Source organism: Buteo buteo, chromosome 7, assembly GCF_964188355.1.
Source record: "Buteo buteo chromosome 7, bButBut1.hap1.1, whole genome shotgun sequence".
Lineage (NCBI taxonomy): Eukaryota > Metazoa > Chordata > Aves > Accipitriformes > Accipitridae > Buteo > Buteo buteo.
Window position 1 is genome coordinate 11,132,445 of NC_134177.1, and position 111,494 is coordinate 11,243,938.

The following is a 111,494-nucleotide window of genomic DNA, read 5'->3' on the forward strand; positions in this document are numbered from 1 at the left end:
GGTGCTGCACCCCGCCGTGCCCCGCCGCGCCAGCTGCCCCGCTCCGTGCTCAGGGGAACCGCAGCTCCGGGCAGCTGGGGGAGTTCAAAGGGAAGGGGAAAAGCAGCAGTCCCCGCTCTACGTGAGGGTTTGGGCTCGGCTCCCCGCGCGCTCCCCACCACCCGCAGCCTGCAGTCATTTCATGCCATTAACGGGTTTCCTCGCTCTGAACCGGCTAATGAGCCAGCGTGGGAAGCAGCAGGGGCCGAGGGCCCCCGAACTCGGGCAGCGGAGGGGGCGAGCGGCTCCTCCTAGCATAGCATATGGAGGGGAGAGGGACCCGCCACCCACCCTAGTCCCCCATTGGGTCCTGCCTGTTCCTGGGGCTCCCTGGCCAGCCCCACTGACCCCCAGCACATCCCCGCCACCCCAGCAGCCCCATGCTGGTGCCCTGAGAGAAGGGTGCCCCGTGCCACTACACCCCGGGGTGGCTCAACCTCTTGCCACCTCCCTCGGCGCAGGTTTCCCTCATCTCGCTGTCCCCAGCGTCACCCAGGTGGGGAGCCGGGACTGCACCCCGGGAGGATGAAGCTGAAACCATGACCCATCGCAGGGGCGGTGAGTCAGGCAGTGCCAGGTGACTTGTGCCAGAAAGCATCTCCCAGCACCGTCCCCATCCCTGTACCTCTCCCCATCCCTATCCCTCTCCCCATTCCCATCCCCATCCCGCAATGCCACAGCACGGACGGACCCCACGGGAGCCGCTGATGGAGAGGAGGGAAGCCAAAAGCTCCAGGGAGGTGGCGGGTGTTTCTGTCCACAGCTGAGCCTTGCAGGAAGGAGAGCGGGAGGATGAACCAAGGCCGGGGCAGGAGCACCGGGGCGGGAGCGCCGAGGTGTTTGAGCTGGCGTCGTCAGCCCTGTGCAAACAAAGCTGCGGGACTGCGCAGCGATGGGGAGAGCCCATCCCACGCCAGCCCTGGCTCTGGGGCTCATGGGGTCGAGGACCCGGGTGACGGACCCCATGGCACAGCAGATCTCGGGGCTGGTATGGAGCTGGGGCTGTCCCTGACGGCGTGACGGCGGCCGTGCTGCGGTCCCAGCCCATGTCCCCTTCGGCCCCGGTGGCAGGCAGGGGACGGGGTGCACCGGCACCGGGGGCACGGGCTCCCGTTCACACGCTCCCGGCAGGCAGACAGGCAGGCGGTGGGTGATGGACGAGGCACGTCCCAGCCCCTGCACTGAGATAATCCCGTCCCTGCCAGCACCGCCGGCCCGCGGCCGGCATTTATCTCACGCCAGGGCTGACGTCATCCTCCAAGACCCCAGCCAAGGAGGCCTTGCTGCTCCTCACGGCTTTTCCCAGGGACAAGGGGCTTCGGGCCCCTCGCCCCGGGCTGCGAGCAGGTGGATTTATGACCACAGCCGTGCTCCGGCATCCAGCGGACGGGAGAGGCAATGGGGCCTTTATGGTTTTAATACACCTTTCTGACAGTGAAGTTTAAATGGCCTCATAAACCCCCCCCGTCGCCCACCCCCAGCAGAAGGCAGTGGTTTATTAGGGCTGTAATTCTTCTCCTGGCATTTCATCAGTGTCCTTTTAATCGGCACTTGGGGTTTTTTATTTCTGCTTAATACCGGCAGCTGTAAATGCTGTTAGGGATGGTCTTGTGCAGGGACCCTCCGGAGGGGGACTGGGAGCTGGGGCAGGGATGCGGTGGAGCAGGGGGAGCTGGTGGCTGGGACAGCCCGGTCCCCATCAAGGGGTCACACCAGGGAAGAAGAGCCAAATTTTGCTGCTCCAAGCACATCCCTCCTCTGGCGAGCGGGCCCAGGCAGGATGTGGCCGTGGTGCAAGGAAAGCCTTCCCAGGGAACCTTGGGATTTCGGCAGCAGAGCCGGCCGGGAGCTAATCCTTTGTGCCAGGCTTTCCACTTTCATCTCATTAACTCCCGCTCTCTGTGCCGCTGCCCTCTCGGTTTTTCTGGCAGGGAGATAAGTCTCCGTGCTCGGCACGGCGAATCCTCCGCGCCTGCTCGCCGATGCTCCCGGTCGCACTGACGCTGGCAGGCAGCTTCCATCCAATTACAGCAGGGTGAAGCTCATTTTAATTGCATAGAGCAACTGGGATTACGCAGACTTTATCTCCTAATTCCCTCTTTATCTCTTAACTTCACACTCGCCGCTTACATTGAAGGCAGGACAGCTTGTGCCGGCGTTTGCAATTTCTGAAGTAGCCTTTCCCTGCGTGCCACCCCCCCTCCTGGATGAAGTTGGCCCCAAAATGCCCCAAAATGCCGGCACTGGGGAACGCTCTGTGTCCCGTGGAGCTGGGACGAGCTGCCGGCCGCAGCCTCCAGGACATCCCTGCAGCACTGGGGGTCGAGCCCACCAGCCGGGGGATGGCACCCATTGCGTCGGCTGCTTTGGGAAGAGGGCTCGCCCTCGAGCTGCTGTCCCCAGCGAAGGCCACGTGTCACCTGGAGGCAGAGGCTCTCCAGGAGCAACTAGGATGGGCACAGCGTGGAGAAAGGGCTTTTCCCCTTAACACCCCACAACTGGCCCAGGCAGCCTGGCAGGCGCTCAGCCCGGGCCAGCCCAACCACTGCCCGGGCAGCTGCAGAGCTCGAGGGGTCCCTGCAAGGGAGGGACGGGGTGTTTGCCCCCCAAAGACACACTCTGGACACAGCAAGTGTCTCAGCCAGCTCCTCGGGCACTCTCGAGGACCCTTTATCTGCCCTGTGCACTTAACGAGGATGAATGCTGCTTTGGGGCTCGGGGGGCTTGCTGGAGGAGCCAAAAGGTGTTTTGTAATCTCTCCGGGTACAAATAGCACCCACGGGTGCCTGCCCGCCTTCCCCTACGAAGGGCTGTCCCATCGTCCCTCCCTGCAGCAGGACTGATGCAGAGCCACGGCGCTCTGCCTTTCCCACCCTTATTTATTCACCCCCCTGAACATCCCTCGGTGCCCAGGGCAGGGTGGCTTGGGCATCCAGCAACACCCACTTCTGCGTGCAGACATGTCCACCCTGACCCAGAACAAGCTCTTGAGATAATGAGATAGCCGGAGGCTGCCCCGGCCAGGGGCACTTGGCAGGGCCGGCCCCGATAACAAGCCGGCAGCTGGTCCCCTCTCCCTGCGATGATATTTCCCTGTTGGTTTGATGTCCCCTGGCATCACAGAGAGCCGAGCGCCGGGCTCACCCATGCTGCAGGTGGGTAAACTGAGGTAGTAGGGCAGGGGGCAGGTGCACGGCTTAGCAAGCTCTGCATCAGCATGGCCGCGTGCTAATTAGCTGCCATTAGCACACGCTAATTAATCTAATTCCGATGACCCACAATTCCAGAGCGTGAGAGCTGCTCCTCGCCCTCTGCCATTGCCGTGCACAGCTCTGCCCACGTCATGGCCGGTGGCAGCAGGGAGGGGACGGACCGGGGAGCCACTGATGCCAGCGCTGGTGCCACCCTGCAGCCGTGCCCTCCCCGGGCTCAGCCCTGTGTGGCGGCACGGTCCCGGCCTCTCCTCCCCGGGCACCGCCGACACAAGCCAGACCTGGCGGATCAGGCATTTCGGGTGCCGGGAGAGCCACGCTAAACCCATCAGCTTTTACTGCAGAAGTGCCCCAAGTGACCATCCCCTTGGCCTCCCGCCGGCTGCCCCCGCCAAGCGTCATGCATGGGGGGGCTGGTGTGCTCGGGGGGCTGGATGCTTTGGCGCAGGGGCTACGGCAACGAAAGGGTGGCTCTTAATCCGGCGGCAGCTGCGGGCCCGGGCTTGCTTGTTCAAGGGATATGGCAGCTCGGTCAACAATCCCCTGGCCTGTTTTGGGGGGGATTAGCAGCCCCCCGGGGAGGGAAGGGGCCCACATGAATATTGGGCGGGTGGGAACACGACCCCGTGGAAACAAAGCTGGCCGGGGAGGCAGCGGGGAGCAGGCATCCGCTCTCCCAAGGCGTCCCCAAGGCGGGGGACGGGGGCTTGGGGACCGTCCCTGTCTCCGTCCCGCTCTCACACCCCACAGTGCCGACAGGAGCGAGCTCTGGTTATCATCCCGTGCCGCCCTGGTGCGATAAACGGCAGCCCTCGGCTGCCCCCTTGACCCCCCCCATCCGTCCCCAGGTCCTGCCACCCCAAGCCGTGGAGGGAGGTGGCACGGAAATACCCAAATGCCAACACCTGAGAGCTCCCAGCAAATGAGGGCAGGTGTGTAATTAGTCCTCATTTGCCACACGGTGACCAACTGGGGTGAAATTTGGGCTGAAGGAGGCTGTGGGGTGTAAGGTCAGCCTGGCCAGGAGGGGAATTGGGCTGCCCAGGGACACCCCCCCCCAAGGGACTGTGGGAGCCTCCCCCACTGCTCCTGCACAGGGGCAGCCTCGACCCCCTGAAACACCCACCCCTGGGTTCAAACTGGGAGGCTCTGGCTTCTGTGTGAGCAGCAGGTAGGGCCCGGTGGGAGAGGACGAGGGTTTGCCTTGGTGGCATCCCATTCCGCATTTCCCATGTGCTCAGCACCCCTCCATCCCCTCTACATCCTGCTATGCCTCATGCTGGGTCCCGGCGTGGGGACCCCCCAGCCTGCCTTTGCCCGATATTTGGGGTTAGCAGCGTGCAATGTCCCGGCGAGCAGCCCCGCAGCCTTCGGTGTTTTTGCTGAGTGCCTTAGAGCTGAGCCCCAGGACCTTGCCTGCCCCGGGCTTACCTCCCTGGGGAGCAGAAACGCTCTGCAGGGCAGCTCCCTCGGGGGCTGCGGGGGTCCTCGGGGTGCGTATGGGTCCCTTGGGGCCACAAAGTCAGGAGAGACTGGGGTGTGCACGCAGGGAGAGGTCCCCAGTGCTGGTGGTGCTCAGGGAATGAGCGCCCACCTGGGGGACCGCGTTGGGTGCGTGTATGGGTGCATGCACACGTGTAGCTGGGTGTTCCCGTGGGCTCCCCCCGGGGCCCCCTCACCCCGTTTCCCGCGGGTGCCGACCAGGGGCTGCTTTTCTGCTCCGTTAGCCACGGCTGTGCCGGCACATAATGACATGGTAATTGCGAGCGGAGGCCCGGCCACACGCACTGCCCGGCTTGCCGGCCAGCCCTCGCCGCACCTGGGTTAGCCGCTGCCCGGGGGGTCCCACCATCCGCTCCCCTCACCCACCCGCGGGACCCCCGCATCCGGCTCCATCCAGGGTCTGCCCCAGCAGCAATGTCGGGGGGAAGCCCCCCGGCAGGACTGCGGTCACCTCCTCGCCTGGGAGCTGGGAAACCTGTCCTTCCCCGTGGTGTTTACACGGGTAAGAGGGGTCCTCCGCCGCTGCACATCGCATTTTCTGCTTGGTCACTTCCATCTGTGTCCCCGCATAATGATTTTTTCTGCTACATTAATTTAACACACTGCGGCGAGCCGAGGCGCTGGGACCCCGGGCTGCTTAATTGTGTCAAAGGAAAGGCTCCCCGCTCCCGCTTTCATCAGCGGCCGGGGCTGCTGCAGGGTGGGTGTCCCCGCGGGGGGGTGGGAAGGGGTCTCGGGGTGGCCACGGTGTCTGGAGGGAGGCGGCGGTGGAAGGGTGAGGGGTGTCGCAGAGGTTGGCGTGACCCCCCCCCCATCCCGGGGCAGGCAGCGCGTCTGGGTTGAGGGCATCCACTGGGGGCTGTGGGGTGGGGTGGGTGGTCCTGGGGACCCTAAAACACCCCTTCCAGAGAGCCTGGCACGATGGGGCGCCTCAACTTTATCCCTACGGATGCTGCAGCGGGGTGACGCTGGCACGTCTCGGCGCCCCATGCGTTGCCTGGAGCCGGCCGGCCCCGCACCCCGGGGACGGCGGGAGCCAAAGGGTTAAGTGCTGTGTTTGTGTTGGCTGAATGCAGCGGGAGCCGAACAAGGCCCCCACAAATGGAGGTGAAGGGCTGCCCAGACGGGATGTGACAGCCCGATTTCAGGGCTGTCAGCCCCGGCATGGTGGGCATTGAGCAGGGACATTCCTCCCCACCGCTCCCCGCTCCCCTGGCTCCCGCGCCGGGGCCGCCGACAAAGGCGATGGGCAGCCCTTGCCCGCCTTGGCCCCACCATCTGGGGTGCCATGGGGCATCTATGGGGCATTGCCCCCCACCCCGGCACGCCGCGGTGCTCGGGGACCCCCCGGCCAGAGCGGGATGCCGGGAGCCCCCCTCGCCTTCCCCGCCGGCGGCCCTGCCGTAAGTGGCCTCCGGTATTTGCAAACATTGTGGCGAGGGGCTGGGAAGGTCTCGGCCCACCCCAGCGGGCGCCTTTGTGCCGCGCGGACCCCCAGGGACTCATTTCCATCCCGCCCGGGCGTTCGCCCCGCTCCTTTCAGCGCCGACAGGCCTTGCTCCTCGCTCCGCCGGCGTGCCGGAGCCCGGCAGAAGTAATGCCAAGCACACAGCTGTGCCCCAGTCCGGCACCGTTCCCATGCCGGGGGGCTCGCGCCTGCGTCACCGGCGTGCCGTGCCGTTGTGCGTGCCGCTGCCCCGTGGGGTGGTTGCTGAGCTGGTCTGTCCTGGTTGGTCCCTCCAAAACCCACCGAGGGTCCCCCCAAAACCCACCGAGGGTCCCCGTGTCTGTGCACGCTCGCACCGGCGCGCGTGCACGCTCGTGCACGGGCTGCCGTGCTCAGAGGTGTGTGCGGCCGAGCACGCACCTCCTGCACGCGCAGCTGCGTGGATGCACCCACTCATGCACACCCGCCTCGGCTTCCTCTTCCCTTGCACGCCCACCCACGCCAACTCCAGCCGTGCGTACCCCACCATGCACGCTCCCTGACCTCAGGCTCCCCCAGATCCCCCCACTCCAGCTGACCAAAGTGCCCCGGGCTGGCAGGCAGCTCTGCCCAGCCTGGCACAACCCGTCCCCACGGCACAGGGATGTCCTGAGTGGCTCTGGGCTCCCCAGGGCTCCCAGCACCCTCCCTGCGACCCCAGCGGTGGGGTCGCCCCGTCCCCTCTGATGCATTTTGGGAGGCCACCGCAGCCACATCGCCCATCAAATCGCAGGGACCCAGCCCGGTGCGGTGCGGCTGGATCTCGGGCAGCGCCCGTCGGCTAGCACCGGCGGTTTATGGCCCTGCTCAACGCCCACGGATCAATGCCAAGCCCCGTTTTATTTGCTTTTGGAGTTATAAAGGTGAATTAACCCAGCTGCGCCTTTGCAACCGTTCTCCGTGCTGCCAGGTGCAGGGTGGAGGGGACGGGCAGGGGCCAGTGGGACCCCGGGACACGGTGCCGATTCCTCGCTGTGTCGGGGAGCGCCCGAGGGAGCCGGGGTTGCTCTTTTCTCGCGCTTTTTGTGGCCGGTAAATCTCTTCGGGGGCCCCCGGCGGTGACCTCTTCCTGGGCGCAGCCGCTAAGCCCTTTGTAATGGGATTTTGTGGCAGAACCGGCAAATTAGGGGCGAAGTGAATGTGTTAAGCTGCTGGTTTCTTTCTGGCGGGTTCCCCCTCCTCGGCCCACGCCGGCCAGAGCCTGAACAAAGGCAACGAGCTCTGCTTTTATCTCCAGCCCTTAGAAGTCAGAGCTGTACAGGGCTGTGTCCCCCCACTCCGGAACGGGCAGGCTGGGACAGGGATGGGGACAGGGACGGGCAGAGCCCGGGGCTGTGGGAAAGGAGCGTGGGAGGAACCGGCTGTGAGCGAGTTGTGCCAACACGTTGGCTGTGGGGGCAAATTTGGGGAAGGGGGACAAAAGGGCCCATCTTCAGGCCAGGTAGATGTGGCACCAAGGAGTCCCCCCGGCATGGGACCCCCTCAGCATCCAAGCCAGGGCACGGCATGGGGAGGGCAACTAGGATGGGGCAACAGTTGGGGCTGCCCCAGCATGGGGACGGTCCCCGGGGCGATGCTGGGGGGACGCAGTGGGAGGACCCGCCTCTGCTTCAAGAGTCAATATTGTTCCAGTGCAAAGACTTCATTGACACTGGTAAATACAAGCCATAAATACTCATTAATTACCTGCATCGCTGATGGGCTTGGGAGCCGGTGTGCACCCAGCCCGTGTCGCCCAGCCACCCAGGGACCCTTTGCCAGCCCCATCCCTGGGGAGGGCAGGGGGTGCTGGCTGCCCCTTGGCGGAGAAGAACAGGCAGCCCCCCAGCCTGGGGCATCTCCCCCAGGCATGGCCGTCCCCCCCAGGACGTCTCCTTTCAGGGGTGCCCCACCAGCCCGCCTACTTGGCATCCCCTGGGACCAGCCCCACAGCCCGGGGTGGGTCTCAGCACCCGCAGGCAGGAGAGAAACATCCCAGGGCTGGGTGGGGAGGTTGCTGCTTTAGCACCCCAAAAACCCCCAAATGGAGGTAGGGAGCAGGCAGGGGACAGCGTGCTGCCCCCGTGGCCCCCGTAAGGGCCTGATTTATTGCTGTCTCCTGAAGGATGCCATTAAGGGAGCGGCCGGAGCGGGGAGCGCAGCTGCTGGAGCAGATCAGCGCCTGATTAATGTTGGGCAACTTGTTATATTGTCAGATAATTATCCCCAAACTGTATGACTTTTCTGCTAAGTGGCAGCGCTTAATTGCGTTTTTAATTACACCGCCATCACCGCAGCCCCTTTGCGCAGGAGGCAGGGATGCCAGGAGCCGGGCAGGAGCGGGGTAGGGGGCCCGGGACCCCTTGCAGAGGGCATGGAGGGGGCATCCCACCCCCACAGAGCCCCGCCGGTGCGGGGCACCCAGCTGCAGCATCCCCAAGCTGTGGGTGCTGCGGGTAGTGAGATTTTGGGGTGACCCTTGCTGGTGCTCGCCAAGGTGGCAGGCACGCCGGGTGGAGGAAAAGCAGGGGTGAGGCAGGGTGCCCCCCTTGGCTGCTGTGGGCTTTGAGGGAGGGCTCGCCACCCCCTGCGGCCCCCCCTGGCCCCATCCGGCTGGGGGCAGCCCGGGGTCTGGCTTCCCCTCACAGGCAGGGCCGGGTCAGGGGTCAATGCATTTAAAATTCCTCCTCGCTCTTAAACTCCAGAGAGTGGCCAGGGATGGGGGGGGGGCGAGCTGCGGCTTCGTGAGGAGCACCCCTCGGCACCCCGGGCAGGCAGCACACGCGCGTGGGCAGGGGTGGGCGTCTGTGTCTGTATGGGGGGGGTGAGTTCGTGTGCATTCGTGTGTGCGCACTTATGGGGGGGGGGGGGTTGCACGGGGGATCGCACGTGCACGAGTGTGTGCACGGCTGTGCGTGCACGCGGATGAGTGTGCAGCACGTGCACGTATGTGCACGCCTGTGGGTTTCTGTGTGCGCGCTCACAGGGGGCTGCGTGTAGGCATGCAAGTGCATGAGTGCGTGTGTGTGCGCACTTACGTGTTTGCTGATGTGTACATCCGCACGTGTTTGTCTACATGTATAGGTGCAGGCATATATGGACGTGTGTGCAAACACAGAGGTACAGGCGTGCACCTGAGCCTGTGCGTGAGCACGTTGGGGAGTGTGTGGGGGATGTCAGCGCTGCATGTAGGGGTGTGTATGAGTGTCTGCGTGTGCAAACGTGCATGCATGGCTGCACGCCTAGTTGGGGTGCGGGAATGCCCCTGTGCACCCACCTAGCCGGCTCTGGCACCTGGGGTGGCCGCGGTGGGTCCCGGCTCTGCCCCCCCCCCCCGCCCCAGCCATGCCAGACCTCCCAGGGAGCCTCCCCCGGGTGACCCCGTGGGGGCCAGCCCTGCGTGGGTGGTGGCAGCGGGGACAGGACCCTCCGGGGCTTCAGGTGCAGGAGGCACCTGCGGGTCGCAGCAGCCCCTCTCCCCCGTCCCTCCCCAGGACAGCGATGCTCCCGGCGCTGCGAGAGGGGCACAGCCCGGACCCCCCAACACTGCTGGAGCACTGCACTCCCGTGGGGCTCTGCCGTGCCCCCCAGGGCCGTGGGGCAGCCGGGGCTGTTCCTGCCAGGGACAGGGTGCTGCGGCCGGGCAGCCCCCACACCGCAGCCCTCCCCAGCAGCCGGACGCCGGGCAGTGCCGGGAGGAAATCCAGGCGTTATCGGGCGGCTGGCTGCAGCCCCTGCCTCAGCCACGGCCTCTGGCCTGAAATTTCCTGGCACGGCCATCGCAGCAGCGTTATTCTGGGCTTTGTCTTCTCCAGCAAGGGGGGGCCAAGCCGGCGAGATACACGGCTTCCCCCTGATCCTTGAGGGTGAGGGGACAGAGTGGATCAGGCCCCCCAGGTCCCTGTTGCACCGGTGGAGAGGAAGAAACATGGATTTTGATGGGGAAGGAGTCAGTCCTGAGCCCCCCCTTCGTGCTCAGCTGTGCCCCCCACCCGCATGGGGCGCATGGACTGCAGCGAGCATCAGGGCTTGGGGGGGAATAAGCCCCCTGAAACACATCCTGACCCCCAACAGCCCCCTCGCCAGCCCCTCTTATCTTCATGACAGCCGGATGGGGTCTCACCAGAGGGAGGCCAAAATTTCAAGGAAAAAATGTAAATAAAGGTCCCTGTCCCGCCTGTCCCCCTTATCTCAGGAATCCGGAGCGCGCCGGCCCCTTGTCCCAGCCGTATTTCATCCCAGCCATCGGCGCTGGCCGTGGACCAAAGCGGTGACGATGAGGATGGAGGGATGCCGTGCCTTGGAGCCGGCTGGGACCCCGGGACCGGGGAAGCCACGGCTCACTGGGCCAGGGCCACCTTCCCACCCCGCAACGCCGGGGGCCATAGGATGGGCAGGGGAGCTTGGTGCTTTGGACCTCACCACATGTCACCCAGCCATGGGGACACCAGGATGGGGACGCTTTGGGGTCCCTGTCACCCACCTGGTGTCCCCGAGCAGCAGGGTGGGGGATTGGCCACTTCCCTTCCCTGCTCCAAGATCAGCCGCTAATGATGTCTCCCAACCTGCTCGCAAAGAGCGTAAATTATTCAGCTCCTCATCAGAGCAATTAAATTAACTCGTCATTGCAGGCCATGAATATTTCAGGGGGGCAGGGGCCGGGGAGCTGTGGGGGCAGGGGGGGTGGCAGGGCTGGGGCTGAGCCCTGTCCCTCGGCCTGGAGGTGCAGCGAGTGTGTCCGTTCTCAGCCCACGCGGGCCGGAGGGGGCAGGGAGAAGGGGTTGGGGGGTCTCCAGGCAGGGGGCTTACAGACGGATGCCTGGCAGTCTGGGTCCCATGCCCGGCCCCGCCATCACCCTGTCCGCCCCGGTTACTTCCACCGGCTGCTGACAGAGGCCAGGTGCCAGCAGCCCCCGCGCAGCCCACCCCTGCCTCCCTCCCAGAACGCCTCCTGCACCCCGCATTGCTCCCCTTTTTTTTTTTTGGAGCGGGGGGCAGGGAACTGGGGATTGGTGGCACTACAAGGGGCTGCCTCCACCCCAGGGACCCCAAATCCCCCCTGCCCTCCCCTTGCCCCGGGCTGTGCCAGCCCCTGTCCGCTGCCCTCCCCGGGGCCCGCGGGGTCTCCGTCAGGATTTCTCTTTCCTTTCTTCCTCGCGCCGAACAATTAATAATTTATCCCATAATAAAAGAGGAAACGGTTAATGAGATGAAAACAAGCCAGAAACATCTGCTGGGGCTGCTTTCATCGCCTCCCCGGGCCGCCTGCGCAGGAAGCGGCAGTGGGAGGGGGACGGGGGCGCCGGGGGGGGCCGCAGCAGCAGGAGGCTGTCCCCCACACCCGGCCTTCCTCACCGCAGCCCCCTCCTCCTCAAGGACCCCCAGGCCACCCTGGCCCAGCATCCTCTCCCTGCTGCACCACCAAAGAAAGCCTGGCTGAGACCTGACGGGCTTGGGTCACAAATGGTGCTGGGGGTTGTGCCGCGGGGGTGCCACCCCAAAACGGGCAGCAAAGCCCATTGGTCTGGTGCTGCCCGGTGTCCCCAGTGATGTGCCTGTCTGCTGGAGGGGGACAGGGCTGTTCCCTCTGTCCCCACTGTCCCCAGCCCCCATGCCCAGATGTTGTTCATTACTGGTGATCCGATCTCCGTGAGCGGGGCTGCCCCGGGGACCCGATGCTATCGGGGTGGCAATGCAACCCCAAACCCTCCTGGGGTGCTGGGGGGACACACGTGGGGACTGGGCACGGCACCCTGCCAGCAAAGTGGGCTGCAGGACTGCTCCCCCCGACTCGGTGCTTTGCTGAGATTTATGGGGCCCCAGGAGGAAGCTTCTTTCAGGACTGCTTATTTCAGCAGCGGCTTCGTGGCATGCGAGGAGAGGTGCGAAGGGACGTGGCCGGGATGCGGGTGGGGATGTGGGGTGCTGGGGAAGGGGTGGGTGGGATGCAGGGTGCTGGGGAAGGGGAGGGCAGGGAGAGGGGGCATGGAGAGCGGGAAAGGGACGTGCAGGGAAAGGGAAGGGGAAGGCAGCAACGCCCGGAGGCTGCTGACGCGCGGCCAAGACGCAGGCTGGAGGGAAGAGCCTGACCCGACCAGCCCCATCACCGGCTTGGCCATGGGAGTGGGCTGCGAGGACCCCACGGAGGCACCCTGGGCTGGCAGGGTGGGGACAGGCTGGGGTGCCGCAGGGACGGGGCTGGGGTGGGAGTTTGGGCAGGAGGGAGCGGGGTTTGGGCAGGACGCTGCCGCCCACCTCTGCTTCCAATTTAGCTGATCCTCGCCCCGATCCCCGCAGCTCCCTAATCTGTTTGTCTTCCAAAGCCGCTAAGTTAATTCGGAGCCTGGCAAAATCCCCCAGCTCTAATCCCAGCCCGCCCTCCAGCTCGGCTGGGTTCTGCTTGGCGGGTCTGGCAGGGTCACGGCAGGCAGCTGCCAGATGCTGCCGGTGCCCGGCATGGAGCCCCTCGCCACCGTGGAGGAGCAGGGACCCGCTCCTGCAGGCTCCCAGCCCCGGCTCTGGCAGCCCCCAGGTCCCTCCTGGGACCGGGTGCCGCTAAGGGCCATCGCGGGGACAGGCAGGCGTGATGACAGCTGGGGGACATGGCCTGTCCCTCCGCCAGCCCGGCTGGGCACCCAGCCCCGCTCCGGAGAGGTGTCGCGGAAAAACCGACGTCAGCATCGGCCTGGAGGAATTTGGCTGCCCTGGCTGGGGACAGGGATGGGGACAGGGATGGGGATGGGGACAGGGACAGGCACCTCTGCCACGCACCAGAGGAGTCTTGAGCAGGGTGATGGGGGGGCTATAAACCCCCTTCCTTGCCGTACCCCTTCTCAGGGCCGGGAGCAGCCAGAGGATCTGGGAGCACCCCCAGGGTACAGCCACTGCCTCTGCTCCCTGCAGGCACGCGCCCCTCCGTGCCCCGAGGGCAGAGAACAGCCAGCTCATGACACTGGTGACACCCCCTGTGCCAGCCAGAGACAGTGGTTGGGATTTATTTCTCCAGAAGCTCATTTTTTCACCCAGGGCCTCAGCAGTGGGGGGAAGGGGCTGATCCCTTCCCAGATCCCCCCGGGGACTCCTGGCATGGCTGTGGCCCTGCCACCCCTTGGTCCCCCCTGTCCCCCACCCCGCAGGATGTGGCTGGCAGCCCCTGGGGGGAGGAGGGGGGGCGGGTGGTGATGGGGAAGCTGTTGAGACATGGTGACAGCCCCCAGCCGCCCCCATGCTGGGGACCCTGGCATCCTGCTCCCCTTCCCCCAGCCACACCACCCTCCATCATCTCCTCGTTCCCAGCCTGGGTAATTGGTGGCCTGGTGACAGACGGGCTCATTAACAGCTTAATTTCGGCTTGGTCCCTTCCTGCCCGACCCCCAGCCCAGGTGGGGACCAACCCAGCAGGGTGCAGGGATGAGCACCTGAGGCCACCGCGCCCCATCGCCGCACCCCACGGGGGCTTCCGCAGAGCCGGTGGGAGAGCGCACGCGCGTGCACACGCGTGTGCAACACGCACCAGCAGGCAGCACCGCCCTGGGCAGCCCACGTGGCCGTGGCTCCCTGACAGTGGGGTGCGTGGGGGGGCACCCCCATCCCTGGGCATGGGGACAGTGCCACCCTGCCCCTCGCCCCGCCACCGGCAGCGATGCCACCAGGGCGGTTGCCCGCAGGTGCCGGTGGCTGCCCACCGCCCAGCCTTGCCCTGCCCTTGTTTGCTCTGGTAACGGCGGCGTTTCGGCTCCTTTGCGCGGGCAGATAACAAGGGCCGCCGCCGTCTCTGAAGCACCGGCTGGCAGCCCGGGCACCGCTGCCACCCCGCACCCCGAACCGGGTGGCAGGCAGGGGTGCTGGTAGGATATGGGCACGGGGTGCAGGCAGGGCGGCAGGCAGAGGCATGGGTGCAGGCAAGGGATATGGGTAGGAATGCAGGCAGGGATGGGTGGTGGTACGGGCAGGAGTGCAAGCTGTGGGTATGGGCACGGGGTGCAGGCAGGATTCCCAGCCTCACCGCTCCTCTGCTTTTGCCCTTGGGTCCATATTGCAGCCCAGGAGCCTGTCCCCAGCACCCCTTCAGCAGGGCAGTGCCCGAAACCACGTCCCCGTCCCCTTCCCCAGCAAAGGCACCTGGATGGAGGCAGCCCACAAGCGGCTGATGTCGGGCCCCCAAAAGCCGCCCGGCCGGATGGAGGCCTGGCCGCGTTTCAAAGGCGCGCTTGTGTTGTATAATTTATCGGCAGGAGATAACAGCCAAGCGGCTAACGAGAGAAGGGGGCTGCACCCCCGCTCCGGGGAGCCTGGCACCGCGGGTACCGTGGCTGCCAAGATCCGCCACGCCGGGGGCACGGGCACCTCCCCGGCCAAAGCGGGAGAGGGGGACCCCCCCAGTGGGTCCCATTTTGCATGGGGATGTTTTGGGGGTGCCCCAAGGTGGGGGCAGAGATGGTGCCACCCTGTGCCCTGTTTTGGAGGCACTGGCTGGGTGCCCCCCCCCCCCCGCCCTGGGGTATGCCTGCCTGAGCCGCCCTGATGCGCAGAGACCCCAGGGGCCACAGCACAACCAGAGCGAGGGGACCCTGGGGTCAGCTTCTGGGGTGCTCTTCACCCCAAGAACTCATCGCCTGGGTGCCCCTCGCAGCCCAACATAGCGGGGGGGTCAGCGGGCATGGAGGAGCTCCGGGGTAGGGGACAGCTGGTTCCATGGGCACAGGGGTAGCGCCTGGCGCCGGATCTGGGGAGGGTTTGTTTAATCCCAGATAAGGAGGCGACGCCAGGCACCTGGCTGGCAAACGGGTGCTCCCCAGGCAACGGCAACGAAGGCAGTGCCAACCCCCCCAGCACCCGCCGGCACCCATCCCAGGACCGTCTGTTCGCCCACCGGCAGCACAGGTCTGGCATTAGCCAGGCACATGGGTCCCTCTGGCCACCCACGCTCCCGTGGCACAGCATGGCACAGGGTCAGCGAGGCAGCGGGCACGCAGGCAGAGCCAGGGCAGATGGGGATGTAGTACAGGGAAAGGCAGGGTGCCCTGTCCTCTGCCAAACCCAGCCAGATTTATGCCAGGGCCAGCGCCCCCCCCCACCCCGGGCCGATCCTGCCCCACGGGCTGCCTGGGCACCGGGCCGAGCAGGGGGCTTGGGACCGAGAAGGGGGCTTGGCACCATGGCTGTGCCACACAGCCAGCACCTGGGGGTTTGGGGCTGTGCCAGGCTCCTGCTGCCACCCCGGCCCCGTGGCATCTGGGGGGGCACCTGAAAACCTGCCCCTTCCCCCCCCCCCAAAACCAGCTGGCCTGGCGAGTGGCTGCATGCCCGTGACCCCCGCCTGGGGCCGTGCCCGCCTGTGCCCAGGGTCGGGGCTCAGGTGTGCCCCGCTCCCGCAAGGGCAGGGAGACAGACGGCACTGCCGGCTGGCAGGGGCCACGGGTGACAGCATCCCTGGTGGGGGCACTGCCTCGCCGGCTGGTGGGCACGACCCCGGCTGCCTGCCGGCCTGCAGCAAGTGTGCCAGGTCTCAGCAGGGGCAGGCAGGGACAGCCGGGTGGGATAAGCCCTTTGTGTCACCCTGCAGCGGCCCCGAGAGCACCCAAGCAGGAGGCACAGCCGTGCCAGGGTCCCCCCCCAGCCTGAATCGCACCAGGCTCACAGGGGGTACCCCTGAGCACAGAGGGGGGGGGCTGGCACACAGGCCCCTCCCCGAAAAACAGCCCTGGCCCCCCACGCCGCCTTGCCCCGTGGGTCACATCCCTCCAGGACGGCACGCTGGGGATGCCGGAGGGGGCAACTGGTCAGACTGGTGAGCCTGGCTGGGGTAGGTGTCCCCCCCGCTGGCACATCCCGTGGGTGCTCTGCCATGCTCGGTGTGTTGCTGCCACCCCCTGGCAACTTGCACAACCCCGGGTGCCCCCCACAGCCCCCCACGCAGCAGTAGCCAGACCCCCCCCCCGCAGCCCAGCCCCGCACCCCCCACGGCGCAGGGGCACTCCGGGGTGCAGGATGCCAGGGAGGGCACAGGGGGCTCGGGGGGGGGGGGGGGGTCCACACCCCACGCCCTGCACCGCATGGGGGGCCTGGGTACGGCCCTCACACGCGGGCAGGGAGGTTTTTGTGTCCCCCCTGAGCCTGGGTGGGCACATCAGGGAGGGGACACAGGGCTGGGGGGGGGGTTCGCCCACCCAGACGCTGATTAGAAGGAGCCGAGGTTACGTCCCAGCGCATTAAGGCTGTCCCCGCTGAGTGCCACCGCCGCGGGGTGACCCCGCCGTGAACCGCCCGCGCACCCCCCTCCGACGGGCCACCAGCCCCCTCACGCCGGCACCCCCTCCGTCACGCCAGCATCCCCGCTGCGTGTCACCGCGCTGCCCCGTCCCGCTGCCTGCGCCGCAGGCACGTGTGGGAACGCGCTGGCACCGTGTCACGGGGGGGGACATGCCGTGGAGAGGTCACACCTGGGTGGGTCTGGGTACCACGGACATCTTGTGACGAGCATCCCGGTGCGGATGCTGGGGTGCCCTCGGCTCTGGGTACCACCCTGGCCCACATCCTCGGGAGGTCGGGCTCCCGGGGACAGCGTGGGCTATGTCCCCACGCAGCCACCGGCGCCACGCACGGGGACCCGCGTCCCGTAGACGTTCCCGCTCACGGCCTCGCCAGCCCCGGCAGGCTGCTGGCATGTGCCACGCACACGGCGCCGTGTCACCCGCCTTCCCCGGTCCCCGTCACACCGGGACCCCTGCATCCGCCACCCACCTCCGTGCCAGCCCCCTCGGTGCCACGTCCAGGCTGGCACCCCCTGCCCAAACGAGGCGCAGGGTCCCCGCTGCCACGTCTCGCCCGAGCCAGGGAAATATCGGTTCAGGCAAGCTGGTGGTGGTCTCGTCGGGGGGCCGGGGGGGACAGGGCTGAACTCTCGACCCCGCGCTGGCGGATCCCGACCAGATGCCAGGCGTGCGAGCGTCCCGCGGCGCCCCGACGTGCCAGCCGCCCCCAGCCCTGCCAGACCCCCCCCCCCCCCCCCCGTTCCCCTCACGGTTCATCGGCAGGCCACGGGTGACGGCCGTCGCCCGTCCCTCCCCGACGTGGCTGGCGTGGGAGGGGGAAGGAGCCGGCGGGGGCCGCAGCTCCCCGGCCCCATCGCTGGCTGAGCCTGCGCAGCTCATGACACTGATGCCCAGCTGCAGCCGGGCTGCGGGGGTGAAGCCCCTCTGTCCCACGCCTTGGGTGGGGGGTGACGGGGTGCGAGACCGTCGGGGGGGGGGGGCAGCTCGGTCCTCCCCACGCGTGGGGCCGCTGGCTGGGGCCCGCCCGTGGCCGTGGGCGACGCGGTGGCGTGCGGGGCTCCGCGCGGTGCCATCCGCGGCCTCGCAGCTCCCCCTGCCGGCACCCGGCCGGCCGGGCCAGGGCCCCCCCCCGCGGCACAGGCCCCCCCAGAGGGGTCCAAGGACACGAGACCCCCGGTGACAGGCTCAGCGGGTCCCCCCGTGGCCAGCCCACAGCAGCGCGGCCACGCCAGGGGCCCTGGCAGACCCCACTTGCAGTGCACCCCCTCTGCAGCGCACCCCCCCTGCAACGCACCCCCCCCGCAATGCACCCCCGCTGCTGTGCACCCCCACCGCAATGCACCCCCCGGCAGTGCCCCCTCATTGCAATACACCCCTATGGCAATACGCCCCCCCATTGCAATCCCCCCCCATCGCAATCCCCCCCCCCCCGATTGCAATGCACCTCCACGGCAGTGCGCCCACACCCCACTGCAATGCCCCCCCCATCTCACCGCCCCCCTTTTGCAATGCCCCCCCCTCCCCCCGGAACCGCAGCTCCCCCCAGCCGCACTGCCCCCGCCAGCCTCTGCTCCGGGGGTGCCAGCTCATTGAGCCAGCTGGGAATCTGGAGCCGCCCGGGTGCTCGGCGCTGCACAGCGGCCCCCGCCAGCGGGGCGGCCCGGGGGGGGGGCATTCCACGGGGGGGGGACTCGGGGGGGGAATTCGGAGCCGGCGAGCACTAGGACCGCACGGACACCCGCCGCCGGTCGGCAGTAGTGCGCAGGCGCGGGAATCGCCCCGCCCACCCCCGAGGCTACTTCCGCTCCGCGGCGGAAAGGCGCCCGCCTGGCGGTCCTTGGCGGAAGTGAGGGCGCGTCATCGGCGGGCGCCGGGCGGGAGCGGGACCGGGACGCGGAGCCGCCGCCATGGCCGGGATCCTCTTCGAGGACATCTTCGACGTCAAGGACATCGACCCCGAGGGCAAGAAGTTCGACCGTGGTGAGTGGGGCCCCGGCGCCGCCCGGCAGCCCGGCCCCGGCTGCTCCCTGCCGGGCTCCAGCCCGGGCCTGCGCCGCCTCAGGCCGGAGCGGCTCGGCGCTGCCCTCCCGCGGCGCGGGGGTCTTCTCCCCTCCCTCAGCCCGGCCTGTCCCGCTCCACCCGCTGCCCTTCCCGCCGGCGGTGCCCCCTGTCCCCTCGCCGTCGTCCAGCACCTACCCCACCGTGTGCTGTCGCACCCCGGTGCGCCCTGCTTCCCCAGCCCGGCTTCTGTGCCCCTCCATACCCCCGCGACACCGGTACGCTCCATTCCCCACCCCACCGTGTTTCTCTCCCTGCCTGTGCGTACCTTTGTCTGCTCCCGGGCTCTGGCATCCATCCCCAAACCCTGTGTGCCCCTTCCTCACAAACTAGTTCGGGTGCTAGCCTGGGGTGGGGACAAGAATGGCCTGGCCCTGGGACCCTGCTCCTACCCAGCCCCTGGGGGTCTTCACTGTCTTTGTCGCTGACTCTGCTGCTCTTCTCAGTATCCCGCCTGCACTGTGAGAGCGAGTCCTTCAAGATGGACCTCATCCTGGACGTGAACATCCAGATCTACCCCGTGGACCTGGGTAGGCTATCGGGCCTCTAGTTCAGAGTGTGCCAGGCCTGAGCCAGTGTGAGCTTGGGTGGGTAAGCTTAGAGAGGTGCGTGCTGGTGCTTGGAGGAGGGGGACTGAATTTGCTGCAAACAAGGAGTGAGCTGTCGTAGACTTCCTTGGGCCCCTGTACTGTCTCCAGGTGGCAGGAGGTACTGGGCACTCTCAGTGTGCTGGAGCTGAGCTGGATTCTGGTTTGCCTCACTATGTGTTGGGACTCATCTCTGGCCTGTTTCCCAGAGATGCTGTCTAGTGAAACTGCCTCAGTTGGTGGCAACCAAGCCTTGAGGGAGACCTTTTGAAATGAGCTTCTGTGGCTAAATATAGTAAACAGGTGGAAAAGAGAGTCTTACCCTCAATGAAGTACAGAAGGGCTGGAACTGTTACTGCAGGGTCTCGCGCATCTGCCCAGGGTCCAGCCAAGCCCTCTGGAACTCTCCCTGTGAATCTCTTGCTGTGTCCCATGAAAACACCAGCAGTGGTGTGCTGGTGGCTCTGGTTTCCTCCACAGTGGTGACCAATGTCTGTGGGGAATCCGGAGACAGAGGATCTAGTGCAATCTTTTCCGCGTTCCCCGCAATCCTGTTGGAGGACTGAAGGCAGGGACGGGGCTTTGTGCTAAACCTGCCAGGGCAGCTCCTTGCCACCACCCTGAGATCTGCTGTGGCCGCTGCTGCTGTTCTGGCTGTGCCCCCCACCCTCTCACCACTCCTCTGCCCTCTCTTCCCAGGGGACAAATTCCGCCTGGTCATTGCCAGCACCTTGTATGAAGATGGCACTCTAGATGATGGCGAGTATAACCCCACAGATGACAGGCCATCCAGGTACGGAGTCCAGCCAGGACCCATGTGGGGGTGGATGAGGGAAAAGGTGAAGTGCTGAGGGGCTGTGAGAAACCTTCTCCCAAAGGACATTCAGCAGGGGGAACACCTGGGTTTGACTCTTCTCTGAACTCCCACCATCTTGTTGCAGGGCAGACCAGTTCGAGTATGTGATGTACGGCAAGGTGTACAGGATTGAAGGGGATGAAACCTCCACAGAGGCAGCCACACGCCTGTGAGTGCCTCTCTGCAGGAGTGGGGGGACACGGTGCTCTGGGGTGGTGTGGGGGAGGCACTGGGATCTCAGTCTGGGTCTCCCGTGGGATTCCCTGCTCTCACTGCTCCTCTCCTCCTGCCCCAGCTCTGCCTATGTGTCCTACGGGGGACTGCTCATGCGGCTGCAGGGGGATGCAAACAACCTGCATGGCTTTGAAGTGGACTCTCGAGTTTACCTGCTGATGAAGAAGCTGGCCTTCTAGGAGACCTCCTGCCTCCGTGGGCTGCCCCAGAGACATTCTGCTGGCGAGCAAACAAGGAACTCTGTGACCCCAAATTCTGCCCCAGCATCCACACTGCCTGTCCCTTCCAGAACTGGGGAGGAGGGAGCAGTCCGTCTCCTCATCCCGGCCTCTTCTGACTCCTTCTGGGATCTGCAGTCACCTCCTGCATGGAGGGAGGTGCCTGACAGCCGAGTGGAGACTGTGCTGGGTGCTCCATGGTCCTGCCTGCTGGGCATCTCCTCACCTCTGCCTTCCTGTGCTTCAAAAGCAGGCGAGGCCCCGGCTCTGGCCAGGGGCAGCTGGACTGGGACAGCGCCTGTCTGCCTTGGGGCTGGGGACCACTTCCTAAGGAGCCATCCTGAGGCAGGCCAGGCTTGTTCTTGATTAAACTGAGATGTTTTTTCTAGATCTGGCTCTGCTGGCTGGGAGTTGAGGCTGGCAGGGAGTGGGTACACTTGCGTGGGGAGCAAAGGGGGCTCACACCACTTTCCCAAAGGACGTACAGTCCAAACCTGCCTTGGGCTCTTCTCTGCTGCCCTGCTGGGCACGGTGCACACTAAGGCTAGGGAGAGGCAGGTGGGTGTAGAGGGTGAGGAGTGGTAGCTCATGTCCCCAAGTGGGGTCTGGTGCCTGACAGAGCCCGCCTGCCCTGCCAAGCTGATGGCTGCCGTGGGAGGGAGCTGGGTGCTGGGGAGAGACCCGGAGCACATCTCTGAGGGGCTGCCTCTGATGGAAGCCCCTGGGAATGTGTGGTCCCCCTGCCCAGGGCCACAGCAGAGGAGAAAAGGAGGATCCAAAAGACTCTTTAGAAAAATAGCTCTTTAATCATAAAGCATTCACAGTAGAGGTACCTGCCTGGGTGGGAGCAGGGCCTGTGCCTCCTGGCGCAGGGGTGTTGCCGCTGTCTGCCTCTGTGGGTCGTGCAGTTGCTGAAGGCTTGAGGAACAGGAGCCAACCTTTTCCCTGCGGGCACCTTCCTGGGCACCCAGAGCATAGCTCAGTGTCCAGCAGGTTTTCTCTGACCTGGGATCAGGGTGAACTCTGTGCACAGCCTCACCGGGCCCTCCACTGAGGGTCTCTGCCACCTTCCTGGCTTTGCTTGCACAAGTCCTTGGCCAGGTCATGGAAGAAGAAGCGCAGCTTGCCCTGCACTAGCTGCCGGTAGGTGAGGAAAATGCTGGTGACGTGGGTCTGCTCCACGGAGTGTGTGGAGCAGCCTGGCTCCCAGGGTCCTGCCTGAGGGGTGAGAGCAGGAGAAGAGGGGTGACAAATGCTGTTGTACCCAGCCCAGCGCAGCTGGCGCCTGCACCAGGGTGATCTGGCTCACATGGGGAGGTCTCACCTCCCAGCTGAAGGTCTGCAGGAGCAGGAGGAAGGAGTTGGCATGTCGGTAAAGCTGGCTCAGCTGCCTGGCCCCGCAGTCCTGGGTCACCTGGCCCTGGGCCTCTACCACGGCACCCACCAGCAGTGCCAGGTTGCACAGGATCTCCTGCCGCTTGGTCTCATTCTGGGAGAACAGGCAGTGAGCAGGCTGACCCCTGGCCCCAATTCATTCCTATGCCCACCCTAGGTCTGGATGGGGCCCTCAACCCCCCTGTGCCACCAGGTGTGCCCACAGGCATCTTGTTTGGCATTTTTGGTGCCTGTGCCAACCTGGGGACTCCTCCAGCCCCATGGGCACCCCAGTGCCAGCACCATCCTCCCAGCCCCTCTCACCGATTTGGATTTCCACTGCTGGAGGCTGAAGTCCACCAAGGGCAGCACCGTGGGGCAGCTGAGTGTGGGCAGTGCCTGGCACTGGCCCTAGAGGGGAGAGGAGATGCCGAGGTGAGATATCAGGAGCTGTGCCTCTCCCTGGCCTTGGGTTTAGGGCGGAGGGGGACTGTATTCTCACCGCTTTCTTCTCCATGTCCTTGGCCTCCCCGATGTACTTCTGGATGAGTCTGTTGTCGCAGACCAGCCGTGTTAGGTTGGCATGACCCTCTTCCATGTGCAGGAGGAAGGATGTGAGGAGGAGCAGTCCTGCAGGAGACGGGGTTACCTTGGGCACCATGCCACCTCCCTGGGCAGCTCCAGCCCAGGACCATGCCTGCAGCAGCAAGCCCTTGCCTCAGCCTGTTGGTGCCCTTGATGGCCCTGTGGTGGGCACACAGCGGGAGGTCTAGGGGGGCCGAGGAGAGCCTGGTGCTGCCCTCCGGTCAGTCAGCACAGGGGCCTGGCGCTCGCTGGGGAGAGCCGTTTCCCTGCTGTGCCGAAAGGCAGGTGGTGTGCGCCGAGGGGCCGCGCAGCTGCGTCTGTGCCAGGTTTTTTGGCTCCTCTGCAGGCTGGGCTGCAGGCGAGGAGCAGAGCCACGCTCCCTATGCAGACCGGGGCCAGCCCTCCTGATCTGTGCCAGGAGCAGCTCCGGCTGTCACGTGCGCTTCGGGGAATCCCTGCCTGCAGCATCCCGCAGCCTACGTCTGCTCCTTGCCGCTGCTCCGGCCGAGGGCTCGCCTGCCAGCACTGCCTTCCCCAGCACCGCTGGCACGCTGCTGCCCTGAATGCCTCTCGGCCGGGCGGCTGCTGTGCCCAATGACCGCCCATCCTGGCGATGGGCATCTCCTCTCCAAAGGCCCTCTGAGCATCCGCCTGCCTCGCTGCCCACCTTGGCACCGCACCTCTCCCCAAAAGCCCTCGGTGCAGCCCGTTTCCCTAGGACAGGCTCGGAGAGATGCTTGGCTGCCCTCGCGTGCCGGTAGCGGCCAGGTCCAACCAAACCAGAGCCACCCTTGGGGTTTGCTACCTACGTGTGGGTCTCCATCTCTTGGAGTCCCCGTGCGGTGGACGCTCTGGCCGTGCGGCCGTGGTGCCGGCTGCCAACGCAGCGCCCCTTCCCGCTCGCTCCCGTCCCCCCTTTTAGCCGCGCACTCACTGTTCAGCTCCATGCTCAGCTGGGGGCTTCGGCCCTGCATCTTCCACCCTGGGGCCAGCGGCTGCTCCCCGGCTCCCGTCCCCCTTCCATGGAGGACGGCGGTGATGCGGGCTCCCCGCGAGCCGCCCGGCCGGGTTGGGGGGCCAGGGGCCAGGAGTGCCCCCGGGGCGGCACGGCACGGCTCTCCGGCTCCGGCCCGGCCGCCCAGCGCGATTTCCTGTTGTGTCGCCGCTGACCTTCGAGCAAAATCGCAGCGGGGGCCCCGGGCCCGGGGGACGGCTTCCTGCCTCCGGCCGCTTCCTCCCTTGGCTCGGGGCGCGGGAAGGGCGTCCCCGGGCGCCCTCCGGGACGGCTCACCTGCCCCCTGGCCTGAGCGCTCGGCTGCCAGGGCCTCGGTGGTCAGCGCCTTGGCCGTGCCCCTCCGGGGGGTGAGGTGGTACCGGTACCTGCAGGAGAGATGGCATCAGCGACCCTGTGCTGGGTGACCCTGGAACTGTCAGCCCTGACGGGGTCCTGCTCCTGGCTGCGGCAGCCAGGCAAGAAGGCCACCAAAAATCCTCGTCCAGAGGTGGGCGCCAACCCTGGTGACCATCACCCGGAGGTGGGCACCAACCCTGGTGACCATCACCCGGAGGTGGGCGCCAACCCTGTTGACCTTCACCCAGAGGTGGGCGCCAACCCTGGTGACCTTCACCCGGAGGTGGGCGCCAACCCTGGTGACCTTCACCCAGAGGTGGGCGCCAGCCCTGGTGACCTTCACCCGGAGGTGGGCTCCAACCCTGGTGACCTTCACCCAGAGGTGGGCGCCAGCCCTGGTGACCTTCACCCGGAGGTGGGCTCCAACCCTGGTGACCGTCACCCAGAGGTGGGCGCCAACCCTGGTGACCTTCACCCGGAGGTGGGCGCCAACCCTGGTGACCGTCACCTGGAGGTGGGCTCCAACCCTGGTGACCGTCACCCGGAGGTGGGCGCCAACCCTGTTGACCTTCACCCAGAGGTGGGCGCCAACCCTGGTGACCTTCACCCAGAGGTGGGCGCCAACCCTGGTGACCTTCACCCAGAGGTGGGCTCCAACCCTGGTGACCATCGCCCAGAGGTGGGCTCCAGCTCCAGTGATCCTTGCCCAGAGGTGGACCCCGAGCCCAGTGACCCTCACCCAGAGGTGGGCTCCAACCCCTGCATCTGTCACCCAGAGGCAACTCAGGGAGGTGGAGATCCCTGGTGTGGCTGTGGTGCACGGTGACCTCTCTGAGCTGGGGAGGGTGATGGAACACAGGGGTTTGGCTGGCGTGCAGCCCCCAGGGCTGCTTCACCAGGGGTATTGGTTGGGGCTGAGGCAGGTGAAGCACCCGCAGACGCCCCCTCCCTGGGTAGGAGAAGCACTGGGGGTCTCTCCAGCACCAGGCCCTGGCATGGCCATGACACCCCCCTGGCAAAGCTAGCTCCCCCCAGGGCACTCTGGCTGCTGGGGGGGTGCACCCACCCATACCCGTGTACGCATGCACGTGTGTGTCCGTATGGCACACGTGTACACGCCCCCCACGTGCACCCTCAGACCTACGTGTGCACACGCGCACTTCCTGCGGCACACATCGGGGTGCACGCTTAGATAACCCCTGGGGCAGGGCAGCCCCCCACAGGCTTCCCTTTGGGGGCGACCCCCCCCCCCCCAGCCCACATCCTCTTGCTCCCGGTCTCCCCGCAGCCTGCGTGCTTCCTTCTCCCACCCCTGCTCTCGCACACTCTCGCACGCTCCCACCCCTGTCCCTGCGGCCGGCGGTTCCCGGCAGCGCCTGGCCGGGTGACAACAGGCAGAGTAAACACCTCAGCCCCGTTCTGCCTGCCCCATGCCCCGCTTGGCCCATGGCAGCCCACCTTGCGGGTTGCGGGGTGCCTGGACGGGAGGGTCCGGCGGGTGCCACGGCTCCGGGGACGAGGCTGGCAGCCCGGCTCGCTTTGGGGCACAGCTGGCGGTGGTGGGAGCCGCGAGCACCGGGGTCAAACACCGCCGGGCTTCCCCCGCACAGCCGTGCTCCGTCTGTGCGGACGTGACAAGCTGCAAACGCGCCCTCCAGCACCCTCAGCCCCTCTGCCAGCACTGGCCCCGCTCCCGCCACCGGCCTCGTGCCAGTCCCGGCCGTTCCCCGGGTCCCTGTCCCTCCCTGGGTGCAAAACCGTTGACGATGCCAGGCTGGAGAGCTGTGGTGCCCCGCGCTCCCTGCTTGCCCTCGTAATTAGGCAAATGAACCCATCAGGGAAAACCAGAGGGCAGCTGGAAACTGGAGGTCTGCTGGACTCCAGCGGGCACCGAGGGACCCCAAGGTGCCTACAGTAGTCCCTTCACTCCAAAACGCTCATTTGCAGCTGCGACAGAAGCTGGCAGGCAGCTGGAGCCCATGCCTGTGGGCAGCCTGGTATTCTTCTGCTGGAAACGGCAATGCCAGCATTTGCTGCCCGTGCCGCGGGGGCAGAGGGGGACGTGGGGGGGGAGCCCCTGCTGCTGGCCCACTGTGTTCCCACCAGCCCAAATCCAGGGATGGCTCCACGCGTGCCGTGGAGGAAGGGGGTTTGGGGGCAGTGAGTGAGGCTCAGGGACCCCAGAGGGGCATGGGGGGGCTCTGGCCGAGGCGGGCAGGGCTCTGGCAGGGGGCAGGAAGCCAGGTGGGGGCCGCGGGGCTGTGCAGCTGGCCGGATCCCGGTGCCAAGTTTCCCACCTCTCTTTACAGGGTGCAAAGTGCCGGGAATCCCACTGCGGGGGGGGACAGCCGTTCGCACCCACTTCGCCAAGGTGATGAGGGCAGTGGAGGTGCCAGGCGGCAGAGGGGGGGGGTGGGAGTGGGGGGGAGACCGTGGACGGGTGGCACAGCTGCTGTCCCCGCAGGCCACCCAGATGTGCTCGGTGGGCACCCCCAGGATGTCAGTGCAAGGCAGGGGGGGCATGGGAAGCAAACCTGGGCTTCCAAGGCCAGGGAGGGGGCTCCCAGCCCCCTTTGAAGCCCCCATAAAAGGGTCCAGCATAAAGGGAGGAGAAAGTCAAAGGAACAAAGAGAGCGGCTAATCCCGGCGTGAGCAAACAGCCCCGTTTGCTCAGGGCCCAGCTGGCCCCGGGGCCAGGGAAAGGAGCACAGTGGGGCTCTGGAGGTGCCAGGCGGGGGGGGACCCTCTACCTGGGCTGGCCCCCGTCCTCAAGCTCGAGCAGCCCCCAGGAGCTGGGTGCCCCTTACCCCCTCCGGGCTTTTTTTTTTACATTTGCAAATTGCCAATAAACATCCGTGGGCAAATCCTGCTCCCCACACCCTCCGCACCCCACACCACTCCCCAGCAGCCGGTCCCAGGAAAGCACCGTGGTGCTGCTGGGCGAAGGGGCTTGCAAGGGGCACCTAGCTGGCGTGTGGCAGCTCAGGGGGTGAAGGCTGGCAGGGTTTTCCCCACCTTTCCCAATTCCCGGCTGGCCACACGCTGCCCGGCACCCCGGCACAAAGCCCTGGCTGCTGCCCAGAGGATGCCCATGGGCAAACCCTCCATCTGCTGCCTTGCATCAAGGCACCTTGTGCCGGTGACCCCGCTGGCATCTGGGGAGATCCCACCATGTCCCCTTTCCCCATCCTGCTCCTCAGCCCAGCTCTCCACCCTGACAAGGGGTGCCAGGAGGGCACCTCGCCCCTCTCCCTCCATCCTTCAGGGCGGTGAAGGGGTTAATGCCAGGCGGCGGAGCCGCAGGTGGGCGCAAGAATGAAATTCCTTCTCGCCGTCCTGCGAAGTCTGGGCACAAATATTTGCCTGCATGTCCGGTGGGGAGGGGGGGGGAGACCACCATCGCTCTGGGAGCTTGCTAATCCCCATGCCAAACACGGCCCCCCCCCCCGTGCCCTGCATGCCCCCCGCCTTCCTCCCGCCGGGGTCGCCCCGCAAGGCCTTTGAGGAGGGGACATTTGGGGCCAGGGGGACAGCAGCACCCTGGGTGCTCCTATAAGCAGGGAGCTCCGTGGAATTGACGGGGCACCTGGAGCAGGCAGGGCCGGGATCTGCTCGGCGTGTCAGACAGGGCTGCTTTGGGGTCTCCATCCCGCTCCCCACGCAGCAGGCCGGGATGAAGGCGAGAGTCCCGGCCGTCCCTGCCATGCCGGCAACGCGCCCTCCGTAATAAACTCCATGTGTTCGCAGACAGGAAACAGCCACTTTCCCCCCCCCACCATCACCCCCCCAAGCTGCATCCCCCTCCCTGTACCTGCCACCCCCAAAACCCCCTCCATCCCCAGACCCCCCTGGCCTTCGTCTGGGGCGGCCCAGCCCTGCAAGCCGCCTACCAGTTGTGCAAATATTGCCGGAACGGCTGTAATCCCTGTGTCCAACGTGAATTATGAGATATTTCCACCCATTACGACAGCCCCCCCCCCCCCCGCCCCGCCGCGTGTGTGCAAGGCCGGGGGGATTAGTCACGGGGCAAGCCGCGCTCGGCACAAAGCTTTGGGGGGGCCAGCGGCTCTCCGCACCCCGTGCCGAGGCGGGTCGGTCGAGGGGGGGGCTTTTTTTTGGAGAGAGGGGGTGCCCCCCACGCCTTCCCGGCTCCGGGCTCACGCTTGGCACGGGGGCGAGAAGGGGGTGTCGCGGTGCCCGGGAGGCTGTGGGAAGGAGGGGGGGGGGGGCCGGGGCGTGCGGTTTCGCCTCGACCCCATCCCCGGGGAGCAGAGGCTCCTTCCTGCCGCCCCGAGCCCGGCTCATGTTCAAAGCCACGAGCAGGCAGCGGCTAATGAGGCCAGACAATAGGGAGCTGCGTGGGGCAGGAGCGCTGGCGAGGGCCCGCTGCGACGTCCCCATGCCAGGCACGGCACGGCTGCGGCACCGCGGCCCGCCAGGACCCGCCGAGGGACCCTCGCCGCCGGGCAGGGCACGTGCCCTCGAAGCCCCGGCGGCACTGCGGGCTGTTTCGGAGGGCGTCGTCTGGGCATCCCACCCGCGCTGTGCCGGGACAGCACCCCACGGGGCCACCGCCTCCCCACCCGGGGGCAAGTTGGGCGCTCGCTCCGGGTAGAGGTGCCGGAGGGGTGTGGGTGCCAGGTGGGGTGGCCGGGGCTGCCGACGGCCGGCCGGCTTCATCCCCGTGCGGCTCCAGCTGCCCGCAGCCGGCAACCCCGTTGGGGCTATGCCGGCGCCAGGCCCCGGCTCCGGAGAGCCTCAGAGCCGCCTTTGTGCAGGGCGCTGCCGGCACACATGTGCGGGCGCTGGGAAGCAGCTGGCGGGACTGGGACCCTTTCCCAGTGCCGCCCCCGGCCGGCGCCACCCCCTCCCCGCCAGCACAGGGACCCCCGAGGCGCCCGCCGGTTCTGGCACGCTGCCCTCTGCCCCTCGCCTAGGGGCACCCCTTGGCATTTCCAAGGGCAGCCAGGGCTGTGGATGAGGGATGCCCAGGCACGGCTGGGGCACCCGTTTCGTCCCTGCCCTTGTGCCCTCGCTGCAGTGGCGATGCCCCCTCCCCGGGCAGGGATGCCCGTCACCCTCCTGCCTTGCCGGGCCCCGTGCCGGCATACCAGCCTGGTCCCAGCCTGGCAGCGCCGGGACACCCTTGCAGCCCCCCTCTCCCTCACGCTGCCATCCCATGCCTCAGTTTCCCCCATGCCGATGACCGCGGCCAGGCAGGTTCCCGGTCTCTCCTTCCTTTCCCTGGGAAGAGGGAGGGAGCTTCCCCCCACCGTTTCCCCGCGTCCCGTGGCCGAGCCAGGAGACTGTGACGAGCTCTGGGTGTGCGGAGCCAGCGCCGGATTCCTGGCACCAGCGGGACGGCCGGGAGCCATCACCCGCCTCCTCCCTGCTCGGCCCCGCTCGCGTCCCACCGTCCCCCAGGGCCGCTGCCGGGCCGCAGCGGGCACCGCACGGGCACTGGCACAGCCACGCAGACCCCAGCCCTCCCCTGCCCACCACGCTGCCAGATCCCAGGCCAGCGGGGACGCCGGGAGAGAGGAGAGGGGACAGGTCAGTGGAACTGCTGGAGACAGCGGGGAGGGCGTGGGGCTGGGGGTTGCCATGCTGCTGGGCATGGTCCCCGCTTGCAGAAAGGGCTTGCGAGCAGCAGGGCGTCAGGCACGGCCATGCCCGGGGGATGCCCGGGGCCCTGGCAGCGTCCCAGCCCTGGTGATGCCAGTGGGCAGTCCCGCCGGGGGAAGCCCGGCTGCTCCTCGCTGCCTCACGCCAGTGCCAGCTCCTGCCACGGGGCAGATCCCCGGCACAGCCAAGCCCCCGTGCCCCACTGCCCTCCCTGGGAGAGGTGCCCGCTGCACAGGGACACGTGCCAATGCGGGGCAGGGAATGGGATGGGGTGGCCGCAGGCGAGCTGAGGATGGGCAACCCCATGCAGGCTGGCATCAGGGGCACGGGGCGGTGGGCTGCAGCCCCCCCAGCCGCTCGCCAGGCCGCGGGGAGGCCCAGGAGGAGCCTTCTGGGGAGGCAGAGGCCTGTTGTGCTCCAGCTGTGCCGTGTTTCCCTAGCTACACCGCACAGCTGGCCGGGTGTTTGTACCGCCCGGAGTTGATTTTGGCAGCCCCGCACTTCCCCCTTCTCCCCTCCCCACCCGCCTTCCCCTCCCTGGGCGCCCGCCCGCCACGCACCCACCACCCCTCCCTGCCACCCTTGGCAGGGGTGGCACGGCAGGGACATGGATGGCACATGCTGGCCCCCCTCCGCACCGGCCCCCCTCCTCGCAGTGTGTGCCTCAGTTTCCCCAGCTGGATGATGCTCTCCCCAGGCTTTTCCATGGTGTCTGCTCACTACCCACCGCTGCCACCCTCGCCAGCCTGGGCACATGTGGATGAAGAGTGGGACCGGTGCTGGGTGCTGCTCTCTCAGCCTCCTCCACGGCTGCCCCCTTCCCTCCCCGAGCAAGGGAACCCAAGCATCTGGGCTCCTGTCCCTTTGCAGCCACTGTCACTGGTGGGCAGAAGCCCAGGGTCCCGCTCTGGAGCCTTTCTCTGCCTGGGGTGGGCAGCAGCCGGAAGGATTTGGGGATGTTGAGGGCACAAGTTGTGAGGTGCGTGTGACTTTACAGAGTGCAGTGTGGATTTGGGGGGGGGGCACGCTTTGGGGGCCCATGCTCAGGGGTGCCAAGTGGCTGGAGGATCTGCATGTCCTGAGGAGGGACTGGCTGCGGGGGAGAGATCTGCAGGGGGGTCCATGCACCACAGGGGAGTGTGGATGGATGGTGTCCTGCAGTGCCCTGTGTCCTGGGGTGTCAAGCGGCCTGGGAGGGGACTGAGTGGGTGGAAGAGTCCCCAGAATATCCCATGCCTGGGGGGGGGCCCAAGGAGCCCCAGAAGGACTCATGCCTGAAGGTGGGCTGTGTAGATGGGGAGACCCCAGGATGCCCCGTGCCCAGGAGATGCCCCATGCCGGGGGAGAGAATATGGATTGTGGAGGGGGGGTGTTTGAATGGGGGTGCCCCACAAATGCCTTATTCCTGGGTGGGCTTATGTGGACGGGGGACTCCTGGGAGGAGGGTCATCATGTCCTGGGGAAGCATGTGGATGGGGGCATACGCAGGATGTCCAGTGCCCGGGCACACCCCAAGCTCTATGGATGGTGGTGGAGGTGTCTCCACAGTGCCCTGCGTCCCGGTGTGTGTTGTGTGGATTGGGGGGGGTGGGTGTCGCCAAGATGCCCAGCCCCTGGGGGTGCCCCGTGCCCTGAGGGAGGAGAGGATGTGGTCGAAGGCATCCCTCGGGTACCCCATGCCCTGGGGCTGGCATGTGAGTGGGGATGCTCTGAACCCGGCGGTACCCCGTGCCCGGAGGAGGGGAGACAATGGATGGGGGGGCTCCCCCAGGACACCCCGAGTCCGGGGGTACCCCGTGCCCCGCGAGACAGCTGGGTGCCCCAGGACGGCCCGTGCCCGGCGGGGGCGGCGTGGCCAGGGCCCGGGCCGGCGGCGGGGGCCGTGGGGGGGGGTGGGTGGGTGTCAGAGCGCGACGGGGGCGCGTCCTCCCCCCACCCCCCCCACCCCGACCGGCCGCTGCCTGCGCCTCATTAGCGGGGCCTTTGTTTGCACAGGGCTCGCAGCTCTCGCTTGCCCATGCCGCCGCCTATAAAGCGGAGCCGGAGCCGGCGGCCGGGCAGAGGCGGCGGCAGCGCCAAGCAGCAGCGCCCGGCCCCCCCTCCCCGCCCCCGGCCGCCCGCCTGCCCCGGCCGGCCGGCACCATGCGCGCCGCCCTGCTGCCGGCGCTGCCGCTCCTGCTGCTGCTCGCCCCGCTCCTGCCCGGCCGCGCCGCCCGCCCCAAGCTCGCCCTGCCCATCCGGCCCGACACGGACCCGCTGCCCCCCGGGGGGGCGGCAGGTAGGACTTGTGTGTGTCCCCCCCCCCCCCCCTCCCTCCTCCGGCTTCCCGCACCCCCTCCCTCCCCGCTCCCGGTACCCCCCGTCCTATACAAACCGCTGCCCGCACCCCCGCTCCGTGCGACCCCCCGCACCCCCGTCCTTGCACCGCATGTCTGCACCCCCCCTCCCCTTCTTCTTGCACCCTGCATCCCGCTCCGGGCCTCCCCCCCGCCTCCCGCGGCTGGCCGGCACCGGGAGCGGGACCGGGAGCGGGAGCGGCCGCCGTGCCCAGCGGGTGGCGGGGCGGTGCCGGCCGCTGTCCGGGGCTGCGGCAGGGGGGTGCCCGCGGCCCGGAGATGACCGGGGGCGGCGGTGGTGGTGGGTGGGGGGTGGTGGTGGGGGGGTGTCTCCGCAGGCTGCGCTTTCGGGGGGCAATTCTATGCCCTGGAGGAGACGTGGCACCCGGACCTGGGGGAGCCCTTCGGGGTCATGCGCTGCGTTATCTGCCACTGCGAGCCGGTGAGTTGCCCCCGCACCCCCCCCCCCCCCCTTCCCACGGGAGAGCCCCCACGATCCGGCCTTGCCGGGGAGGGGGCTGGCGGGGGGGGAGTTCGACCCCTTCATTCAATACACGCCCCCCCCTCATGGAAAAGGGAAGCGGGGATCCCTCCGGCCAGCCGGACACCTGGATACCCCCCCCCGCCCCCTCGCCGCGGCAGTGGGGAGGAAAAGCGGGGGGGGGGGGTGTTAAAGGATCAGGCTTCATTCCTCCTCCTCCCCCTCCTCGGGGATGGCCCCCCGGCCCCCTCCCTCCCTCCGAGCAGCCCCCCGAGGCCGGGGCTGGCGGGGCCGCGCACAGCTGGGCAGGGGGCTGGGGGCCGTGGGGAGGGGGCCCGGGCTTGGCTGCCGTACAGGCAGCTGGGGGCTGCGCAAGGTGTCCGGGCTGCCTGCGGAGCCTCCAGATGGGCCGGCGTGGGGGGGAACCAGGCTGTGCGGGGAGGGGGGGGGGGCACACCTTGGCACGGCTTGGCACGCTTTGGCACGGTTCTCCCGGGCTGTGCCCCCCCACACACACACACACTCCCCCCCCCCCCCCCGCAGCAGAGGAACCGCCGGGGGAAGCCAGCGGGGAAAGTGAACTGCAAGAACATGAAGCAGGACTGCCCGGTGCCCACCTGCCCCAGGGCCACGCTGCTGCCTGGGCACTGCTGCCACACCTGCCCCAAAGGTGAGGGGAGCCCCCCCCTGCACCCACAGGGTCCCCCGTGGGCATGGGAAGGGGGGCACTGTGCACGCACCCTCAAAAAGGGCTGCTCGCTTTGTTATGGAGGGGTGCCTGCTGCTGGGCAGGGGGAAGCCCTGATGGGCACAGCCATCCCCCAAACCACCCGGGGAGGGGTGCGGAGAGAGGGTGCACAGGGCTAAACACCCTGCCTGTCCATCTGCCAGCGCCCAGCGTGCCCCCCCGCACTCGAGCGCAGAGCCTCACGGTGATTCACAGGGCACATCTCGGTCTATCTCAGGAGGGGGGATTCATTATTGCCGCCCCCCCGAGCTCTTGGGCACAAGCAGCCTGGTGCAATGGTCTCCTCCTGTGCCCACCCTATGCCAGCCTTGCCAGGCCCCCCAGAGAAGAGCCCCGCACCCCCCTTCGACACCTTCGAGTACTTCCAGGACAAGGAGGACGACCTGGATAAACCCTACAACGACCGCTCCTACCTGAGCTCCGAGGGGCTGGCCCGTGACGATGCCCGCACAGGTGAGCCACCCACCCGGGTGGGCAGCAGCAGTGTTGGGCAACCCCCCGCGCTCCCCACCATCATCAGCTTCCCTTCCCCAGAGTTTGTGGCCTTGCTGACGAGCGGCCCGGAGCCATGGCACCCCACGTCCAGTGCGGTGGCCAAGGCTCGCTTCACCCTGCTGCGCTCCTACCTGCTCTTCTCCATCAGCTACGAGAGGTGAGTCCTGCCCCGTGTCCGCTGCCCAGGCTGGCACAGGGGGCACCCCCCCTGGAAAAGGGGGGGATGCAGTGGTGCTTGTGCCTCAGTTTCCCTTCCGACATCCCCCCTGCGGTGCCACAGCCTTGCATTGGCAGGGCGAGAGATTTGGGGAGGGGGGCGATGCGCTGGGGGTCCAACCTGGGCGAGTTGCCGGGATTTTGGCACACCCACGGCGCCGGCCAGGCCTCACCCCTTCGCCTCCAGGTCTGGAGCGGGAACAAACGGGAACGGCTCCAGGGCTCCGCGGAGGATGCCGGCGCAGCGAAGCAGAGCACCCCGTGGGCTCTGCCGGCGGGCATCGCCGGGGCACTGCCAACAGGGTTCCCCATCCTCACCATGCCCTCCCCGGATGCCCGCGAGCCTCTCCTCTCCCTCCCTCCATCCCGCTCCAGTTTCTTCTGCTCTTCCTCGCTTCCAGGCCCCTTTGCATAGTAAAGTGGTGACTAATTTCCAGCTCCGACCGGAGGAGCCAAACGGAGCCGAAAATGCTCCTAATTTACAGCCGGGCCCAAGCACTCGGCTCCCAGCGGGTCCTGTCCTGCCGCCTTTCCCGGCGGGGACCCCCCCTCCTGCTCGGTGCCAGTTTGGCACCGCTCCGGGGCAGGGGAGCCCAGGGGGCCCGTGCCAAGCTGGCACCCCGTGGGACGTCAGCGTTGGGCCAGCCTGGGTGTGGGTGGGCAGAGCGTGCCGCTTGGCACCCCAGGGGGACGTCACCCTTCTCTTGCCCACCCCAAATCACCGGGTAACCCCCGTGTGCCCTCCCCAACACACCCCTGTGCCCGGTGCTAAGCAATGGTGGTGCCGGGGGAGTGGGGGGTCCTTGCTCAGCCCCTGGGTTCCCGCAGGCTGGGGCGGCCGAGCCGGGTGCGTTTCAGCGACCCTGAGGGCAACGTGCTGTTCGAACACCCCGTGCAGAAGAGCGCTGCCCCCGAGGATGGCATGGTGAGAGGGGCCGGGAGGACAGGGGGGGCACGGTGCCCGGGTGTGCGGTGCCCCCCCGGCCCCTGACCAACCCTACCCTCGCCCGCAGCTCTGCGGGATGTGGAGGACGGTGTCCAAGGCCAACATCCAGCTGCTGCGGGGGGAGCAGCTCCGCGTGTCCCTCGTCACCCGGGCGCAGCCCTCCGGAGAAGTCCACGGGCACATTCTCAAGCACCGGGCGCTCTTCGCAGGTAAGTCTGGCTCCCGCGTGCCCAGCCGGTGGGTGCCCACCGGGATGCCCCTCACGCCCCCTCTCCCCGCACAGAGACGTTCGGTGCCATCCTGACCTCGTCGGACCCCACGCACCTGGGCGCTGGGGGCATGGCCATGCTGACGCTGAGCGACACCGAGAACAACCTGCACTTCATCCTCATGGCCCGAGGGCTGCTGGAGCCTGGTGCCAGGGGTGAGAGTGGGCACGGACACTCTGTGGGGCCTGGCACTGCCCGGGGGGGGCTGTGTAGGGCTGGGGGGAGTCAGTGCATGGCACATATGTGGTTTGGGATGCGTGGGTCAGCATCTGTGAGGTCAGGGGGGGTATAGGGGCTATGCATGGCATGGCGGGGGGGGGGTTAAGGTGTGCATAGGGGTTGTTGCATGATTTGGGGTGTGCATGGGTGTGTGGTGTGTACCTATAGGGGGGCGTGGGGCCAGGGAGTGCTGGAGGGTGTATGGGGTGGGAGTCGGTGCGCAGAAGGATGGGTTTGGGATGTGGGTTGTGCAAGGATTTGGGGGGTGCAGGGGGGAATGGTGGGGGTCACGGGGGGTGCAGGGGTCCAGGCTTGCAGGACAGGGCAGGCAGCTGGCAAGAAAGTGGGGGATCGGGTGCAGGGGTTTGGGGGCGGTGCGCACAGAGGGCTGGGTTTGGGGGGCAGAGGGACAGTGGTCGCAGGCCCCTGGTCCAGCGGGTCCAACTCGCTCTGCCATGGCCAGAATCCCCCTGGGTCCCACTGCGGGTCCGCATCCTGCACCAGGGCCAGACGCTACGGGAGGTCCGCGCCAACATCACCGTGGAGGTAAAGCCGTCTGTTCCCCCACGTGCCCCAGCAGCCGCGGCGCCCGCCGTGCCAGGGCTGAGCCGTGCCACTGTGCCCCCCCCCCAACTCCGGCAGGACCCCGAATTCGCAGAGGTGCTGAGCGAGCTGTCTGCCCACGAGCTGCAGTGGCTGGTGCAGGGGCAGCTCCGCATCGTGGCCGAGACGGAGGGCCGGCACGCGTGCCAGCTGGCGGGCACCATCACCACCCGCCGCAGCTGTGACAGTGAGCATGGGGCGGGCACCCCGGGGTGCAGGGGGGTGGCCATTCCCCCCCCCCCCCCATGCCAACCTCACACACACTCCCCACCCCGTGCCTCTCTCCCCGGGCTGAAGCCATCCAAAGCGTGCTCTGTGGAGCGGATGCCTTGCTGCCGACCAAGACGGGGGCCGTGGGCTCGGCCAAGCTGGCGCTTCACGAGAATGGCACCCTGGAGTACCAGGTAAGCGGAGGGCACCAGTCTCCCTCCTGGGGTTCCTAGGGGCGTCTCCCCCCATGGCGCTGCCCCTCGGTGCCCTTCCCGCAGGTGCAGGTGGTGGGCACCGCCAGTGAGGTAGTGGGCATCACTCTGGAGACCAAACCCCGGCGGAAGAGCAAGAGGAACGTCCTGTTCGACATGACGCCCAGCTACAAGGACGGGCTGGTGAGCGCTGGGTGGCACTGGGGGGGGATGGCACGGTGACCTTGTGTGAGTCCCTGTCCCAACCTACGTGGTCTCCCACCGGCGGCAGGCCCGGGGTGCCTGGCAGAGCCCCAGCGCCCGTGATGCCCACATGCTGCTGCAGAATGAGCTCTTCCTCAATGTGGCCACCAAGGACTGGGCGGAGGGCGAGCTGCGGGGCCAGGTCATCTCCCTGCCCTACAGCGGGCTGCTCGCCCGCTACACAGGTACCCGGGGGGCACCAGGGGTGGCGACGGGGGCGGTGGGGCAGCCCCCCTGCCCATCACCTCCCATGGCCCCTGTCTGTGCGCAGAGATGCCCGTGGTGCTGGCAGGGCAGCTGGTGTCCCCCCCGGTGGGCAGTGGGGCCGGGGGGCACGCCTGGCTCTCGCTGGATGAGCACTGCCACCTGCACTACGAGATCTCGGTGGCGGGGCTGGGACGCCCGGCCGACGGCACCGTCAGCGCCCACCTCCACGGAGTAGCTGAGCTGGGTGAGATGGGTGCCCGTCCCCACCAGCATAAGCGCCTGCTCAAGGGTTTCTACAGCACCGAGGTGAGATGGGCGCCTGGTTGGGGCACCCCACAGCGGGGACCGGGCCAGCGCTCGAGCCCCACCACGGTGCCCCTCTCGCCCCGGCAGGCTCAGGGGGTGGTGAAGGACCTGGATGCCGACCTGCTGCAGCACCTGGCCCAGGGCACTGCTTTCCTGCAAGTCAGCACCAAAGCCTACCCACACGGGGAGATGCGGGGACGGGTAGGTTTCTACCTGGGCACGGTGCCCTTACTCATCCCCAGCAAAGCTCAGGGTCCCCAGCTGGGTGGCACTGCTCAGAGCAGGGTGAGAAGGGCACAGGGTGGAAGGCATGCCGTGACATCGTCCCAGGAGCCCGGCGTGATGTGTACTGTGGTCGTGGGTGCTTCCTCCACCAGCCTGGACCGTGGAGGGCGGCCGGGCATCGGCATGAGAAGCGGGGTCCCCCAGTGGTGCCAACCCTCCTGCCCGTTGCCCCCCTCCAGGTGCACATCCCCAACCGGTGCCATGCAGGAGGGACCCGCCTGGCCCTGGGGGAGGCCGAGCTCTCTGAGGGTGCCAAGACCAGGGACCTGGAGCAGCTGAAGAAGGACCCCAACTCCTGCTTCTTTGAGGGGCAGCACCGGGCACACGGCACCCGCTGGGCACCCGACTATGACAAGAAGTGCTCCATCTGCAGCTGCCAGGTATGGGCCGGGGGGGGGCAAGCTGGGGGCCAGCACCCGTCAGCAGTGCCCCCCTGTAACGAACCCTCTACCTGCTGCCCCCAGAAGCGCACGGTGATCTGTGACCCCATCCTGTGCCAGCCCCTCAACTGTACCCACCAGGTGCACCCCGAGGAGCTGTGCTGCCCCGTCTGCGAAGGTATCTGGGGGCCAGGGTGGCCGTGGGGCTGGGGGAGCAGGGAGGTTCCCCGTGGGTAGAAGGCTCTCTGAGCCTCTGCACCCCTTCACGGCCTCCCTCTTCCTTGCAGAGAAGAAGATGGAGCAGGAGGAGCTGAAGCTGGAGCGGGCACGGGACAGTAGCGAGGGTGAGTCTCAGCGGGCACAGGACGAGGAGGCAGCTCTGTCCCCGTGGCCTCTCTGGCACCCCCGCTCCCCCCGTGGGGACTGTGCCCACCTTCTCCTCCTCTCCCAGGCTGCTACTTCGATGGGGACAAGACGTGGCGAGGCTCTGGCACCCGCTGGCACCCCGTCGTGCCCCCCTTTGGCCTCATCAAATGTGCCATTTGCACCTGCAAGGTGAGTGTGAGTCCTAGTTCCCCTCTGGACCCCCACCCTGGTTTGGCAGCAGAGCTGCCCTGGCACCCATGGTGCTGCCCTGAGCTGCCGGACACCGTAGCAGGAGCTGAAACCAGGGTGGGGGGCGCGTGCCTTGTACCAACTGCTTCATGCCCCCCCTGAGCCCCCCACCCTCTCCACAGGGCACCACGGGCGAAGTGCACTGTGAGAAGGTGCAGTGCCCGCGGCTCACCTGTGCCAACCCCGTGCGCGCCAGCCCCTCTGACTGCTGCAAACAGTGCCCAGGTACCTGCAATCCCCTCTTGCCCTCCAGTCTCCCGGCACGGCCCTGGCATGCCACCACTGGTGACGCCGTGAGGTGCCCCTGCCACGGGTGGGCAGCCTCCCAGTTCCCTTTCCTGCAGCCCCGGAGAAAAGCGTCCCCGAGCTGGCCGACACCATGCAGGCGGATGGGCCGCGGGCATGCCGCTTCGGGCGCCGCTGGTACCTCAACAATGAGAGCTGGCACCCCTCCGTGCCCCCCTTTGGAGAAATGAAGTGTATCCTCTGCTGGTGTGTGGTGAGTGTGCCGAGCCTTGGGTGGCACCAGGTGAAGGAGAAGGTACCCCTGTGCCAGTCCCCAGCGCTTCGGGGACGGGTGGGAGAGCAGCCTGGGGTGGCACCCCAGGGACCCACCGTACCCATGCCCTGAGGAGCTGCTAGCCCCCCAACCCCCGTGCTCAGCCCCTCTTTCTGCCCCGCAGTCGGGGGAGACACACTGCCAGCGCCAGGAGTGCCCACCGGCTGCCTGCGCCAGCCCTGCCAGGAGGGACAACCCCTGCTGCGCCAAGTGCCGCGGTGAGTGCGAGCGCTCGCACGTGGGCACTGCTCCCCGAAACACCCCGCGGTGGCCCGTGCACCTCCCTGGCACCCTTGGCTGCCGAGCCAGGGCTGGGACCAACCCAAGTGCCCTTCTGGCACCCATCGCGCCCGTCTCTCAGCCCCGCTTTCCTCCACCGCAGCCCCCGATGCCCCCCCAGATGCACGGGAGAAGGTCCATGATGCCAGAGCGGAGGCGTGGAGTCGCTGAGCAGTGACCACTGCCTGGAGCGGGGCGAGCGCACAGCGAGGCCAGGCGGCCGTGGGGGCGTCCCCACCACCCATTGCCCCCGCGCAGGGCGGGGGGCACAGAGGAGCATGGCAGGGTGGATGCGGCCAGGCGCCCAGCCTGGGCACCCCGTCTTGGCCCGGCCGCGATGCCGGGGCTGCCCTGCCCACTTGTGCCAGTGGGCAGCGGCTGGGCTGGCGGAGGCCGGGGCACCCGCTGCCGTCCCCTTCCGAGCCCCCCTGGCCAGCGGGCACAGTGGGCATCGTGCCCACCTTGTACATAGTGTAAAATCCCTCCGGCCCCCGTCTTGCTGCGCCCGCACTGGCTCAGCCAGGCTCATCACATAATTTATGGTGCCCGTGGATGGGGGTCCCGATGTATTTATTAAAACCAGAGCTATTGCCCACCCTCCTCCCTGCCTTTTCCTAGCAGCAGCAGGCACAGCGCTGTGCCCCTGCATCCCACGCTGGCCTCTGGTGGGATTTGCAGGCCCTTGCCTTGCTGTGTTTGGGGGTGCATAAACTGGGGGGGGTATTTGGGGGGCATGGGACCTGGGAGCTAGTGCCAGGCTGTGGGCACCCCCTATGGGCTTTAGGGTGGCGCTTGTAGGGCGGCACTGGACAGGACCAGAGCAGGGTCCAGTGCCTGTGGCAGGAGCTGTGATGCCAGCCCTGCCTGTGTCCGTGGCAGGGGCTGCAGATGCAGCGCCTGGCGATGGCGCCTGCTGGCACGGGGACAGCAGGGCTCTGTCCCCCACACCTCTGCGGTGGCACAAAGAGCCCAGCCCGGGGCCCCGAGCCAGCTGACACCCACGGAGGTGCCTGCCCGCAGCACCCACAGCAAGCCGAATGCCTGGGGCTGGATGTGCCATACAGCCACCCACATCCATACCACCACCATAGTGGGACAGTGTTAGCCTACAGCAGGACTGCACCAGAGGTGGCACTGGGAGGATAGCACTGGGGCATACTGGACTGGCCCAGAGCCCTGGGTGCTGAGCCAGGTGTCCTGCCCCGCGCACGCCCAGGGCCACATGGGTGCCTGTGCCAGCAGGGTGGCAGCACCCGTGGTGCCCTTGCAGTGTACCGGTGGCCTGCAGCCGGGCACGCTGGCGGCAGCGGGTAGAGCGTGTGTCCTGGCACGGGGCTGCCCCTCCGGATGAGCGTCCCGGCTGCTGTGGGGCAGTGCCAGGAGCTGACGAGCGAGAAGGGAGCTCCGTGCCCGGGGACACAATGAACGGGCAGCCCATTTTATCACCTCCCTGCCGCAAACTGGTTCATGTCCGGCGATGAACCCTCCCAGGCTGGCGCAGGGAATATCCCAGCCCCCAGCCCGGCCATCATCACCCACCCTTGGGGGTGCCAACGTCAAACTGGAGGGTGGCACCCGGGCGGTGAGAACTAGCCCGTTCCTGGTCCCGCAGCACCAGCCCGGCAGTGCCACGGCTCGCTCTTTCCCCGCGCCCAGTTCTTGCCACAAAACTGCCATGGGGTGCCCTGGGGAGCAGGGCGAGCTCGGCCCTGCCAGCTGCCCCTGAGCCCGTGGCAGCAGTGAGACGGGGGTCCTGGCAGCCAACCTGCCATGCCGGAGCATCTTGCCCAAAGATCGCCAGTGCCAAGCTCTGCCCGTGTGCCCCTCTGGAGAGGGTTGAGCCACCGCTGCCCAGTGGGTTCGGCAGCGAAGAGCGAAGCCCACCTTCCTTCCCTGGGGCTGGCAGTCCTGGGACGCTGAGCGGCACCACGGTAAGGATGAGCTCCCTGCCAGCTTTGGGGTCCTTCTTGGTGAGCCCCCACAGTGCCGAGGTGGCACTCTGCCCCCCAGATCTGACCCCCAACCAGGCACGGCCACCAGCCTGGCGGCTGGCTGCCCGCAGTGCCCTCAGCACGGTCCTCCCTGCCCACATCCCACCGGTGAAAAACCACGGGGAAGCAGGTGAAAAACCACGGGGAAGCAGGGACCGGTGGCAATGCCAGCCCCACGCCAGCCCCTTGTGCCCGTGGGAAGAGGGAGCAACGTGTCCCACCGGGAGCCGTACCCCCGGTCACCCCGCGCCACCTGCCCCCACGGGTGCCATTCCCCAGCTGGGAAACCCGGGGGCGAAGCCCACGGGTGGAAAAGACCCCGCTGCAGGGCAGAGCCCCCCGCTCGGCCGAGCACCCCCTCGCTGGGTGCTCGGCGCTGGCTGCCGGTGCCGGGCGCTGCCGGTGGAGGCGGAGCGCGGCCGGTCCCTCCCCCGGGCAGTGCCCCGGGCCCGCCCCGCACGGCCCGGGAGGAGCCGCCGCTGCCGCCGCCGCGGGCACCGGCACCGGCACCGGCACCGGCACGGCCAGGAGCGGCGGCACCATGGCCTCGGAGAGCGAGGCGCAGCGGGCGCTGCAGTATGAGCAGACCCTGGTGAGTGCGGCCGGGCACCGGGCACGGGAAAAAGGGGGGGGGGGGGGCACCGGAGGATACCGGGGGAGATGGGCGGTTTTGTGGGTGCTGCCCCCCGCTGAGGGTGGCAGCGCCAATGAGCTCCGCCGGGCCCGGTTTGAGGTGCCGCCTCCGGGCAGGGTGCTGGGGCAGGGGGGGCCACCCCACGGCCCCCCCCCCAGGGCGGTGGAGGAGCTCGACCGAGCCCCCACCCCAGGGGCAGGACTTTTGCGCACACCTCATCCCTCCCTCCCCCAAAAAAACCCTCATCGCTGGGAGGGGGGGGGGATGCCCACCCTGGGGGAGGCTCCCAGAGGCATCGCCCGGGCACGTTTCACCCCCCGCGCTGCGTGTCCCCGGCCCTCTGCCCCCAAGATAGTGTATCTCCCCTGCCTGCAACCTTAGCCCCATGTTTACGAAGCCTTCCCCTCAGAGGCCTCCCCGCTGGCACCCAGGCGCCCGACCGTCCCGGCGGTGTCCTCCCTTCCCGCTGTGCCCACGGCCCCTCCGCTGCCCACGGCTCTCGGACATCTCAGGCAAAGGTGCTTCTCCCTGGCCTCTGGTTGGGATGGTGCCCGGGGTGGCTTAGCAAATGGGTACTTTGCCCCGGCAAAGGCATTCAGACAGGCAGGGCTGGGGAGGTGGGCAGGGAAGCGGAGGGGCTGAGCTGCTGCAGGCTACCCGTGCCCACGGCTGCCCGAGTTTGCCGAGAGCCTGAGCTGGTTGCTGCGAGCGGGGCCGGCCCTGCTGAGGCTTGCCCACCCGGCGCGTGGGCACGGGACAGTGTCAGGGTACTGCTGCATCAGGCGCCCTTCCCGTTGCCTTTCCAAGCACCCAAAGCCCTTGTCTGGGGGTTCCCCTCAGTGCCCACCCCAAGCTGCTCCTTCTCCGTCGCTGTTGGGTGGCTGTGGGGCACCGGCTGGCCATGGGAGCCCTGGCTGTGCCGGCATCTCCACGATCTTATCGCCCCCGTGGTGCCTCCTTGGCAGGGCCGAGCGAGGGAGCAGCCAGGGGCACAAGCAGGGGTGCGCAGCATCGTCCGATGCGAGCCGTGGGGGTGCCTCTTCCCCCCAGCACCGGACTGCCGCCCCCTGCGCCGTGTCCACGGCGGCTGGGCAGAGAGGCCAGCCCAGCCGGGCACCGCGGGGCAGAGGAGCCTGCGGGCAGCATGGGAGGGGAGAGGCACGCTGGGCTGGCATCGGGGCAGCGTTGCGTGGTGCCGGCAGACTTTGCCCTCCTTTCCTCCGGGCGGGGTAGCACCCGTGCCCTGGGCACCCCAGGGCGCCCATCCCCAAGGCCTCTGGGCTGTGGCGAGGCTCGGGAAACTGCCTGGGGCTCGTGGGTGAGGCTGGGTGCGGGCTCCTGTCCCACAGCCTCACGCCTGGCTTTCGAGAGCCACCTGGGCGCATGCTGGGCAGGAGGGTGCCCGGCCCTTCCCGGTGCATGTGAGCCACCACCAGCTCCTGCCTGCGCTTGCCAGGAGGGTCAGGATCCGGCTGGAGCCTGTTACGGGCTGGTCCGAGCCAGACCGCCCTGGGGACAGCCCTGGGGAGACAGCTCTTGCTGCCCGTGCCCGCAGCCGGGGCATCACAGCCACGCTGCAGGGCTGTGCCCAGCCATGCCCAAAGAGCCCCGTCCCCACGCCACGTCCTTACCCTCCGCAGATTTCACCAGCCCCGGGGTGCCATGGCCATGGTGCCACTGGGGGCTGGCACAGCCCCAGCCCTGAAGGTCTCCCCAGGCCACGGCGTCCCTCCTTGGGGACCCCATGCTGGACGGGTGCCCGTGAGGACCCCCCGGCCATGTCAAGGGTGCCGGGGTGCGTGCCAGCCCCGGTGCCCCCCGCATGCCAGGCTGCCGAGGTGGGGAGCAAAGGGCCCCCGGGGGAGGGGGGATTAAGCTTGACAAACTGCCCTTGTTCACTGCGGAGCCGCTCAGGGCGATTAGAGCCCGGCTAAGACGGGCAGCGTGACACAACACCCCCCTGGTCCCCGCCTGCCCGCTGTCAGCCCGGGGGACCCCCTGCCTTTAAATACCCCCCCCCCAGCATCACGATTTGGGGGGAAGGTTGGCTGGCATCGGCCATGTGGAGGTGGGCACCGCTGCCAAGCAAGCTCAGCGCTATGGGACAGGGTGGCACGGGGACACGGCAGCACCAGATGCCAGCACCCGCCGCAGGCGCAGCATCGCCCGGACGCAGCGGGCACCGTGGGCTGGCACTGCTTGGGGGGCTGCGGCACGGCCGGTGCCCGCAGGAGCGAGGTCGACATAGCGGCTTTGGCCCGCGCCCGTGTCCCCGGGTGCCCCCCCCCCCCCCCACCCCGTGCCCGCTCCCTGCCCGCCCGGCACTGTGATTGTTCAGCTGCTTCGCGGCGGAGGCCGGAGTCCCGGGGCTGTTTGTGTTTCAAAAGGCCTTTGTGGAAAAATAACTCGAGCGGGAGGAGGAGGATGAGGACGAGGAGGAAGGAGAGAGCCCACCACCGGCCTTCACCCCGGCCCCACAGCCGTGCCAGGGCTGCCAGCACGGCAACTGTGGCTGCCCGACATGGGGCACCCCGGGGGTCCCATGTCCTGCCTGCGGGGCCGTGGCACGGGGCAGAGGGGTGGCACGGGGTGGCAGGTGGCAGCGGCGTGGCACGACCCCTTCACTTGCATCCCTGCTGTTGCAGGTGGGCTTGGCTGCAAACGAGGGGAAGGGGGGAGAGGAAAATCCTCCCCCCGCAACCAGGCTGGACCCCCTGGGGCTGGGCATCCTGCCGGGTGCCCCAACACCCGGGGGGCAGCGTGGCAGCCCCCCAGCACGGCCCCAGGAGGTGGGCACGGAGCCGGTTTGGGGGGCCACTCAGCCTGGGGGTGCCCCGGTCCCGGCTGGGGCCGGTTGTGGGGCGGCAGTGGGGCCGGGGGAGGCGGGTGTTTGGCAGGGGGACAGCACTCCTCGGGGTGCCGGCCCGTTTCGTCTTCCAGAGGAAACAAGCTTCGCCCGAAGGGAGCCTTTGAACACAGGGCCCCGTGCGGGGCTGGGGTCCTCCTCTGGCAGCCGATGCTGGATCCGGCCCCCCCCCGAGGTGGCTGTGCCGGCATCTCCGCCTGGCGCGTGCCTTCCCCCCGGCACGTTTCCATAGGGCGAGGAGCCACCGAGCCCGTGCTGAGCAGGAGTTTGGGGGAAAAGCCATGCCAGGAAAGGGTCAGCAATGGAAATGAATGTGCCCCCACCCCCCCGCCTGCCTCCCCACCCTCCCTCCCGCTGCCGAGCACAACCCGGGTATTAGACAGCAGCGAATCCATCCGGCGCCGCTCTGGCTGCTTTCTGCTCCCTGCCAAAGGGACCTGGGCAGGAGCGATGCCCCGTGAGAAATGCACCTTCACGCCATCCCCACGGGGAGCTGGCACGTGCCAGCAGGCCAGGGGGGTGTGAGCGGGACCCAGGCATCCGGGACGGGCACCGCTGCCGGCAGCCAGAGCCGGGCTGCCCACGTGCCAAGCGTGGTGCCCACCCGTGGCGTCGCCCCTCTGCCGGGCGCCGGCACGGGCCATGCCACGGAGGAGGGTGGCTGCGCCCCGGCTGGGCAGCCACGTGCTGCGCTGGCACGGCACGGCGGGTGGGCACGCCATCGGCATGGGGCTCACGTCGCCCCGACGTGGGAGCCTGGCAGGGCCTCCGCGGCCCTGAAGCCTCCCTTTGTGCCGGGCCAACCTCTGGCACTTGGCATTCAGGTCGTGCCGGGGGGAGCGAGGCGGAAACCAGGCAACCGAGTCCTTGGCAGTGCCCGCCGGTGCGGGACAAATGCCCCCGGCTCGGCGGGGAGGACGGGCACAAAGAGCTCCTGGCCGGCACGGGGGGCACTGCCAGGGCCACCTCCCTGCCGGGGCCAGGCCACGTGCCACGGCCAGGCAGGAGGCAGCCGAGGAGGAGGCACAGAGCCGCTTGCATCCCCTTGCTCCCCAAACCCCCTCCTCATAGCCCAGGGACCACCCTGTGCCTGATGCCGTGTCCCCCTCTCCCCCGGGAACTGGGGTTACGCCTTGCCCCCCACTGCCCTCCTGCCTCCCTGCTGCTGGCTGAGACCAGCCAGCTCATGTCATGTGTGGTCTGCTGAGGCTGCCTCCCGGGGGGGGACACCCCAGCCCTGCTTTTAGTGATGCCGAGGGAAGGCGCCTGCAGAGCACCAGCACAACCCCAATACCAGCCCTCAGAGAGTTTCCCAGCCAGACTGGCCATGCTCCGTGGCCAGAGGCCCTTCCCCACCCTCAACCAGGTGGTTGAGGTGCCCGAAGCACATGGGTAGGGCTGGGGACTGGTACCAGTGGTGCCAGCTGCCTGCACAGGGCACGTGGGCATAATGATCTCCATCGATCCCTGTGCTCCTTATCTACCTGGCCTCTTCCGACAGCCCAGCGGGCACCCAGAAGCACCGCTGCCCCTTCCCCTGGGAGCGCCATGGCCGCCTGTCCCCTCGCCTGGCACCCCCCCAGTGCTGGGAGGCCATACCAGCGCGCCCGCTGCTCCCCTGCCTCAGTTTCCCCACTTGGGCGTGAGAGCCGGGGTGCCAGCCCCCTCGTGACGCCCCCCCCCCCCCCTCCTTCTCCCCCAGATGTACGGGCGCTACACCCAGGACTTGGGCACCTTCGCCAAGGACGAGGCGGCCCGGCTGCGGCTGCAGCAGGGGCACGGGGAGGGGGACACCCCCCGGCCTCGCCGCCCCTCCGAGCTGCTGGAGTACACCCAGGGCCGCTGTGCCCCCTGCCGCGGTAAGGGCCACGGGGGATAGGGCCGTGGGGGGGGGACACCGGTGGGCACAGCCCCACGGCAGCACCTGGTCTAGGCACGGCTGCCCACCCTGCCACGGTGGCGGCGGGTAGGGTTTCTCCGGCTGTCATGGGACACCGGCGCCGAGGACAATGCCACCTGCCCGCCGGGCAGCGGGGACACAATGGCCTAAAATAGCCGGGCACGCCGCAGGGACCGGAGGCCCCCAGCCCCTCTGCCTGGGGCCGTGCCAGGGGGGCCATGCTGGTGGGAGCTGCGCGCCTGGCGGCACCGTGTGCGGCTGCGCACCGCCGGAGCCCGCCGATCCTGCCCGCCGGTGGTCGTGGTATGGCTGCGACGGCTGGGCACGGCGGTGCTCCCGCACCGGACGGTGCCGGTGGTGCTGGGTCGGTGCCGCCGGTTGTGAGCGCTTGTGTACCTGCCAGCCCGGCCCTGCCGCCCCGGCGTGCCCATCCCCGGGGCGCCCGGCCCTGAGCCTGCCCTTGTGCCCGCAGTCTGCGCCTTGCAGTGCCAGCGGTTCCTCATCTCCAAGGTGGGCGAAGACTGGGTCTTCCTCATCCTCCTGGGGCTGGTCATGGCGCTGGTCAGCTGGGCCATGGACTTCGCCATCGCCACCTGCCTCCAAGGTGAGCGGGCACTGGTGGGCTCCTGGGGGCATGGGGGGGCCGTGCCGCAGGGCCGTGCCATGCCCCTTGCCACCCGTGACCCGCCTGGCCGGCTGTGCCCACAGCCCAGAAGTGGATGTACGGGGGCCTGGACACCAACGTGCTGCTGCAGTACCTGGCCTGGGTCACCTACCCCACCGTGCTCATCACCTTCTCGGCCGGCTTCACCCAGATCCTTGCCCCCCAGGCCGTGGGTAGGGTACCGTGGGGGGCTGCCTGCACCCTAACGGGGTGTCCCCTCCGTGGGACTGTGGGTTGGGAACTGCCTGGGTGTCCTCCTGGGCTATGGGGTTGGGAGTCCTGGAGGTCTTCCAAGGGCTATGGACTAGTCTTCAGAGGGTTTCCTGGGGGATCTAGGGTGGATGACCTCCTGAGCTTTGGGTCTGGGGGGGTCTTCCTATGGCTATGGGCTAGCCTTCAGAGGGTCTCCTGGGGGCTATGGGATTGGGGTCCCTGCAGGGCTATGGGTTGTCCCTGCAGGGCTATGGGTTGTCCCTACATGGCCATGGGGCTGTTCCTGCCAACTGTACTGTGGCAAGAGGTGTCTCTGGGGTCTCCCTGTGGCAGTGGGGTGTGTCAGAGCATCAAGGATTTCCCCCAGAACTAGGGGGCAGGGGGTCCCCAGTGTTCCCCCTCCATGGCCGTGGGTCAAGGCTCTCCCTGCGGTGCCAGGCTCAGGGATCCCGGAGATGAAGACCATCCTGCGGGGCGTCGTGCTGAAGGAGTACCTCACCCTCAAGACCTTTGTGGCCAAGGTGATCGGGCTGACGTGCGCCCTGGGCAGCGGCATGCCCCTGGGCAAGGAGGTGAGGGCAGTGCCCGGGGCAGGGAGGGCGGGGGGGGGGGGGGGGGGGGGCACCGTCCTCAGTCCCCCTGCTGTCCCTGCAGGGTCCCTTCGTCCACATCGCCAGCATGTGTGCAGCCCTGCTCAGCCGCTTCCTCTCCCTCTTCGGGGGCATCTACGAGGTGAGCAGGGTGGGCTGGCCCCGGGGGGGCTCCGCCTGTGCCCCCCAGCAGGTTTGGCAGCACGGGGGTGTGGGGGGCAGTGCTCACTCACCCCCGGCTCGCCCACAGAACGAGGCGAGGAACATCGAAATGCTGGCGGCCGCCTGCGCCGTCGGTGTCGGCTGCTGCTTCGCCGCCCCCATCGGAGGTAGGGTCACCCTGGGCCCCCCACGCACCCCCACGCACCTCCCACCCGGGCACCGGGGTCTGCCCGGCGAGGCAAACAGGACCCCCAGGACGGCTGGCATGGGAAAGGGCAGTGCTGCTCGGCGGGGAGGAGGAAGGGAGGAGCGGGCACCATCCTCTCGGAGGTGTAACGTCTGCTCTCGTCCTCTCCCCTGCCGCCCTGCGCTCCAGGGAGCTCCCTGCTCCGGCCCCGCTGAGCCCTGCCCGTAGGTTGGTGACATGTCTAACTCTTTCCTTGCCCTCTGCCTGCCGCGCTGCCCCATCTGTCTGTCCGTCTGTCTGCGTGCCACCCCCCCCCACAACCCCAGCGCCACCCATTTCGTCATTGCTCACGTCCCCGTGCTACCCTCTTGCTCGCGCCGACTGCTGCTCCGCCATGCCTGCTGTGGCCAGCCGGGGACCGGTCACACGTTTTGCCAGGGAAGCCCTTGAACCGCCCCGTAGCGTGGCCGTGGGCCCAGCTGGACCCCTGCGGGCCGTGCACGAGCGTGGGCTCGGGGCGGGAAGCATGCCAGGCGCCGGGGACCCACCTGGGTTTCGCCGCCTCCCTCGTGCGCTTCCCCCCGGTGCCAGGCGTCCTCTTCAGCATCGAGGTCACCTCCACCTTCTTCGCCGTCCGCAACTACTGGCGCGGCTTCTTCGCCGCCACCTTCAGCGCCTTCATCTTCCGCGTCCTCGCCGTCTGGAACAAGGATGAAGGTACCTCCGGGGTGGGGGTGGAGGCACGGGGGTCCCCCCACCCAGCCCCCCTGACCCCTGCCGTCCCCCAGAGACGATCACGGCGCTGTTCAAAACCCGCTTCCGCCTCGACTTCCCCTTCGACCTGCAGGAGCTGCCCGCCTTCGCCGTCATCGGGTGAGTGCGGCCACCCCGGCGCCCGTCCCGTGGCCCCGGGGTGGCAGCGGCGGTGGCGGTGGTGGCAGTAGGACACGTGGGCGCTCATCCCTTGCCTCTGCCCAGGATCGCCAGCGGCTTCGGGGGCGCGCTCTTCGTCTACCTCAACCGCAAGATCGTGCAGTTCATGCGCCGCCAGAAGACCATCAACCGCTTCCTCATGAAGAAGTAGGTGCCCAGCGGTTCCCGGGACCGGGGCGGTGGAGCTGGGGCTGCACCAACGTCACCTCTCCCACCCTGTGCCACCCCGCCAGGCGCCTGCTCTTCCCTGCCCTGGTGACGCTGCTCATCTCCACGCTGACCTTCCCGCCCGGCTTCGGACAGTTCATGGCTGGCCAGGTACCCGCCATGGGGTGGCACATCAGTCCCCATCCCGGCGCCACCGCCAGCCCCAGCTGACCCCTGCCCATCACCAGCTCACCCAGAAGGATACCCTGGTGACACTCTTCGACAACCAGACGTGGGCCAAGCAGGGGCTCAGCGATGAGTTTGAGTACTTGGGCATCCTGGAGGCCTGGCGCCACCCCCGCTCCAACGTCTTCGTCACCCTCGTCGTCTTCATCCTCATGAAGGTGGGTGCCTCCTGCCCCTGTCAGCCCCAGGGTGCCAGCAGGAGGCTCTGGGGAGGGGCTCCTGGATGCCACCGGGGAGGTGCCGGGTGCTTGCCAGCAAGGTGCTACTGGGAGGCACTGGGCGGCTGCTCCCAGAGACCACCAAGGTGTTGGCTGGGTGCTGCCGACATGCCGTCAAAGAGATCTTGGCTGGGAGCCCACCAAGGTGCCAGCAGGAGGTGCTGGCAGGGCGCCCCCCGGTGCCACCAGGGAGGTCCTGGCCAGGTGCCACCAGGGAGGTGCTGGCTGGCTGCTCCCAGATGCCACCAGGGAGGTGCTGGCAGGGTGCCCCTGGGAGAAGCGGGGCTGCCCCACGGCATGGTGATACCCATGTGCTGCTCCACCGCAGCCGGCTGTGGGGCACGGCAGGGGCAGGAGGCAGGGCCGGGCCGGGGGGAGCAAGTAATGGGTGTCTGCATCTCCCACTCAGTTCTGGATGTCGGCCCTGGCCACCACCATCCCAGTGCCTTGCGGAGCCTTCATGCCTGTCTTCGTCATCGGTGAGAGCCCGTACCCCGCAAGGGCACGGCAGGAGGAGGGAGCTGCCTGCCAGCCTACACTGGGGCACGCATGGGCGTCCCAAGGTGTCCCCTTCCCCGGCAGTGCCGGGGCAGAGGAGAGGGCGCGAGGCTGGGTCGGGTGCCAGGAGAGCCCCTGTGCCCACTCTTAGCCCCTCTCTGCGGGCAGGGGCAGCCTTCGGGCGCCTGGTGGGGGAAAGCATGGCAGCCTGGTTCCCTGATGGCATCCATACCGACAGCAACACCTACCGCATCGTGCCGGGGGGCTACGCCGTGGTGGGTAAGCACCGGGCTGGCACGGGGACACCGTGGTGGGCATCACTTGGAGATGCTCCAAAGGGGCCGGTGAGTTCCCCAGGGCTGAAGTGGTGTTCCCAGGGACGGGGGGGTGACACCACCACTGGGGTTGTCCCCGGGAGGTCCCAAGGGCTCTGGGTGTGGTGGATGCCCTAGGGGTGGGGACCCGGGGTGGGGACCCAGCCTGGCAGGCAGCACCTGACAGCCACCCCCGTGTCTCCCGGGGACGGGCACAGGGGCAGCCGCGCTGTCAGGTGCCGTCACCCACACGGTGTCCACGGCCGTCATCGTCTTCGAGCTGACGGGGCAGATCTCGCACATCCTGCCCGTCATGATCGCCGTCATCCTGGCCAACGCCGTGGCCCAGAGCCTCCAGCCCTCCCTCTACGACAGCATCATCCGCATCAAGAAGCTGCCCTACCTCCCTGAGCTGGGCTGGGGCCACCACGAGTGAGTGCGTGTCCCCTGCCTTGTCCCCAAGCCCCTCGCCAAGCACCAGGAGAGGGGGTGGCATTACTCCGAGGTCACTGTTACCCTCCCTGGGCAGGAAATACAACGTGCGGGTGGAGGACATCATGGTGCGGGACATCCGCTACGTCACCCTCAACTGCAAGTACCGGGACCTGCAGCACGTCCTGCACAGCACCAAGATGAAGAGCCTGCCGCTGGTGGAGTCGGCTGGTGAGACGGGGGCAGGGGGGTCTGCCAGCGCCCGCCCTGGCCGTGGGGTGTGCTGGGATGGCAGCGGGGGGGGACGGCAAAGGGGGCTTCAGGAGCCAACGTGGCCCCTCGCTGCCGCCGGCAGAGTCCATGATCCTGCTGGGCTCCATCGAGCGGGCGCAGGTGGGGGCCCTGCTCAGCCACCAGCTCAGCCCCCAGCGCCGGCTCCAGGCCCTGCGGCAGAAGATGCTGGCCGAGGACGGGCACCGGCTCTCCGATGCCAGCATCCGCTTCCAGGTGAGGGGGGCGGCCGCCTCGGGGGATGCCCGGCCAGGGTGGCCCCCGCCGCCATCCCCCACCACCCCGTCCCCCCGCAGATCAGCACGGAGGCCTCCTCGGGTGCCCCCACCCGCACTACCCCCCGCAAGCCCCTGAAGCCGGCGCTGAAGCGGGTGCCCAGTGGCCCAGCCGAGAGCCCCCCGGGTGAGTCTGCGCCCGGCCCCCCCCGGCCTCCCCTGCGTCCCCCCGCTGACACCCCCTCCCTGCCCGCAGCTGGCACCACCGACCACACCGGCATCGCCCTCAAGAGCCTCTTCTGTGCCAACAGCGCCGCAGAGCCTACCGAGGTGAGCGCCCATCCCTGCCCATCCCTGCCTGGCCCTTTCTCCCAGCTGCCATCCTTTGCCATCAGTCCCGTCCCTTTTCACCCCTTTGCGCTCCTTCCCAGTCCTGCCCATCCCTGCCCATCTTTCTCATCCCTGCCCCTCCCTGCCCATTGCTTTCCATACCTTCTCGCCATGCCCCACGCTGCCCACCCCTTCCCATTCTTGTCCCATCCCTTTCCATTTCCGCTCAACCCTGCCTGTGACTTCCCATTCCTTTCCATCCTTTCCCATCCCTGGCCTCCCTGCCCATCCCTTCTCATCCCTACCTGTCCCATCCCTTCCCCTGCTCATCCCTGCCCATGTCTGCCTGTCCTATCCCTTCCCTTCCCTTCCCTTCCCTTCCCTTCCCTTCCCATCCTTTCCCATCCCTTCCCATCCCTTCCCTGCTCGTCCTTTCCCTTCCCTGCCCATCCGTGCCCGTCCCATCTCTTCCCTGCTCATCCCTGCCTGTTCCTTCCCACCCCTGCCCATCCCTGCCCATCCTTTCCTTTCCCTGCCCATCCCTGCCTGGCCCATCCCTTCCCTGCTCATCCCTGTTCATTCCCATCCCTTCCCTCCCCCTGCCCATCCCTGCCCGTCCCTGCCCATGGCAGCCCCACGCCATGCCCTAACACCGCTGTCTCTCCCCACCTGGTGCCAGGCCCAGGGCATGGCCTATCGCAAGGCCAAACGCGTCCGCATTTCCATCGCGGTAAGCTGCAGCCAATCGCAGGCTGGGCACAGCTCCTCTCAGCCAATCAGAGCCCAGCATGGATCTCTGAACCAATCAGGGGCCTGGCAAGATTCTGCTTGGCCAATCATGTTTGGTCCCTGTGTGCAGCCAATCTCAGACCGCCTCGATTCTGCTCAGCCAATCACGGTGTGCATCCTCCCAATCCCAAACCTTCCTGGCGGAGCCTCTCGGCCAGTCACGGCCATGGAATTTACCCCACTTTTCTCAGCCAATCGTGGCACAGCCTGTGTTCCCTCCACCAATCACAAGCCCGGCTTCTCCCGCCTTGGCCAATCGCGGTGTGACCTAGGTCCTCTCAACCAATCGCGTCACCTGACCGCCACGCTGCCCGCAGCCAGCCTGCGTGCTGCCTGCGCCCTGCCTGCATGTGCTGCCTGCAGCCTCGCTACGCCCTGCCCGCACCTCGCCCGCGCCCTGCCCGCGCCCTGCCTGCACGCTGCCCGCTGCCCTGCTCACGCTCTCTCTCCTCTTTTGCAGGAGGAGCTGGAGCTGGGTGACAGGATGACCCCGGCAGAGGTGAGGGGGTGGGCAGGGGCAGGCGGGACCCCCCGGCCCACGGGGACCCCGGAGACCCCAACAAGGCACCGAGGCGTGAGGTGGGCGGGGGGGACACAGGGAGCGGACGACTCCAATGTCCCCATAACGCTAGATGCAGGGAGGGGGTGGGGGGGCCTTCGATGGCCCCCTGAGGGGGCCGTGCCCCCTCACCCTGCCCCATGGCATCTTCCCCCTCCCCAGATCCTGGAGTGGGAGGAGCAGCAGCTGGACCAGCTGGTGGACTTCAGCAGCGCCAAGATCGACCCCGCGCCCTTCCAGCTGGTGGAGCACACCTCGCTGCACAAGGTGCGCCCGCACCCTCCACGCATCCCCGCCCGGACCCCCCCCCACCCCAGACCCCCAACTCAGCCCCCTCTTCCTGCAGACCCACACCATCTTCTCGCTGCTGGGCCTGGACCACGCGTACGTCACCAGCATCGGGCGCCTGGTGGGCATGGTGTCCCTCAAGGAGGTGAGCGGGGCGAGGGGGGGTTTGGGGGGGTTGGAGGGGCGCGGGCGGGGAGCACCCGGAGCCGCCCGCCCACGGGTTTGGGGTGCCCGCAGCTGCGCAAGGCCATCGAGGGCTCGCTGACGGCCAAGGGGGTGAAGGTGCGCCCGCCGCTCGCCAGCTTCCGCGACAGCACCGCCAGCGCCGGCGAGCCCGACACCACCGCCCTGCGCCAGCTCTGGGACCGCCACCAGCACCACCCTATGCCCCGCGAGGCCGGTCCCGGGGGCGACGACGAAGACGACGACACCCCCAAGGGCCAGTGAGACGGACCCCCCGGCAGGTGCCGGGGGACGCCCGCCCCGTGCCCACTCGCACCGGGCTCGGCGTAGGGGTGGGCACCCTCAATCCAGTGCCGCTGCCCCCGCCGTGTGCAGGGGGGTGGCCAGGTGCCCCCCAGCCTGCCTGTACCCCCTGCCTCCCTGCCAGCTCTTGGGGCTTCCCACTTCGCTACCTCTGCCCTCCCCCAGCCCCCCGGTGCCCCCCGGCACGGCCACCACCCTCACCCCCCCGCCTCCACGGGCAACGCAATGTCCCTGCTCGGGATGGCACGGGGGGGCAGAGGGGCATCAGGTCGGGGTGCCCACGGGGACACGGGTGGGCACTGCCCCTCTCCTCAGCACCTCTTGCCTGGGAAGGGGGATCCTGCCTCCTCTCCGCTGTGCGCCCCTCCCCATGTAAATACAGAGATTTTTATATTAATTTAATAAAAGGACTTTATAAACAGAGCCAGAGCACTCAGGGGCTGGAGGTGGCGGGGGGGGGGGGCACAGCCAGCAGGCACCGGCTGAGCCTCACCACGGCACCGGGGTTGGCATCACTCGGGCCAAGAAGCCTTTCTTTACCCGGTGCCGGCTCACAGCGTGGCCTCGCTGCGGTACAGCAGCTGCGGGGGCTCACCGGGGCGGGCGCTGGCACGGCGCCGGGCGGTGATGACCAGCGTGCCGGCCTCGGTGAGGGCACAGCTCACCGAGAGCGGGTCCGTGTCCTCGGGCAGCTGGCACTTGTGGGTGAAGGTGTCGCAGATGGTGCCATCCTCAGCCACCTGCGGGGAGGCAGAGCCGGCGTGGTGGGGCACAGCATGGCGTGGCGTGGTGGGGCACAGCACGTTCCCAGTTACCCCAGTGCTAGTGATGGGGCAGCTCCCAGTCATCCCGGCTCCAGCAGGGCAATTCCCAGTTACCCAGTGACTCGGGCATTTCCCAGTTACCCCAATGCCAAGAGGGAGCAGCTCCCAGTTGCCTCAGTCTTGGGGGTGGGGTAATTTCCAGTTACCCCAGTGCCAGCAGGGACTGTTCCCAATTGCCCCCCACCAGCAGAGAATGCAACGGGGGGGGCGTTCCTGCTTGCCGCATTCTCAGTGAGGACGGTTCCCAGTTACCCCAGTGCTAGCAGGGGCCATTCCCAGTTACCCCCCCACCCCGCGGGAGGGGGTGCTGTGGGCCAGGACCCCCATCGCCCCATGGCTAGTGCAGTGCTGGGGGGGGGAAAATGCTGCCCCCCCTGGGGTTCCTCACCTTCTCAGCCTGGATGGCGACGTGGCAGTTGGAGGTGGTCACCACGATGTCGGAGGGCTCGAACTGGCTGACGTCGGCCACCACCTGGTAGGTGTCACCCTGGGCACGCACCCAGGTGCCCAGGCTGCAGGGGCACACGGTGCCCGGGGACCCTGCGGGCATCGGGGGGGGGGGGCTGCTGGGCATGGAGGCACTGTGCCCAGGGGCTGGGGCACTGGGGGGAGGGTGGGAGAGGCTGGTGACATGGTAGGGGGGGCTGGGGGTAGAAGGTGGCACTGGGGGTTTGGGGACGTTGCGGGGGGAACCGGGGGCCCCAGGGGTATGGGTTGTACTGGGTGGGGTGGGGGTCTTGGGGTAGCAGGAGGCACTGAGGGGTCTGGGGGTACCCGAGGGCACTGGGAGGGTCTGGGGGCACTGGATGACCTGGGGACAGCAGAGGAATGGCTCAGGAGGCTGGGGACACAGGACAGCCAGGGGGGAATGGTTTGGGGGGGGGCACTGAGGGGCTCTGGGGGTGTACAGGAAAGTGGGGGCTAGCAGGGGACACCAAGGGTCTGGGGCACAGAGGGGCTGAGGACATCAGGGCAGCCAGGACGGTCTGGGGGGTGTGAGAAAGGACATGGGGGGGGGGGGTCGGGGGGGGGGAGCTGGGGACACAGTGGGCCTGGGGACAGCAAGGACACCGGGGTTACTGGGGACGTGGGGAGGGGCACAAAGGCACTTGGCAGGGAGAAGGGCTGGAAGACAGTCCAGAGAGTCATGGGGCACCTGGGGGGACAGAGTCGGGGTTCCCCTCCCAGCCCCCCCGGTCTGTGCTGTGGGGGTCCCACGCTGTGCCCAGGCACAGAGCAGCCGGATAACCCTTGGAGAGGGACCCTCCCTGGGGTAACAGAGACCACCCCTTGCCCCCCCCCCCCCATCCCCAATACCTGGGTACCCAAAGGCCTCGTGTGCCCGCGCCCCGAAGGGCCCGTGCCGCCGGTCAGCCTCGAAGCGGGGCTCGCCGTGCCCCTGGCCGTAGGCGCCAACGCGCTCGGGGCGGTACGCGGAGGCCGAGCCGAGCGAGGCCATGGTGCCTGCCACCCGCGCCCCCCAAGGCCCCGGCTGCTGGGAGGGGGCCGGCCGCCTGCCACCGCCGCCACCACCGCCAGATGCCCATAATTAGGCACCCCGGCCCCAGGAATGCGAGATAAGGGCCGAGGCCTCGCCGTCACCCTGCGGGGCTGTGGCAGGGAGGGGGGGGACACACACACGTTGCCACCCACCCCAGTCCCTCCCAGGGAGGAGGTGCCCCCCCCCCCAAGAAGAGGTGCCCGGCGCAGCGCTCGCACGATGGACTTTATTCGAGACCTGGCGGGATGGAGGAGGGGGTGCCGGGGTGTGGGCACCCCGTGGGTACCCGACGGGTGCCGCCGCAGCGGGGCGGGGGGGGGTGGGGGGGCTCAGGCAGCTCCCGCGGGTATGCACACGCGTGCACACGCACATACGCTCCCAGGTGTGCACACGCGTGTGCGCACACAGAGGCAGAGCAAAGCCTTCCACCCGTCTGCAGGCAGAACGTAGCTCCCCCTCCACCCCCCCCCCCCCAAAACCATCCCGGTGCCGTGGGGAGAAGCCGCTGTTGCCGGAAAGGGGGTGGTGGCGGGGAGCCCATCGACATGGCGTCAGGCCTGCTGGCCCCTGCACCTCCTCATAGCTTGGCCATGCAGGGAGAGGGGAGCTAGCCCCACGCCGGGCACCCCACGGCAGGGAGGGGGAACGAGTGCTGTGCCTGGCGGAGGTTGATGGAGGGTGCTGGGAGGGGGGGGGTGCGCAGGAGCAGGGGCGTAGCGGGTGCTGGGGGCACCCTGGGGTGCAGGGCTGGGGGGGGGGCCGTGGCCGGGCTGGGCGAGGAGCAGCATGCAGCGGGCGAGCGGCTCCACGAGAACACGTGCCATGCGGGAAGGGGGACACAAGCGTTGGCAAAAAACTGGCATTCCTCCCCCAAATGGCGTGCCCGGACCCCCGGCACGGCCTTGGGGGGGGGCCCCCCCGAGCTGGGGTGCCACCCCCGGCCAGGACGGGGGAGCTGGTCGCCCTTCGTGTAGGCACTTGGTTCCCTGCTAGGGGTGAGTGACTCGGTGACGGGGACGTCGGTCCCGCCGCCTCCCCCCTTTCTCCACCCCACGTTGCCCCGCGGCAGACTTGGGGGTCCCTGGCTGGGCTGAGCCCCCTGCCACGGGGCTGGCTTGGAGGTGCTGTCGCTGGTGGCCCAAAGCCCCCAGCCCGGGGTCCCATGCCATGCCCACCCGGCCCTGCAGTCTCCCCGTGCCGACCCCATAAGCGTACAAAAGTATAGAAAGCCGCGGCACACCTGCGGCCCCCCACCCCGGCACCCCCGTTGGCCCCGTGCCCCGAGGCAGCAGTTCACAGTTTAAAACTCAGTCCGATAAAAGCCGGCCGGGGAGAGAGGAGAAAAGCCCCCAGCTCCCCAAATCCCTCCGCCGCCCCGAGCCGAGGGTGCTGGGCACGGCGCGGGGGCACCACAGGATGCTCGGAGAGGTTCAGCCATGCCAACGGCGGGGAGGGGGGTCTGTGCCCGAAAGATGAGCCCGGGGCGGTTTGAGGGGGGAACATGCGAACAACCAGCCCCACTGATTCAGTCCCATCAGTTTTGGGGGGCACATCTGGGCATCAGGGCAGGTGTCAGACCCCCGCCCCCCCCCCCAAAGCCCTTCCCTGTGCCCCTTTCCCGCTGTCATGCAAAAATCCAGGAGGGCAACGCTGTGGCCAAGCGGGGCCAGGGCACGGTGGGGGCACACTGGCTGGGGGGGCTGCGGCGGCCCCCCCGAACCCCCCCTGCGCCCAGACAGCGAGGGGGAGCAGCGGCAGGGCCCGTCCCTCGCCCAGTGCGGGGTCCGGCCAGAGGGCGGCGGCGGGGGGGCTGAACCCCCGCCGGGAGAGGCAGGGCACCCCAGGGGGGCATCAGGGCTCTTCGGCCTCCTCCTCCTCCTCCAGCGATGCCACCCCGGAGGAGGCGACGTCGGAGACTTTCCGGCGGAGCGGGAAGTCCTTGCTCAGCACCACCTCATCCTCAGCGGGCGAGAGGCAGGCTTCGGCGTAGGACACGGAGTAGAGGGAGTCCTGGCACCGGAGCCGTGCCAGGCCCCGCAAGGCACTTTGGCTGGCCGGGGGGGGCAGCTTGGGCAGCAGCAGGTCCTCGCTCCCCAGGGAGCCCAGCAGTTTGGCAGTGAGTTCGGAGGGGGACACCATCTCCAGGCTGCAGAGGCTGGAGCAGAGGGTCTCGGGGGAGAGGGTGTGCGAGGAGTCGCTCTCCGGCTCGCAGGAACCGTGCCGCACACCCAGCTGGCACAGGTGGCCCTGCAGCAGGTCTCGCAGCAGCGCGCTGGCGGGCACCGTGCTGGGCAGCTCTGCGGAGAACCGGGATGCCCAGGGTCAGTCCAGGGCTGATGGCACCATGGGCTGCCCTGTGCCCCGCAGGATGGGAGCAGTGGGATGGAAGCAGTCCCACGCCAGGCTCTGTATCCCCTTTGCCCACAAATTGCTGCATGTGTGGCACCGGTGACCACCGAAGGAAAAGCAAAGTATGCCCTGGCACTGGGGATGGTGTCACGTTGCAGGGCTTCCCCATCGCTGGCATGGGCACTGCTTGCCATGGTGCCAGGCAGGGACACTGCCCCGTAAGGGGGTGGCCAGGCTGGGGAAAGTGGCCAGGCATCGGGCACCCCACTCCTTCAACCCTTGGCACTGGCAGCAGGACACCAACGCCAGCAGCAGGACACCTTGCCTGCCTGGTGGGTGCCTGCTCCCCATGGCGCTTACCGGTGGGCTGGGAGCTCTCCGTGGAGGGCATGAAGTCCTCGTCGTAGGACTCGTCGTTGGAGTCGTCCCCGTCCACCGAGGACCAAGCTCGCAGCTTGGCCTCAGCGATGGCAAACTGCTCCGCCACTCCTGGCACGGGACAGGCATGGGTCACGCACGCACTGGGAGGTGCCCCCAAAATCCCCCCTGCCCCACCGCCTGCGTGCCCACGGTGCCATGGTACGGATGGATGGATGGATGGATGGGCACAACCCACCCCACCAGCGCTGTCCTCGGCCGCAGCGGAGGAGCGTGCCCGCCAGCCGTGCCCGGCGCGGTGCTCACCGGCAGCGAAGCGTGCCTCCTGCTCGCCCTCGCTCAGGTGGCAGTAGGAGCTGAAGGCGCTCTCCAGGGCGGCGGGCGGCTCCACCGGCTTGCACCAGCCCTTCCACTCGATGAGGTGGGCGACGCGGCCCTGCGCCATAGCCGTTGGCTTCGTCACGTGCTCCTTCACCACCTGCGAGATGCCTGCGAGATGTGCCCCCGCGTCAGCACCCCCTGGGCACCCCAAGCCCCCTCCGCGGAGCCCATGACCCGGCACCCCCTGCCTCCAGCCCTTGGGACGCGGGACCCCCATGCCCTCCTCTTGGGTGCCACCACGGACCCCTTGAGCCCCCCAAATCCCAGAGGCTGACCCCAATGCCCTCCTCAAGAAGCCCAGCTCCCTCGCCCACAGAAGACACCCCCCCCTCCCATTGCCCGGACGCCCCCGGGCCGGGCGAGCAGTTACCGTGCAGCGAGGAGCGGGCCAGGGCGGCGATCTCCTGGATGGTCAGCGCGCGCCGCGACTTGGGCAGCATCTCGACAGTGTCCTCAACATTGACCTGCCGGAGCGGACAGGGCCGTCACGGCCCCCGGCCACCCTGCCCACCCCCCGCCACCGCTCCCCCGCTGGCACCCCCGTGCCCCGGGAGGGGGCTCGGCCCTGCTCGGTGCCCAACCCGTGGGGCTTGGGGTGTCTGTGCAGACAGGCGTGCTACAGGCACACACGCACACGTGTGCAGAGGGATGTCACAGCCGCTACGCACAGGGCGGTGGGTACACGCACGCCTGTGTGCACGCTCACGCCTGCGCTCTTATACGTGCGTGCACATACGTGCACGCGCAGACATGCTCAGCGCACACGCCTGCACGTGCCGGCTCACATAACCACATGTATGCACACACACAGAGACACTCGTGCACATGCACTGACCATAGACACACACGTGCACTCGCTGCGCACACGCACATCCCCTCGCTGCAGGTAGGGCCCTCCTCACCGCGCACACGCATGAACTCACTGCACGCACACGCGTGCTCACTCCATGCGTGCATGTACCGTACACACACGGGCACTCGCCGTACACACTCATGCACCTCCACACATGCACGTGCGCACACGCACACGCGTGGGCACGCCTGGTACCACCGAGCGTGCCCCCCCAGCTTGTGCGCGCACCTGCACGCGTGGGCGTGCAAGACCACCGTGGCCGGCCTCCCCGGCGCCCGCTCCCCGGCAGCACCCGCCATGCCGGAACATCCCGCTGCACGTCCTCGTTGCCCATCCCGGCCACGCCAGGCCCCGAGCCCTTGGCCACGGGGGAAGCGATGCAGGATTTGGAGGCGCGCAACAAATTGCATTGCCATGGCAACGAGGCACCGTGGACTGATTTCTCCCAGGATACAGCCCGGCTCGCGGCTGACGTCAGAGCAGCCCCAGAGCCGGCTGCGAGCTGGCAGGGCCGGGTGGGCAGCGGAGCCCCCACGCACCCCCAGCCACGGCCAGGCCGGGTGCCCCGCTGTGGGGTACCGGCACACGGGCACCCTGGCCGGGCACGGCTGGGTTCGGCGGTACCTGGAGGAAGTCCTGGCTGTCGAAGGAGGCCTGGCGCACCAGGCGGGGCAGCGGGCGGGTGGCACTCAGTGGCGACAGTGCTTTCACCTCCTTCCACTCCACGCACAGCGTCGTGTCCACGGCCACTGCGGGAAGAGCCGGGGCCGGCGTCAGCACCTCCGTCCTGTCGGCAACCCCCTCAGCCCCCCACCCCGGGACAGTGGCTTCTTGCTCGGTCTGAGACCAGACGCAACTCGTTGCAGGGCTGCTTTGGAGCAGCTGGGTGCTGCGGCATGGGTGACTCACGCTCGGGCAACTCTTCCGCCTCTGTCAGCGGTAACGCGCGGCCCCAGCCTGGCACCGGGGTCCGGGCGCCCGTCCCGGCTTGGCGCATGTTTCGGGAGGGGTGGGGGCAGCTGGGCCAGGCTGGGGGGGCACGAACTGGGCCAGGTGCGTGTGGAGGGAGAAGGCGCTTGGGCTTGCGGCGGGGGGCTGGCGCCCCTCCACCGTCTCCAAAATCCCCCTCCCCAATTCCCCATCCCTGGGGCAGGAGGGAAAGGAGCAAAAAGGGATGGGGGCAATAAAAGCAGCTGCAGCCATCCTCTGCCCCAACAGCCTGACCTCCTGGCACCGGCATCCCGATCGGATGGATCCCTGCCCCCTCGGGCACTGACTCCCAAGCGTCGGGGCCAGGGAGGGTCCCCTATCACTGCGGCCCCCAGGCCAGGCCAGCCCCCAAGGGGCCGGGGTAGGATGTCCCTGAGGAGCCTCATTCTCCCTGCACCAAGGTGGGCCTGGCTGATCTAAACCATCTGTGAGGTGGGATATGGGGGGCCAAACAGTGCTCCCCTCCAACCCCCATCTGGGGGTAGCCCCTGGCTCCTGGAGAAACTGCCGATGGCATTGCCCCCATCCCCAGCTGTGGGCAGGGGCACCCTGTGGTGATGCTCCAGCATCAATACCCCATACCCCCTAGCAACAACACCCCCAGCCCCCCCCCCCACCCCCGGCGTGTCTGCAACACCCCCAGCATCGTCCCAGCCCCCACCAGCTCCAGCCCCCAGAACACCCTCGGATCACGGCCACAGCCCTCATCGCCCCCATCCCTCCTGCAGCACCCCCAGGACATCTGCAGCACCCCCACAACCCCCCTGTGGCATCCCACACCCTGCAGCACACCCCTGCCAGCCCCCATAGCCCCTTCAATAGCCCCCCAAACACCTCCATCCCTCTCATAGCACCCCCATCATCTCCCAGGCCTTTGAACAACACCCCACTCCTACACCCCCTTCCCAGCCCTCTGCGCTCCCCACACCACCCACCACCTTCCTAGAGCTGCACCCCAGCCCCTTCAGTCCCCCCAACCCCTACACACCCTCACCCCCTGTTTCTCCCCGCACCCCCTGGGCCACCCAGCTGCCCCAGAACAGCATCCCCAGGCCCCAAACCCCCATCCCTCTAGAGCCCACATCCCCCTCTACGTACCCGCGTCCTGCAGAGCCCCTCAAGCTCCCTGTACCCCCCCCCATCCTCAGGCACCCCAACCCTCCGCGCCCCCCTCCCCACCTCCATACCTCCCCGTATCCCCAGCCCCCATAGCCTCCCAATCGCCACCGACCACCCCGTACACCGCCACCCCAACCCCTCGACCCCCTCAGCTCCCCCATAGCAGCCCCCACCACCTTCCCACATCCCCCCAGCCCCCAACACCCTCATCGCATCACCCCCGGCCACCCCACAGCAGCCTCCCCACAGCCCCCCCTACACCCTCCATACCCTAAGACCCCCCCCCCATGGACCCCAAACACTCCCCCCCGCACCCCGGGTCCCAGCCCGGTGCCGCTCACCCACCGATGGTGGTTTTGGAGCCGATGCAGCCCATGCTCCCGGGGGGGTCCCGGTGCGGGCGCTACCGCTGGCTCCGCGCCGCCCGCATCGCCCCCCGGCCGCATGGGCGGCCCCGGGCAGCGGCCGAGCCCCACCGGAGGCTGCTGCCGGGCCGGGCCGGGCCGCGGTACCGGAGCCCCGAGCGGTGCCTGCACCGGGCCGGGGAGCAGCACGTCCAGAGACGTCACTGCTGGGGGAGGAAGAGGAGGGAGACGGGGGAGGCGGGAGGGGGGAGGGAGATGGGGAGGAAGAGGAGGAGGATGGGGAGAGGAGGAGGAGGAGGAGGAAGGCTGGCGAAGAGAAGGGCGAGGGGGTGAAGGATGAGGGAGAGGAAGGAAGGGGAGGGTGGGGGAGAGGGAGGCTGGGAGGAAGAGGAGGAAGGGGAGATGAGGAAAGAGAGGACGAGGGGGATGACGGCAGCCGGGGAGGATGAAGGAAAAAGGGGGGGCTGAAGGAAGAGGAAGAGGGGGACGGAGGAAGAGGAGGGGGGCGCGAGGAGGAGGAGGAGGAGGATGGACGAAGGAAGAGGAAGGGGCTGAGGAGGAGGAGGAGGAGAAGAGGAAGGCCGGGCACCGCGGAGAGCGCCGTGCCAGCACCGCGGACAGCGCCGCCCCGCCCGGCCCCGGGGCGCCGCCGCCCCCGCCACCCCCCGGCCCCGGTCCCGGTTCCCCCCCCAGGCAGGGGCACGGCCCCGAGCGAGCCCCTCAGGGGGACAAGGGGCAGGGACCCTCCAGCCACACGGCCCCAGGCCTGCCCACCAAAGGGGGGCTCAGGCCCTGCCTCCCCCACCCCCACAGAGGGGGTGCTGCTGCTGGAGTGAAGCTACAGCCCCTGACACGGGGCTGGGGGTCCCGCCTCGCCGGAGCTGGGTTTGGGGCAGGAGGGTGCAGGCTTTAGGACATCACCTCTGACAGCACCACAGCGACCTCCCTTGCAGGAGATCCAGGCCAGCGCTGATGCCAGGCTGAGGCGTGAACTTGCAGCCAAAGCTGTCTGTTCCTTCTGAAACCTAATGATGGCAATTAACACTGCAGAACCTTTTCCCTGGCACAGAAGGGCACTGCCGGGGTGCCACCCTCCCCCTTGGCAAGCAGACTACCAGAGCAGCCTAAAGGGCCTCCCTCCTCTTTACTCACTTACTCCAGGGCAGGGGGAGCTCCTGGCCAGTCGTTCCCCCCCACCAACAGGCCCTGCCGGCCATTCCGTGCCAACTGCTTCCCAGCATTAGCGCTGCCAGGGCTGCAGCTCAGACAGATCAGCCTCTAATCTGGGGAACAGCCTCTGGTTAATTATTCTGTACCCTCTGGGCCATGGCCAGGGTGACTCAGCAAGAGTCAGCCCAAAGCACCAAAGACCAGACCAGCCCTGAGGGGGACCAGCCTCCATCCCCAACAGGGACACCCCATCGGGGACCCAGGCAGGGCCAGGGGCAGCTCAGCCTTGCCCAATCTCCACCCCACCTGCAAGACAAGGCAGGAGGGTGCCAGAGAAAAATCCCCCCCCAAAAGAGAAGGTGTGTGGGGGGGAGCCCAGCCCATATCTCCTGCCCCAAGGCAGAGCCTGAGGAGACCACACAGGTCCTGCCACTTCTGTGCCCGTGGGAAAAGGAACATTTGGGGATGTTGGGGCTCTGCTCTGTAGCCAGGGTGCTGGCAGGGCTGCCCACTCCACCACGGGACACCCTGTGCCAGGCAAGGCTGGCGAGGGGGGGCCTGGCTGGAGGCACATCTGACCCCCTTGCCACCCTCCCAGCCCAGGGGTGGGGGGCTACCTACCATCTGCCTTGGGGTGCCAGGGGAGGCTGGCCCCTGCCTGGGCTCCAGGCTGGCACCCCACGCCAGCCCAGGCGCAAAGGACATGGGATAAGGGGCGGCAACAGCGGCACACGGGGCATTATTTAGCAATGTTCTTTTATTTCCAGTTTTAAGGTGAAAAGATGCCTTTAAATCTTCAATTAAATACTCCATAAAGAAAAAAAAAAAAGCAAAAAAAAAATTATTTACAAATTCACGTGACCAGTAATTGAATCCTTGTTTTAATAATTACACGTGCGGCTCGTCACATCCGGCGCTCTATAAATACAGGGGACGCGGATGGGGGGCCGCCCCGTCGCTTGCCCAATTGTGGCCTTAAACGTTTGGGAGGAGGATGGGGGCTTTGAGGGGGGACGGGGACTCAGCCTGGCCCAGAGAGAAGGGGTCACCCCCCCCTCCTCCCCGGCACCCTCCCCAGGTGTCAGAGCAGGAGCTGGGGGGGAATGATTTATATTTAAAATAAAAAACCATAGAGGGGGGGGTCCAGGCAGTGATGGAGGAATAGAGAGAGGACAGGGGAGGGGGAGAAATCACGCTCCTGTCCCCAAACCAAATTTAATAAGTTTATATATATATAATCTCTCTATATTTCAGCAAGAAGTGGGGAGGAAGAAGAGGAGGGGGGAGAGGAGGGGACAGATATGTCCCCATCCCATCCCCCCTCCCCATGACATGAGTCTGGGGGTGCTCTGCCCCACTCCTGGAGACCCGGTGTGCCTGCGCTGGGAGGGGGGAGAGGAGGGGCCCTGAGGGGACCCACGGCAACAGCCGCCTCCATCAGCATCCGTTTATTATCATCGTGACAAACTAGTACAGGCCTTGCAAACAGAACTGGGACAGGGGGAGGAGGGAGAGGAGGAGAACTGAAAAGAAAGAGGGGGGCTGTGGGGGGCACAGCAGGTCCCTCGGCCCTGGCATCAGCAAGTCCAGGGGGGCCGGGGGGTGGGAGGGGATGGAGTCACTCCCCAGGGTGCCCCGCTCTCTCTCCCCACTTCCTCCTCCTCACGGTTGCTCAGTTGTTGTCCGACTCATCCTCGGCTTCCCGGAGCCAGGTGAAAAAGGCTGTCACCGATTTGAGAGCCACCCCTTTGCCCTGCTGCTCGGCCGGGTCCTTGCTGGACTCCCACTTGTAGAAAGCCTCCTCCTTGATGACATCCTCGTCGTAGAGGGCGTCAAAGAACATCCGCAGCAGGTCTGGGGGAGAGGACAAAGCGGGGCCCCTGCCATTCCCCAGCCACCAGCCACCCTGCTGGGGTGGGGACACAGCTGCCACCCCCCCTCCTCAGCCCACCCGTCCCGCAACACTCACTGGGAGGCTGGTCCAACTTCACCACCAAGGCTTGCAGGGCATAGAGCGCCTGGAGCTCCTTCTGCTCATCCCGCAGGTACTTCTGCAGCAGCTTGGCTTGGTTGCGGATGACCAGGGCATCCAGGCGGTAGGGGTTCTCGACTGCAGGAGACAGGGCGTGAGAGGGGGGCAGCACGGGCAGGGTGACACCCCCACCCCCCCCCGCCTCACCCTCGTACTCACAGACAATCGCCGAGTGGCACACGGATGTCATCAGGGCCCTGATAAACGTGTTGGACGAGACCTGCTGCTCGCTCAGGTTGGCCTGGAGGAGGGAGGATAGAGGGGCTGTGAGTTGGGGAGGGAGTCAGGAGGGAGGCCCCAGACCCGTGGGTGCTGCGCCCACACCCTCACCTCAATCCAGTCATATATTCTTTGGTTGTTTGGGTTCTCCTTCAACAGTTTGTCCAATTGCTTGCACAGCTCCTCTGAGGTCAGCTCCTTGCGGCTTGGTGTGTCTGAGCTTTCCCCCATTGTGTACTCCAATTTCTGGGGGAGCGGGCAGAGACAAGCTGTTAAAGGCAGCATGGGGGAACACCACACTCCTGGCAGCAGGACCACCGAGGGTCCCCCCATGGCCCGTCTCTGCCCCTCGCCAACGCTGAGCTCCCACCTGCTCTGTGACAAATTTGTTGACATCCTGGTCCTCAGGCAGGAATTCCTTCCAGCTCAGGCCCCCGTCCCGCCACAGCTTGCCTGCAGTCTTCTGGCTCTGCAGGCCAGACAGACAGTCAACACCAGCACCCCGTGCCCTCCGTCTCCAGGAAGGGGGATACCACAGTTTGACCATGCCACCCCCATGACCCAGACACAGCAAGGGATGCCCCCTGCCATCCCCTCTGGTGGCAGAGGGGCTCAGTCCCCGCATGGCAAGCTGCCCCCCCCAAACAGGCTGCCAGTCCTGGAGGCAGCAGTCAGCAGCTACGCAAGCCCCATTCACTTACCATGCCTTTGCATAACAAGCCCAGCACCTCAACCAGCAGCGTGGTGGCCTTCCCAATAGGCAACAGGGGCTTCGTTATCTCCCTGTGGGGCACAAGAGACCTGGTTGAGCTACCTACCCCCAGGAGCCCCCCATGGGACCCTGTGGCAGCCCCGGAGAGGGGCACGACCCTCACCTGAACAGCTCCTCCATGGGGATACCTTCCTCTTGCAGGATGGGGGTGATGAGCTCGGCCAGGTACAGCCAGATGTGCGGGATGTCAATCTCCATGTCTTCCGCGATCTCCAGGATCTCCCGCAGCCTGCAGGGCAGAGGGGGGCCGTTGGGATCCAGCAGCCCCCATACCCTCGGCTGGGAGGGACCTCAGGAGGTCTCAAGTGATGAGCCCTGCTCAAGGCAAGGCCAAATTCAAAGCCAGACAAATATCAAGTCAGGGCCAGGCTGCCCCAGCCCCTCACCCTTTGTAGTACTGCTCCTTGGAGAGCGTGCCCGCCTTCACCAGCTGGCACAGTAGGACCCCCATGTGCTCGCGGGAGATGGTGCTCCTCTCCAGCGTGGACTCAATGCCATTCTGCACAAATATGTAGAGCGAGGAGGGGCTGCCCAGCTCCTGCACGCACTGCAGGGCCTCCTGCAGGGAAAAAGGGGAGGGTCAGTACTGCCCCACAGCCAGCCGTGGCTCCCCCCCACCTTCCTCGTTCAGGCACTGCCGGCACCCTGCCCAGCACTACTACCGCCCAGGGAAGCAGATGGTGTGTTACAGGAGTCATATGGAGCTGTGCCTGGCCACCCCCTCCTCACCTTCATGTCATTGATGTGCAGGTATTCCTCTATGATCGCCTTGGATTTCTTCTCCAGCTCCTCTTCCGACAGCGCAGGCTTGGGGGATGCTGCGGGAGGTGCTGGCTCTTGCTTAACTGCGAGGAGAGAGCAAGGATCAGGCACCACCTGGGACAGGCAGAGCCCCAGGCTGCAGCCAGACCCCCAGGACACCGCTCCTCCCCAGCTCACTGGTCTCTCGGCTCCTGTCCCGTTCCTCTGTCATGCTAGCAGCCTTGCGCACGGCCTCGGGGCCACCCTGCTTCTCCCGTTCTCGGCTCCTGTCCTCTGTCTCTTTGCTGAAACTCCTCTTGGTGAGGGCAGATCTGTTCCTGTCTGCCCGCTCTCCCCGGTCAGGACGCTCCAGGCGGTCGCTGCCCTTCTCCGAACGCGACTCCCGGTCCCCTCTGTCCCCAGCCTTCTCTGACCTGTCGCGGCTGGAGCTGCTCCTGGGTGGGAGAAGGACAGACACAGTATGAAGACCCCATTGCCACTCTCCCTGACCCCAGACTGCAGAGTTCTGCGAGACAAGGTTGTCCCACTCCAATCCCAGCCCTTTCCAGGGTCTCTTCTAGCACTTGACCACCCTCAGGGGAAAACATTTTTCCCTGTTTCTCCCCTATTCCAACTCATGCCCTTTGCCTTTCAGTCTGTCCCATGGCACGGCCGAGCAGAGCCTGGCCCCATGCTGCCCACACCTTCCCCCTGCTGCAGACTGTGGCGAGTTCCCCATTGTTTTCTTCTTCTCCTGAACAAACCCAACTCCAACTCTCCCTGGGGACCTCGTGCCTCAGCCTCCACGGGACTCCCTCCAGCCCATCAATGTCCATCTGGTCCCAGGACCCCCAGGTCGGACCCAGCACCCAGGTGTGGTCCCCCAACTGCTGAACAATGGGAAGCCCAGGGTGAGGTCAGCCTTCTTTCCTGCAAGGACTCACCACCAACTCTGAGCTCCACCCTGCCACAGGGGATTATTCCAGCCCAGACGCCATACGTTTGCCTACATATTGACCAACCGCTGCCCGATTCAGAGGGCTCCTCCCTGGCTGCAGACCAACACACGCACACACCAAGGCAGGGCTGGCCCCTCACCTCTGCACCACGCGGCGGGACTCCAGGCTCTCGGCAGGGGTCGACTGCTGGAGTGCTGAGAAGCGGTTCAAAGTGCTCGTGGCTGGCCGCCCTGAATCAGATGCTGGGCGTGAAAAGAGGGGAGTCTCAGAGTTCGGCACCTCCCCGGGTACAGGAACCACCGGGGGAAGGATCCCCCCTCCCGCCCCATCCAACGGCGCCCAGCCAGCCCCACACTGCCTACCTGAATCTGCAGGCTTCGCGCCAGACCCTCCGCTGCTGCCTTTGCCCCAGCTCAGCCGCCCGCCCGGCGCAAAGAGCTGGTTGTTGGAGTCAATGGATCCAGGCTGCAGGTGGAGAGACAGAGTCAGATCTGAACCCCACACCAAGGCAGGATCTGGGCCAGGCAGTCGGCTCAGCTGCCCACACTGCACCCCCAGCCTCACCTTGGTGATCTTTGTTAGCCTGCTGGTGTCAATGGGCCGGTTGCCCTTGCTGATGGGCACCGTGTTCCAGCCATCATCTGCGACCAGGCTCCCGCGCCCACCTGGGCACAAGGGAGACAGACATAAGGCATAGTCCAGCCTCAAGCAGTGCCCAGTGGGAGCAACCCACTCCTGGCAGCCTCAGGTGCCCCCGAGCCTGGGTACTCACTGCTGGAGGATGGCCCGGGGGGTCCTCTCCTCTTGTCCTTCGACATGAGCTGCTGCACTTTGATGTGTTCCCGATGCTCCTCCATCTCTGCTTCCTTGTGGATCTGGTCTATGGTTTTGGGGCCCTGGTCTCCTCGCCGCGGCACCCAGCTATTCTGCAGAGGGCAGGGAAGGAGGGAAGAGGGCACTGAGCTGACTGGAGGATGGAGGCTGAGGCATTCCCCCTTCCCAGCCATCCCACCCTCAAAGCCTCAGGCCGGTCTCCTGCCTCGGTCATCACAGCTCCCTGTGTGCTGTGGCAGCTTTTGGCACAAAAGGGCTCAGTTTCCAGAGCCCCCCTGCATTAAACAGCCGCCAGTTACTGTGTGCCCACTATCACTACCACGCTAACCAAGGGCTGGGGGCTAGCATGGTGTCTCTGGGGCTGGCCACAGCTTACATACCCATCTCTCCCCTCCCGGGGACACACGGACTGCTGGCACTCAGAGGACACAGACCAGCAGCTCCATGGGACCAAGCAGGGGACAGAGGACAGTCCCCGGGCAATAGCAGGCCACACGCCTTACCCGTCTGAGGTCGATCACATCCTGCAACATGAAACGGATTCGGGATGATGTCTTCTTCTCTTTGATGATCTTCTCCATCTGATTGAAGTACTGGTCCATCCTGGGCTATAGAGGGACAGAGTCACGGTCAGTCCCATCCCTCCCAAAGGCAAGGACAGGGCAAGGCAAGGCAGGGCAGGGCAAGGGGTACCTTGGCCTTCTCAAAGTCCAAGTCCTTGCCAATGGTGGTAAGCAGGCGGCAAAGGCACTCAAGAGACTCCTCATCATGGTTTTTGAGCAGCTTCACCACGCAGTCGTGCATGATGGCCTCCGTCAACATCTTCAGTTTGAAGAGCTCTCCGATGAACTTGATGTTGCCCAGGGATCGCCGGCGGGCCTTGTCCCGCGCCTCCTCCAGCTCGTCCTTCATGCGTGCCTTCTCCTCAGGCTGCAGGGAGGGCACAACAGGGCAGGTCAGAGTCCAGAGCTGCCCCGAGAGCACCCGTGCCAGCCCTCAGCTGCAGCCTCCCACCCCAACTCACAGCACTGGCATCATCCATCTCCTTCTGCCGCTTCTCAAAGATCTCATCATCGTCTTTGTCCTTCTCAAACTCCTTCTGGCAGCGGTTTAGCAGCAGCTTGCGGAAGTTCACAGTCACCGTGGGCTTGTCTGTTGTGGGCACTTTGAGCTGCAGTGAGAGGTACAACCCAGGCAAGGAGCATGAGTTGTGTCTTCCCCAAAAGCTGGCCAGCTAAGGCCCAGGCACTGCTCAAACCACTTAAAAGCCGCCCTACACCTTCGCGATACCCTGCTAAGACTCTGGACTTGGTCCTCCATCCATACACCCCAGTTTTGCCACCCCACACAGAAGGACCTGCACCCTGCTGAGCTCAGCTGAGGCCCCCGAACAAAACCCTGCCAGCTCAGTGGGAGACCTTCCCCAGCTCCTGCTCACCCCCATAAGGCAACGGCACATGTTAGCATAGGCAACAGAGAAGTTTGGCTCCGAGATGGCCTTCTCGAAGACGAGGTCGATGACACCCTTGAGCCGCTCCTCCGTGTCGATGGACAACTCCATCACCTGCTTCATCAGCTGCTGGAACATCTGGGGCGTCAGCTTGTTGAGGATGCTGCGGACGCGGCGGAGCAGTTCCTGCAAGGACAGCAGGGTCAGCAAGAGCCGGGCATGTCCCCCTGCTGCCCTCTCACCGCCCACCTGCCCCAGCTCCCACCTGCGTCTTGATGTTCTCAGGATCCTCCTCCTCGGAAGCACGCTTGCTGCTGGGTTTCCAGGCCTTCTCGGCCTTGTTCAGCTTGACATCCTCATTGAGGGACACAGTGGCAATGATTTTGCGGGGCTCCTTCCTCTGGCTCTGCTGGGAGCGGCGAGGACCCAACCCTGAGGGCTGACATGGGGAGAAGAAACTCAGCCCTTTGCTCTGGGACCAGCCAAGCTGGCTCTTGGGGTGTCCCCATCTGCCTTGCTCAGATCCTCAGCTCCATCACGGACATCAGTGGCCCAGACACAACGGCTCGAAGGCTTGATCATCACAGAGAGGCGGACGGGTACAGTGTGGGTGAAGTGAGGAGATACTCACCAGGCCCCGGTTGCCCATGACGGGCCGGCCAAGGTTGGCGAAGGAGGGAGTGAAGTCAGGGCTGCAGTTCATGCCACTGAGGCGGATGGGGTCAAGTGCCCGCAGTGGGGTCTTGTTGGCCTGCGAAGGTACACAGGGCTGAGGATGCCCGGGGGCAGAGGAGCGGGATGGATCCATCCCCCAGCCTCAGCGCCGGGACAAGGAACTGGAAAGAAGGCCCCAGAGGTGCCCCCCCACACCAACCCCGGGCTCAAGGCTCGTTGCAGATGCTGCAACAGGACCCCGAGCACAGCAGGTAAGTCCCTGCCCTCCCTTGACAAGGCACAAAGAGGAGCCAGACTCCCACCCGGGCACCACCCACACTCCCCCAATTTCCAGGGCCGCACCGACCTTGTCCAGCACCACATCTGTAATCTGGGGCAGTCCCTCGGGTTTCTGCATGCTGGCAAAGATGAACTGGAAACCCAGCAGGAACTCACGGTCATATCGCTTCTTCTCCTCAGGGTTCAACGGCTTCCATTGCTCTGCAGTGGGGGACAAGAGGGAGACCCTGATGTGGCCTGTCCTGTATCCTCCACCCTGAGCTGTGGCAGGTCCGGGCCCACGCAGGGACCAGCAAGGTGGGAGGTAGACAGGACCCTCGTGCTGGGACCTCTGTCCCACACCCCGTGTCAGGCTTGGGGACAAGATGGGAGGAGAGCGTGAGGTTTAGGACAGCCGGGCCATGCCACCCCCACCCTCCCCACCGCTGGGTCCAAAGGTGGTGGCTCCCAGCGGAGGCCTGGGCCAAGGCACAGCTCACCTTCCTTGTAGCGGTACTTCTGGTCAGCAGCCTTGCTCTTCTCTGGGGCCAGCTTGTCTTCCTTCTCCTCCCACGTCTCCTCAGACTCTTCCTGTGGACGGGTGGGGGCTGCGTCCTCTGCTTCGCGGGCAGGGGCGGACGCGGGGGGCTTGTTCTCTGCCTCCGAGGCACTGTCGCTGATCTGAGACTGCATCGGGAGGGACAGAACAGCAGTCACCCTGTGAGCCTAGTCCTGCCCCCTCCACCCTGCACCCAGGCATCCGCTCCCCCTCAGATCCTCATTACCATCACGAAGCATCAGTGGCCCAGACACGATGGCACAAAGCAGAGTTCATCACAGGAGGAGACAGTACACAGGGTGGCCCCCGGACACCCCTGGGACACTCACCTCTTTAAAGGCATCCAGCAAATCGCCTACTGCCTCCTTCTTGTTCAGCTCCTTCATCCTTCGCTTCTTCTTTGGCACCGACATGGCGACTAGGAGGAGAGGCAGGGAGGTGAAGCACAGGAACCCTCCCAGTCCCCTGCATACCCTGACAGCAGCTCCAGGATCACCAGCGAGGCCCCAATAACACCAGGCAAGCTTCAGGATGGGGCCGTGGGGAGCCATGGGGATGTGGTCCTGCCACCCCAGCACAGCCCCCCTCCCCAGCGACGCCATGTACCCACCTGGACATCTGCAGCCCTGGGGATCCTACACACAGCCCACCAAGGCAGCCCGCTCCCTAAGCGTGCACCTGAGAGTACATCCCATACACACCTCACACCTCTCCCCATCTGTCCGCTGCACCCCAATTTACCCTGTGCCTCTCAGAAGCACCCCATCCACACCTCGTTCCTAGCACAGCGCTCTCCATCCTCCTTGTAGGAGGATCGCTGCAGACACCCACACCCCTCTGCAGGGCAGCCCTTATGGGGACATCCCCACACACACCTCTGCCCCCACTTATGCTCCCCTCCCTGGCACCCCTATACACCACCCCATACAGAGGTGCTCCCCAGAAGCACAACTGGCCCCAGGTCACCCTCCTATAGCCCCCTGTATCCCTGCACAGGGTGCTCTGTATGAGCACATACTGTGTACCCATCTTCCCTACCCTCCCACGGTACCCCTATGTAACCCCCACACTCCTGTGCAGGGTGCTTAGAAAAAAAAAAAAAAAAAAAAGACATATCTTTGCCCCAGCACATCCCCAGGGCACCCCGCTTTCCCCAGGCATGCCTATGTACTTGCATACGCCTACGCAGGGTGCCCCACACAGCTACAGCCCCACAGCTCCACATCTCCCCTGCCACCCCTCCACTCACTGCACCTCCCCGTGTCCCCAGACGGCTGGGGACAGCCCTCAGATACAACCCCAACTCGCCTGCCCTACACCCCCACATAAGGCATCACATAAAACACACCTCCCTCATGGCACCCCATTCCCCATGACGCACGCCACCCCGACATATATGCTCCTCTATACCCACGCCATACTCCTGCATACGGATGCATTCCCCAGACATCTCTCCCCATCTTGCCATCCGCAGGCACCTTGTCCCCCCCAGCACCCCATACCCACATGTCCTGGGTCACCTAACCCCATGCCCCTCTCCAATACCCTCCCCATACACCATGCCTCACACCGCACCCAGGTGACCCCCCCCACGTTACCTAACACCCACCCTGGGGCACCCCGCGGCCCCGCACGCCCCAGCCCAGCATCCCCAACCTTGCGCGGTCGCCTCCGAGGTCTGCGAAGGGGCAGGGGCCGGGCTCGAGCTCCGCTCCTGGGCCTCGCCCAGGCCTTCGCTCTCCTCCTCCTCCTCCTCCTCTGCCGGTGGGGAGGCAGGAGTGCTGGGCTGGGCCGGTTCCTCAGGCTCCGAGATGGGGCTGACGTCCGACTCGGGCTGCTCCTCGCTCGGCTCTGCTTTGCCGGTGCCCTCCACCCCGTTGGGCAGGGGCAGCTCTTCGGGCTGGGCGATGGGGGAGTCCAGGGTGGGCGCGGGCACCGGCGCAGGCACCGGCACCGGCTGGCACACGGGCACCTCAGGAACCGGCTCGGGCACCTCCTCTAAGACCCCGTTGGCCTCAGCAGCGGGCTCGGCGGCCGGCTCAGGGCAGGGCTCTTCCCGGGGCGGCGGGGGGCTGGGGGAGGCGGGTTTGGCGGGCGCTTCGGGGGCCTGTGGTATGACAGGCGGCGGCGACGGCGCGGCCGGCACCGGGGGCACGGCTGGCATCGGGGGGACAACGGGCACCGGCGGCACCTCGGGGGGCGCGGGTGCCTGCGGGGTGGGCTCCGGGAGGGGAATGGCGACCTCCTCCTCCTCCTCCTCCTCCTCCTCCTCCGCGGCCACCGTGTCCATGTCGGGCGCGGGCACGAGGGGCAGCTCCGCAGCCCCTGGCACTGTAGTGATGGCGCTAAACGTCTTGTGAGGGTCGGGCGGCGCCTCGCCCAGCTCCACTTTAGTGTCCGCATCCACGGGGGGCTCCATTGGCACCAGCGTCACGGCCGAGAGCACCACGGGCTCCACCTCGGGGATGAGGGGAGGGGGAGGTGACGGGGACGCCGACTTGCTGGGCTCCAGGGAGACGGGCTTGCTCACCACCAGCGCCGGCTTCGGGCGGTCATCTGCAAGGTGGGCGGCATTAATGGGGAGCTCTCCAATCACTCGCTCACCCCGCATCCCCCCCCCAGATCCCTCCATCTGCAGGAGGAATAGGGACAGATGTGCCAATCCCCATCACAAACGGGTGACCGGGACGACAGGGGTCCTCCAGGGGACAGCTGGGGTGAGCAGACAGCCCCCATAAACTCTCCTGGACCCACCGTGGGGGCACCAGTCACCAGGTATGCAGGGAATGCGTTTGAGCCCACAAGCCCCAAGTGAACAGAGTAATGGCAGGGCTGGCATCTCACACCCCGCAGTGCCAACAACATGGAGCCTGGCAGCAGCCTTGCTGGCTGGCACACCCACCCCCAGCATGGGCACTTACCTGGCCGGACAATAACTGCTACATGGGGGGTCTCTCCATTGGCCTGGGGCTCCAAACCGCTTCCAGCCTGGGGGGGGGACAAAGAGGGACTTCAGCAGGGCCCTGTGCACATCCCGCTGCCCCAGTCAGGGAGTTGGCGGGGGGGTCCCCTTACCTGTGGAGGGGTGGGGGTGGATGAGGTCCTTGCTCCGGACATGATTTCTTCAGTGATGTCCTTGCCGCCTTGGTTGGGGTCTCGTATCCGGATCTGTCCCCGGGTCAGGGCAGAGAAGGGGAAGCTGTCAGCGGGGTGGGGGACAACGCACATGGGCCACCCCCTTTCTCTGGGCCCCACACCCGCAGGACACCCCCTTCTCCGAGAGGAGAGGCTCATTCAGGGCTGTGCCCGCCCTGGCCACGTGCAGCCTAGGGACCCACAGGTGCCACCTCCTCTCCCCACGGGGCACAGTGCCCCACAGACACCGGCCTGTCCCAATGCCCAGCGGACAGGGACAGCGTGGGGCACGGCGAGCCTTGCAAGCTGTCGTGCCAGGCAGTCGGAGCCAGCACCGTGTCCCCAAGCCAGTGCATGTCTCCGGGGCTCAGGGGATCCCAACGCATCACCACTCTGGCACAGGGGCTGCGGGGACCCCCCTCCCACCTCAGGGACAGCACAGGGGACGGGCCTTGGCACACAAAAGTCACGGCGAGCTCCGTGCCACCCCAGGCACAGCCCATACACCTGCAGCCTCACTGTGGCTGCCACGGGCGCAGCAGGAACCACAGGGCACCCTGCTGGGAATTGAGTGGGGGACACACATGGGTCCAGGACTCGGGTGGGGGGCACAGTGCAGCCAGGGGTCTTGCCCTCCCCACCCCCAAACATGACCTGCTTCCAGGGCAGCAAGAGCAGAGCCCGAGGGGCACCGAGGCCCCTCTGCCGAGGAAATGCCAGCATCCCCCCTCCCTGGCCCAGTGGCACCCCTTGCCCCCCGCTGCAGGGCTGTGCCGGCAGCCGCCCGGCTCCCCGCTATAAATAGGCCCCGCGCGAGGCCTCCGAGTGCCGGCATCTCCGGGAGCAGACAGCAGTTGGCAGCCGCGGCACCCCCACCCCCCCCAGGAGCCGTGACTCAGCACAACGCTGCCCGCCGGGACAGCCAAGGTTGCCAACACCAGTCACGCACCCCAGTTCCCTCACTGAGCCCCCCCCCCAAGCCGGGGGAGGGGGGCATGGCCCCGTGCCGCCCTCCCCTTCCACGGCATGCTGCGCCACATCCCATCCTGCACACCACAGGTACCGGGGGCTGGCACCGTCCCCTCCTGCACGCGAGCCCCCCCCATGCCTGGAGGTGGATGGCTTACCGTCTTGCGCTCTCGTTTTGGGGGGATCGGCGGCTGCTGGCTCACAATGACCTGGGCGGTAGGGACCCCCGCTGGGAACTGCTGCACCCCCTGTGCTGGGTAATAAGCACCCGCTGGGAGGAGAGGAGAGAGCGTCAGACCGGCCAACCTGGATCCTTCAAGCCTGTCCTGGGGACCCCCCGATCCCCCAAACACAGGGGTCTGTCAGAAGCCTGGGGAGCCCGTGCCGCTCTGCCGTGAACCCCCATCGCATCCGGCCCAGGTCGTCCCAACCCGCTTGACAGGCCTGACCGAATTCCTTCCCTGTGAAGCAGAGCGTCCCCGCGCCGCCCCCACGCCCAGCCGGGCCCTGCGGGCGCCTGCCGTGCCCACCGGCTCCACACCACCGACGGCCCGGCCGGGACGCTCGGCCATGCCAGGTACGGGCGTCCCGGCTCCACCGGCAGCCGCCTTCCTGCCGGCACCCTTATCTCCCCAGGGCCGGCACCAGCCCAAGGGCGGCACCAGGCAGCCCCGTCCGCACCCTCCATTCACACCCAGGCCGAGGGGCTCGGGTTCCCCGCACAGCCTGAGCCCCCGGCAAAGGGAGCTGTGCTGGGGGCCGGAGGCAGAGCTGGACCCCATCCAGGGTTGGCACAGCCCCCGAGAGGCGCTCCGCTCCTCCCTGGGCATCCGCAACCATCACCCCCGAGCGGCACCACGAGGATACGGGCATGGGGTGGGGGGACACAGGCACAGCTGGGCCCTGGCCCCCTCTGGCTCCAGCACCTTCCCGGCGGCGCTGAGCCTGGAACTCGCCCAAGGTGCTCTGGTGCCTGAGCCAGGGACCCCTCCCCTCTGCCCAGGGGGGAGAGGGGGCAGCGGCCGGGCTTCTCACCCCGGGATGGGTCAGGGGGAGGGAGGGAGACCCCCTGAGCTATCCAGCCCCAGGGACCAGGAGGGCTGGCTCGCCTCGCCCATCGAGGGGCACGCCATGCCAGGCCACCCACCCAGTCTTGTGGGCAAGGGGCACGCTGCTGCCAGCTGCCCCGGGAACAGCTGCAGCCCCAAAGCGGAGGCAGGGGGAAAACCCATCCCGGGACCCCACAGAGACACCCAGGGGATGTCCCAGCGTCAGGCACAAAAGAGCAGCCGTGCCCTGGCGTGAGCGCAGGAGCCGGCCGCTGCTGGGGCCCACCTCCCTCCTCCAAGGGGCCGGCTGGGCCCCAGGACAAGAGGGAGGGAGGACGGGCACGTACCTGGCTCAGGAGAAGCCCATCTCTGCCCCGGTTATGCTTTGCTGCCGTGCCGGGGCCAGGCCGGAGGCCTCGGCTCACATTTCTGTGTCTGCCGGGCCTCCCGAGACGGACCAAGCCTAAATATAGTCACAGCCCGGGTGGCCACATGCGAGGGGGGGGAAGAAGGGGGGGGTTGCTCACACCGCCACTTCCCAGCACCGGGAGAGGGCAGGCACGGAGCAGCCCTGGCACCTCAGGCTTGGCTCCTTGGGGAGCGGGGATCCGAGGCTGGGGGGTCAGCAAGCACAAAACTGCTCACCACCTTGACGGTGAATGTGGGGGAACAGGGGATAAAGTCTGCCCCAGCCCTCCGCCAGGAGAGTTAAACATTAAACGGTCCCGATTTGGAAAAGGGTGGGGGTGGGTGGACCGGTGGGACACGATGTGCAGCCCTCAAGTGCTGCTGGGAGACAGGCAACACCTCCTGCCCCCCTAAAACAGCCTGTAACAGAGTCACAGAGATGGCCCCAGCGAGCTGGCAAAGGCAGAGGGATCTGTGCTCAGCTCCTGAGCACAGGGTACTGTAGGGAGGCCAGAGGCAGGGGAGCATAAAAACGGGGGAAGTGCTGGGGCTGGAAGAGTACTGGGGAGCAGAGCAAGCCCCCCATCTGTACCGTAAGTCCCGAACTCTGTGGGGCTGGCTCCAGGGTAAAAACTAGGGGCGCCGGGCTGGACCGGGTACTGTTGGGTCGGGACGACGTACGTGGAGCGACCCTGCAACGGGGGAGAAGAAAGGTCAGTTACCTCCCCTGTGGGACACGGATGTACCCCCAAACCACTGATGTATCCCCAAACCTGCCTGTGAACCAGCTGAGCGCCCGGGCAGGGAGCAGGATGCAGGAAAAACAGGTACCAGGCGCCTCGGAGGGCTGGTGGGTATGGGGACCAGCGCTGCCTGCCACCCCTCTACAGAGGCGGGCAACACCCTGCTCAAATCAGTAGGTGCTCAGAGAGCCTGGGGACCCCTTCCGCCCTCCCAAAACAGACCTGGGCTCCAACCCCAGGCAACACCCCCCACCAGTGCCCACCCCAGCCCGCCCTCCCGCAGAGCCCGGGGCACGGCCCTCACCTGTCCGGGAATGTAATAGGCTCCTTGGGAAGGTGTGTAGGATATCTGGGAGGGTATCATCATCACCTGGGAAGCAGCCGGATACACATGGGCAGGGGGGCCGGGCCGGGCCGTCGTGTTACTCTGCACGCGGGACGCGCTGGCGGGAGGCTGCGCCCTGTTCTGGTAGAAATGCTTGGGGAGAGATGGGGCACGGCGTCAGGTAGAGTGCCAGCACCCCGACTCAGCACCGATGCACGCAGCAGGGAGACACCACGCCACCACCCACCAGCCCCCCCCCCTCCCTCCGCCCCAGGATGCAGCCCCCCACCACACTCCCCCAGAGCTGCCCCCCACCCCGGCACCGTCCTGTCCCCACGCACCTGCGGGGCCGCCTGGGTCCACCCGACCCAGCTCATGCCCGGCGCGGCCCCCTCCCAGCCCGATGGGGGCCGGCAGCTCCAGCGCCCGGAGCCGGCCACGGCCGCACGCAGCTCGGCGGTGGCGGGTCCCGGCGTGCTTTACACCGGTTCCCGGCGCTCGCATTGAATGCTGGGACCTGTAGTCCCGCTGCGCTGAACCGTGTGCCGGAGCCGGACAGCCAGGGTATGCGGAGCCAGATATTCCCCCACCGGCCCGTGCCGTTCATCCCGACCCGGCTTCTTTGCCAGGCAGGAGCATCCCCGGGAGCAGCAGCTCAAGCCCAGCAGCAAGCGGGCACGAAAGGGTCCGCGCACACACCCCGGTGCAAGGAGAAAGCGTTACCTGAAGAGACCTGAATCCTCCCTGTTAGCAAGCGCACGCGTACAGAGGGAAAAGGGGAAAGAGAGAGACAGGAGTTACCCGCATTGGGACAGGGCTTGGATGCCGGGTGGCTGGCAGAGGAGGGGACAAGGAGGCTGGGGAGCCCTTTGCCCGGTGCGCACATCCCAAATCCACCAGGGTCCCCTGTAGGGACCCCCAAAGTGCAGGGAAGTGTTTGAGGGGCTCCCAGCCGGCAGAACCAAGGACGTCACCAGATCTGTCCTCAGCAGCTCCTCCACACAAGAGGGCTGAGGGAGGTCCAGAGCCTTGCTCTGCACCACAGGGCCTTGGGAGACCCCCACAAAGTGGGGAGGAAGAGGAAGAGGAGGATGAGGAAGGGCACAGGCAGAAGCAGCAGCCTGGGCTGGGGTTAGCACAGGCACAGCCACATGCTGCAGGCTTCATGCAAGGAGGAAACTGGGGAGACACTGCAAGGAAACCCCCCCTCAAAGTCAAGCAGGTGTCCCCCACCTTCCCCAGACCAGCCCGTCCCCCAGCTCTGGGGTCCCCACGTGCTCCCTGGCCCCTTCATGCCCGGGGTGGGTGTTTCTGTGCAGTGTCAGGGCAGGGTGCTCGGCATGCGGGGTGGTGGAAGTGGGTTAGTACCTGCTGGTGAATAGCCCGAGGCCCTGCTGGAAACTGAGAGAGGAGGAGAGGGAGGTTTGGGGCAGGGGAGGAAGGAGAGAAGAGCAGTCACTCGGTGGGCATCCCCAGCTGGAGGCATCTGCCCCCTCATCCCAGGGCCAGGAGGTCCCCAGGCAGCCATCGTGGTCCAGATCACGGGCACGCTCCCCCTCGCAGGGGTACGCAAGCCCTGACGGGCACCACAGGGCTCCTCGCACCCCTGGGCACCATGGCAGTGGGGGCTACTTGGCCAGGAGGCAGAAAGCTGCTGGATCCCCCCGCGTTGCCCCTTCCAACCCGGGGCAAAGCCCTTACCTGGCGCGGCTGAGAAGGCGTATTCATTTGTGAGGTCGGTGCCGGGTTAAAAACCACAGGTGCCGTCTGACCGGGTGGGAATGTCGGCTGGAGGGAGGCAGGGAGGGAAGGAGATGGCACCGTCGCCCCCCGGCATGAACTGGGGGGGGGGGGCGCAAAGCTGGGTCTCCCCCACCCCGATGAGGCCAGTTACCTGCGGCAGTCCGGGAGAAGGGGCAGGGTGCGGGGCTGTCGGGGCTCCTCCTGTGGGCTGTGGAGCTTTGTTCATTTCATGGGGTTGTGCATAAGGATCCCCTCGCTATCTGCGGGGACAGGGACAGCGGGCGTAAGGCGGAGGCGGGCAGCACCCCGGGCATCTGTCTCCTGACTATGTCAGCCCTGAAAATGTGGCGTTTCCAGGCCCTCAGCGTAAAGCCAGACACCAGCCCTGCCCCACGGACGGCATCACGCCAGGGCGCAGACACCCAGCCACCCCCTCCTGCCCCACTGGGGCACGGGGACGGGGCGAGCGCTGCCAGGCCACCCGGCCCGGGCAGGTCCCCGCACCCTGCGGAGCAAAGCCCCCTGTTGTGCCCCAAACCCAGCCGTGCCCACCGGCAGGACTGACCCCCTGCCCCGAGGTGACCCCGCAGAGCACTGCCGGGCACCCCACACAAGCAGGCACCGGTGCCCGTGACCTGCTGCCAGCACCCAGGCCACCACCAATTCCAGGGGGCTGGGTGGGCCGGCGGCACCCGGCGTCAGCCATGCCCGGCTCCACCCCGGCTGACCTACTAAGCGCTTCTCCCGGCCGGCCAAACCTGTTCCTGCCGGTGGCGCCGGGTCCCCGGTGCACGCCGCAAACACCTACCGGGGAGGGCAGGGAGCAGCTCCTGCGTCCCCCCCCCCCCCACCCCACGCTGCTGACGCTCCGGCCCACTGCCCTGCCCAGGGGAGCCCGCAGCCCCCCACCACCGCAGGCACCCAGGCGGCCAGGGCACCCTCCCAGCTGTCCCGGGAAGGACTTGGCAGCCGGTGCCGCTCTCCCCGCCCCAGTGCAAAGGCCGCCGGGGCAGGAAGAAGAGGCGGTGACCCCCACCCCGCCGGGGGTCCCCTGCACCCCATGGCACCCGGCGAGCCCTGAGGGAGCAGCCGCGGCGCCTCCTGTAACCTGACGTCCGGACGCGTCAGCGCTGCCGGCCCCCAGCCCCGTGTGTGTGTGTCCCCGGCCCCAACGCCAGGCCACACCGGCACCCCCGGGCCACGGGGTGCCCTGACCCCCCCCCGCTGCCCCAGGCTGCACCCTGACATGGGAGGAGGGGGCTGCCACCCCACCACAGAGTTCCCCCAGCCACAACCCCACTGGAGATGGGTCCTGCTGGGGTTTCAGGAGGTGGCAGAGGCTGGGCTGCACCCCCCCGGTGCTCCCCCCGGCCCCCTATTCACCGGGGAACCGAGAGCCTGGCACGGGCAGCCTGGCACGCCTTCCCCCCCCCCAGCCCCAGGACGTGGCGGCCTGGGCCACCTTAGCTCGGCCTTAGCACCCCAAAAAAGAGGAAGGGGGGGTGGTGGTGGCGGTCACACAGGGGATGGGGATGCCCGGCGACAGCCCCCGGCACGGGCAGACCCGGCCTCCCCGGCCCCCCCCACCACCGGCACAACCGGGAGCGAGCAGAATACTCACCCCCCCGCGGGAAAAACCTGGGCCGGCTGAGCGGGCCTGCAGAGACCGTTCATCCGACTGACTTGGAGAGAGGAGGGAGGGGGGAGAGACAGATCAGCCCGGGCCCCGCCGGGGCGGGGGGGGGAAAGAAGCCCAGCCCGAGCCCCGCGCTGCCCCCTCCCCAGCCGGCCCGGCGGTGCCCGGGGCGAGGCGGGTCCCGTCCCGGTAAGGGGGGGAAGGGGAACCGCCATGGGGGGGGGGTTGCAACAGGAGAAGCCGCCGCGGCCGCTGCCTCCCCCGCGCCGGGAGAGGCCGGGCCCGCGGGCCAGCGCCGGGCCCGCAGTTGGGGCGGGGGGGGGGGGGTGTCCCTGCCCGAGGCCGGGTCAGCCAGGCCCCGTCCGACCGGGGGAGCGGGAGGCAGGGCTCCGCGGCGAAGGGGGCTGACTCGCCGGGCGGCGGTGGGCAGAACGACGACATACGACAAGGCGGGGAGAAGGGGGCCCCGGCGACGGGGTCGGGCCAGGCCGCGGCGGCGGCCCGGGAGCAGCCCGCCCCGCCAGGCCCGAGCCCGGCCTCGCCCCCAGGCCGAGGCGGCGGCCCAGCCGGCTGGCGCTGCCGGCTCCGTCCCGGGGCGGCGGGGCAGGCCCGAGGGGCCGGCACCATCTTGGCGGCGGGGGAGGAGGAGGGAGCCGGGCGGCGGGGCGCGGCGCGGGGCCCGGTGCGGCATCCGGCGGCCCCGCTTCCCCCCCCCCCCTCCCTCCCCCGCGGCGGCGGCGGCGGCCTCTGCCAAGGACACGTGTCACTGCCGGCCGCCGCCATGGCCCGCGGCCTCACCGGCACCGGCACGGGCGGGCGGGGCGGGGGCGGCGGGGCACGCACCACGTGCGGCGGCGGCGGCGGCGGGCCTAGGCGGACGCAGCGGCGGGAGCACGTGCGCGGCGGCGGGGCGCACCGGCCGGCACGTGGGGCGCGGAGCGGCCCCGCGCGGGACCACCGGGGCGGCGGAGCCGGGCCGGGCCCGGCGGGGAGCGGAGCGTGGACGGGGCAGGGCAAGGGAGGGGGCCGGCGGCGGCTGTGGTGGCGGCGGCGGCGGGGCGGCGCCCACGTGGTGGCGGTGGCGACGGCGGCGGCGGCGGCGCGGAGGGGCCCGGCGGCGCGAGGCCCGGGGCGGCGGCGCGCGGCCCGGTACCGGTACCCCCCTCCCACCCCACCCGCCCCCCCGCGGCGCGCGCCCGCCCCGCCCCCGCCCGTTACCTTCAGTCTCCTTCAGCGCGCGCGGCCCGACGCAGCCGCAGCGCAGCGCAGCACGACCATTTCCGGAGCCGCGCCGCGCGCAGGGGCGGGGCCGGGCGCCGCCGCGGGGGAGGGGCGCGCGGGGGCGGGGCCTGAAGCCGCTCTGGGTACCGCCCGCGGCACGTGACGCCGGCGCCGCGCCCCTGCCGCCGCTGTCACGTGGCGGGGCGGGGCGGGGCGGGAGGAGTCTCCGCTCGCCCCGGCGACGGGGTGGGGCGGGGAACGCCCCCTCCCGCGCCGAGCCACGCCTCCCGGCGGGTCACGCCCACCGCGCCGGCCCTCCCCCGCAACGCCCCGTGCGGGAGCACGTCGCGCGCCGCCGCACCCGGCACCCACCCGGGACCGCCACCCACCCGGCACCCGGCATCGCCCCGGCCCGCACCCACCCGGGGCCGCGCCCACCGGCACCGGCACCCTCCCGGGACCAGCACCCATTAGCACCTGCTCTCACCCGGGACTTGCGCCCACCCAGCGCCCAGGAGCGGCACCCACCCAGGACCTCACACCCACGGGGGGCACGGCCCCCACCCTGCACCCCACAGGACACGGCCCCTCGCCCCTACCCCGCACCCATCCCACTCCCCTTGGGACTCAGCACCCCACACCCATCCCCACCTCCCAGCACCCATCCAGACACAGCCTCCCACACTCACCCAGGGGCACCGCCAGTTTTAGAAACAGGACAGGGCAGAGCCCAGCGCACCCCGGCCGGGGTGGGGGGGGACAGCTGAAGCCCCGCAGGAGAGCGGTCCCAGCCAGGGACAGGCAGTCCTGGGCTGCGGTGGGTGCCAGTGTAGCAGACAGGGGTGCTGCACACCACCAGCACACCCTGCCGCACCAGGCACGTGCTGCCAGGGTGCCACGGGGGTCACAACCCGGTGCAGGGTGGGGAAGAGCAGGAGCCAGACCCACAGGGGACTGGGAGCACCCATGGCACCCCACAACTCTGTGTTCATCCCCCGCTTCTCAGGGTCTGCACTGTGTCTGGCCCCCACGGGCAGCAGGTACTCTCGAGGGGATCAGAGCACAGCCCCAGCACGTGGAGGGTACAACACCACTAGTGTCTCCCCAGAGTTTATTTCCTTGAGTCTCGGTAACAAAAACAAACAAACAAACAAACTAGGGTTTTTTTCCCCCCCTCCCAAACCACCTACCCACCCCCCAGCCCCCGCTTCGGCTCAAACGTCGTAGTTGGGGTTCTTGCGTAGGATAACAAATCCTTCCAGGATGGGCGTCACGGGCACATGCTCCTCTGTGGCCAGCTCTGCCCGCTCTCCATGTGCCAGCAGCACCGGCGTCGTGTGAGTCTGGAAGCCAGTGATGGTTTTGGGCTTGCCTGCCTGGCCCACCACATCCACAGCCTACGAGAGAAGAGCGAGGTAAATGCCGGGGATGGGCAGGGACACCGGAGCATCCCATCCCCAGCTCTGGCTGCCCCTTACCTGTCCCACCCGAACCGACACAGGCAGAGGTCGCAGCTCCTCATCGAAGGTGACCAGCATGCGGGGCTGCATGGCAGCAACAAGGCCGTAGAGAACATAGTGGGACTTGCCCAGGATAACTGGAAGGGAGACAGAAGTAAAGGGGCTGAGTGGTGCCCACCCCACGCAGCAGAGGAGTGCCAAGCCCGCAGTACTCACTGTTGCGCACATCCAGGAAGGACACGAGGACGGTCAGCAGCCCGGCCACGGCCACCTGGCTCATGAGCTGGCGATCACTGTGGTAGGGGCACAGGGTGAGCGTCCCCTTGCCCAGGTGGGTCAGGCCCTGGTGTGGCAGAGAAAGCACGTGAGAGAGCAGTGGGATAACACATGGGACCCCCAGCCCTGCCTGGCAGGAGGGTGGAACGCCCAGGACATCACTCCCCTCCCATACCCAGGGCAGGGCCCCCAACCTGCCCCTTTGCTGCCACAAGCAGCAAGCATAGGATCATCACCTGGGCTAACCGCACCATGAAGAGGTTGTTGGGGTCCTTGGCATGGTACTGGGCTAGCTGCCGCAGCATCGCTGCTAGCCGGGCGTTGTTGGTACCTGGGGGAGAGGGGGTGCAGGCAGAGAGTAGGGTACACGGTTTGGGTCTCCCACCTTCCCCCCCCATGAGCCCCAAACTCGGCTGTCACCCAGGCTTACCGCTGCCCACCATGCCCATGGCAAAGATGGAGTTGTAGGAGACCTCGGGGTCAGCGTCGTGGGAGAACTTGCTGAGGGTGTCGAGGATGTTGAGCCGGGGGTTGGAGACAGAGATAAGTGCCAGGGCCAGGGGCACAGCACGGCGGAGGGTGGGCTCCCCGTACCGCAGCTGCACGGAAGGTAGGTAGGTGTTAGACCCAGCTTACCACGGGCAGGCAGCGAGGTCTACAGAGATGTCAAGCAAGACCCAGTCTCTATTCCCAGGTCCCTTTCCCAGCTCTGTGCTATCCCCTCCGGTGTCACTCACCAGGTGGCCAAATGTGCGCAGGGCCATCTCAGCGCCGATCTCCTCGCCCATGGCAATAAGCGCAATTCCCAACACTGCTACACCCTATGGGGGACACAGGCACTGAGTGCCAGGCAGGAAGCACCCAGCCCAAAACCCAAGTTCTCACAGCCCCTGCGCCCACCCTGAGCCCAGGGCGACAGGGAGAACAGGAGATGCTGCTGGGGGCTGTTTTCCTCCAGCACTGATCCTGCAAGTGGCTTAGGGACCACTCCAAAGCCAGCTCCTGCACCTGTGACATGGCTCCCAGCCCATGTTTTCCCACCTGGTGAGCCCCCATGTCAGCTGAGCTCTCCTTCTTTTCCTTCTCTTTCTTGTCCTTTTTGTCCTTGTCCTCCTCCTTCTCCTTGGAGTCAAAGTGCTCACTGCAGATGTGCAGGAGCTGTTGCACCTTCAGGACATTCCCTGAGCCTGAGGGGAGAGCGGAGGGCCAGGATCAGCAGGCGGAGGGCCCGGGACCCGCTCCTGCCTCCCCTGCCTCATCAGCCCAACTCACCTGCATAGGCGCAGATGTCCACCAGCGTGTTGGCAAAGCTGCGGAACGGCTCTGACACCACCTCCAGCGCTGCCAAGATGGCCTCGATCGCCTCTCCCTTCCCTGCCGAGGAAGGCGCAGTGGTTAGAGGACAGCGGTGGAGGGATGCTCCCACCCCGACACCAAACCCATGAGCCACTAGCACTGCCCAGCCTTACCCAAGTGGTTCAAGCCCAGGCCAAGCGGCAGCCACCGAGCATACGTGTCCTTCAGCTCCGTCTCCGATTTCTCCATGATGGTCTGGAGGATGGTTGAGGTGACATCCCCATTGCAGGAGCCCACCGATATCATCCCACAGGCCAGGGCGGTCACGCCAGCCACCTGGTGAAGGAGAGAAGGAGACATGCTACATGCAGGGACAGTGCACAGCGAGCTGGCCCACAGCTGGCCCCCAAACAGGGTCGTGCTCTTCTGGCAGAGCACCTCAGGCAGGGACATGCTGCCCTGCTCCCAGAGCCCAAACCATCTGCAGGACAGCCCCTGTATCCCCAGGAGCTGCTGGGGACTGAGTGAGGAAGCAGGAACCCCAGGTGAACCTTGTCTCGCTCCCTACCTCCATGCTGGACTTGGAATCTCCCATCACAGGTAGCAGCAAAGTCAGGACGTCCTCACGGTTGGAGCCTGCATACGCCAGCCCCAGCCTGCGGAGAGTCCAGGGGAGCGTGAGGGGGGGGAGCTGCACCACCCCGCGCAGCACATGGAAGGCTGGGGTTAGGTCCTTACCCAAAAATGGCTCCGATCCTCATGGTGTTGCTGTTGTGGAGGACATAGTCAGACAGGAGGGCCAGGGCAGGGTCACACTCGTTCCTCACCCCTGAGTTCACAATGCCACAGGCAAGGAGGGCTCCCGACTGCAAGGCAGAAGCACCATCACACACTGGCCACCAATGCACAAAGCTCCCTGCAAGCCAGTGACCGATGTCACCCCACACATTACACCCACTCCCCGGGATAGGCAAGTTGGTACCAAGTGATCAATGCCACTCTGGATCCAGCTGAGCAGTCCAAAGCTCATAGCTCTGTGACAAGGGCACCCCAAAGGTGCCTCAGGCAGTCCCCAAGAGCTCCCTGCCTTTCTGTGAGCCACTCAAAAACAGGGCATCCAACCCCTCTCTGGTCAGGAGCTGAGCCACGCAGCAGACCAAGGCAAGGTCAACCATTCCCCGAGCCAGCCGCACATCCAACCCACAAGCAGGGTTGCCCCACGCAGCCATAGAGCCCGTGTCAGGATCGGTGCCACCAACCTTGATGTAATCCTCTGAGGAGTACAGGTACTTGTCGATCTGCGTGAGCCCCCCGTCCACGTCCCACAGCAGTATCGTGCCCAGTGATGCTGCAGCACTCAGCATCCCTGCAGTTCCAGGAGAGAAGAACCCACGTCAGCCCTGAATCAATGTGCCCTGCCTGGGGCAGGTGGTGGCCAGGGACACAGGACAGCCCAGCGGCAGCCATGCCCTGCAGCCCCCCTTTCAGCAGGCCCCCAAAAGAGACAGGGTAGCGACCCCAAACCTAGGGGCGCCTCCAGCCCCTGCCCAGCTGGCTCCCTCACCATGGTCCTTGTTCTTGTACAACCATTTATTGCCATCGTCTGTCAGTAGCTTGTCCTGTCCAAACGCAGCGTTCACAAAGCCATTCACAAAGGAGGAGGCCAAATTCATCCGGGCTGAGTCCACTTGGGAACCGCTCCCTCCGAACCCTGGGGAACGATGTCAGGGTGAGCCAGGCAGCAAGAGAAGCCCTGCCAGCCCTCCACTGCACAGCCATCCCATGCCACAGGGGGATGAGGACCTGTCCCACCATCAGCAGGAAGGAGAAGCCCAAATCCAGAGCAGGCAGCTGAGTCTGCTCCACACCAGGTCAGAGACCGCGAGCAGGCCAACTGCCCACCTCGGGATACACAGCTGACTGTGCCAGCCCAGAGGTGCCTTGCAGCCCCAGAAACTCCCCACAGGCAGAGACAACAGGCCGTAACACAAGCCCTTACGGTTATTTTCCAGGTGGGTTTTGTAAATATCGTCCGGCACTTTGGGCTCCATGATGTCCAGCTGCAGAGGCAAGGGAGAAGGGGGTTACCTCCTGGTCAGCACACGCCAGGGCAGCTGTCCTACAAGGGCAACCTCTCCAGGGTGTGCCTGGCTAAGCTCGTAGGGATGAAGGACCTCTTCCCAGATCTTGCCACAGAGCCGGGCAGCCAGGGCAGCCACAGCTGGAGGCAGCTCAGGGCTCTTTTCCCAGCTGGTACACTCACCTCTCTGGCCAAGGCCAGGAAGTTGCTGTTGAGCTGGACGTTGGACATGATCTCAGTCAGGTCCTCGTACTCCTCCACATCCTCGTTCAGCTCCAGGAAGACCCCATGGCGGCCCAGCATAAAGGCCATCTGCTTCTGGACAACTCTGCACAGAGGGGAGAGGTTTCACAAGTGCCCAGACCCCAGCCAGCCACAAACACACATTCACCAAATGGCAAGCCAATCTGCCCTGCTCTAGAGGCACACAAGAGCAGCCCAGAGATGACCCGCTCTTGCCCATCTTGATTTCAGGGACAAGAGTCTCAGTCCAAACCCCCAGACACCTCCAGTGGCGGCAGGATCCAATCCAGCTTCGCCCAGACAGGGAGCCGTGCCCCACCACGATGGACAGAGGGCCCAGAGGGCGGGGAATGAGTCTCCACTTACACATCTTTGCAGGAAGTGAAGATGTCCTCCACCAGCTCCACATCATTGAGCATCAGAGCCAGGCGTAGGGCTTCAGGGTAGCGGCTAAACTTGCGGAAGATGCCCAGGGCACAGCGCAGGAGAGCCGAGTTCTCAGGCTCTGGGACGTAGCTTACACAGCTTTGAGGAGGAGACAGACAGGAGGGTGACAACCACGTCAGGCAACCTCGGCCCACCAGGGACCAGGGTCCCTCCAGCACCTCAGCCTGCCGAGCCCCCTCACCTGGTGAGGTAGAGGCACACTTTGGAGTAGGCGTTGTCATCAATGTACTTCTCTAGCATGTCCATCTGCTCAATCTCCATGAGCAGGTCGCAAGCCTCATGCTCTGCATTGTGCGCCATGTTGTAGGGGACAATCTCCTTGACGAGGGTGAGGAGCGTGTCCCTCTGAGCCTTGTCAGCCTCATCAATCTCCTGCCACTCCTTGGCCACCTCTCCTGCCAAGTGCCTGCGGGGACAAAGGGACATCACCACCACAGAAACCAGCTTCGCCCAGTCCCAAGGACAGGGGGGCAGCTGCTGCCAGTTAGCTGGGGTTGTGTATTGTTTACGGGGGCTCCACTTTCCTGCAAGAGCTTATGGGCGACAAGCCCAGAGGAGGAATAGGGTTAAGATCAGAGATTACAGAGGCCATGGCAGCAAGATCTCTGCAGCTGGCCAATCACTGTGGATAGAGGATGCGGTGACACATGTGCAGGCATGACAGGGGCAGCTGAACACAAGCCCAGCAAGTCAGGACACCTCCCAGACAGGCCAGAGTCAAAGCGCTCAAGGAAATCCCTCTGAGCCCTCATCCTTCCCCAAGTCTGGCTCCCACCCAGGCTTACCTGACGTATTCATGCCCCCAAGATGCCAGCTCCTCCTGGGAGCCCACCAGCCTGTACTTCAGACACTCACGCTCCCCGCTCATGGTCATGGCCAGAACAGAAATGATGTCTGCCGCAAAGCGCTGGGGAAAGAGTGTGGAGGTCCAGACACATGCCGGGCACAGGGAAGAAGGGGCAGCCAGGGACACAACACCCTCCCTGCACCCACAAGCCATCACAAGTGACAAAGGCACGGCCCTGGCAAGTTATAAGCCACCAGAGCAAGTCACAGGGCATGATGTTAGACCATGGGGTCTGGAGGGCTCTCCAAATACCTGCCCCAGCACCGACCCCCCAGCCAAGTGGGATGGTGGGGCCAAGAGCCTTTACCTTGTTCTCTCCTGGAGCCATGTTCTCATAGATTTCCTTCAGCTTGCCATAATGGGGCCGCAGGAACTTGAGGGGTTTGGGAACGGAGGTCATGGAGGTGGTGGAAGAGCGGATCTGCCTCCGCAGCTCCTCCAAGGCTGGGCGGTAGAGGGATGTATCTTTCTCCTGCAGAGAGAAGCTGCAAGTCAGGCAGCAGGGGGCTGGTTCTTGCACCACCACCCCTCCAGCCCTCCCCAAACACAGCCATGGCTCTGAGCAGAGCAGCTCCCCCCGGCCTGGGCTGCCTCCTTCAGCCCAGGTGCTGGGGAGGGAGGCCACAGCGGGGCAGAAAGCCACCCACACAAGAGGGAGGCAGAGGTCCCTTGAGCACAGGTCAGACAGGCAGCAAGACTGAGGGACAGACTGCAGCGGACAAGAAGGCTCAGGGTGAACACCCCCCCCCCATCTCCACTGCACAAGGAATGACAGTAATCAAGGGACAGATGGATTCAAGTCCTGACCAGGGCTCTGCTCCTCCACAGCTCCTTGCTGAGGGGCACAGCACAGACTTACCCCCAGGCGCTCCACCAGCATCTCCAGCTCATCCTGCAGCTGCTTGTCTTCCTCTGACTGCCAAAATGCACAGGAGAAAGCAGAGCTAAGGGCACCCAGCACAGACATCCCCAGGGTGACAGGGGTGCAGCTGTCATCCCAAGCTGCAGGGGGACTGGGACACAGCGCCCCCCCCCTCCCCACGGCACCATCCTGCCCCACTGTTGCTGGGGGTCAACGCCCCCATTACTGGGGATACCCCCCCCGAAGAGACCCCTCCTTCCCACGGGGTGAGAAGCGCCTCCCCCGTTACCCTGTGCTGCACAGAAACACCCCCACGGAGAGGGGCATGGCAGGGACAGCAGCCCCCCACCCAGTGGCAGCCCCCCACCCAGAGGCAGCCCCCCACCCAGAGGCAGCCCCCCACCCAGAGGCAGCCCCCCCGGGACCCTCAGCGCCAAGACCACCCCCATGCCAAAAAGAGGGGACCCCTCCACAGTCCCCGCTGTCACACGCGCGCCCTGATCTCGTCACGGCTCCCCTCACCCCGCTCCAGCGACATCACGTCCCCCATCGCACATGCACACCGCCCCCCCCAGGAACAGGGAGCCTTCAGCTGCGTCACGCGGGCAGCCCCGAGACGTCACGGCCCGCCTCCCGCAGGGAGCCCCTCGCCTCAGTGACGTCACGCGCTCCCGCCGGAGGGAGCCCCCTCGCCGGTGACGTCACGCGCCCCCGCCGCAGCGAGCCCCGGCGACGCCGCCGGCGCCCCCAGAGGGGTGCCGGCCGTCCCCGTGACGCGCGATGACGTCCCGTCCCGCCCCACCGGTGACGCGGGGCCGGCCGGGCCGTGACTCAGCTGCGGCCCGCGGCGCGGCGGCGCTCACCAGCTCCTGCTCCTTCTCGGGCCCCGCGGGCGGGTCCCGGCGGTCCCGGCCCCAGGGCGGCGTGGGCTTCTCGTCGCCGCCCGACCCGGGGCCGCCCTGCACCCGGCTCTGCCCGCCGCCGCCGCCCGCGTCCATGGCCGCTCCGGACGCGCACCCGCCGCTCTGCGCCTGCGCGCCGCCCGCGCCCGCCGCCAATCGCCGCCCGGCGCCGCCGTGACGGAGCCGGCGCGCGCCGGGGGGGCGGGGCGAGGGGCGGGGGCAAGGGCGGGGCGCGGGGCGGGGCGGCCCCACGTGCCGCGCCGCTGCGCAACGCCGGGCACCGGCACCGCCGGCGGCGGCGGGAGCGGGGGGTGCCCGGCCCGGCCCGGCCCGGCCCGGCCCTTCCCTTCCCGGGGCTCCGGCACTGCCGGGGAGCGCTGGCAGCCGGGGACGGGAACGGGGACCCGGAGCTCCCCCGCCCTGGCAGGAGGCACCGGTGCCACCGGAGCCGGGCAAGTGAGGTGACACTGCCCGGGGCAGGCGGGCTCGGTGGAGAGCCGACGCGCCACGGACACCCGTGGGTACCCCCTCTGCCCCTCCAGCCGTGCACACACACACACCCCCCTCCCGCGCACGTGTGCCGCTCTGTGCCCCCGGCCTCGCAGTTCGGGCAGGTGGCACCGCCTCGCCCACCCCCACCGGGCACCCCCGGGGGGGCACCTTCCCCCCCCACCCCGGGCTGTGCTCCGTGGGGAAACCCCTGGGCAACTGGTGTGGTGCCAGGCGTCTCCCCAGTGCCATTTTCCAAAGCATGACTGCACCCACACGGCAGCTATGCACCCTGCGTGCTGGAGGGTGGGGGGGACCCTACCCGGGTACCCGGACACCCACACACACCGCTGCCCCCCTGGCAGCACCCCGGGCACCGGGCGGGTGACATGCGGTGACACGGGGCTGGGGAGGTGGCGAGGCAGGGTGCAAGGCCACGTGCACAGCCAGGGCCTCCTCCTCGCTCACCGCGGCGGTGGTGACCGTGGCTGCGCACACCCGCGTGGGTGCCACTGCGTCACACCGCGTGCGGCGGCACGGGCCTGCGGGTGACCTTGGGGTCCCTCGGGGTACCGGGGGGGGGGTGTCACTCAGTCCATGTCTGCGTCCACCTGAGCGTGTGCCCGCATACCGGGGCAGGTCGGCCTGCTGCGGCCCCGCACTGTTACCACCCCGCTGCCGGTGCCGGTACCCGGTGCCGTGCGGTGTCAGCGTCCCTCCCCGGGTGCCGAAGCCCGGTGCCGGTACTTGCGTCAGTGTACCGGTGCGTGTTGTGCAAGCCCGAGTGCTGCTCGCCGTACCGGTGCCGGTGCCAGCGTGCCTCCCTCGCTGGCGAGGGTGCAAAGCGCCGGTGTGGCTCCCGGTGCGGGTACCGGTGCGGTGCGGGTCCCGTGCGGGTGCCGGTGCGGGGCTCCTCCCGCAGGCACGGCGGTCACCTTGGCGGCGGGGCCGGACCGGGTGGAGCGGAGCGCTGCGGTGCGACCGGGCTGGGCACCGGTGTCCCCGCTCCAGCCACCCCCCGGGGGGCCGGCCCCCGCCCGGTGCCTGCGGGCCGCGCCCCGCCGGTACCAGCCCCCGCGGCTCCATCCCTCCGGCGCGGCCCCATCCCTGCCCGGTCCCGGTCCCGGTCCCGGTCCCGGCGGCGGCGCGGCGCCCGGTGCGGGCCATGGCGGCGGCGGAGGCAGGCGGCGCTGCGGCGGCGGCGGCGGCCCGGCGCGGCCCGGGCGGGGAGCGGAGCTAGGCGGGAGGCGGCCCGGGATGGCCAGGATGAACGTGGCCCTCCAGGAGCTCGGACACGCCGTGAGTGCCCGGGGACAGCGGCGCGGGCCGGGCCGGGGACGGCGGCGGGGCAGGGCGGGGAGTGGGGCAGGAGGAAGGGGGGACGGGGGGCACCGGCTCCGGGGGCGGAGGAGGGGGCGAGGGGGACGGGAGGGGGCCGGGGCAGAGGAGAGCCCGGGGGCTGGAGGGCTGAAGGAGCTGGTAGGGCTGGGGGGGCTGCGGGAGCCGGCGGGAGGAAGGGCTGGGAGGGGGGGCTGGGGGAGATTTGGGGGGGCGAGAGCCTGGGGGATGCAGGGGGCTGCGTGAGGCTGGGGGAGCTGGGTGGCTGGAGGGTCCCCGTCCCCCAAGGTGGGGGGAAGAAGCGGGAGAAAGGACCCCCCAAACCCCTGCCTGGGGTTGGGCAAGGGGAGCTGGGGCGGTTCGGAGATGGCCCCACAGACCCTGCTCTGCCGAGGCATGAAGCCCACCTGGGGTACAGTGATGCTGCTCGTAGGGTGCCCCCCAAGACAGCACCCCTGGAGGGAGCAGAGGGCCCTGTCCCCACGGGTCTCAGCCCCACGGAGGGGGCAGGAGGAGCCCCAAGAGCAGGACCTGCTCCCGCCTCGAGGGTGCCAGGAGGTGCTGGGGAGGGGGTGCTGCCAGCTGGTGCCCAGGAGGATGAGGACCCCCCGGGAGGGGAGAGGAGCATGTTGGGGGAGTGGGGGCAGTGGGGGTGCCCGGCTGGCCGAGCTCCAACAGGATGCTGAGCCATCCCTCCTAACGCCATCAGCTCCCGGGAACCCGCCCCGGCGGGGGGCTCCTGCCAACTGTCGATCCCAGCCTCGCACCCTCCCACCGCGGCAGCCCTTGGCAAAGCCCCCTCCCTGTCCCAGCAGAGTGGCAGTGGGCAGAGCTGGGCACGGGGCACTTGCTCTGCTTCACCCCCTGCCCATCATCCTTTCCGCCCCGGCTTCTTCCTGGCCCCTAACACCAGCCCTGCAGGCAGCCCTGGGGCATCCACCTTAGTCTGCAGCACAGACGGGAGGGTGAGCCGCAACCCACCCGGGTGTTGACTCTGAAGCCTAAGGATGGCTCACGACCAGCAGCATTGCTGATTCTCTTCCACCAAAGCCTCCAGCTTTTTCCTCCAGCTCATCCCCCCCACAAAGCTGCTGGCTCAGCTCCACCACCTCCCTCTTGGCTGAGTCCTCAGCAGCCCTCACGGCTGGGTCGGCGCAAACAGCCCCTGCCGGGCCGCCCCACAAGGCCGGCAGTGAGGGGGTCCCACCCTGCGGGCTGGCAGCCCCTCTGTTGCCCCCTCTCACCCCACACACTTTGCCCACATGGGCTCGTCCCTGCGCCCCGGGCACCCCCGGGGCCAGGCTGGGGTGGGAGGCGCTTCCAGATGTTTCGGACCGGTGCACATCTGCATGGAAAGTTCCAGGCGGGGGAGGAGGGGCGAGGCAGCAGCACTAGGCAACGGTTGCCTGGCAACGGGGACCACGTCTCCGTGGCGATGTGGCACCTGTCGGCGGGGCTGATGCCACAGCTGCCATGGCGACGCGGAGGGATGCTCCGGTGGGAGCCCCCGAGCCCCCCACCAGCAGCTCTCCCCCAGCTCCTCGGGGCCACCCGGGGCTGGGGACAGCCTCTGGGGGAGGCCTGGGCACACCGAGGGGGGTCAGGGGCTGCCCCGGCCCCCCTGTGCACCCGCTGAGTGGGCACCGGCCCTCACCGTAAGAGCCAGAGGGCATAGCGGGGTAGGGGGCAGCCACCCCCATGCCCCCATCCCAGCCCACTCCCTCCTTCGGCAGATGCCCGATTACAAGCGTGCCACGCTGCAGGACGACGAGGGGCCAGAGCCGGCGGGGGACGGCAGCGTCTCTCCCGACAGCGTGGAGGTGAGGTCTGCCCCAGCCCCTCCATCCTTCCCCTCTCCATCCTCCCCGGCCCCCCTCCTCGCCCTCAGCCGGAGCCTGCCCGCAGCCGGGTGGTCAGCGGGAGCAGGGCCGGGAGCCAAGCCAGCCCTGGCTGTCCCCAGGGATGTGCTGGGAGGCAGCCAAAATGCGGCAGAGATTGTGCCCAGGCCGTCGTCCTTCCTTGCGGCTGGGGGGGCTGCCAGCAGCCACTGCCGGCTCACCGGGGCTGGTGCCCTGGGTACCCGCGGAGGGATGCCCTGGTCCCCACCTCGTCACGCAGCCAAGCCAGGCACCGGGGAGCAGTAGGGGAGGGAAGGGGGAGCGGCGAGGTTCGGTCCCCCCCACGGTGCGATGGCGGGTCCTGCTTCTGCCCAGGTGGGGTTTCGGAAGGGGCCGGGGCCGCTGCTGAGCCGCCTGGCCTCGCGCAGCCAGCTGGAGCTGGTGCTCTGCGCCGTCGCCGTCTCCCTGGCACTGCTGCTCGGCGTCGCCGTCGTCACCCTGGCCATCCAGTACCGCAGAGGTAGGGAGGGTCCCCGTGTCCCTGCGGGGGCGGCAGTGGTGTCCCCCCACCCAGGGGGAACGCGGCAGGATGGGGAGGGACGGGTCAGCGCGGGGCTCCTGCTCCGGGTGCTCTGCCCGCCTCGGGGTGCAGGCAGGGCTTGGCCCCGCTCCGTGCCTTGGTTTTCCCTGGCACACACGCACAGCCCCAGGCATGCCTTCCCTGCCAGATCCCTCTCACAGCATGTGCCTGACGGACGCCTGCGTCCGGGTGGCCAGCAAGATCCTGGAGGCCCTGGATGCGGAGACGGACCCGTGCCAGGACTTCTACCAGTACTCGTGCGGGGGCTGGATCAAGAGGAACCCGCTGCCCAACGGGCGCTCCAAGTGGAGCACCTTCAACAGCATCTGGGACCAGAACCAGGCCATCATGAAGCATCTCCTAGGTGGGCACCGGGTGGGTCACAGCCAGCGGGGGGGTGACCTCCGGGTGCAGGCGGGAAGAGCCCCGGCATCCCTGGGGCTGACCCACAGCCTCCTGCAGAGAACACCACCTTCAACTCCAGCAGCGAGGCGGAGCGGAAGACGCAGCGGTACTACCTGTCCTGCCTCAAGGAGCAGAGGATAGAGGAGCTGGGCTCCCAGCCCCTCATGGAGCTCATCGACAAGGTGGGCGGCCATCCACATATGAGCCGAGCTGTCGGGGATGTGCCCAGCACATCTCTCGTTTGGCTCTTCACGTAACTGGGGAGGGGGCAGCCCTTGGGGACAGATCCCATCCCTCCTTGAGGCGCCGGGTCCGTCTGCCGGCAGATCGGGGGGTGGAACGTCACCGGCTCCTGGAACCAGAGCAGCTTCATGGAGGTACTCAAGATGGTGTCAGGCACGTACCGGGCGACCCCCTTCTTCACGGTGTATGTGGGTGCAGACTCCAAAAGTTCCAACAGCAACATCATCCAGGTTGGCATCTTGGCACCGAGGGGCGGTGGGCACCGGCAGGGCACCGGGCTGCCCGTGCTGCCCCTCTCTCCCCCCAGGTGGACCAGTCGGGGCTTTTCCTCCCATCCCGGGATTACTACCTGAACAAGACCGCCAACGAGAGGGTGAGGCTGAGTGCCAGGCACGCTGCTGGCAGCAGTCAGGGGAAACCCACGGCAATGGGGTGCGAGCAGCGCTGGGGAGCACCTGGCACCTGCACCCTGCCCATCGGGTGGCACGGTGCCCAGGCACGGTGCTCAGGCAGCGGGTCAGAACCCCCCGGGGAGGTGGGATGAGCTGCGGCCAGTGCTGAACTGGGGCTCGGGGTCCCGCCAGGTCCTGGCAGCGTACCTGGACTACATGGTGGAGTTGGGCACACTGCTGGGGGGAGCCCCGGAGCCCACCCGCCTCCAGATGCAGCAGGTGCTGGACTTCGAAACCCAGCTGGCCAACATCACCGTGCCCCAGGCTGAGCGGCGGGACGACGAGAAGATCTACCACAAGATGAGCATTGCCGAGCTGCAGGTGGGCACGGCCCAGCGCAGCCCAGGGAAAGCCTCTGGGGACGCAAGGGGAGGGTTGTCCAGTGGGACACTGAGGGGTCCGTGCCCACTGCTGCCCCCCCTCAGGACACCCCGGGCAGCCCCATCCGTTCTGGGACATGCGCTGGGTGCTGGAGTGAGGTGCTCATCCCCCGCCGCTTGTTAGGATTTGGGAGAAGCTGCCACCCCACATGGGGGGGGTCCCAGGGTCCCCTCCTTATGAGCAGCGGCGAGCCACGGGGAAGGTGCTTGGGGGCAGAAAAGGGATCTGGGGTGGTGAGGGACCTTGAGACCTTCCCGGGGAGCACAGCCCCTGCCCTGGGGGATCCCCTGGTGCCGGGCAGAATGTGGCAGAGCCATGCCAAGCACCCGGGTGCCACAACCCTGTGTCCCCTCCAGGCTCTGGCCCCTGCCATCGACTGGCTGGATTACCTGTCCTATGCCCTGGCCCCACTGGAGCTGGCGGACACGGAGCCCGTGGTGGTGTATGGGGACACCTACCTCCAGCAGGTCTCTGACCTCATCAATGGCACCGACAGGAGGTGAGGTGCCCGTGAGCCCCTGACCGTGCCCCATTTGGGGCTTCCCCCATGGCGGGGGCACATTTTGGGCTTGGCAGTGGCTTGGAGGCTGGGGCATCCCCATGGATCGTGGTGAGTCATGGCGAGTCGTGGTGTCTCTCTGCCCCTGCAGCATTCTGAACAACTACCTGATCTGGAACCTGGTGCAGAAGACGGCCTCCAGCCTGGACCAGCGCTTCGAGACAGCCCAGGAGAGGCTGCTGGAGACGCTCTATGGCACCAGGAAGGTAACGGGGGGCCCTGGGACCAGCCCCCTCTGCCCTCAGCCTGGAAGCGGCCAGGACCATCTCTGCCCTTGGGATGTCCTTCAGATGCTGGGCCCTGGATGCTGCAGAGGGAACCCAGGGATCATCTTTTGGGATGGGGATTTAGCTGCTGAGCATCTCCCTCCTGGGGAGGGGGCAGAGCTGGGCTAGGGGAAGGGAGGGGAGCAGGGAAGGGAGCTGAGGGTCTCACAGACCCCCGTCTCGCTCCCACAGTCCTGCACACCCCGCTGGCAAACCTGCATCTCCAACACGGACGACACGCTAGGCTTCGCCCTGGGCTCCCTCTTCGTCAAAGCCACCTTCGACCGGGACAGCAAGGCCATTGTGAGGACGCTTCTGCCCTTGTACCCTTCCCATCACCCACAGGAACCCCCCTTCCCCCCCCCCCAAACTCCAGGGCTGGAAGGTGGGGAGCAGGGAAATGGGACCCCCAGCCCTGGGGAGGTCACATCCTGCCCACCCTGTCCCTGCCTGAGGGGCTGCAGCGGGCAGGGGGGCTTCAGTCCCTCCCCTCCCCAGGCTGAAGAGATGATCAGCGAGATCCGGGCAGCGTTCGAGGTGTCCCTGGACCAGCTGGACTGGATGGACGAGAAGACCAGGCAGGCTGCGAAGGAGAAGGTGACCCCAGGGAGGGCAGTGGGTGGGAGACCTCCCCCATCCTGGTAAGCCCCCCCCCACCATCTCACTGCTGGAGCCTCTCCCGACGCAGGCGGACGCCATCTATGACATGATCGGCTTCCCTGACTTCATCCTGGACAACAAGGAGCTGGACGATGTCTATGATGGGGTAGGGGGGCACCCGGCTCATGGGGAGGGGGTCTGGTCCCTGCTCATGCCAAGTCCTGGGGGGCCCCATGGTGGGGCAATGTCCCTATTTGGGGGACCCATTTGGGACAGGGCATTAACGGAGCCACCCTGGTATCGAGCGCATCCTGGCCAGGGTGGGGTGAACCACCCTGGTGGACCCCTCACCCTCCTCTTCCTCTCCAGTACGAGGTCTCAGAGGACTCCTTCTTCCAGAACATGCTCAACTTCTACAACTTCTCTGCCAAAGTGATGGCCGACCAGCTCCGGAAACCCCCCAACCGCGACCAGTAAGGGGGAGAGCCTGGGGGGGGGAGCGGAGGATGTGACACCAGCACTGTCCCCAGCATAGCCTGGGTGGCACTGGTTCGCTGGGGGGAAGGTCCCCCCAGGGGGTAGCACAGCGTTGTAGGTCACCTGTGGTGGCTCTGGCTTGTCCCCAGGACAGGGTCCCTTGGTCATGGGACAGGGGCAGCAATGCCAGCCCCAGGCAGGGCAGCCAGGGGACCCACCGTGGGAGATGGCACAGGAGGATGCTGGGGTGGGGGGAAGAGGGGACACATCCCTGCCTGTCCCCTGTCCCACCTCCCTGCCCCAGGTGGAGCATGACCCCGCAGACCGTCAATGCCTACTACCTGCCCACCAAGAACGGGATCGTTTTCCCCGCCGGCATCCTGCAGGCTCCCTTCTACGCCCGCAACCACCCCAAGTGAGCCTGGCATGGGGATGGGGAGCATCTCCTGGGGTTGGGGGGGCATGGGTTGGATCAGGACCAGCACCCCACAGAGCCCCCCACAGTCACAAAGCAAAGCCCTGAGAGTCTTGAGGATCCCTCAAGGCTTTACCTCCTGCAGCCAAGACAGCCTGCAAAGTCCCTGTGGGGCCACCAGTGTCCCCAACAGGACTCATTCCCAGCTGGGTGCCAACTGGAGCAGAGTCTTGCTAGGTGCCCTGGACACAAACGGGGTGCCCAGGCTGCGGAGGGGGTGCCTGGTGCAGGGGCAGGCTGTGATGGCATCATCCCCCCCCCCGCACTTACCTGGCTCTCTCCCATGGCCCAACAGAGCCCTTAATTTCGGCGGTATCGGCGTGGTGATGGGGCATGAGCTGACCCACGCATTCGACGACCAAGGTGAGAGCCCGTGGGCAGCACCATCTCCGACCCCCATCACCTTCTTGCCCTCCCACCCCTTGGCCCCCCGCCCACCCCCTGCCCTTGGCATGGGGATGGGGTGCCGCGGGCGTGCGGGGGTCCCGCTTTGCCATCCATTGCATCATGCGTGCTCGTGCGCCCCTGGCCGCCCCCCCTTCTATCGTCCTGTCTCCCCAGGTGGCACCTGCCGATAGCTCCCCCCGGCTTCTCTGTGCAGCTTTCGCTCCATCCGCTTGGTGAGGACACGGTGTCTGCAGCCCCGGCCCCCACCTCATCCTCCTCCCCGCGGGGCACGGGACGGGTCCCTCTCGCATCCGCTCTGCTTTGCGCCTTCACTGCAGCCCCGGAGCCAAGAAGGGTTCAATGGGGGAATTTGGGGTGACAAATCCAGTGGGGATGCACCGGGGGATGGTTGGGGACCCAAGTGCACAGCTGAGCCCCAGCCGGAGCCCACCCGGAGCAGGGGTGGGGGGACACCTTCTCCTCTGGGCATGGACCCAAGGCGCCAGGTCCCCCGGTGTCCCCTGGGGCTCTCCCCACCACACTCACCCTGCTTCGGGACCCCCTGCAGCAGGGGCTCTGCAGGGGGCCAGCGTCCCCCGGTCCCACGCCACGTCTCGGTCCTGCAGGGCGGGAATATGACAAGGAGGGCAACCTGCGGCCGTGGTGGCAGAACTCCTCCCTGGAGGCCTTCAAGAACCGGACGGCGTGCATGACGGAGCAGTATGGCCGCTACACTGTCCACCGCGAGAAGGTCAATGGCCGGCAGACGCTGGGCGAGAACATCGCCGACAACGGTGGGCTCAAGGCAGCCTACAATGTGAGTGCCACTGTCCCGAGGGGACACGGACCCCCGTGCCTGTCTGTCCCTCCTCAGGGCTTCAGGGCACTTCTCCCACAGGCATACAAGTCCTGGCTGCAGAAGAACGGGGAGGAGAAGCGCCTGCCAGCCCTGGGGCTCACCAACCACCAGCTATTCTTCGTGGGCTTCGCTCAGGTAGGACAGGGTGGGATGGTGGGTTCCCCATCCCTCCCCGGCCCCTCGGAGCCAGCCCACAGCCCCCCATCCCACCCCAGGGGGCTCTGCCCCCCGTCCCTGAGGCTGCTCCTGCTCCGGCAGGTGTGGTGCTCCGTCCGGACGCCCGAGAGCTCCCACGAAGGGCTGGTGACCGACCCCCACAGCCCTGACAAGTACCGTGTCATCGGCACCCTCAGCAACTCCCGGGACTTTGTCGAACATTTCGGCTGCCCCCTGGGCTCCCCCATGAACCCCGGCAAGCACTGTGAGGTGTGGTAGGGACGGGGAGGGTGCTGGGGACAGAGGGGGTGATGCTCTGCTGTGTCCCCCACCCCAGCACTCACCAGCTGCCAGAGCTGGCCCACGGGCAGAGAGCGGGGTCACCCCCCCAGGTCACCCTCCGTCGCGGTTCCCCCCTGTGCACACACCACACGCCGCCTCACCCCACCTCTGCCCCCCTCCCCAGCACACACGGCCCCACACCGGACACCCACCGCAGCCCCCATCCATGGCCTGGGGCCAGGCACGGCCGGCAGAGAAGCCGTAGCACCCCCAAAATGCAGCTCTGCCCCCCAACCCTGATGTGCTAGAGATGGGCACCGCTCAGCCCCCCCCCAGTGGCCACGTCTCCCCCCCAGGCAGGCAGGTCAGAGGGGTCCCAGGGAGAGCACTAGAGCCGAGCCCCCCCCCCGCTCCTGCCCCCTGACCTGCCGGAGATGGAAGCTGGGGGTCACCCGGCTCCACTCTCCCCTCGCCCCCTCCCAGTCCGGCTTGGCTTCCCCATCCACCTCTGCTGGGACCAGCGGGCGGCAGCGGGGACTCTGGTGCCTTCGGCTGTGGGTGGCTGTCGCTGAATTTATTTAACGATTAAAAGCAGTTTCCACTTACTCCGGCGGCTCCGGGTCCTTCACGGTGTCAGGGCAGGGGGGAGAGGTGGGATCTGGAGCGGGAGGTGGCTCAAAAGCGGGGGGACGTGTGGGAGAGGAGACATCCCGAGGGACAGGAGCAGGAGATGAGAAATCCCGAGGGACCGAAGCAGGAGATGAGAAATCCCGAGGGACCGAGGGAGGGGAGCGGGAGATGTCTTGAGGGATGGAGGGAGGGGAGCAGACACGCGGGGAAGGAGAACGGCAGACACAGGGCTGACCCTCAGCCCCACAGCCCCAGCCCAGCCCCAGTGGGGTGGGGGTCTCCCCGCTGGAGAGGCCAGCCAAGGGGTCCCGTTGCCACCCCCAGGCGGGGGTGACAGCACTGGTGACCCCATCCAGCCCTGGGGCCAGGCCGCGGCCGAGCCCCCTCCCCAGAGCGCCTGGGGCCTGCCCTGGCCAGAACCTCTCCCCACCCCGCGCCCCCAGCCCCATACTGGGATCCCCCCCCCTCCACCCCCGCCTCTGCACTGGGACCCCGCCGGCCCACAGAGACCAGCGGCCGCGGGAGGGGGGGGCTCGCAAAGGCCGCCGGGAGTTGTAGTCCCGTCAGTTGCAGGCCCAAGGCGCGACGGGAGCTGTAGTTCGGCGCGAAGGACGCTGGGGGCTGTAGTTCCGGACACGGCGCGCCCCGCCGCCGCGGCGCGGGGGCCGCACTCCATTTCCCAGCAGGCAGCGCGGCGGGGCCAAGGGTCCGGGCCTGGGCGCCTCCGGCCTCGGGGGGCACGGGGGGGCAGCGGGGCCGGGCCGGCGTGAGCGGCAGCGGCGGGGCCGGGCCGGGCCTGGTGGGCTGGGTCCGAGCCGGGGGCTGGGTGCGGGCCAGATCGGGGGTGCTGGGCCCGGACTGGAGGTGCTGGGAGCGAACCGGGGGTTGCCAGGCCTAGGTGGGACCCTGGGTGCAGGGCCCGGGCTGGGTCACGGGTGCCGGGCCTCGGCCCGGTCCTGGGTGCAGGGCAAGACGGGCGCCTCTGGACCCAGGCTGGGCAAGGGGTGCTGGGTCGGGCCGGGCCTGCGGGGCACTTGTGGGTGCTGGAGCTGAACTGCCCCCAGCCGGGTCCGCGGGCAGGCCTGGCCCTAAGGCGGCAGCGCCCTGGGGACAGGGGCAGTGGGACGTGGCTGCCCTGGGGACAGGGGCGCTGGGACATCCCTGCCCCTGGGCCACCACGGCCCCGTCCCCCAGCCAACACGCTCACCTTGCAGGCGTGCCCCCCAAGCCTGGCACCATGGATGCACCGCCCATCACACCTGGGGAGCTGCTGTGTCTGGGCTCCAGCCTCGCCTTCTCCGGCCTCTTCTACTACCTGTACAGGAAGAAAGCCAGAGTCGTGGCACGCATACAGGTAGCCCTCTCCCTCAGGTGCTCTCTCATGCCCGCTGTTCCTTCCCTGCTGCCCTACGCTGCCCGGCCCAGGGCTTTTGATTTGAATGCACCTCACTGATGACAGCAGCCTGCCGCATCCTCTACTGATGTCATGATGGCCAGGACCGAGCAGGTCACATCCTGCCAGAGATCCCCACAAAGCCATGCGTGACCCACCCTCTGCCTGCTAGCCCGTCTGCCCCTGCCCGTGTTCACACTCAGTCCCTGCTCTTGCAGGAGGCCCCAAAGCTCCAGGTTGACGACGATTTACCAGCACTGGTCTCTGCGGCTGATGGGAGGTGCCTGCCTTACGTTGCCCTGGAAGGTAAGGAGACCCTGTGGCCCCATACCGGGGACAGGGGCTGGGCTCTCCTCCTTTGGCTGTGATGCATTCTTTGGTCCTTAGGCATAGTGCTGCCAGCCAAGGCTGTGCTCACCAGCCATTACCATGAGGGGCTGCAGGGTGTGATCCAGAAACTGCTTCTGAAAGAACATCGGCTGATCTGGAACAGCTTGGCCCGGAGCTGGTGAGCCATGGGAGGGGACAGCAGGGGTGGGCTTGCACCAGTGGGTCCAGACCCCCATCCTCTGGGGCTATTCGAGAGGCAGAAAGTGGCTCGGTTAAAGGCTCTAGTCCCTATCCTTGGCTCAGCCCCAGGAGCTCCGAGTTCCTCCGTGTTGTCCACATTCCAGCACTGCACTCTCCGCTTGCAGGAGTGAGAGCGAGCGGGTGCTCTCGGAGCAGGTCTACACCGTCCCCTTCTTGCTGGCCTCGCCGGATACTGAGGCAGTGACGCCAGTGAGCGTGGAGAGCCCACTCCGAGCTGTCTCCCTGCCGCTGGAGACAGTGTATGAGCGGTTCCAGCAGCCAGCCCACGGCTTCCGTGACCTGCTGGGCCAGTACTTGAGTGGGGAGAAGCCCAAGGGCATCCTGGAGACAGAGGAGATGCTGCGGGTGGGGGCCGGGCTGACGGGTATCGGGGAGCTGGCCCTGCACCTTGACGGCTCCCTGCACCTCCAGCCGCCGGCCCAGGGGGGAGAATATTTCCTGTGCCTGGGGGACTGGCAGACGGTGCTGGCAGAGCTGGAGTCAGCCAGCGGGCTCTGGAAGGGGGTGGCCATGCTGTGCGCCGTGGCGGGTCTGGCCGTCCTCCTGCATGCCCTGTGCCGTGCCTACCGCCGCGCCCGCCTCAAGCAGCAGCGTGAGGACAAGGAGGCGGAGGGCGAGGGAGCCGGGGACGAGGGGCCCGAGGACTCCTGCGTGATCTGCCTGACGCGGCCCCGCGAGTGCGTCCTCTTGGGCTGCGGCCACATCTGCTGCTGCTTCCGCTGCTTCCAGGCTTTGCCCACCCGCCTCTGCCCCATCTGCCGGGGGCCTATTGACCGCGTGGTGCCCCTCTACCAGGCCTGAGAACACCTGGGGGGTGCCCAGGGAGGGGCACCGCAAACCAAGCCAAGCCTGGAGCCTGCAGAAATCTCAGCTGTCCCCTCGCGTGCAGCTGTGTGATTCCTGTTGGGAGGCAGGGGTCCTGATGAGCCCTCCTGTTTGTTTTGGGGCGGGGGGGGAGGGGGCAGGTTATAGCCTCCTCATCCTCCCTTTGTCTGCCAGAGGGAACCCCCTGAACATGAAGGCTTGGGGCAAGCATACTCAGTGCCTGAGCCAAGGAGCTGAGTCCCCTGCCCCACACCAGGGGGATTCCCTTGGCTAACGGCTGTTTGACCTGTGCCCCTTTCTGAGGCCTGACCCCCCCAAAGCCATGCAGGACTTTTCCTTTGTTTTGCTTTTCCGGTGTGTGGCTTTATGGAAAGGACGGCGGGGGCAGGACCGGGGCTGGTGGGACAGAGCCAGGCAGGCATGGTGGGGGTGACAGAGACCCAAACTCCCCCAAGCCACCACAGTGGCACGCCTTGGTGCCATCATTGTCCTCCCCCCACCAAATCCACATGCCTACAGCCACTGCCCAGACTGGGGGGGGGGCACCCGGGGGCTGGTGGCAATGAAGCATGCCTCTTTGCCAGCTGGTCTGCCACCCGGGGAGGGGGACAGCATCCTTCCATCCCTCTCCACAGGGTCCCCACTCTCCTTCTGGAGCACAGGGACAGCCCTGGGGTGCCCCAGAGCCCACCCACGCCTCCGGCCCCCACTGCACCCAGCTTTCCTGCCTGCTTCCCGGCCAGGACCGAGTGCAGGAGCAGCTTGTGTGTGGAGTGATAAAGCCAAGGAGCCGAGCTCAGCCTTGCCTCTTCCTTCGCGCCATTGAGTTGGGGGACTCGAGGGGCATGCCGGGAGCCAAGGCTCTGCCCCCCAGGGGTGGGTGGGGGGTGCTGCCACCTCCCTCCTCACCCAGAGAGCTGGCCCAGGTGCACGCTCACTGGTGGTGGCTGGTGGGCAGGGGACCCCGGCTGGGGTGCATCTCCTCAGGATACAGCCCCAAAGTGTGTGTGTGTGGGGGGGGGGGGAACAGGACTGTTGCCAAGGTGATCGCGCTCTTCTGGTCTCCATGGCAACCGCTCCCCTGGACCGCTCCCCATCACTGCCTGGCTGCAGTTGCCCAGGCAACCCACGGGCTCTCCTGGCTCCTGCGGCTTTGGGGCACCCAGGATTTGGGGAGGGAGGGACAACGCTGGCAGGCCACTGGGGTCCGGGGGGGCAGACATGATGCACCCCCTCCCCAGTGCAGCTGCCCCCATTGCTGCCAGTTTGGGGCTGGGAGCTTGCTTGAGGCAAAGGTGCCCCTGTGGCGTTGCCCTCAGGCCCACAGCCAGCTGCGATGCCCCAGAGCACCCAGTGAAACCTCCTGGGACCCATGTGCATTTTTGGGGTGTGGGTGTGTGTGGGGGGTCCCTTCATCCACCCCCCCCCCCCCCCCGCAGTCTGTCAGCCCAGCCTCCTCTCTGTGTCAGCACAGTGACTGCCACGCTGCAGAGTGAGCAGTGGGGCCCAGGTCCCCCCCCCTGAACCAGGCATCCCCCCCGCAGCAGGAGGGATTTCGGGAAGGAGATAAATACCAGATGGGAGAGGGCCGGGCTGCCAGGAACACACTCCCCGCCTGCCAAGAGCTTCTGGCGCGAGTGGGCGCGTGGGCCGGGGAGGGCGGGGGGTGCCCGTGCTCCCAGAGACTGCTCACCTCGTTCCCCAGGTCCCGGCAGCCAGCCGGGGATGGGGACAGCTAGAGAGGGACCTGCAGCCACCCGCTCCCCTCTATCCCCATGGGTGCCCGGGGAAGGGAACACATCCCTCGTGCTAGAGGCACACAGGGAAGGTGCCATCCTGTGCTGGGGCACAGTCCTACCCTACACCCCCCTCCTCGGATTTCTGCCAGCCCCGGGAGGCCACCGGCCCTGCGGTGGCCTGGGGACACAGACCCCGCTGAGCAGCCCTGCGCCTGGCACCGCTCTGGGCAGCAGCGTGACTCAACTGCTCCGCGCCAGCCAAAGCCTCGCCCTGCCAAACCAGCCGGCACAGGGGCTGCCCGGCTGTGCCGCAGCGCCTGCGCCCCCAGACGAACCCGCTGTGTCCCGTGTCCCCCGTCCCCCCCGCCAACCCCAGGATTTTTGGTCTGGAGCAGGACAGCAGGGAGATCACGGTGCCTGGCCTGAGCCCTGCCCAGCATCCCCCCCCCCCCACCACACACACCAGGCCCAAGAGAGACCCAGGCATTCTGCCAGCCGCCCCCACACACCCGCAGGGTCCCCGTGGGTGCCAGCCCGTGCCCATGGCCCCCACCCACACCCCCCAGGGCTGCCCGCCCGCTCCCGCCTGCCTCCCTGTCTGTTGTCATGGTGACCAGAGATGTGGTGACAGACGAGGATGGAGCCTCGCACCCCAGCAGGGCTGCTCATACACCCAGCGGGGTCAGCTGCCCCCCACCACCACTTTCCTGCTCCCCCCTCCCTCCAGGTCTGGGCAGGGGACCCTCCGTGAAGCCCCTGCCCCAGGCAGCGCACTGGGGGTGCCCCATCTGCTCAGCTGCAGCCCTGGCATTGCCGGGACCGCAGCTGTGCCCCCGGCAGCTCACGTGAGGGACGGGGACAGTGCCACCCCCCTTCCACCTGACCCGACCTATAACCGGAGACCCCTCGGGAGCACCCTCTTCCTGAAGCCAGGCTGTGCGCTGAGACAGACAAATTCATCTCACTAATGACAACCTGCTGGCTAGCTGCCTCTGGCTGTCCTCCAAAGGCCTGAGCCCTTCCTGCGTGGGAAAGGTGCTGTCCCTCCAGGGAGGGCTTTTTGGCCTCATCTTCCCACACCACCAGCTGCGGGGACAGCACAGGGCGAGGAACACGCCGCTCTTGCGCGCTTGCCCTGGGCTCACCCCCAGCCCAGCTGCCGAGCAGGTTGCCTGTCCCCCAACATCTCCTCACTACAGCGACGAGGGCCACCACGACCATCGGCAGGCATGGCCATCTCTACCACCTGCACCCAGCCTGGGTGCGTGTCTCTGCTCCCCCCAAACACCCATGCGAAGGAGCTGCCTGACCACGGCAGAGGCAGCACACACAGCAGCAGCCCCACCTGGGCTTTGGCTACTGAGAGCCAGCAGCAATAGTCAAGGACGGTCACATCTCCGACCTTGTCGATGACCTTCACCAGTCCCCCACACCGGGCTGGGGACGGGTGCTCGGGGTGAGCGGCAGTGCCGGCAGCAGGGAGCTGGTGCTCAGCGAGGCCCCTGGGCCGTGGCTGCCGCCACCGCGGAGCAGAAGTGCCATTTCACGTTTCTTGGCAGGGCTGGAAGCAGCACAGATGGAGACACCCGAGCCGGCCTCCAGGCACGCCTCTGCAGCCCCTGGCCCTGTGGCACCAGCCCTGGCACTCCCAGCCCCGAGAGGCAGCCCTGACGGGCTCCCAGCCCTGCAGCGGAGAAACCCCTAGGTCTGGTGGCTGATGCCTCTTGCCTTCCCCGAGCCCCCTGTCATCCAGCCATTGCCTGCCAGGCCACCAACCCTGTCCCTGCCAGGCCTCGGGGAGCACCACGTGCTCCCACCCAGTCCAATTCCCTCTGCCCGGGGGTCTCCCCACAGAGCCTGGGCAGGACATGCCCCACCATGAGCCGCTTGCGCACACACAGGATGTTTCTCCACCGTAAAACCACTTGAAGCACCGGTGACTACAGGGAAACCCCTCATCTCCATCACGGCACCTGGAGCCAGCACCTAAATCCCCACCAAGGGTGCAGGGCTCAGGGGCAGCATCCAGCTGTGGGGCTGGGTCACAGCAGGCACCAGTGGGCTCCCAGAACACCACCCAAGGCTGGGTGACGCAGCGTGATCTCCATCGCCAGCCCCGCTGCAGCTGGGAACCTGGCTGTGTGCCCCTGCCTGGCCCCACATCCCACCCCAGGGGGGTCACGGCTGGCCCCCAGCCCTTGCATCACCTGTAAGGTGTCCCAGCTCGGGGGCCGCAGCCCAGGTTTAAGGAGCCAGGGCAGGAAGAACCGCCAGCTTCCCACTCCCACAGCCCCTTCTTCCCGCTGGAGCTGGCTTTGTGTCGGACAAAAGGCTGCAAAGGAAGCGAGAAAGGAGATTACGTGGCTGCTAAAAGGCGGATAACGAAGGTGGGATGAGAGCCAGGGGAAGGAGGGCGCGCGGTCCAGCTCACCATGAGGGGATGTAACCTGCACTGGCAGGGGATGAGGCTGGGGCCCCTCCTGCACCCCTTGCCCACCCACCCACATTTAGGTCCCTGGTACCTCTTCCCCCCCCAGGGACACATGACCAGCAGCACCCTTGGTGAGCCAGAGACTAGAGATGTCCCAAGGAGATGCATCACCCAGAGCCACAGTGCTGCCCTGTCCCACCTACAGCCCAGCTGTGCCGGCACAAATCCGGCCCTCCTCCTGCCTGGGCTGGGTGGAGGGTCCATCCCACACCCCCAAACCCCAGCCAGCCCCACAGAGCTTCCCCCCCACCCCCCCACAGCCAAGCCAAGCAGCACCCCTGGGTGCAAGGCACTGTACAGACATAGGTACAGGTCTGGGATAAGCGGGGCCATTCCCAGGGTGACCCCTCTCAAGCCTTTCCCCAGGAGCCTGCCGGGCTGGAAGCCCTCCCGGAGTGCAGCACCGGCCCCGCTCACATCCCACACAGCCCATCTGCTCCTCTTCTCGCTCACCCCCAGCCCCGCGCGTGCCACGGCCTGCCTGTCCCTGCCCACGGGCAGCGGCACGTGGGCTTGGCGACGGGAAAAGCAGGCCACATCTCAGCGTGGGCCTCTTGCCTATTTTCCCGGGCGCTTTTTGCAGGAGCAGAAGCCGTCACATGAAAAAGTTCAAGCTGGTTCCCCAGCAAAGGCAGGAATAAAGGCACTGCCTTGCCAGGAGAGTGGGCACTGCTGCCCCATCCCTGCTCTGGGAGGGGACAGCGGGGACCTGTGTTCTGCAGAGCCGAGCACAAAGGGAAAGGCAAGGTTAAGCCTTCCCAAAATAGAAGTACCTGCCCTCTCGCATGGACCAGCCTGGCTGATGGTCTTCTGCAGCATCTTTTAACGGGATCTCAGGCCATGGAGATGCTGGCATGGAGAGATGGGCCACAGGGCTGGCCCCACCCTTGCCCCCTCGAGACACCCAGAGGGAGATTCTCATGGGGCTGGTGTGGGGCTGCGTCCTGGTTTCGGCAAGAGCCGTTCCCACGCAGGGCTCTGGCTTTGCTGCAGCCCAGCACACCCACATGAGCGGTGGGGTCTGGATGCGAGGGAGCAGCAGGAACCGGGCTGCCCCATGACAGGGTGGTCCTCTCCAACCAGCAGCTGCTGCTGCTGCTCCTCCTGCTGCCGCCGCCGCCGCCGCCACCATCATCATCATCAGTATCCCCCCACCCCCCCAGGTTGTCATCATCCTCCATCATCATCATCATCCCCAGGTCCAGGGGCCAGCCAGATCCAGGGCCAGAGCTGTGCCTACAGCTCAGACAAGAAGGAGCAGCCCCAGCCTGAGCTTAAATAGCCCCCGAGCCCCAGGTGACTGGGATGGGGGGGTCTCAGGTGAGGCCATTCAGGGCCACTGATGCCAATTAGTGCAATCACTGTCCTGGCAGCAGAAAATGCAGGAGGAAAGGCCAGGGTGGGTCTGGAGCAGGGGTGTGCAGAGGGGACACAAATGGGGCCTGGGGGGCTGCTGGGGCCACTCTTGTAGGTCTCTCCTCGGTGACCCGTGGCAGGTCCCCACGGGGGATGGCCCTTCCCCTTGTCCGCAGGGAGCCCGCAGGGAAAGGCCAAACCGGGGGGCAAGAGGTGTCCCGGGGCACGGTCCCCACATGGGCCACGCGCGCGGGCACCTGCAGAATCACCCCTGTGTGCCCCTCGCAGTCCTCCAAATACATGCAATGGGCACACGTGTACAGAGGCACACACGTGTCCACACGTGGGGGGCCAAGGGGACCGGTAGGGGCTGGGGCAGGACCGGTGTGGCTCCAAAGGGGCACCCTGACACTGGGGGGGGCTGTGGGAGGGGGTGCCTGGATGGGTGCTGGGCAAGGGGCACAAGTGGGGGCCTGGGGGCAACCTGGCTGAGGAGACCAGGGGTGGGAGATGGTCCGGGGGTTCTGGGGGGTTTGAGCCTGCCGGGCTGCAGGAGGCTGGGAGCTGGGTGGGGGATTCTCGGGGGGGGACCTGGGGGACCGGGGTGGGATATTGGGGGGTCTGTTTGACATCACCTCGGTGTGCCGGGGGAGGGCCCTTCTGCGCCT

At 67.4% G+C, this 111,494-nt stretch overlaps 10 protein-coding genes and 2 non-coding genes across 23 annotated transcripts; 5 read left to right on the top strand and 7 right to left on the bottom strand.

Annotated features, from left to right (window-relative positions):
- The first annotated feature begins 18,315 nt into the window (after positions 1–18,315).
- On the top strand, positions 18,316–20,834 carry POLR2H (RNA polymerase II, I and III subunit H). The gene is made up of 5 exons (XM_075033202.1): positions 18,316–18,473; positions 18,998–19,081; positions 19,838–19,931; positions 20,080–20,163; positions 20,290–20,834. Exons 1-5 carry the CDS (start codon positions 18,401–18,403, stop codon positions 20,405–20,407), a joined length of 453 nt encoding a protein of 150 aa, XP_074889303.1. The 5' UTR covers positions 18,316–18,400; the 3' UTR covers positions 20,408–20,834.
- A 457-nt stretch (positions 20,835–21,291) lies between these two features.
- Positions 21,292–23,521, bottom strand: THPO (thrombopoietin). Its single transcript, XM_075033204.1, has 5 exons — positions 23,340–23,521; positions 22,323–22,450; positions 22,145–22,231; positions 21,771–21,935; positions 21,292–21,664 (listed from the first exon to the last, which is right to left on the bottom strand). Exons 1-5 carry the CDS (start codon positions 23,377–23,379, stop codon positions 21,482–21,484), a joined length of 603 nt encoding a protein of 200 aa, XP_074889305.1. The 5' UTR covers positions 23,380–23,521; the 3' UTR covers positions 21,292–21,481.
- Positions 23,522–29,178: 5,657 nt separating this feature from the next.
- CHRD (chordin) lies at positions 29,179–39,580 on the top strand. Its single transcript, XM_075033205.1, has 25 exons — positions 29,179–29,309; positions 30,079–30,360; positions 31,377–31,659; positions 32,056–32,159; positions 32,742–32,868; positions 33,253–33,399; positions 33,481–33,598; positions 34,486–34,582; positions 34,671–34,812; positions 34,887–35,027; positions 35,555–35,637; positions 35,734–35,881; positions 35,992–36,098; positions 36,183–36,299; positions 36,388–36,544; positions 36,631–36,872; positions 36,960–37,073; positions 37,337–37,537; positions 37,622–37,715; positions 37,825–37,881; positions 37,989–38,092; positions 38,275–38,377; positions 38,497–38,651; positions 38,836–38,929; positions 39,094–39,580. Exons 2-25 carry the CDS (start codon positions 30,136–30,138, stop codon positions 39,159–39,161), a joined length of 3,228 nt encoding a protein of 1,075 aa, XP_074889306.1. The 5' UTR covers positions 29,179–29,309; positions 30,079–30,135; the 3' UTR covers positions 39,162–39,580.
- A 1,927-nt stretch (positions 39,581–41,507) lies between these two features.
- Positions 41,508–54,203, top strand: CLCN2 (chloride voltage-gated channel 2). Its single transcript, XM_075031493.1, has 24 exons — positions 41,508–41,573; positions 46,184–46,340; positions 46,854–46,985; positions 47,090–47,218; positions 47,697–47,830; positions 47,913–47,990; positions 48,099–48,177; positions 48,789–48,914; positions 48,986–49,070; positions 49,176–49,277; positions 49,364–49,448; positions 49,526–49,681; positions 50,151–50,220; positions 50,408–50,518; positions 50,772–50,985; positions 51,083–51,216; positions 51,341–51,492; positions 51,573–51,678; positions 51,748–51,821; positions 52,501–52,551; positions 53,071–53,109; positions 53,332–53,436; positions 53,516–53,602; positions 53,695–54,203. The coding sequence occupies exons 1-24, from the start codon at positions 41,523–41,525 to the stop codon at positions 53,902–53,904; spliced, it is 2,667 nt and encodes an 888-aa protein (XP_074887594.1). The 5' UTR covers positions 41,508–41,522; the 3' UTR covers positions 53,905–54,203.
- A 125-nt stretch (positions 54,204–54,328) lies between these two features.
- LOC142033318 (heat shock protein beta-7-like) lies at positions 54,329–56,309 on the bottom strand. Its single transcript, XM_075033206.1, has 3 exons — positions 56,085–56,309; positions 55,156–55,307; positions 54,329–54,683 (listed from the first exon to the last, which is right to left on the bottom strand). The coding sequence occupies exons 1-3, from the start codon at positions 56,224–56,226 to the stop codon at positions 54,495–54,497; spliced, it is 483 nt and encodes a 160-aa protein (XP_074889307.1). The 5' UTR covers positions 56,227–56,309; the 3' UTR covers positions 54,329–54,494.
- A 1,810-nt stretch (positions 56,310–58,119) lies between these two features.
- FAM131A (family with sequence similarity 131 member A) lies at positions 58,120–62,784 on the bottom strand. Its single transcript, XM_075033207.1, is given in 7 exon segments — positions 58,120–58,565; positions 58,978–59,106; positions 59,302–59,484; positions 59,747–59,840; positions 60,854–60,978; positions 62,684–62,727; positions 62,729–62,784. Coding segments are annotated over 7 exon segments (1,077 nt in total).
- Positions 62,785–64,616: 1,832 nt separating this feature from the next.
- On the bottom strand, positions 64,617–83,710 carry EIF4G1 (eukaryotic translation initiation factor 4 gamma 1). Of its 8 annotated transcripts, none has more exons than XM_075031496.1 (33): positions 83,599–83,710; positions 82,366–82,426; positions 80,896–81,004; positions 80,703–80,789; positions 78,981–79,154; positions 78,526–78,625; positions 76,635–76,747; positions 75,448–75,540; positions 75,294–75,360; positions 74,029–74,928; positions 72,702–72,790; positions 72,314–72,500; positions 71,902–72,035; positions 71,512–71,649; positions 71,146–71,319; positions 70,869–71,066; positions 70,455–70,601; positions 70,124–70,360; positions 69,934–70,038; positions 69,369–69,522; positions 69,161–69,261; positions 68,959–69,061; positions 68,736–68,826; positions 67,836–68,092; positions 67,626–67,741; positions 67,283–67,455; positions 67,000–67,125; positions 66,826–66,907; positions 66,495–66,593; positions 66,236–66,370; positions 66,065–66,146; positions 65,843–65,983; positions 64,617–65,727 (listed from the first exon to the last, which is right to left on the bottom strand). In XM_075031496.1, exons 3-33 carry the CDS (start codon positions 80,968–80,970, stop codon positions 65,546–65,548), a joined length of 4,860 nt encoding a protein of 1,619 aa, XP_074887597.1. In that variant the 5' UTR covers positions 80,971–81,004; positions 82,366–82,426; positions 83,599–83,710; the 3' UTR covers positions 64,617–65,545. The 8 variants fall into 8 exon arrangements, with proteins under 8 accessions (XP_074887597.1, XP_074887598.1, XP_074887595.1 ...); XM_075031497.1 differs by having other exon boundaries at positions 68,736–68,838; positions 71,512–71,631; positions 83,599–83,709; XM_075031494.1 differs by having other exon boundaries at positions 68,736–68,838; positions 83,599–83,709.
- On the bottom strand, positions 71,395–71,470 carry LOC142033452 (small nucleolar RNA SNORD66). Its single transcript, XR_012651168.1, has one exon. It is a non-coding gene; the product is annotated as a small nucleolar RNA SNORD66 (small nucleolar RNA).
- On the bottom strand, positions 72,580–72,656 carry LOC142033451 (small nucleolar RNA SNORD66). The gene has a single exon (XR_012651167.1). It is a non-coding gene; the product is annotated as a small nucleolar RNA SNORD66 (small nucleolar RNA).
- Positions 83,711–84,736: 1,026 nt separating the features above from the next.
- PSMD2 (proteasome 26S subunit ubiquitin receptor, non-ATPase 2) lies at positions 84,737–92,142 on the bottom strand. 2 transcript variants are annotated; one of them, XM_075031503.1, is made up of 21 exons: positions 91,976–92,142; positions 91,110–91,166; positions 90,558–90,722; positions 90,189–90,310; positions 89,585–89,809; positions 89,323–89,481; positions 88,897–89,041; positions 88,633–88,693; positions 88,198–88,344; positions 87,893–87,999; positions 87,372–87,499; positions 87,202–87,289; positions 86,807–86,969; positions 86,610–86,711; positions 86,379–86,524; positions 86,075–86,158; positions 85,768–85,936; positions 85,574–85,668; positions 85,278–85,404; positions 85,080–85,198; positions 84,737–84,998 (listed from the first exon to the last, which is right to left on the bottom strand). In XM_075031503.1, exons 1-21 carry the CDS (start codon positions 92,108–92,110, stop codon positions 84,816–84,818), a joined length of 2,727 nt encoding a protein of 908 aa, XP_074887604.1. In that variant the 5' UTR covers positions 92,111–92,142; the 3' UTR covers positions 84,737–84,815. The 2 variants fall into 2 exon arrangements, with proteins under 2 accessions (XP_074887604.1, XP_074887605.1); XM_075031504.1 differs by lacking the exon at positions 91,976–92,142 and adding an exon at positions 91,635–91,741.
- Positions 92,143–93,760: 1,618 nt separating this feature from the next.
- Positions 93,761–101,798, top strand: ECE2 (endothelin converting enzyme 2). 3 transcript variants are annotated; one of them, XM_075033208.1, is made up of 19 exons: positions 93,761–93,802; positions 95,575–95,661; positions 96,055–96,199; positions 96,408–96,623; positions 96,722–96,846; positions 96,991–97,137; positions 97,215–97,280; positions 97,492–97,680; positions 98,097–98,239; positions 98,391–98,505; positions 98,758–98,868; positions 99,064–99,162; positions 99,254–99,331; positions 99,535–99,638; positions 99,947–100,057; positions 100,413–100,480; positions 101,131–101,321; positions 101,403–101,498; positions 101,622–101,798. In XM_075033208.1, the coding sequence occupies exons 1-19, from the start codon at positions 93,761–93,763 to the stop codon at positions 101,796–101,798; spliced, it is 2,310 nt and encodes a 769-aa protein (XP_074889309.1). The 3 variants fall into 3 exon arrangements, with proteins under 3 accessions (XP_074889309.1, XP_074889310.1, XP_074889311.1); XM_075033209.1 differs by having other exon boundaries at positions 93,770–93,808; XM_075033210.1 differs by lacking the exon at positions 95,575–95,661 and having other exon boundaries at positions 93,770–93,808.
- Positions 101,799–103,172: 1,374 nt separating this feature from the next.
- On the top strand, positions 103,173–106,033 carry LOC142032642 (mitochondrial ubiquitin ligase activator of nfkb 1-A-like). Of its 2 annotated transcripts, none has more exons than XM_075031506.1 (5): positions 103,173–103,329; positions 103,646–103,785; positions 104,043–104,130; positions 104,212–104,332; positions 104,520–106,033. In XM_075031506.1, the coding sequence occupies exons 2-5, from the start codon at positions 103,669–103,671 to the stop codon at positions 105,214–105,216; spliced, it is 1,023 nt and encodes a 340-aa protein (XP_074887607.1). In that variant the 5' UTR covers positions 103,173–103,329; positions 103,646–103,668; the 3' UTR covers positions 105,217–106,033. The 2 variants fall into 2 exon arrangements, with proteins under 2 accessions (XP_074887607.1, XP_074887606.1); XM_075031505.1 differs by having other exon boundaries at positions 103,200–103,239.
- The last annotated feature ends 5,461 nt before the right edge of the window (positions 106,034–111,494 follow it).

Coding starts and splice junctions, on each gene's coding strand:
- POLR2H (XM_075033202.1), top strand. CDS start 18,401: ATGGCCGGGATCCTCTTCGAGGACATCTTCGACGTCAAGGACATCGAC. Junction 18,474..18,997: donor GGGCAAGAAGTTCGACCGTG/GTGAGTGGGGCC, acceptor TGCTCTTCTCAG/TATCCCGCCTGCACTGTGAG. Junction 19,932..20,079: donor ACAGATGACAGGCCATCCAG/GTACGGAGTCCA, acceptor ATCTTGTTGCAG/GGCAGACCAGTTCGAGTATG.
- LOC142033318 (XM_075033206.1), bottom strand. CDS start 56,226: ATGGCCTCGCTCGGCTCGGCCTCCGCGTACCGCCCCGAGCGCGTTGGC. Junction 55,308..56,084: donor CGAGGCCTTTGGGTACCCAG/GTATTGGGGATG, acceptor CGATGCCCGCAG/GGTCCCCGGGCACCGTGTGC. Junction 54,684..55,155: donor TCGCCATCCAGGCTGAGAAG/GTGAGGAACCCC, acceptor GCCTCCCCGCAG/GTGGCTGAGGATGGCACCAT.
- THPO (XM_075033204.1), bottom strand. CDS start 23,379: ATGCAGGGCCGAAGCCCCCAGCTGAGCATGGAGCTGAACA. Junction 21,936..22,144: donor AGCAGTGGAAATCCAAATCG/GTGAGAGGGGCT, acceptor CTGTTCTCCCAG/AATGAGACCAAGCGGCAGGA. Junction 21,665..21,770: donor TGCAGACCTTCAGCTGGGAG/GTGAGACCTCCC, acceptor CTCACCCCTCAG/GCAGGACCCTGGGAGCCAGG.
- LOC142032642 (XM_075031506.1), top strand. CDS start 103,669: ATGGATGCACCGCCCATCACACCTGGGGAGCTGCTGTGTCTGGGCTCC. Junction 103,786..104,042: donor GAGTCGTGGCACGCATACAG/GTAGCCCTCTCC, acceptor CTGCTCTTGCAG/GAGGCCCCAAAGCTCCAGGT. Junction 104,333..104,519: donor AACAGCTTGGCCCGGAGCTG/GTGAGCCATGGG, acceptor CTCCGCTTGCAG/GAGTGAGAGCGAGCGGGTGC.
- CLCN2 (XM_075031493.1), top strand. CDS start 41,523: ATGGCCTCGGAGAGCGAGGCGCAGCGGGCGCTGCAGTATGAGCAGACC. Junction 46,341..46,853: donor CCGCTGTGCCCCCTGCCGCG/GTAAGGGCCACG, acceptor TTGTGCCCGCAG/TCTGCGCCTTGCAGTGCCAG. Junction 51,822..52,500: donor GCGCCGCAGAGCCTACCGAG/GTGAGCGCCCAT, acceptor ACCTGGTGCCAG/GCCCAGGGCATGGCCTATCG.
- ECE2 (XM_075033208.1), top strand. CDS start 93,761: ATGGCCAGGATGAACGTGGCCCTCCAGGAGCTCGGACACGCC. Junction 96,847..96,990: donor TCATGGAGCTCATCGACAAG/GTGGGCGGCCAT, acceptor GTCTGCCGGCAG/ATCGGGGGGTGGAACGTCAC. Junction 98,240..98,390: donor ATCAATGGCACCGACAGGAG/GTGAGGTGCCCG, acceptor CTGCCCCTGCAG/CATTCTGAACAACTACCTGA.
- PSMD2 (XM_075031503.1), bottom strand. CDS start 92,110: ATGGACGCGGGCGGCGGCGGCGGGCAGAGCCGGGTGCAGGGCGGCCCC. Junction 90,311..90,557: donor TGGCTCCAGGAGAGAACAAG/GTAAAGGCTCTT, acceptor CTCTTTCCCCAG/CGCTTTGCGGCAGACATCAT. Junction 86,159..86,378: donor CTGACATGGGGGCTCACCAG/GTGGGAAAACAT, acceptor TGTCCCCCATAG/GGTGTAGCAGTGTTGGGAAT.
- CHRD (XM_075033205.1), top strand. CDS start 30,136: ATGTGGATGAAGAGTGGGACCGGTGCTGGGTGCTGCTCTCTCAGCCTC. Junction 35,638..35,733: donor GCGCCAACATCACCGTGGAG/GTAAAGCCGTCT, acceptor CAACTCCGGCAG/GACCCCGAATTCGCAGAGGT. Junction 38,093..38,274: donor GTGCCATTTGCACCTGCAAG/GTGAGTGTGAGT, acceptor CCCTCTCCACAG/GGCACCACGGGCGAAGTGCA.
- EIF4G1 (XM_075031494.1), bottom strand. CDS start 80,970: ATGAACAAAGCTCCACAGCCCACAGGAGGAGCCCCGACAGCCCCGCAC. Junction 71,650..71,901: donor CAGATGTGGTGCTGGACAAG/GTCGGTGCGGCC, acceptor GGGCATCCTCAG/CCCTGTGTACCTTCGCAGGC. Junction 66,594..66,825: donor GCTTGTTATGCAAAGGCATG/GTAAGTGAATGG, acceptor TCTGGCCTGCAG/AGCCAGAAGACTGCAGGCAA.